Source organism: Cucurbita pepo, chromosome 9 (genome assembly GCF_057944985.1).
Source record: "Cucurbita pepo subsp. pepo isolate OVF chromosome 9, ASM5794498v1, whole genome shotgun sequence".
NCBI classification, from domain to species: Eukaryota; Viridiplantae; Streptophyta; class Magnoliopsida; order Cucurbitales; family Cucurbitaceae; genus Cucurbita; species Cucurbita pepo.
The window spans coordinates 5,299,042-5,443,220 of record NC_141806.1 but is presented as its reverse complement, the minus strand read 5'-3'; the positions used below and the strand labels follow the sequence as shown (position 1 = coordinate 5,443,220).

At 37.0% G+C, this 144,179-nt stretch overlaps 7 protein-coding genes, 13 non-coding genes and 1 pseudogene across 27 annotated transcripts; 16 read left to right on the top strand and 5 right to left on the bottom strand.

Moving 5' to 3' along the window:
- The first annotated feature begins 2,918 nt into the window (after positions 1 to 2,918).
- On the top strand, positions 2,919 to 3,851 carry LOC111804332 (F-box protein CPR1-like). Its single transcript, XM_023689092.2, has one exon. It carries the CDS (start codon positions 2,919 to 2,921, stop codon positions 3,849 to 3,851), a length of 933 nt encoding a protein of 310 aa, XP_023544860.2.
- Positions 3,852 to 4,753: 902 nt separating this feature from the next.
- Positions 4,754 to 14,420, bottom strand: LOC111803485 (F-box protein At3g54460). Of its 6 annotated transcripts, XR_015422454.1 has the most exons (10): positions 13,664 to 14,419; positions 9,949 to 12,543; positions 9,660 to 9,873; positions 9,326 to 9,574; positions 9,190 to 9,249; positions 8,972 to 9,102; positions 7,497 to 7,611; positions 5,443 to 5,983; positions 5,267 to 5,303; positions 4,754 to 5,079 (listed from the first exon to the last, which is right to left on the bottom strand). XR_015422454.1 is itself a non-coding variant. In XM_023687912.2 (8 exons), the coding sequence occupies exons 1-8, from the start codon at positions 14,239 to 14,241 to the stop codon at positions 5,816 to 5,818; spliced, it is 4,110 nt and encodes a 1,369-aa protein (XP_023543680.2). In that variant the 5' UTR covers positions 14,242 to 14,419; the 3' UTR covers positions 4,754 to 5,815. The 6 variants fall into 6 exon arrangements, 2 of the variants coding, with proteins under 2 accessions (XP_023543680.2, XP_023543681.2); XR_015422452.1 differs by having other exon boundaries at positions 5,267 to 5,983; XR_015422453.1 differs by having other exon boundaries at positions 4,754 to 5,303.
- A 2,128-nt stretch (positions 14,421 to 16,548) lies between these two features.
- LOC147791155 (uncharacterized) lies at positions 16,549 to 17,082 on the top strand. Its single transcript, XM_087126964.1, has one exon. The coding sequence runs from the start codon at positions 16,549 to 16,551 to the stop codon at positions 17,080 to 17,082; it is 534 nt and encodes a 177-aa protein (XP_086983090.1).
- A 5,226-nt stretch (positions 17,083 to 22,308) lies between these two features.
- LOC147791154 (F-box protein CPR1-like) lies at positions 22,309 to 23,421 on the bottom strand. Its single transcript, XM_087126963.1, has one exon. It carries the CDS (start codon positions 23,419 to 23,421, stop codon positions 22,309 to 22,311), a length of 1,113 nt encoding a protein of 370 aa, XP_086983089.1.
- A 1,803-nt stretch (positions 23,422 to 25,224) lies between these two features.
- Positions 25,225 to 27,291, bottom strand: LOC147791153 (ribonuclease MC pseudogene; annotated as a pseudogene).
- A 28,888-nt stretch (positions 27,292 to 56,179) lies between these two features.
- TRNAS-CGA (transfer RNA serine (anticodon CGA)) lies at positions 56,180 to 56,261 on the top strand. The gene has a single exon. It is a non-coding gene; the product is annotated as a tRNA-Ser (tRNA).
- A 465-nt stretch (positions 56,262 to 56,726) lies between these two features.
- Positions 56,727 to 56,808, top strand: TRNAS-CGA (transfer RNA serine (anticodon CGA)). Its single transcript has one exon. It is a non-coding gene; the product is annotated as a tRNA-Ser (tRNA).
- Positions 56,809 to 57,439: 631 nt separating this feature from the next.
- On the top strand, positions 57,440 to 57,521 carry TRNAS-CGA (transfer RNA serine (anticodon CGA)). The gene has a single exon. It is a non-coding gene; the product is annotated as a tRNA-Leu (tRNA).
- A 15,692-nt stretch (positions 57,522 to 73,213) lies between these two features.
- On the top strand, positions 73,214 to 73,295 carry TRNAS-CGA (transfer RNA serine (anticodon CGA)). Its single transcript has one exon. It is a non-coding gene; the product is annotated as a tRNA-Ser (tRNA).
- A 233-nt stretch (positions 73,296 to 73,528) lies between these two features.
- TRNAS-CGA (transfer RNA serine (anticodon CGA)) lies at positions 73,529 to 73,610 on the top strand. The gene has a single exon. It is a non-coding gene; the product is annotated as a tRNA-Ser (tRNA).
- A 277-nt stretch (positions 73,611 to 73,887) lies between these two features.
- On the top strand, positions 73,888 to 73,969 carry TRNAL-CAA (transfer RNA leucine (anticodon CAA)). The gene has a single exon. It is a non-coding gene; the product is annotated as a tRNA-Leu (tRNA).
- A 552-nt stretch (positions 73,970 to 74,521) lies between these two features.
- TRNAS-CGA (transfer RNA serine (anticodon CGA)) lies at positions 74,522 to 74,603 on the top strand. The gene has a single exon. It is a non-coding gene; the product is annotated as a tRNA-Ser (tRNA).
- Positions 74,604 to 82,227: 7,624 nt separating this feature from the next.
- On the top strand, positions 82,228 to 82,309 carry TRNAS-CGA (transfer RNA serine (anticodon CGA)). The gene has a single exon. It is a non-coding gene; the product is annotated as a tRNA-Ser (tRNA).
- Positions 82,310 to 83,206: 897 nt separating this feature from the next.
- On the top strand, positions 83,207 to 83,288 carry TRNAL-CAA (transfer RNA leucine (anticodon CAA)). The gene has a single exon. It is a non-coding gene; the product is annotated as a tRNA-Ser (tRNA).
- A 173-nt stretch (positions 83,289 to 83,461) lies between these two features.
- On the top strand, positions 83,462 to 83,543 carry TRNAS-CGA (transfer RNA serine (anticodon CGA)). Its single transcript has one exon. It is a non-coding gene; the product is annotated as a tRNA-Ser (tRNA).
- A 15,779-nt stretch (positions 83,544 to 99,322) lies between these two features.
- On the top strand, positions 99,323 to 99,404 carry TRNAS-CGA (transfer RNA serine (anticodon CGA)). Its single transcript has one exon. It is a non-coding gene; the product is annotated as a tRNA-Ser (tRNA).
- A 69-nt stretch (positions 99,405 to 99,473) lies between these two features.
- Positions 99,474 to 99,555, top strand: TRNAS-UGA (transfer RNA serine (anticodon UGA)). The gene has a single exon. It is a non-coding gene; the product is annotated as a tRNA-Ser (tRNA).
- Positions 99,556 to 99,790: 235 nt separating this feature from the next.
- TRNAS-CGA (transfer RNA serine (anticodon CGA)) lies at positions 99,791 to 99,872 on the top strand. Its single transcript has one exon. It is a non-coding gene; the product is annotated as a tRNA-Ser (tRNA).
- A 6,797-nt stretch (positions 99,873 to 106,669) lies between these two features.
- LOC147791148 (uncharacterized) lies at positions 106,670 to 111,611 on the bottom strand. Its single transcript, XM_087126960.1, has 2 exons — positions 109,607 to 111,611; positions 106,670 to 107,527 (listed from the first exon to the last, which is right to left on the bottom strand). The coding sequence occupies exons 1-2, from the start codon at positions 111,609 to 111,611 to the stop codon at positions 106,926 to 106,928; spliced, it is 2,607 nt and encodes an 868-aa protein (XP_086983086.1). The 3' UTR covers positions 106,670 to 106,925.
- Positions 111,612 to 118,482: 6,871 nt separating this feature from the next.
- On the bottom strand, positions 118,483 to 121,915 carry LOC111784561 (glucan endo-1,3-beta-glucosidase 5). The gene is made up of 2 exons (XM_023665225.2): positions 121,395 to 121,915; positions 118,483 to 119,782 (listed from the first exon to the last, which is right to left on the bottom strand). Exons 1-2 carry the CDS (start codon positions 121,736 to 121,738, stop codon positions 118,681 to 118,683), a joined length of 1,446 nt encoding a protein of 481 aa, XP_023520993.2. The 5' UTR covers positions 121,739 to 121,915; the 3' UTR covers positions 118,483 to 118,680.
- Positions 121,916 to 128,357: 6,442 nt separating this feature from the next.
- On the top strand, positions 128,358 to 134,459 carry LOC111784560 (C2 and GRAM domain-containing protein At1g03370). 3 transcript variants are annotated; one of them, XM_023665223.2, is made up of 10 exons: positions 128,358 to 128,576; positions 128,754 to 129,105; positions 129,246 to 130,484; positions 130,562 to 130,744; positions 130,851 to 131,140; positions 131,230 to 131,346; positions 131,448 to 131,710; positions 133,105 to 133,276; positions 133,374 to 133,646; positions 133,735 to 134,459. In XM_023665223.2, exons 2-10 carry the CDS (start codon positions 128,757 to 128,759, stop codon positions 133,924 to 133,926), a joined length of 3,078 nt encoding a protein of 1,025 aa, XP_023520991.1. In that variant the 5' UTR covers positions 128,358 to 128,576; positions 128,754 to 128,756; the 3' UTR covers positions 133,927 to 134,459. The 3 variants fall into 3 exon arrangements, with proteins under 3 accessions (XP_023520991.1, XP_086983340.1, XP_023520992.1); XM_087127214.1 differs by having other exon boundaries at positions 128,359 to 128,576; positions 128,763 to 129,105; XM_023665224.2 differs by lacking the exon at positions 128,358 to 128,576 and having other exon boundaries at positions 128,607 to 129,105.
- The last annotated feature ends 9,720 nt before the right edge of the window (positions 134,460 to 144,179 follow it).

The following is a 144,179-nucleotide window of genomic DNA, read 5'->3' as shown; positions in this document are numbered from 1 at the left end:
GGAGAAGCCAAGCTGAATAAGTTGAGGAGCCGCTGGAGCGTTGCCGAAATATTGCAACGAGCCTTTTGCGCCGAGCCGAGCCGAGGGAGTGACTGCGCCACTAGGTGCCACGTGGCGGCAGCACGACGCACACCACGTAGTGCAAGTGGCGTTGTGTCGAGGCCGGTTCGAGTTTGCTCACGGTTCGTTGGCTGTAGGCGTGGGCTGGTGGGCTTCGATTTGTTCTCGGATTTTGGGCCGAGGGGAATTGGGCCACTGTAGGTGAGATCGGCTGAAGATGGGTATTGGGTCGAGATTGAACAAGCTGGACCAAGACTAACGGGCTGAACCGACCCGGATCTGATGTTTCCTTTTTCCTTTCACGATTCCTCCATTTTTCAGCGACGTTTTTCGACGTCTTTTCTCCAATTTTTCTCTCCCTATCTTTCTGTCAACTTTCTCTCTCACCTACGAAGTTTCATGGCTGATGACGTCAGGGATGACAGATCTCGCTTCCTTCAAAATTCTTATTTTTGGATTCCTTTCTTATCTTAGTTTATTTAATCTTGTATTAACGTTAACGTAATTCATTTCTATTTATTGTTTGTATGTAAAATTAGGTAGAAGTTTAGGGGTTAAGGGAAGTTATTAGCCGTTATTAATGTGTGACTATTCTGTCTATATATATATATGTACTATGTGACAAGTTGAATAAGATGATTAAGTTGGTTCCTCTCTTAGTTGTATGAGTGGTTTCTGACATCCTTTTCCGACGGTGGCGACGGTGACTCGCTACGTATACTTGCTATGTGTGGGTGTGTATTAGTTCGGTGGTCACTTTCACAATGTTAGTTGATCAGTTTAGGGGTCGAAGTTGAGGTTTCATTCGTGGCTCTCTCGTCAGACTCTCGCCGGAAAACTCTAGGTTTTCTCTCTCTCGGTTTTTCTGCTCTTTTCTTCCTGTATGCTGTAGTCGGGAGGAGGGAGGGGCGCGTCGGGGGGCGATCCACCGAGGTCGTGGTTGTGAGATGCGTCGCCGGAATTTTTGCAACCTCGCAAATTTGTTTTTTTTTTTTATTTTTTTTTATTTTTTATATTTTGATTTGTTACACTTCCGATCCCTTTTTCCGACAACATGAACGGTGATGCGGCGTGAGTTGGTCGGGTTACTCTCGCCGGAGTCTTTTAGATCTCTTTCTCTCTCTACAGTTTTTCTCTCACTCTTTTCTATGTTGCAGGCATTCATTTGGGTGATTTTCTAAAGTCCTCTAGGTTTGGAGGGTCATGGGGAAGATCTGGCGCATGATGATGTTGGATGATGAAAGTCCTACGTCAGCTAATTTACGGAATGATGGGTTTATAAACAAACAATACTCTCTCCATTTGTATGAGGCCTCTTGGTAAGCTCTGTTGGATGATGGAAGTCCCACATCGACTAATTTAGGGAATGATCATGGGTTTATAAGTGAGGAATACTAACTCCATTGGTATGAGACCTTTTGAGGAAGCCCAAAGCAAAGCCATGAGAGCTTATGCTTAAAGTGGACAATATCATACCATTGTGGAGACATGTTTTGAAGACTATGCTATAAATGAAATGAAATGGAGAAAAAAAGGAGGGGTTGTCTTACTGTGAAAAATGTTGGGACCTCATGCATAAATGTATGTTACATGCATCGAGATATTTTCCTTTATGATGAGTACGAATGCGTACATTATGAAACGACATGTTTAACATGATACTACGACGGTCGCTAGTTCGACCAGTACGAGGCCTAGGCGGTGTGCGAATCACCTAGTGGGTGCATATTCGCATGTATGGGCAATGTGTAGGATAGTAAATACACATCCAATGACCCGAATTGGAAAGTCGCCTAAGAGAATACGATTTTAAATGATAGATCTCGTTCATGTTGCATGTGTTTGCATTACCTAACCCTAATAATAAGGTCACTTACTGAATATTTCTTAAAATACTCAAGCCACATGCTACTTTTATATTTCAGATAAAGGCAAGGTACTCCATTATGGTTGACGGCGACATCACATCAAAGCTCATGACAGGTAGTTGCATTTATTTTTCGTAGACTTTAGGTTAGTATAGATCATTAATCTTTAAATATTTTTCCTTTGTTTTATTTTAATTTACTTTAAATATTTCCTTTGTTTTATTTTAATTTACTTTAAATATTTCCTTTGTTTTACTTTACCACTCTATTTTAAGCATATAAGTCCCATATCGTCTTATGAAGAAGCTTTGAATGAGTATTGTCTTCCAAAAAGTTAGGTCACGCATACGGACTTTAAAATAGTAGAAAATTAGAGTCATTATATTCATAGTTAATTTTAAAGGTTGTTTTTGAGAATTTTGACCTAAAATAGATCTTGTTTGTCTACATTTCTAATGATGTTGTTAAATTACTTTTCGAAAAAACAAAATAATCATGAACTACAAACACATTATGCCTACATTTTGTTGTTGTCGGCGTCGTTGTCGTTGTCATTCTCATTCTCGTCGTTCTCGTTCTTGTCGTTGTCGTTTTTGTCATTCTTGTCGTTCTTGTCGTTCTTGTCGTTCTTGTTGTTGTGTGCATGAGATGGAAAAAAGAACAAACCAAAATTATCTAATTATGGTAAGTTGGTTCTTTTTTATTTAATTGTTATTTTATTTGTACAAAAGACTAAAAAATGAAAATGGCAATGAAGAGATGATCAAATAAAACTTCAAACCTGAGTTAAAATCTTTTTACAAAGCCCTAGCCCCTTTCATGGTGACTCTAAAAGATCTTCCCACGGTATTGTTGATCGAAATTTTATCAAGGCTTTCGACAGAGTCTTTACTCCAATTTAAGTCAGTTTGCAAATTCTGGTACGCTCTGATCAAAGATCCTACAATTTTTTCTCTTCAACATGAACGTATTTTTATCAAGCGTCGAGTGATGGTCGATTTTGAAAACTTTATGTATATACCCTCCATAATCAAGCTTTCGCTCGCCCCCAGTCGATCTATGTCCATTCTCGATGTCAACAATCCATTCAAAAATAATGAGTCTTTCAATATTTGTGGTCATTCTCATGACTTGGTTTGTCTTTCCTTCGATAGGGATATTTTTCTCTTTAATTTGACGACCGAAAAGTTTCGTAAGCTTCCATTATCGATTATTCACTATCCTGGGGATACCTATGATATTGATTTTTCGTTCACAAGCGCTGTTGGATTAGGATACAATTCAAATTCTAGGGATTTCAAAGTGATTAGGGTTGTAGAATTTTGGAACCGATATGGAGAAACTGATTTCTCAACTAGAGTGGAAATTTATGATTTGAGGAAAGAAAGATGGAGGGAAATTGATTCTCCTACTTATGGACGAGCATCAAAGTCACCTGTTGCCTCTCAGATGCATCATGAAGGAACATATTATTGGTGGGCATACAAAGGAGGAACTAATATTATACACACATTCGACATGAGCGAAGAAGTTTTTGGCAAAATTTCAGTACCAAACAATGTAGCAGAGGAGCAGGAGCGTGAGGAGTATATAAGTATGGGGATTTTGAATCGATCAATTGTTATATTTCACTATCGAGTAACAGGGAATGAAAAAACCTTCGACATTTGGGAGATGGAGAAAGATGTCATTTCATGGTCAAAACTAATGACAATTGGTCCTGTTCTTGAAGTTGAGAAACCATTATTGTTTGTGAATTCGGATGAACTTTTAATGGAAACTAACGAAGGACAAGTGATTTATTATAATATTAAAACTCACATGACCAAAGTTCTTCCATTAAAAGGGCGTCCATGTGTATTCACGACAAATTGCTTGGACTTCAATTTGCCAGAGGAAAGAGAATCACGAATGAATTTTTAAGTTTAGATAAGTTCAAATCTATCCAATCCAATTGTGTTGGTGTAGTGTTTATGTTTACACAGACTTCTACTTGTTCCTAATCTCTCTATGTTCTTCACTCTGACCAACATTTTTTCGTTGACCGCGTTCGTTGATGCCTATGTGAGTTTTTGTGAGCGAGTGTTTCTTCGACTTTTTAGTTTAATATATGATGTCTTAAAATTTGTTTTAGTTGGATTAATTTAATTATTATTATTTTAGTATTAAATATAATAACCCTAAATTTTAACTAACCTAAAGTTGCTACCATCTTTATAACATAACCGGTAAAATAATCATTTAAAAGTATTTTATAAAACAATGTCACGAACTTACATGAGTATCTTCATAAAATAATGTCAAGGACTTACATGTTTAAATAATAATCTTTAAATCAATTCGACAAAAATGTTAAAATAAATAAAAATAAAACATTAAAGCCTTATACTAACTTAAAGTCTACAAAATTAAATACGACTACCTTACGTATGTGTCATGGTCTTTAATTGTGATGTTGCCGTCGGCGGTACAAGGATGCTTTACCTTTACCTGAAATATAAATGTAGCACATAACTTGAAGATCCTCACTATTAGAGTTAGTAAATGCAAACACATGCAACTCATGATTTTAAACCTATCGTTAAAATCATCATAGAGGTGACCTTCAGTTCGAACAAAAATGGAAGTGTAGTACTTCCCTACACATAACCCACACATGCGAGCGTAAGTCCACCAGGTGGTTTGCACCCCCTTGTTCTCATCATAGTCGGGCTAGTTGTCTGTAGCCAAACGTCTGGAGGTCAGCAAACCTTCGAATATCATGCAAGGCACGAGGATGATGATGATCATCATCATAGTGTACGTGTCTGTATTCATCATCATAATTGATCAAAGTGTAAATTCCATTTCATCATCATCACATCACAGTGTACACGAGTTGCAGTGATTATGACAAAAAGGTCAAGAAAAAATAGTTAGAAATCTAACTTCTCTTCACTCCTTTGTTAAAAGAAAGGGAGTAGAAAAGCACTAGCCCTGAGGTTATCCATTTCTATCCTTTCCTGTACCTAAAGATAATTCATGGTTACTTCTCAAGAATATAACAAGGTATAGAGATATTAGCTTTCTTGTGATTTAACTGGAAACCCCTCAATCCACCTTTCTTGGATGCTTGCCCTAATTTCAATCTCTTGCACACTGAATAAAGTAACTGAGAAGAAAGAAGATATGTCAGATTTTGTCAGGAACACAGCTAATTGATCAATATAATAAAGTTAAACGTAGGGCCTATCATAATTTTTTTACCCCTAATTAAATCAAAACAAAACTTGTGCCTATCCATTTGAAATGAAGGTTTTTTAAAATGGTAAATTGTGTAGAGATACTCTACAACATACATGGCATCTTTCATTCTCACACCAGCAGTATTACAACCTGCATCAATATACTTCAATGGCTTAGCCAATTTAGAAGAGCAGAACAAATGGTAACAAGTGTACAATTGGGATATGTTTCCCTCAAAAAAATGTGTGGGAGCAGCTCAAACAAATAAAAGTCTAATCTTAATTCGAACCTGGCCCGCCCTCTGCTACTAGCTCCAGGAAGGGCATCAAGCGAGGGAATTGCTATAACCTGCAGCTCTGTTGTTATCTCTGTCCATCAGAAGCTACTGCACTGAATGAATTATACACATTTTGCATATCCAAGTTTTTCTGAACCTAAGTAATCACCAGTAACACTATGCTGATTGAAGTCTTCGGTCTTCAGCAATAACTTGAACTGACAACAAAATGAACGTACACCTACTTCTATTTCTTGACTTTATGAATAGCACTTGAGCCACTGCAGACCATTTGCTTCGGTTTTCCCTTCAAGTTGTAAAACTAATCTTAATATCATCTGTACACTAACAACAATAGGATATGTCAGAGAACTGCACTAAATAACTAAATGTTCTCGACATCCTTTTTTATCATAGGATTTGTCCTCACAAACTTGAGCTGAGAAAGATAATTGCTCCCAGCAAAATCATGCAATGAACGATGAGCTCGTGGCCCTTCATAATCAAGCTTGTCAAAGTCTTCCTTCATTAACCTTTTGCACTCATCAGTATCCTTCATTTGAAAGGGGAACAACAAATCAAGAAGAGAAAAGAGTAAATTGTGAGGCTTAAAGCATTAAAAGGAACCGCAAAAACTTGCAAGACGTGGAATGTTTCATAATAATCAATCATTTAAGGAGAAAAAACAACTATAGAATGCGCAAAAAAGAGTTAGAGAGGTATCAAGGATTAGAGAAGACAAGATAATGGACTTGATATGTAATATATACTGGAGTCAGGATTTTTTCCTTTTTTTTTTTTCATACCAAGGCAGATAAGGAAGTTAACTCTTACAAATGTAAGATTTTTTTTTATTGAACCCCACTGGCAAGGTAAATACCTTGAACATATTCAATAGAAAAATCCCCGATCAGCTGTTAGGATTCCCCTAACAAGAAAACACAAAACAGAACTATATTGCAATACCAAAGAGAAATTACAATATCAATAGCCTTTTGGGGGGCTATCCTATAAAACACCGACATTTGTAAAATGGCCAAATGTAAGTGTCGGGCACCGATACACTCTGACACGTTGTCGACACATGTTTGACACGTTTTGCATGTGCATGTTTTAATTATTTTCTTAATTTTCCGACGGGGACATGCTTAGGCACAGTTGGGACATGCAAAGACAACTAAAATACATCACGTAAAAACTCCCAAGATTTAAATTTTTTATGGCCGTGTAAAAGAAAGCCCAGTACCCAATTAAAGCCAAGTCCACTACACATATAAGCCTTAAAATATTACGGTTTCTTTCCATCGTCTTCCAAACCTTCAATTCAAGATGCATCCACGACACACACACACACACACAAAATAAAAATAAAATAAAAAGCTTCTTAGCCACTCATCAACAACGACAACTGACGACCATTGCCAGTTGTCATCAACCACTAGCGACCACCAGTGTCGAGGACAAAGAAGGGGGGAATACATAGTTTGTACAAGGTTTGTGTTTGATTCTACGTTGTATGGATATTGTTGATGTTGTTTGTATAAGACTTATTGGATATTGTTGATGTTGTTTTTTAATTGTTATCTTTTTAGTGAATTGTACGGATGTTCCTAGATGTTTAAAAGTAGAATTTTCCGTTAAATATATTAAATATTCATCACATGTCAAGATATACACATATATATAAATAATAGTAATAACAATAAATAATGTATCTTATGTGTCGTATCCTACTTTTTTGAAAATCGATGTGTTGTCATGCATGTGTTCGTGTATGTGTCGTGTCAGCATGTCTGTTCCTGTGCTTCTAAGGGCTATCTCAAAGTCTCACATTAGATGATCCCAAAGTAATTGTTGGTTGTAAATATGTTAATGAGTTGTAAAATCATTGAATGATTTTATTTTATTCTTGTCGTGATCCTTTCCTTTTACGTATTCCATCTTTCTCCTGTATAAGTAACTACATATCTTACAATTAATATTTTTGGAATATAAACATTTTATTCCATTCAAATCTATATCCAAAGGAGGATCACTACTACTGCTAGTATTTCAAAAACATATACCTGCCGAAACTGTACCATTTGCTGCTCAATTGTTTCACGCATTACCAAGGTTTCAACATGAATAGGACGAATAGCACCCATCCGATGAGCACGACTAATAACTTGTTCCTCCATGCTAAAAAAGCATAATTGAGCGAGTTACTATAATTGAAAAAAAATCATATATACTGAGTAGTTAAAAAGGAAAAATAGTAAAGCATGGATAAAATGGATTAGTTATTAATGCTTTATCTTCTGAGCAATCAGAGCAACGGCATATAAGTATTGATCTATTAGTCGGATTAAAAGTTCAAAATGCATGATGAACTAGAAAGATATGGGAAGGAAACCAAGATAGTATGAAAGGAAGGATGGAAAAAATATCATGAATTAGCCTGCCCCTCATATAGCATTCACATCTTCCAAATGAAAGCTAGAATAAATTACAATCTTTTAGACTAGGCGTAGGTTTTGTGTACATATTTTGACACAGCCACTCATGCCAAAGGGTTGACTAGCATTCAGCTTTTTTGCATATGACAGATTTTATGTTGGGATTTGCAGATTTAACTTCCCCACAAAAAATATTACATCCTGTTTTAGTCACCGACTTTATACATATATGATATATACTTTTTTTTTTTTTTTTTTTTTTTTTTTTTTTTTTCTTGTGGCAGGAACAACAATTTCATATCAATTCACTCTAGAGCTTTAGGAGCTTATGCTTAAGACATAATGGACTACACAAAGAGACAATATCATGCAACATCATACCTATCCAAGACACCATCCTAATCTACTATGTGCCCCTTGTTAAACTTATTTTCATTTTGCAAGGCAAACTCAGATTGCTAGGGGAGGCTTCCTTCGGGAAGGTCTGGATTCAGAGAAAAGGTCTTACTACTTACGCAGGTAACATTTTTTTTATGGAACAAGCGCTGTGGTCTATAATTTATTGGAAACAAAAAGGGTGGCTAATGAATCTAATTCTTCGTAGTACAAACTGATGTGTCAATAGATGGGTCGCTAAAAATCCTCAGTTGGTAGCATAAATAACAGCATGAGGAAACTCAACCAAGTAATTTAAGACCTATCTTTCAATGAAACCTCACTTCTAATGGTTGCTTCAAAGTTCAACACATGGACTCAACTAATCTTTCCTCCCATTGACCACATTTTCATTTAGCAAAACAGATTTGTCTACTCTTGAATTACAAAGAGGGACACACGCCCACTCAACTCTCTCTCAAACGGGTTGTCTTTTCTCTTAAGTTTGAAAAGTCTTGGTTTTCCTATATGAAGGGTTGTAGACTTGGAGTGACAGGACTCCCTACAGGAGGATGGATGGTAAGGCTTCTCTCTCATCAAAAATTCAGAGCCGCCAAGAGCATCTATGATGGTGTAGAATTAGTTATCCTTTATTGTACAGTCCTGTAGGAAGGTTTAAGGGACATATCATCCATCAAACGACTTGAATCTAAGATGTTTTGTATTACCTTCTGTCCCAGATTGGCTCCATTAGAAAGACGTGAGTTACAAAGCTCAAATCAAGACCCAATGCAGCACTTCCATCCATCAAAAGCGCCATGCAGCTTGAATCATGCTGGAACATGGTCAATGACTTCATCTGCAAAGGTGAAACAGCATCGATTTACACCAGCATAATACCTATATGTCAACACACGTGTGAAAATTATAGAACTGAAGGACATACCTTATTACTAGCATGCATTGGACTATACATCCCAGCAAATTTGATGCCGGCAATGGCTAACTGGCCAAAGAGAAATGGTGTGAAGTACAGATCGTTGTAGAAAATTCCTGGAATTAAAAAGATAAAAAAAAACTACCTGTTGTTCAATGACGTGTATATGCTCAAGAAATTGAGAGAAAATAAGAACTTTCTCCCTGACTACTTCATGATCTGAAGCGATGGTTCTTGAGTGGTCAATTTCCTGGAGTAATGTATCATCTTTGGGAAATGAAGAAGGAGGGATCAAAGCAATCTTATCATTTGCTTCGCCTAAAGCTTTCAATCTCTGAATGAGATATGCAACTTTACTACTGGACGTTGATTGCCAATCAGGATCCCAGTCATCCTGTAAATATCACACACCCTGATCAGATTTTGATCAAGTTAGAAAGCAAATATTTACAAGTAACTATTTCTCATAGTCAGCCTACTTGCTTATATGATGGTTGCAACTCAATCAGGTCTATGGCGACAGGCCACTTTGGGTTGGGATTTTCAGGCCGAGCTAAGGTTTCAAGAGTCTGCATCACATATAACTTACCACATCCAGGGAAAGTGCACCCCTCACTATCCAAAGCAACACAATCAAGGCACAAAAGATGCCTACAAGGTGCAATCACAGGTAACCGACACCATTCCCCACACCTATATATGTGAAAGCATTTTTTGATTAGTAAAATAAAACATTGTGAAAGAGTCACATGCAAAGTGAAATAATACCTAGCACAGTTCCCACCATAAACGAGATTATATTTTATAAACGAATACTCTTGTGACATAGGATCCAAACCATCATCAACAAGAATATCCATGGTTTCTTGAATATCTTCACCAGCTTCTGTAACTTTAATATGTCCTGCCACACAGCAAGATAGTCTGATGTTCTTGATTGTTGTACTTCGAAATTTCCATTGTTTTGGATTCAGTAAACTTTCAACATGGGAAGGATCATTCCAGTCTGCCATTAATATATTACGCCGCACCGTAACTACAAGCTCATTGTAAGTCCGAGCATGCTCTTCTGTAAAATTTAGGTATGTTACTTTCTTGATGCAAGGTGGGATTGATAGCAAATCTGCCTTTCTTGCACTGATCATACACCTACGAAGTAAGTTCAACAAAAGTAACCTTCCTTCCTCCATCTCTGCTTCAAAGGGTCTGAGAATACCAGCCTCCCATGACTTATGATTCTGACCATAGGCTTCTTCATGAAGAAACCTAAGTAATGGTTGAAGATGTGAAAGCTGACTATTAGGTGTGTTAGGAGTTGGAGTTCCTGTTAGTATCCAGCGATTTGAAGATACCAATGAAATAGCCATTTGCAACTTGTTTGTCAAGTTAAGACTAGAGCCAAGGGTGTGTCCTTCATCTAAAATGACCCTATGCCAATGCACTTGCATTAATATACTTCTCTTCCGTGGTCCCCATTCTGCACTTAACCGACTAAATGTGGTGATAACAACATCATAATCCCATGCTAAACAATGTGCAGATGGTTTTTTATGATCAGTCCATACATAAACCATTAACTGACCAGGTCTGACATGTTTTTGGATTTGAGTCTTCCAGTGATCAACTAGATTTGATGGAACAACGATAAGGGTTGCTCTTGATAAATATAACCTAACTGAATCTAGTGGAGCACTCAATGCAGATCTCAAAGCAGCAACATCAAATGCCAAGTTGTGAAGATTATGCGGATAGTACCATCTGATAGTGCCTTTTTCCATTTTCCTTACTAAACCAAATGCTTCAAATATTTGATGAAAACCTCGGGCATCACCACCAGGAACTACAGAAGATGTTAATATAGGACTTCTTAAACCAGTTCTTTCCATTTCTGAAACTTTTTCAGCGGTAAGACTAGAAAGCCAATTCAAGGCTCTCTTTGTTCCAGAATTTATCAGTGCACTGTTTTCCTTGAGCACACTGGTGAAGAACGAAATATTCTTCTCCTCTCCTCCAGAAGTTTCTTTGCTGTAGAATCCTGGAATATTAGTAATTGGACGGCATTGGTCATAAGACTCTTCTGGAACACTGCAACTTTGGTAAAAAGGATCAGTATTCATACTACAAAACCAAGCTGCACTAGCATCAGATGCAGAAGTTTCTGCAAGCTTCCGCCACTTGTGACAAGCATCACACTGAACCCATGTGTCCTTATATTCAAGTTTATCTGCTGCGGTCATCCCAGGAACCTCAAAGTTGCTTGTGAATCCATTCAACACATCATCTCTCTTTGTCCCAGCAGCAAACTTCCTTGTCCACGTCCTGGTTGACTTTTTACCAGTATTTGGTTCTTTGGAAAGGCTAGACACTCCTTCATATGTGAACAGAAGATTTCTCTTGACAGTACTCAAGCTTCTAGTGCATCGAACCATATGAACATCTTTTGCATAGTCTGCAGATGATGGAGACCTCAGATCATTGCCAGCACATAAATCATTAGTTGCTGTATGTCTGTCAACCAAGGCTGTCAGCCTTGCCCTTTTAGGTGTATGAAATGCTAAGTTCTCAAATCCTTTCAGAGAACTAAAATCCATAGCTTCCTTCACCAGGCAATGGTTGCTGCTAGAACTATTTTTACTGCTAACCTCATAGTAACCACATTTGCGATTGCCATTATGTGTGCACCAAATAATTTTTACTCCAGCTGGTGGTTCTGCTATTGTCCCCTGAGTCTTTAAGATAAGGGACAGAGCAGTTATTGTCTTTCCTAAGCCAGGTTCATCACAAAAAAGCCCCCCACGAAAGTCAGAGATAGCTGGGGCCCCCCCAGTCACTATTTCACCAGTAACAGTATTTATGTGGAAAGATAAACCATCTTCTGCTGAAAAAGGTACATATAAAGGATGGTAAAACACTTCAACATTCCTCTCACGGTGTAACATCCATTCAACAGCTGCCTGTTGATGAGGATACAATTTTAGTTTCATGCATGGCATGATTGATGAAGCTAAGGATTTCAGATGGCGGCAAGTTGAGGCAACCCGAATAAGATCCAAGGGGCAAAGAGCTTTCAGTATATTAATTAGAATGTCATCTGATATGTCCCAAATACCTGATTGAGTATGATCATCCTCTGGTTTCATTCTTGTATGGTCAGATTTGCTTGACTTAACAATACTAGGTAAGCTCCTAAATATTTCATGAAGTTCAAAAAGCCTTTTATTTGGAGAACCTTCAGAACTAGTGTGCAATTTGCAATTGTGGACATGACATTCTGCGAGATTCCACACGCTCTTCCTAACCGTGTCTGCATCTCGCAAATAGTCTTCTCCAACAATTATAGAGCTTCTCTCTTGCCATTCACAGCTGAAATTATATAACAATAAACTTAAAACATTTCGTATAAAACCAAATTACATTAAAAATAAAAATAAAAGAATAAGATTGCTAAAAGAAATATAGACCTCCTCTCTCTCCATTTACAGCTGCAAATACATACCACCATAAACTTTGTGTGAAACAAAGTCCATTAAAACCAAAGCTATTAAAAGAATTAGGAGTAGTAGATCCCACTTAACAGAGGAAAAAACAAACAAATAAGAACAAATGCACAGCTACAGATTACAACTTAAACCCAATCTTGTAAAACTAAAAACAAAGTCATATTTTTGAACTGTTTGGTCTCTAAAACAAATAAGGTGCCAAAACAATTATTCAAAAATAAATAAGGGACTAAACCATCAAGCACTTTCGAGCTCATATTTAAAGAGATCCTTTCAAGAACTCAAACACTAGGGCAATATCCATGGACCCTATCTCCTTTAAATTTAAGAACTTTTCATAATAATACCACTCATTTATAAGTACCTTTGGAATCGGTTCAAGCATGAAAGAAGGTCTGGTTTCTCCATCATATAAAGGCTACAAGAATATTAGAGAGTGGAACAAATTGTTTCTTTGGGTCTCAATAGAAAGGAGCCGTTGATAGAGAAGATTAATATGAAATAAAATTGGAAGAAGAATTTTTTTTTTTTTTTTTTCTTTTACCAAATAAGAACTGTGAAGCCGGAGTAGATGGAGATGAAAGCTCGAAATAACCAAAAACTTTACTTTTTTCACCTATATCAGCATGTGCTGTCTATACCTTTTATGAGGGGATTATATGGCTTTGTGGAAAAGTTACAACCCATATCAGCCTTCTAAGCACTTTCAAGTAGCTATATAATGCATAAAGATTTCTTGATTGGTAGATGAAAAAAATGTCATTTATGTTTGGTTTTAAGTTCACATATTCTAGTTCTTTGGTAGGACAAAGATTTTTGGAACGTTAATCTGATTATTCAAAAAAAGAAACAAAAGCAGTAGCCAGTCAAAGTCCTCGCTAACAGTTACAAATAAGTTGTGTCGATGAAAGTCACTGAAAAATGCTAATCCGAGTTCTAATCCAACCCTAAAAAAATTGAATAAAACTAAAGCAATCCATCACCTTAAATGCCGAAATAGCGCACCAGCAACCGTCTTAGATCTTGGAAACTGCCAACCAGACCACAATTCAATGGGAAGATGAACATCAACCAACAACACAACCCTGGCCTCCTCATAGACACCAATGTCAACGAAAATCACCTGCGCGTCAATCTTCAAACACTTCTGCACTGCCAGAGCGTGAATTTGATGCACAGCGCTCATACTGCCATTAACCATCCCCATCCTATTCGTCCTCTTCTTCCTCGAGCTCCTACTTCCCCTCCCAGAAACCTCCCGCTTCGGAGTAAAATCTCCCGTCTCCATCGAACCAGTTCCATCCCCGCCTACCATCCCCCCACATTGCTCGGAATCTTGACGCGAAACCCCGCCCTTCGATAGCGGTTTGGGGATTACCTCGATCGGAGAAAGAACGACACCGTTTTCTGAAGTGAAATAAACATCAGAACTCTCATCGGAAACATAACAACGCGTACCTGGACGTAGAGCATTCGCCAGTTCGGATTGCGGTGAAGGGACGGCCAAAACCACACACAAGAAGCCGCAGAGCTTGTAGTCAGAGAAGTCGTGGTCGTCCATTGGAGGAGCTTGGATTGAAGTAATTCCGGAGATTGAGTGAACGAAGATTGGAGATTGCTAGAGAGTAGAGCAGGGGCATACATTGCTCGGAGCGAAGACCGCCATAAGAGCGGTTTTCAAAGCTTCTGCAGCAGCCTTTTGTTTTCACTTTCCCTTTCCCTTTCCCTTCCCCTTCCCCTTCCCTGAATTTCACTGGGTATGGACGTGGGCCCGCTCTGGAAACTGGATAATAATAATATATTATTTTTTTTTTATGTTTAATAACTTTAATTACATATTTTTACCTTATTGTCTTGTAATAGATTATTATTATTATTATTATTATTATTATTATTATTATTATTTTGTTAAGGGTTGAATTAGATAATAAATCAGAACATTTAATTTATAACTCTGACTACATTTATGAAATGATGAATTAAACGAGAGGTGGTTAATGTTATTTCAATTACATTTAATTAAGATTTATAATTTAATTTCCTTTTTGAAAAATTATATTTTTTTAGACACACCTAATTGTTTGGATATTAAGAAATTCAATATGGCCCCTTTCTACTTCTTCTTTATTGGGCGTTCACAGTGATTAGTTGTCGACCTTTTTTCTGAACAGGTAAGTTTCTCGGTCACGGTTTGATTCGTTTCTTCCTATTCTTTGCTACTTTTTCTTCTGTTCTACTTCTTCTTCATCGGGCTTTGACAGCGATCGATCGTCGACCTTTTCTCTCACCATGTAAGTTTCTCTGTCACAGTTTAATTTGTTTCTTCGTGTTCTTTGCTGCTTTTGTTGAGGATTGTTGGGAGGGAGTACCACGTTGACTAATTTAGAGAATGATCATAGGTTTATAAGTAACGAATACATCTCCATTCGTATGAGGCCTTTTGGGAAGCCCATAGTAAAGTTAACAGCTTTTTCTTCTGTTTTGCTTCTTCTTCATTGGGCATTCACAGCGATCGATCATCGAATTTTTCTCTCATCAGGTAAGTTTCTCTGTCACGGTTTGATTCGTTTCTTCGTGTTCTTTGCTGCTTTTTCTTCTGGTCTGCTTCTTCTTCATCGGGCATGACCTTTTCTCTTGTGTTTGCTACTTTTTCTTATGCTCTAAACTTTTCTCGTGTTTTCTACCTTTTCTTCTACTCTACTTCTTCTTCATCGGGCGTGACCTTTTCTCTTGTGAGTTAATAAGCTTGACTTAGGAAAAGAAGCTATTAACCTAAAACAATTTTAGTATAATTGTTTAGTATTTATTGACTTGAATAAGTCTAGGGAAATTGTTATTCTTTTGTTGAGAAGAATGATTAGTAGTTGTTTAACTTGAGAATAAAGTTTAGCAAACTAGTTATGCTTTCTCCACTATAAATACTCATGAGATATGATATTTTCGCAATAAAAGAGAATTGAAAAGCATAAGTGCTCAAGGTTCCTTGTTCCAAAAGATCTCTCACCTCAAGTTGTTCTTCTTGCTTCAATTGTTTGTTTCGACATATTTTGATTGTGGGTCATTTCCAACATTTGGTATCAAAGCTAGGATGCCGAAACAAATACCGTCACCATACAAAGTTTCTGGAGGAGATGTGACAGCAATAAGGAGCAGAAGGAAAGGGAGTGTAACGCCCCAGTACCCGTTACTCACGAAGAGTAACTACGTAGCATGGTCAATAAAGATGCGTGTTAACTTACAGGCACAGGGCATGTGGGATGCCATCAAGCATGGTGATAAAGTTGAGGAGCGTAATGACAGGATGGCTCTTGCCGCCATCTACCAAACAGTCCTAGAGGACGTTCTTCTCATGTTGGCAGAGAAGGACTCTACAATGGCATCATGGAAGAAGCTGCAAAATGCATGTAGGTGAGGAACGTGTTAAGGAAGCAAAGGTGCAGACCTTGAAGGGCTGGTCCAGCAAGAATCCTACCAAGATCTTGAAAGATATGAAAGATCTCCCTCCAAGCCGTACATACGACTTTCAAAAATTTGGTTTTTTGAGTGAGTTCGAGGCTATCCACATGAAGGACGGTAAGTCAATAGATGACTTTACCATGAAGTTGACGAGATCGTCAGTGACATCCATTCATTAGGCAAAGTGATGGAGGGGATCTCTGTCGTTAGGAAGTTCCTTCGAGCTGTTCCCTCAAGATTCATGCAGATTGTTACCTCCATCGAGTAGTTCGATAACCTCAAGAACATGCGGTTAAGGAAGTCGTTGATCGTCTTAAGGTTCATGAGGAGAGACTTCATGGCTACGAAGACAAAGAGGAGGAGAAATACCTCACAAACTCATGAAAATGCCAACTCTTGAAAGGACAAGAGTATGGTCAAGTGTTACTCTTGTGGAAAATACGGGCATTATACGGCAGAGTGCCGCAACAAGGAGCGCGATGAGGAGGTAAACCTCATGTTCTCGGATGATGAAGAGTCCACAGTGATGTTGACCCTGGAAATGCCCAATTTGTTGATGCTAAATGAAGATAAGGTTATGGCGAACCCCTTCACAGACAGAGAAGACCAAGTGGAGACCAGCATGTGGTACCTAGACAACGAAGCGAGCAACCACATGACTGGAGATCGAGCAAAGTTTAAGAAACTTGATGAAAAGTTCATTGGAAACATAAAGCTTTGCGACGGATCAATTGTACCAAACTCTGGTAAAAGATCTATCTTGTTCCAGTGTAAGAATGGTGATCAACGTCTATTGACCAAGGTGTATTACATCCCAAGTTTGAAGAGCAATATTATTAGCCTTGGTCAAATGACAGAAGAAGGTCGCATAGTAGAGATAGTCAACCCGTTCCTCAAGATATACGAACAAAACAAAACTCTGTTGATGAAGGTAAAACGATTGTGAAACCACCGGGTCAGAAGAAAAAGGAATCGAAAAATAAATCCAAGAAGCAACTAGAGGTTGCTTCAATTAGCAAAGTGCAACCTACATGTCGATTAGACTTATCATCTCAACCAAGGAGACCTAGAAGAAGACCATCAGAGCATAAGAAAAATGAGACTTCAAACTTGTCAGGTCAACCAAAGAAACCTAGAGACAGGCTTAAAAAGAAGGTTGAACACAGAGGAGTACGTTACAAGAATTTTTTACATGTAAGCCTGATGATACATTCTCTGCACATAAGAGGAGTGGAAGAAATTGTATGTTGCAAAATTAAAATTTCTTCTGAAGAAGACAAAGTTGACTAGAGACCAAGCAAAGTTGAAACTAGAGAGCAACGTGCAGACATTCTTACCTAGAGCCTAGCAAGGGTTAAATTTGTAGACATGCGGGAGTTGCTCGAAGTGAAGAGTATGGAGCAAAGTCAAGCATACGAAGGAGAATGTGAGTTAATAAGCTTGACTTAGTGTAACGACCCAAAATTTTCTACTTAATTTAAAGTCGTTATTGTATACATATCATGAACATTGAATGCGGAAATACTTCATTTAAACTTTCATAAAACATAAGCTTCAGCTTAAAACACAGCCATGGACTACCCTATGCCTGTGCCATGGTCTCGAGTTGCGATGTCATTGTCAGCCGTGCATGAATGTCTTGCCTTAACCTAAAAAATGTAGTAGCACATTACTTGAGTATTTAAAGAAATACTCAGTAAGTAACCTCACTATTGGGGTTAAATACAAAAACATGGGAATGCAATGACGGGACCTATCCTTTCAATCCATTTTCCTATGATACTATCCTAACGGGTAACTTGGATATGTACCATATACTCTACACACAACCCATATGTGTGAGTATGGACTCACCAGTTAATTCGCACACTGTTGGGCCACTTTCCTTGTCGGGCTAGCATACTCTAGGAGCTCTTTAGGCTAGACACCCGTTAGAACTAGTAACCGTCACGGCAACATTAGGTTAAACATAATGATCGTTCTCCTACCTGACCATCGCAACATTATGATAAACATAATAATCGTTCTCTTGTTTGGTCGTCGCAGCATTATGATAACCATAATGATTGTTTTCCTACCTCGTAACGTGTGTCCGTACTATTGTAAAAGGTTAGAGGTATCCCCCAATGCATGAGCACACAATAATGCATAAGGTCCCAATTTTTTCATTTTCATTATCATTTAATACAACCTCGCTAGCGTTCCGTACATATCATATTGTTTTTCATATCATTTCACATATCGTTTATCATATCTTTCATGCATACGCCGGGGTTGTATTTCATGCTAATTCGTCGTTTTGCATGTCAATCATATCATATCATTCAAATTACATAAATATATCATATCTTAACATTCCATGCTTACAGACATAACAATTTTCATCATATAGATATCATACCATAACATATCGCATCACAATATTGCATATCATAAACATGTCAATTTATCACATATCTCGTACCATAAAATATCTCATATCATATCATAACATATATATATATATATATATATATATATATATATATATATATATATATATATATATCCGTCATTCATATGTCATATCATAATCATATCATATTGTAAACATTTCATGGTCATATCGCTCCCTAACTTATCATGACCTTAACATTCTTACACATATCAAAGTCATCTCGTTACATGAACATACTTTAGTCATATCGTTACAGGAACATATCCTAATGCTATCGTTCTATCAATCTATCATAATCCTATCTCTTTCTACCCATAACCTACCCATATTCTTTTATCAATCGATCGTGACCATATCGTTTTTATCAATCTCTCATATTCATAACACTTCGATACGTATCCTAACCTTAATGTTTCATGAACATATCTGACTCCTATCATTACATTACGTTTAGTGCATCCTTCTCATATCTTATCTCAAACATATCATTAAACACCTCATATCATAAGTGTTATCATACAATTCACATATTATAACATATACATATTATATCATAAGCAGGTGACAACACGTGACAGAGAGATTTCAGAAATTTTGGAGCTCCTAACACACAGAAAAGCTAGCTCGGAAAGACACGCATCATCTATTGTAATACCTGAAGAAAGAGAAATAGAAATAGAAATAGAAAAGGAAAAAAAAAAAAAAAAAGAAGGAAAAGTCGAGAGAGGGGCAAATAGGTAATTTTGCCCCTCCAACCATCTAAGGGGTCCAAATGAAACCCCATCCAGGGTCCTGCAAAAGAGAAATAGTGAGAGAAAGGGGTAGAGAGAACCTAGAGAGAGGAGAAAGGATGAACCGCCGGAAGACTCACCGAAAACTACCGTCGGAGTCTATTCCGATGAAGATTATGATGCAAGGAGGTGAAGATCATGATGCAGGGAGACTTTCTTGGAAGGAAAAAGAGAATGTGGGTGGCTGGAGTTCCATTTTTCATCAGGAAATCGGAAAACCCGCAAGGTAAGGATCTTGAACGTTTTCTCAGATCTACAGTTTTTCTTTGTGAATCAAGATCTGAAATCTTGATATATTCATCTAGGAACAACTCTATGCGTGATCTGTGAAGAAGTTTGGCCAAGACCTCAACCCGAAGGCGGAGATCCGAGAGTCATCCGAGAACGGTGAGCAAACTTTCGACGTTCTTAACTCGTTCGGTAGTCAAGCAAAAATTACAAAAAAAAAATACTAGGACGTAGCCCGTAACACGATCTAAAACTTTGCCGAAGGAATCATGTCAATCCAATCTACGGATCGAAAGATATGAAAATCGGAAAAGAGGACTGTGTTTCGGTTTTCAGAAGGGCAGAGAAGAAAGAAGAAAGAAAGAAAGAAACAAAAAAAAAAAAAAGAGTCGGCCGGCAAGCGGTTTTCAGAAGGACACGCGTCGACCATCCGCTGGAGCGCAGCTCCAGCGAGGCGTCGACACGTGTCGCCAGCAAGCCGGGCCAAACCGCAATGCGAGCCGAGGCGACCGGATCGGCCCGGACCGGCCAACCTGCGACTACACAGAAGCGGGCGCGCGTGGCAGGCGCGCGTGCAGCCAACGACTGGCGCCTTCCCGTGCTCGTGACCACGCACTCCCAGCGCGCGTGGGACGGCCAATTTGGCCCGGTTGCTTTTTGTTTGCCCGATTTTTGTCCCGGTTCCAGTTCTAATACTATTTTTACGTGAATAGGGACCTAATTTAAATAAATTAGTATTTTTGGACACCTCACGGGCAAAGAAACACTAGCAAAAAGAGCACGCGTCAACCAGGTAAGTCACCACCCGGTATTTAGGAAGAAATACTTGTAGGATTCGCTTGGATTGCATGCATTCTAGTAGTTCTACTTCAGATTAGCTCTCCAGGTAAATTATTTGTCAAAGTATCTGATATGATTGTATTGGGTGAATTACATGAGTGTTGCTGTATGCTTTATGCTTCCGCTGTATGTATGCATGCATTTAATTTATGTTGGAATTGTGTATTATGTGTTCCGGGTGCTTGATGGACGAATTCGCCCCATTGAGCCCGAGCTTCGTGCTCTGGGTGCTTGATGGAGGTCATCACCCCGTTGAGCCGGTATGCGTAGTTTGCATAAATTAATAGTACAATGTTAGAAAACGATTGCATGCACACTCTGTTATTTGTAGGGCCCATTTCTATGATAAGCTTAGGGAATTATTGTTAGGAGCGATATGTCGCTCCAGCCAGATTTAATTTTCCCCTAGGAACTTAGCGGTTTACCACGGCAAGAGGGTACCTTGGAGTGTTCATAGATTGCTAGCGTGAGAACGGTATCTATATCTTCGTGGGAGGACCAAGGGTCCCTGATCAGTCCTTACTGCTCTTGGCCATTTCGCATGGGAAATGTGTCCCCACGTCGTACAGCCCATTAGCTGCATGGGAACGGGTTGGGTCGCGCCCCCCATAGGGGGACTATATGGGCGTAGGGGTATTCAGCACACCCCTAGGCTAGATACCATGTAATCCCAGATAGCCATGTAGAGGTAGCACCTTATAGAGAGATACCGACCACATTAGCTAGGCGTAAGGAACCTCTAGGCGTTTAGTGAAAGGACGATGAGCCGCTGAAACCCAAGGGGCAAGCCCCAAGGGACTAAGATTAGAACCAGACGTCCTAAAACCGAGTAGAAAACCGTGAGAATTCTGTTAAATTAAGATGCGAAGAGAGCCTACAAGTAGGTGGCTTACTGAGTATAATTTTTATACTCATTCCTTTCTACTTTTTTTGTCAGGTGCCGGTCGAGGTGGAGAAGCGTTTTCGAGCTGTGCGGTCACAGAGGGGGTCGTTCCGGAGCGTCAGTCCCTTTTCGGTCTTTTGGAGTCTTTTGCGAATTTCTTTTATATTTGTATTTTATTTTCTTTTTGTAAACTTAAATCTTCTTTTTATTTTATTTTCTTTTTGTTTGTTTTCGATTTCATCTTTTTAGTCACGATTCAGTTTTTCGAAGCCTCGAAAATCGGGTCGTGACATCTATGTAAGTATCCACACGAACTTTAGGCAAGTAATACTTGTAGGAGTCGCTAAAACGTGTTAGCATGCAAACATTTCTTACCTTAGGTGGTTAAATAATGCATGCTAAGGACTTTGGAAAGAAGTTTTTGGATGAATATGTACTATATGTATGTTATGGTAAAATTACCGTTATGCCTCTAAATTGAATATTTCGAGAACCATATTAATTTATATATTAAACTAGGAATAAAATATGAACGAGTGCGGTATGCATGTTGGTCCGTGTATTGAGCAAGGCTACACATAAACCATGGTTTATTACTATATATATTTTAAAAGAGAAATATGTTTACACTCAATCAAATTACACATTTTTTTTTTCAAAACAATTTCAGTATAATTAATTTATGAAATTTTAATAATATAAATAAAGAATTTTATTTATTTAACTTATTTAAATAAAATAAAATAAAATAAAAAGCATAATTTTTTTCTTCATTTTATCTAACTAATCTTTAAAATAATTTAGAAAAATCTAATAATATGTTTTAAAATCTCATGCATACATATTCGCTATAGATTAATAATATGTTTTTAAACTAAATTAATAATAATAATAATAAATAACTTATACAAAATTAAAATCGAAGATAAATGTTTATAACAACTACATTTATAACGGAGAATTAAGAATAAACAAATTTAAACTTATTTAAATTTAAAATTCATATAACATATTATGTCCTCCTCTCACAGATAGTAAACTATTGTCGAAGAAAGTAGCACAAAAGTCCCCTGGAGGCCCTTTTATTGGAATAGGTTTGACTCGGTGAGTTTTGATATTGTAAAAAATCAATTTTCCTTCTTTGGTCTGCATTAAAAGTTCATCCGAACTCACGACCAACAATGACTTCTCAATTTCAAATGTAGGATAAATTGTCAACACCTTTGACCATGAAAGAACATCATGTTCATCCTTCTTCATCTCCCAAATGTATAAGTCTTTTCCATTCTCGGTTATTCGATGGTGAAATATAACAATGTTTCCATTCAAAATCCCAATAGTTATACACGTGTCATGCTCATTCGCTACACAGTCCGGTACTGAAATTTCATCAAAAACTTCTTCGCTCATGTCGAACGATTGTATAATATTACTTCCTCTTATTTTTCGTGACCACCAATAATATGTTCCTTCATGATACATATCAAAAGAAAATATAGACATTACACGCCCACAAACAGGGGATTCAATTTCTCTCCATCTATCTTTCCTTAGATCATAAATTTCCACTCTTGTTGGACCAGTTTCATCATATATGTGCACAAATTCTACAACCCTAACCACTTTGAAATCCCTAGATTTAGAATCGTATCCGAATCCAATAGCATTTGAGCCGGAATAATTAAATTCACAGACAGATTCAGTATAGTGAAGAATCGACGGAGGGAGTTTACGAAACTCTCTGGTCGTCAGATTAAAGAGGAAAACATCTTTATGGAGCGATAGACAAACCAAGCCATGAGAATGACCACAAATCTTGGAAAATGGAGTATCTTTACCAGATAGAAAGTCGAAATCGATAATAGATATAGATCGATCGAGGTCATGAGAAAACTTGAGAATAGAGTATATATGTTTACATGATCTAAAATCGCGAATGATGTGCTTGAGAAGAATAGACTTATGTTGAAGAGAACAATTTGTAGGATCGTTGATCAGAGCGTACCAGGATTTGCAAACTAACTTGAATGAGGATAAAGTTTTTAGCGGAAGCCTCGATAGAATCATGATTAACAATTCGGTAGGGAGATTTTTTAGAGTTGCCATTAGAGACTCTCGGAAAGAATTTCAAATAATGTGTATTTTTAGAAATAAACTAAGAGACGAACAAAATGGTGAAACCATGAGGTCTTGATGTATTATTTATATATATTTATTAACCATATTGGCACCAAAATAATATCCCTATCAAATCTATTTTTAACATATAGTTAATGTAACAACTGTAAGAACCAAAAAAAAAAAAAAAAAAAAAAAAAAAAAAAAAAAATCTTTCCTAAATAAATATGCCAACACTTATGAGTACTTCCTTTCATGTAAAAAAAATAGAAAATAATTATTTCTTTTTTATAAAAACAAACCGAAAAAGCTATATGATGATGTGATGATATTATATGATGACGTGATTATGTTAAATAATGATATGATGATGTGATGGTGCATGATAACAAGATAATGTAAGACGTATGATGATGAAATGACTTAATATGATGATGTTCCATATTAAGATGATGTGCATGTATTAAATGTCACAATGCGTTGTGACGATGAATTTTCAAAGACACAACCCTAGTTAATGTTAATGATGATGAATATATGAAGGTCAATGCGTGCATGTTACTTAGAATAATGTGTGAATGATGTACATGGTTGTGTCATGAGGATGATTTAAAGATGAAAACTAGAGGGATCTCATGCATTGTGTGTTCATATATATGGGGATACTTTCCCATTTATGATGATAAGTACGAACGCGCATACTATGATGATGATAATCATGCGTCGCATGACACTCGAGATCTGCTGATGTAACGATCCTAAATTTTCTAGTTAACCTAAGGTCGCTATAGTACATATAACATGAACATTTAACGCATAATTTCTCTATTAACTCTTTATAATAACATCAACATTAAACAAAACAATACATATGAAACATCCTATATTAACCTATATACGGTAACTATACTACTAAATGAAAATATAATTCAACTTATACCAACCTATACTACTAAAATTAAATGCGAATCTATCCTATGCATGTGTCATAGTCTCGGGATTGCAATGCCTCCGTCAGCTTTATAGGGGCGCCTTGCCTTCATCTAAAAAATGTAGCAACACGAGCCTTGAGTATTTAAAATACTCAGTATGCGACATAAAATGGAAAGATTTAGGGACCTCATGCATTATTGTGTGCTCATGCATCAGGGGATACCCCTATTCCTTCACGATAGTATGGACGCGTACACTACTAGGAGGAGAATGATCATTATGTTTGACATAATATTGCGGTGATGGCCGCTACTTCTAATGGGTGTTTGGCATCGAGAGCTACCAGAGAATGCTCGCCCGACAAGAAAGGGGCCCAGGAGGTGTACGAACCGACTGGTAAATCCATACTCGCACGTGTGAGTCGTGTGTAGGAAATTAATTACACATCCAAGTTGCCCGTTAGGATAACCACACTAGGAAAAAAAGACTGTGATGATGGGTCCCATGCACAAGTTTCTTCCATTTTAGTTGTTCTTTTTTTTCTAGTTGTAAAGGTTTTCTTTTTTCTTTGCTGCAACTATAAGGGTTGGTTGAGAAGAGATAAACAGTTCAAACTAATATTTTTTTAAATGAATTATTTAATCATTTTTAATTATTATTTGGCTATTACTTATTAAAAAATTATTTTTTCATGGATTAAAGAGTGTCAATCTGAATGTAGTTCAATAGATAAGACATCTATTTAATCGACATAATTTTAAAAAATTGACTCTTTTATATTTTGGAACTAAAAAAAAATAACCGTGAGCCAAAACAAAAATCTCCAAACGAAAAAAATTAATATATAATTTCATATATTCACATTATGGAATTATCTTAAAAACAACATTATAGGATAAAATGATTAGTGATCCTTCTTCTAAAATGGTCATATCTTGCACGCGTGTGCGCGTGTGCCTGCTTGCGAGTGTGTGTGCCTGTGTCTGTGCGCGTACCTGTGTGTGTTTGTGTGTGCGCGCGTACCTGTGTGTGTTTGTGTGTGCACGGGTCGCGTGTGGGGAAGAAAGAAAAATAATTGTGAAGGTTAAAGAAAACAGAAATGGTAAAAGATTGAGTATCATTTTTTAGTGTCATAAGAGTGCGTGTGTCTAATAAGGGATTAAGAAGAAAGAAAAAATGATTGTGAAGGTAAAGAAAAACCGAAATGGTAAAATATTGAGTACCATTTTTTAGTGTAATAAGAGTACGGGATGAAAGGAAGTTAAGGGACCGTCGTCATGCCTAATTAATTATTATGCATGTTTAGCTAAGCATTTTAACGCTATACCATCTTAAGGTGTTGTTAAATGGATGGAGTGCTATCATATACCTTTGTATCGGCTAAGTTCATGAGTTGGTGGAAATAAGCGAACTCAAACCGATGACATCCGCCACAGGATAAACCATCGCCTCTCAAGCCCCCGACTGATTCTACCATAGCGGTCGTGTAATGGCCCAAGTCCACTGCTAACAAATATCGTCCTCTTTGGCCTTCCCCTCAAGGCTTTAAAACGCGTCTTTTAGAGTTACATAGTGGAACTAGTACTCCTCTCTAGATAATGTCCTCTATGGGCTTTCCCTTCTGGACTTCTGCTTCTGGGCTTCCCCTTATGGGTTTTCCATTACGCGTCTGCTTGTAAAGGTTTCCACACCCTCTCTATCCATTTTAAGTCTTTTTGTTTAAATCTAATATTTATATTATTATTGCATTATAATCTGTAGTTAGTTGAAATTTATTATAAAAAAAAAAAAAAAAAAAAAAAAAATCTTTTGAGATTTGTGTATGAATATGCATGGATGAGAATGACACGTTTACAAGTATTAAGACAAGAGCCACTTAAACTGAGTTGGGCACTTCCGGGAAACGGACAATCTATGAGAGTAACTCCATTTTTATCAAAAGCATAATACGATTTCGTGCAATTGATTGTTTCTAATTCTCCTATTGATGTTGCAGCGGAGGTCTGGCTTCTTTCCTATTGCAGCTTGAATGGCACCTTCGATGACATGATATTGGTGGGATATGCTACCGGTCGGGCTGAGCCTGGCGGTTTTTAGAATGGCTAGAAGGTCGTAGTTGGGATTGGTACGAATGTTCAAAGTTGTTTGGAAATATTGAACCTGATTAAAAACGGACTCCGAACATGTTCCATGTTTATTCCATTCGTATCTCCAAAAGCCTCGGTTGTTTTTGCTTATCAGGTCCAGCCAATATTGGTTCAGAAGTGGTTCAAGTGCAAGAAATGCCTGAACAAAAAAACCACTTACAACATGATCTAAAGAATAGTGGTTATTTTGAAGGATATGGTATTACCCATTCTTAAAAATTAAAAAAAAAAAATTAAAAAAATTAATAATTTTTTTTTAAAGCATTATATTAAAACGAATGATATTCAATAATTTCTTTAAATTTAAAATGGATTTATAAAATTTTAAAATTATAACTCCATATTTAACTTCATATATACAAATTCATGATTTTATATGTCGAGACTATTTAAGAACATGGTTTTCGAATTATATGTTGGAGAAATGGGAAAAAGACTAAAAAAAATGTCGTAGGTCAACAAGAAAAAATGGACAATAAATGGCGAGAGTTATATGGTTTTAAGTGGAGAAAAAAAAAATGCTCATTTTCTATATCGTAGTATATGGTACCGTATTGGTTGAATTAAATGTTGATCCTTTGCAAACAAGTATGACATTAGAGAAGTTGCTCGGCCAAAGACCATGAATAGTGAACTTGTTTGAAGGTGGATTAAGGCACGGGGCACCTGTGCATTCAGCCAGTGGCCATTGTTGAACTATTTGAAAGTATTCAAACTGTCCATTCACAAACAAGATCAAACTCGAGAGGAAGAGCACGAAAAGATGAATATGAGCCATGATAGATGGAGCGAGAATAACAAGAAAGAAAGGTATATAGAATATTGAAATTGTGAAAGTGAAATGATAATATATATAGAAAAATGAAGAGAATAGTAGAATTAATTCGTATATATTGATTTTGTAATGGCTCAGACTCATCGCTCGCCGATATTGTCTTCTTTGAGTTTTTATTTTTGGGTTCTCTCAAAGCTTTAAAACGTTTATGCTATGAAAATGTTTCCACCATCTTATAAAGGGTGTTTCGTTCTCATTCCCAACCAATGTGTAATGACCCAAAATTTTTTATTTAATTTAAGTTCGCTAGTATATATATATCATATGATACGATTCAATTAGGGTCTTACCCCCACATGATATGCGTACACTATGTGGAGATACTTTCTGTATGTATCAAATTCTACTTACGCATAAATAATTTTATTTAAGATTGTATTGAATAGCTATGAATTGTGGATAAATAATTTTTTTAAAAACTCTACAGCCCAACTCCAAAATAAAGAGTTAAATTGGGTTGTGAAAATTTTCGGGTTGGATTCAGTTACCAATCTAACCAATAGGAACTTTTGAGTTGGTCGAAGAAATTTTTTTTTCAACTCAATCCCATTTGAATAGGAATGTTGCTTGAACGTTTGTTAGGGTAAGTTATATATTAGATTTTCCTTTTTTTTAAAAAAAATTTTAATTTAGTTCTCATTATTTAAATTTTTGTTAAAAATTAAATACGAAGAACAATTTACGTGATGAAGAATCACTACAACAAGGGGAGTAAGATTCGGATCATCTGGTTGATCGAATATCTTAAGCCAAGAATAATTGTTTGAGATTCGAATCACTCCATTCAAACATGCAGAATTGCAAAGAAAGTTAATCATTGTCAAAGGAGAGCACAAATGTTCATTTTAGTGCATTTTCAAGTCCTTTACAAAGACTCACGATTTATATAGCCTCAAAATGAAACTATCTATCTTCCCTCAGATACTTTCAAGAGTGTGTAAGTCATTACTTAAATGTAACCTAAAAATAAATAAAAAATCTTAAAACTTAAAATATATTAATGAAACGCCATCAATCTAAATTTTAATCATCTACCATAAATTTGTACCAATCTAAGAATAAATGAAACCACTTTTGAAGTATCTTGAAACTTTTGTTACCTAAATTAGACTTGATTTTTTTAAATGTGAAATTGATTACAACTTGAATTCAAATTTAATAGAACGGTAATCATTTGAAGTATCTTGAAACTCTTGTCAGATCAGAAGGGTTGTGGGTTTGACTCCCACTGTGGTCAACCAAAACTGTAGACGATTATTTGAGAACATTTTTCCTCACTTGTGTTCGTTCTTTTCTTTAATTAACACACTTAAGGCCTTCCGTTCTTAAAAAGTGTGTTCATGCATGATTGGATAACTTAAATATGACCCAAGAGTACGTGAGGAAGCTTGAACAAGGAAGCTACATGTACTTCATTGAGTGGAAACACATAACAAAAGGTGTATAGACTAGAGCTTAAAAATCGGTTATCACATTAGTGTAACATACTAAAGGTCTATATTAATTTTGTATTTATTTTTTGATTATTTATATTGAAGGGTAAATTTTAATTAAATATTTAAAAATAAATAAATAGATGTTCGCCAATTAATCAAGGATTGATTTTAGAAGGATAAATTCTACTAGAGGCTCCTAATTTTCAAGTAAAAGCTCTCAGGTTCGAAGTCAAATTTTCCACCCGATAGCCTCTTTCTTCAACAACTCGTTCTTGATCTTAATAGGATTTCTTCGTCAACTCATTCTTGATCTTAATAGGATAATACACTTTGAAGGTCAAAAAACTGTGTGGGATAGATTAGACACGATGAATTCGTTTATAACCTCGTACTGCAATTCCAAGCTTTTCCTTAAGCTTCTTTAATGGTGCGTGTATTGGGCATATAGTTTAGGAACAAGTTTGAAGGAAAATGTTCATAACCCTAGAATTTAGAAAAACTCAAGGAAGGAAGACCTAAAATCTAAACGACTATAAGTTTGTAGGCTATCTTGCTTAGAATTTGTAGGAACTATAAGTTTTGAGCTTAAACCGACTTTGAAACGTTTAGAACTGCCATAAGTTTGAAATCCAAATTTCTTGAATTTTTGTTGAAAATATCTTATTTGATGAGACCTTCTTTGTTGACAATATCTTCTTTGTTGTGTCTTTTGAAACCTATTTAAATTTCGAGATGATCGAATGAATGGATGTAAAGATATTTTAGATTTTGAAAGATGGTGGTGGTTCTTGTTTCAGTGCTGATCTGAGTTATGCAATTTTCTCTTGTATACTAACTTGTTTGGCTCCACCTTTTTCATTTGTTGTTTATGCATATCCAGTTAGGTGGCAGCCTTAAGGATTGTGACGTAATTCTTTGAGGCATAGGCAGCCACACACCCTTGGATATCTTCCCTTAAGCCCATAATGAAGTGGAAAGTTCTTGTCTTCTCCGTATCTACCATCTCGGAAAAATTTGGATATCTCAAGTGAATTCTACGTCATATTTCTCCACGGTCCTTTTTCTTCTTTTAAGGCTTGAGAATGCCTCCTGATTTTTTAACATTACTACTGTGCCAAGTCTAAGGATGAAGAAATGTGTCACTCCGGAGTGAACAGGATGGTGGAGTGCCTAGAGGGGGTGGTTTGACTTGGGTTAGGTTTATATGGCACAGACGCGACTTTGGGCATAACTCGATTGTGTAATAAAAGACAAGGGATTTTTGTGTGAAATAATATAAAGAGACTTTAAAACATAATATATAATAAATTTTTACAATATTTTAAAATAGAGTTCATGCATAATTAGTTAAAATTCGAAATAAGAAACAAACACAAAATATATTAAACAAAAGAGGTGAGGACGATGGGTGAGGCTTCTCTATGGCACCTGCTGCAAAGACTGCTCTTAACCTCGACTAGTTTCTTATTTACCTTAAAAACATGGAAAACATGGAGTGAGGTCAAGGACTAAGTAAGTAGTTTACTTGTAGACCCTTAATCATGTTCTTTATATGCTAGGGTGCCACACTTCTTGACTTGTCCTAGTTCTTGTGCAAGTAATTAGGTCTTTTGGCTGTGTTCTTGACTTGTGAGCTCTTATCATGATCTGAGGACCTCGGTCTTAACCTATGTTCAAGGTTTCATGCGTTTCAAGCAACGCAGTTTGAACCCACATCCAGGACTTCATGCGTTCTCTGCAATATGGTTTGAAAACCTATACCCAAGCCTTCATGCATTCCAAGCGGCATAGTTTGGATACCTATGTTCAAGGCTTCTTACGTTACAAGCAACGAAGTCTGGAAACTACATCTAAGGCTTCATACGTTCCAAGTGATGTAGTCTGACCCACATCTAGGGTTTCATGGGTTCCTTGCAATACGGCCTGAATATCTCTTCTCAAGTTGCGGCATATTCTAAATACCTATGTTAAAAGCTTCATATGTTCCAAACAGTGTAGTCTAAAATTCTAAATCAAAGGTTTCTTACGTTGCAAGCGATGTAGTTTGAGTCATGAACATGCTTTATCGAGGTCTAGGAGTTTTCTTGAGTTTCTAAGTCTGAGAACCTTGGTCCCTTGTCCTTGACTAGTACCAAACATTCTTCTTATCTTAATATATATAGAGCTTGTATGGTGTTGTTCTTGGTTTTCAAACATTCTATAAATTTCTAACGTTCTTACTTTCTTGAAGCATAAGTCGTAACATGCCTTCTTAAGCTCCACATAACTTACAGTAACATGTATGAGTTATTCATAGTATATTCTTTAGAAAATTCGAGAAGAGTCTTAGATCTTAAGTAAGAGTTAGGTTATGAGGTATTTCCTATGAGCATTTCTTAGACCCTAACTTGGTTTAGATTCTAAACTTAACCTAAGCCACTTAAAATCCTGAACATATCTTTATGTTCTTAGTAATAGACCTTGCAAAAAAACAGTAAATCATTTGGAGGATATTTAGGCCTTGAAGTATCTTAAAAGGTCCTAGGGACATTTTGGTCATTTTACCACCTAATTCTATAAACGTGTTCGAATAACTTCCAAACTTTCAAACTTTACCAAATCATCACTCATAATAAGATAAGGTCTATTACAAAGTTTCATAGTATTTGTAGATCATTTAGATCATGAACCGAAGATAAGTTACCTTAGGGGCATTATGTTCATTTTACCCTATTACTTGGTTTTGCTACTTAACCTTGTCTAATGACCACCAAATTTCATATTTGATGGTAACACGCCATAATATACTCAACATTAAAATTTCATGGGCTGCGGAGTTGATTTTGTTAGGATCGCACAACAACGCACACGCTCGATCTAGATGAACACAAAGAATGGGATAGAGAAAAGTGCAAGGAGAACTCTAGCTAAAAGAATTTTGCTTTATTGATGACTTTACGTATGTACAGTAAGAGAGAATTACAGAGAATAGAAAGTACATTTTCAAAGCTCGGACGGGATATATATATGGTTCAGTTTACTATATATAGCTTTACCAGATTTAACCATCTACTATATATAGCTATTTACCATATATAGCTTTAAGCTTTACCATATATAGCTTTACCAGCTTTACCAAATATAGCTTTACCAGATATAGCCGTTGACCAAGCTATAAATATAGGGATAGGGAGCAGACTCCATAACCTAACAGATTTAGTGGGTAATTTTAATGTTACTTAAATCCTGAGAAAATTAATCGGTTTACGGTCTTAACTCACGGTTCTTGGTGTTTTTGTTCTATATTTCCATAATTCATACTTAATTTAAGATTCGTACAGAAATCCGTGTGATTCTTAACAAATATTTCTTTAGAAAAGTTCAAGGTGGCTACTTACCTCGTCGTCGACGTTTGAGACCTCCGTTCTCGAGGTTCTGGTATCCGAATTACTTCAAATTTTCTTTGAAAGAATCCTTGGAGTGTCTAGTTTCTGTTACCATGAAGCTTTTAACGAGAACCAATATAAAAGATGGCTAAAATTAAGAAAAGTCGAGATTTGGCTATAGTTTGGTTTGAAATGGCTAGTTCAGTTGAACCGGCCACGTCATCGTCTTCTTCCTCTGGAAGGAAAAAAGGCGCGCATGGCCTTTGTGCCGCAGTCTTGAAAGTACCTCTCTCCAGCTTTCTTCCCAAGATTTCTTTATGAAACTTAACGATGGTGTTACAGAGACGAGCTAGGGATTGAGTTCATACCTTCTTGATGATCGTAGCCTAAGTTATTAACCTCTAAAGTTCGTCGGAAAATTGTTTTCTCACTAGAGTTCAACCGAAAAAATTTATATTAGGCGTCCGATTCTAGAGGTTTTCAGGGCCTGATTTCTAAATGGAACATCTTCCTTCTTATTTCCTCTAACTAAAGGAATTGTTTTGGTGGAACGTCTTTATACGTGTGGCCTTAATTTTGCGAAATTATCCTCAGTCTGTAGCTCACCCGAAAATGCAGAGCTTCGAGTTCTTGGATAGCTTGATCTAAGATGTGTTAGCTCTCGATTTCTTCATCAAAGTTTCTCATCCCAATCCTCTTAAACTAAAGGAAAACTCAATTTTAAGAAAAATGGACCACAGCTAGGAATTCGATTCCTACCCCTAATATGTACCTGAAACTTAAGTTCTCCAATTACACACGTTCTTGGTGTTAATTCTCTTTTGGTGAATTCGCCTATAGGCTTGGATTGGAATTTCAAGCCTTCGAGCTTCTTCTTTAATGGAGACCACGATTAGGGGAATAGGTTTGAGGCTCTTTCAATACTCGATTCTTTCATAAAACTTGTCGGTGATCTTATTTGGATGGTGTTGGAACAAGTGTGAAGGGAAATGGTTGTCAATTTATCTCGAATTTAGAAGAAATCCGAGAGTAGGAAACCTAAAAACTCAACAGGTATAACTTGCGATTGGAAGTTCGACTTGGCTTGATTCTTGTTCTAAATGAAAGTCCTCACTTCAAACTTTACGGACATTGAAACCTCCAGAATCGTCGTGATTTGGAGTTTGATTTATCTATAATTTTTTTATCGAAAATATCATATTCGATCAGCAAGCAACCGACCTCCATTTTGAATTCGACTGTTGGATGTGATGAGGTGCACCTCATCTAGAACATACTCAAATTTGGTGAAGATCTAATGGTTGAGAATGAAGATACGGGTGGTTTTCTGATCACTTCTCACTATCGAGAATTTGATTTAGCAAAAGACATCAGGGATGCTCTAATCTAGATAGTCCAATTGAATCCTGGATTTTGGATTCAGGTGAATATTTTCTTTTGTCTCCAAATCAGGAATAGTCCAATTGAATCCTGAATTTTGGATTCAGGTGCATATTTTCTTTTGTCTCCAAATCAGGAATAGTCCAATTGAATCCTCGATTTTGGATTCAGGTGCATATTTTCATTTGTCTCAAAATAAGGAATGCCGACAACTAAACTTTGGAGATTGAAGGAAATGGGAATGTCTGCATAAAAACTTATGCAGGAAATCAATGGATATTAAAGGATGTAAAGATATATTCTTGATCTCAAGAAGAACCTGATCTCTATTGGTCAGTTGGATAGCACAAGTTCTGCAATAGAGTTTGGAAAAAGTTCGGGGAAGATTGTGAAGGGTGCTATGGTGGTAAAACGTAGCACAAAATCTGGAACCTTATGCACAACTACATGATGTTTAAACATGACTTGTTGTTGAGAGTGTTTCAAATTCAAGTCTATGGCACAATAAACTTGGACATATAAGCGTAAAATGAATGAAAATGTTGGCTGAGAAAGGAGATTTAGAAGGTCTGAAATTTGTTGATACGAGTCCTTGTGAGGCTACATTATGACAAACAGAAATGAGTCGGCTTCACAAACGCTACCATAGAACCGAAGAAAGTGTAGTTTGAAATGATTCATGCAGACGTTTGGGGACCATCTTCAGTTTCATCACTTGGTTGATCTAAGTTCTACATCACCTTCATCGATGATTTCAATAGAAAGGTGTGTATTTATTTCCTAAAACAAAAGTCAGATGTGTTTGCCACCTTTAAGAAGTGGAAAGATGAAGCTAAAAGTCAGACTGACTTGAAGATCAAAATGGTGTTGGTGAGGGAATTAGATTAATGAGGATAGTTCTAGGTAAAGCAAGACAATTCGTTGAATAGAACATTGAATGAGCGGGCAAGGAGTCTGGGGATTCGTTGTAAATTTTCAAAGACATTCTGAGTTGATATTGTAAATACAATAGCCTACTTGATAAATAGAGGGTCGTCAGTACCCTTGCGGTTTAAGTTGCCAAAAGAGGTATGGATAGGAAAAGAACTCAAGTACTCTCACTTGGGAACTATTGGTTGCACTACGTATGTTTGTATTGATCCAAAGAAGAGTTACAAGCTTGATGCTAAGGCTATGAAGTGCTACTTCATAGGCTATGATTCTAATATTTTTGGGTACAAGTTTTGGGACGTCAAGAACAAAAAAAATATTGAGACACTGTAATGTGACTTTTGATGAAAATGTCATGTACAAGGACAAAGACAAGAAAGGTTCTGGGAGAACAAAGCAAACAAGTGAGAGTTGAGGTTAAGTTGCAGAATAATTCACATAGTGTTGTTGTAGTTAATTGAGAAACTGAGGTATGTGGATACTTGCTAGGATGATTTATGCCTTTTTTAGCTAACTTTTTTGTGTGTTAGGGGCTCCAAAATTCATAAAATTTCTCTAGTAGGTCATAATTCAAATAAAATTAGAGTTAGTATCAAAATTGAGATGAAAAACAGAAAAACGGAGGTCTAAAGGAGCAAAAGAGGACACTAACAGGAAAACATGCATACAGAAGGCGACACACACATGGCTCTCATGTGCAAGTACCACACGAAGGGAAGAAAAGTCATCCTAGCTGGGCAACACGTGGCACGCCTAATTCGACCATTCGACTCCTGTGGCATGTGGCATGTGTTTGATCCTTGACAGTGTAAGAATGTCTTGCAATTTTCCTAGTGGCGACATGTGGTGTGTTTTCATTGTCACACCGGGGCCAAGTAAGGACTTTGAATATGGGCAAGCGAACCGGGTGCGGTTTGGTTTCTATGATCGGGTCGCCTTATCATGCTTACCTACTTGCCTTGACATTCGTCCTACCTCAACCAGTCGTGCAACACCGTTCATCACACAACACATGGTGCACCAATCTCCTAATGCACCAGTCTCCTCCAGCCATTCTACAATTTGTTTTCTAGATTTTCTCTATTTTCAAGTTTCTTTCTATTTTTTTATTTTCATAACTTTTTCACTAAATCTAGTTGGTTTCTTCATCAAAATTCTGCTCATCACACAACACATAGAACACCATTTTTCTATTCGAATCAATTCCAAATTCCTTCACAAAACTTGTACAAAACCCCTCCAATAACAACATACTAAAACTTCAAAACTTAATTTCAAGAAAAGCTTTCGAATATGAAGGAAAATCAAAATTAAGAACTCAAAAGGCTTACCTTTGGTTCCTCCTTAATTCTTGACAGATTTGAATAAATTAAAAGCCAGAATGGTTCTCTCAAAGCCACTAAGCAGTTCTTGTGGAGGAACTCAGATAAAATTCTAAGTAATTTTCTCTTCTACCCCATCTTGAAATTCAGCCTATTACACAATCCAAGGCCTACTACAGGGTGTTCCAAATCTTCCAACTGGACCTATTACACGATCCAAGGCCAAGAAGATTCATCAAACGTTCTTTCTTCATCTACAAAATTAGATAGGCTCGGTTCAACCATCATTTAATGTGTAACAAGTTGATTGGACTGAGAAAAAACCATTTGGAGCTCCAGAAGTGAATATTTGCACGGTTGAAGTAGTGGATGAAGTTGCAAGCATCATTTCATGAGTTGTTAGAAAACTTTATTTATTATTTTTAATTTCATAAAGTTTGTAATGGTCAAATTGACTTCGTCTTCTATGTCGAGATTTAAGGGGATTGAGATTAAATCACGACCACTAACTTCTTTTGTAGAAGACAATAAATACCCACAAATTATTACGTAAAAATTAGATTTATGATGAATGAAATTGATCTCTCAAGTTGAGACGTTCTCCCTTAGAAATATGAGCATCATCTTTGTCATTTCTAAGTTTCAAGCAATTCTTGTGGTAGATTGCACCCAAGCCATTCAATCAAGTTCGATTGTAGAGTGACTCAATTTAGGACAAGGTTCCAAATCTTGCTTCTAGATCTTTGATCGTAAGAGCTAATCTAATTCTAGCCTTATCTCTTGGTTGATCCGAATTTTGTACAAGGAGGTGTTAATTTCTTTGATTCAAGGATTCTTGCTTGAAGAAAAACTTGGATCGTTGGACTGAGGAATAGGGTTGCCTTATCACCTTTCCAGCAAAACTCGGTTGGAAGAACACATCGAAGGCTTAGACAAGGCCCAACGAGCAATAGATCAAGTCTTAGAATGTCTAAGGATTTGAGAGCAGCCCTAAGAGTGGTCAGGGCCGAAGTGGTGGTCTGAGCACTAGATTAAACCTCACCATGAGAGTTGTGGGGAACCAAACCTCACCTGGAATTATAATACAATTAAACAAGATAAAGATTTGGGAGCCTAAGCCCTTTTATGAGGTTTGAAATGGAAAGGCTCTAGGGAACTTTATCTTTGACTTTGAACATTACTTTCGAGCCACAAACACCGTGGCAGAAGAAGTGAAGTTTTGGAAACAATGCATCTAATCGACGATGCAAAGTTGTGGTGAAGATCCAAGTACATGGACATTTAAGATGGTTGTAGTATTGTGGACACGTGGGAAAGCTTAAAATAAGAACTCTGCTTTCAGTTCTTCCCTGGGAATGTCGAGATACTCTCGAGAAATTTAAGGAAGTTGAGATATACTAGGACTATTTGAGACTAGGTTAAGCGATTTTTTGGGCTTATGTTGGATATTCGTGACATGTCTGAAAAATACAAGGTCTTAAGTTTTATTGAGGGGATGAAGTGTGGGCGAAGGCCACACTTTATGACCAAAGGGACCAAGACCTTTTCAATGGCTTATGCTAGTTATCTTAGCAACTATCCATTCCAAGACGAAAGGCAGAACCAAGCTTCCACAAGTGGAAATAATAGCAAGTGTCGACCCCTCCCCAAGGGTGGGGGAGGTGATAGCCTTGAAGGAAGAGGGGAAACCCAGTCCTCCCAACAGAGAGGTAGAACTCAATGGCAGAAACTTCATAGTCAGAGTAGTCATGATTAAGGCCCCTTGTCTAGGTGATAGACGAGTAGTCATGATTAAGGCCCCTTGTCTAGGTGATAGACTTGAAGGAAGAAAAGGGGAAACTTAGTCCTCCCAACAGAGAGGTAGAATTCAATGGCAGAAACTTCAGGATCAGAGTAGTCATGTTTAGTCATGTTTAAGGCCCCTTATCTTGCTACATAGGCAAGAGGCCCATCAAAAATCTGAATGCCCGTGAAAGGCGAACTATACACCTTTCAAGCAAAACTCTGAGTAAATTCAAAAGTTGAGTATGAGACGGAAGAAAAAAAAATACTGCTAGTTGAGAATGTTGAATGCGGTCAATGACACATTGTTGACTTTGGAGTCACCCAAAACTACATTAGGGAGATCGAAGCAAAATACTTCATCCTTTGGCATCGAGTGTAACGATGAAATTAAAAGAGAGAGAGAGAAATTGGCCCAAGTCAACAAAGGGACAAATGGGTCATTTTGCTATTCCATCTATTATAGGTGTCCAAGTGGAACCCTAATATTGACCATAAAAAAGAAAAGGAGGATTGGAAGAAGGTTTGGGAAAATCTAGGAGCCACGGCCAAACTTAGTCCAAAACCGAGATGAGTTTTAGAATGTTTTCCAGATATGAGACTAACTTTTATGAATCGAGACCTAATATTTAGGTGTGTTTATCTAGGAAGGTCTTTCACTGATTTCGTGGAAAAACTTCCTAAAAATGGTAAGGATGTTAATGGACTTACTTTTAATGTTCGTAAATCATCCTGTGATGAGGAAAAAAATCAAGAAAAAATGCTAAAGTGTGGATGGTATTATGATATACAACTTTGCAAAAGAAATTGTGTCGATTCGAGTTTTAGGTCGAAAGATAAAAAAAAAAAAAAAAAAAAAAAAAAAAAAAAAAAAAAAAAAAAAAAAGAGAAGATTCAAGAAAACTTACCCATTTTCTTTTTTTTTCATCCCATAGGAAGGGGAGAAGACTTTTCCTGGCAGCCACATGTCGATCGGTGACCGGTGAGGCACGGCTTGATGAGGAGTTGACACACGTCAGACATCGATTGGAGCTACGTGTCGGATGACAGCTAGAGCGAAGCAGCCCCAGCGAAATGGCGACACGCGTCGTCTGCGTGCCTTACCCTATTCCAGAACTGCGAGTAGATCCGACCTGACCCGCAACCCGTCGGCTAAACCAACCCATGGTCCACCCGAGAAATCTAAATCATCGACCCAAACTAGAGCGCTGACCCGCGACTGCACAAAAGCAAACTGAGAGTGGTACACGCGTGTTCGCTTTCGACTAGCTTCCTTCCCTGCGCGCGTGTAAGGACCTTTTTGACCCGTTCGACTTCTAGTTGCTCGATTTTCGTCTCAATTCCAGTTTTAACAATGTTTTTATGTGAATAGAGACCTAAATAAGGAAAATCAATAGTTTTGGATACCTTACTTGCTTAGTAGCCCTAGCGAAAGGGGACTTGTCAACCATGTAAGTCACCACACAGAACTTAGGAATGAATACTTGTAGGAATCGCTTTGTTATGCATGCATGCTAGATTAATTTCCTTAGTTGATTAGACTTTTCCATGCTGTGAGCTTAGGTGTCAATGTGTATGTTCTATGAAAAGTTCACCATGTTTTATGCTTCCGCTTAGTATGTATTTGTTTATGCATGCTGAAGGGAGGATGGGAAAATTGTGAACTCTTCGTTTCGGGTGCTGATGGATGTTATCGCCCCGTTGAGCATGATTGCCTATTTTTGCATAAACTGTGTATGATGTGTCTAGCTCTTGATGCTTGCACCATCTTGATAATGTTTAAGAAGCACTATATGATAAGCATAGGGATCCATGATTAGAGTGACAAGTACTGAGCTTAGATAGATCCCTTCCTTAGGAGCGCAGCAGATCACCACAACAAACGTACTACCTTAGGGGTATTCTTAGACTGCTAGTTGTCTGAACGATATCTATAGCTTTGTGGGAGGACCAGGGTTCCTGATCAGTTCTTATTACTCCTAGCCATTTTGCATGGGAAATGTGTCCCCACGTCGTACAGCCCATTAGCTGCATGGGAACGGGTTGGGTTGCGCCCCCCATAGGGGGACTATTATGAGCTCAGGAGGTACTCAGCACACCCCTAGGCAAGACACCATGTAATCTCAGTTAGCCATGCAGAGGTAGCGCTTCATAGAGAGACACCGGTCATTTCAGCTTAGTATAAGGAACTCTTAAGTACTAAATGAGAGGACGAAGAACCATAGAAGTCCCAAGGGGCAAGCCCTAAGGGCCTAAGATTAGAACCAAACGTCCTAGAACCAATGAGAAACTTGTGTTTATCTGTTAAGTTTAGGATGCGATGAGAGCCTACAAGTAGGTGGCTTATTAGGTATAATTTTATATTCATCCGTACTATATCCTTTTCTAGGTAGGTGAGGCGTTTAGTCGAGGTAGGGTGTGATCAGAGAGGTGGATTGTCACAGAGAAATGCATGTCCCGAGGCGTCAGTCTAGTGTTTTCTTTTGCATTCAGATTTTCATATTTTTGTTCCTAAAACTTTTGTTTGTTTGAACTTGGTATTGCAATTTTCTTTGCTTGGAATAAATCATTTCGCCCTTATAAATTTTCAACTATTTTCTTTGCATTCACCTTGTCGTTTTGACTCACGGCTCATAGTAAAATATTGGGTCGTGACATCGAGAGATAGGAAAGAGGAAGGTCGTCAATTCGACAAATTTACCTATCTTAGAGTTGTAAAGAGAACTCCTGATATGAACCAAGACATCAATCATGCAATATACACTTCAAGGAAGATTTTATGAAGATGTTGTTCAAATTATTACAAGTTGTTGCAATTTATGCCACATTCAATAAGAATCAAGCTTCATTTATTCTCAGATCGTTACAAAATTTGGGTAAGTACTTCATCAAACTCATTTCACTTCCAAATTGTTCTTGTTATTTTTAAGAACATATCTAATTCAAAAAAATAAAAAAAATAAAAAAAATAAAACTAATAGCTTTTAGAATTAAAAAACAAATGTACTCATAATCAAGCCTAGATCAACTTGAAATTCTCACCACTAAATTGCAACTAGTATAATATTTAACCAATCATTTATCAAAATCTAGTCTTTAGGGACTCACCTATCAGCTCATCATTTTTTTTTTTACCAATGTTGATTTAATCTGGCGGACTAATGATTAAGAATAAACAAGCAAACTTCTTATCATCTCCACATCATATTGTTCATAATGTGAGAGCTCATCTTGATGGTTTAAAGTCAAGCATAAAAACTAGCAAACCCTTTATCGTTTTCTACATAGTAACTAGATATGATCGTATCATCTCATAACTCATTGTCATTTTTTGAAGGGTTGGGTGGGTTGTGAACTCTACTCGAAGTGGAAAAAGGACCAAAGTACATCATTACAAATGTCATACTTAAGGTCTATTGTTTGTATTTTTTGCTTTTGAGTTATATTAATATGGTTGATTTGTAGCTAAAAGTTAAGGAGATAAATGTTTTGTGTCAGATCCTAGATTAACATTTATGTGAATCACCCAAGGCTCTCCATGATTAAAATTTGATAATTAGAAAACAAATGTGGTTTTCACCACAAAACTCGGCCACATTGATATTCACTCAAGGCTCGGTCCACGATTAAAGAATAAAGAAAAAATAAAAAAGAAAAATAAACGTGGCTACTAGGATTCAAGCCCAAGTCTCAACGGCCACAACTTGGAATTCTCACCACTAAACTACAATCACTTTGATTTTTAGCCCATCATTCATCGTAAACTAGCCCCAAATGGCTCATAAATCAACTAGTCATTTAATACCAACGTTGATCTTATCTTGACAGTTCATGATACGAGCAAACTTGTAATTGTCTCCACCTTAAATTGTTCATACTGTGGGAGCTAATCTTGACAGTTTAAAGTTAAGCTTTACTACAATCTTATCTTGACCGTTCATGATGCCAGCAAACTTCTAATTGTCTCCAACTTAAATTGTTTATACTGTGGGAGCCAATCTTGACAGTTTAAAATTAAGCTTAAACTAGTAAATTGTTTATACTGTGGGAGCCAATCTTGACAGTTTAAAATTAAGCTTAAACTAGTAAAATCTTTATCATTTCATATGATCATATATCTGGTAACTATTTTAAGAAATCATTGCAAAAAAGAAAATAATAATAATAATAAATAAATTACTTCAATATGCTCAATTTCACTTTCAATGGTTGGGATTCAAACCTAGGTCTGCACGACCACAACTTGGATCCTCACCACTAAACTATTACATCTACTTTGATATTTAGTCCATCATTTAATACCAACGTTGATCTCGTCTTTAGGGTCTACGATTAAAGATAAGCTAGCAAGTCCCTAATTATCTCCACAATATATTGTTCGTTATAATAATGAAAAACAAATAGGGTATTGGGATTTGAGCCCAAGTTTTACCATTATTCATTATAATCTAGGCCCGTGAGGCTCATTTGTCATCTCATTATTTAATACCAATGTTGATCTTATCCTCGCACTTCACAATTAAAGATAAGCTAGCAATCTCCTAATTGTCTTAACATTATATTGTTAATTTCATATAGGAATAGAATACTATGAGAGCCTAGGGCTCATTGTTTCTCTAGCTCTTTTTGACCATCATTCATCATAATCTAGCTCCTAGGAGGAAGCATCATGGAGGTACTGGATCAAGGGGGCAACATAGAGGTGATTTAGAGAGGCAACATTGTAATGACTAAGACACTTAGAGGGGTTATATATCGATTACTTGGAGTACGATTGAAGAAAGACATGGTTCTAACTTAAAAAGGCTTATGTGGCGACTTGGAGGACAAGACATGGAGGCAAGTAGGAGAAAGAGATATGATGGTGACTTGTAGGAGAATTGGAGGATCCAACATGACTATGACCTAAGAGGTTGATGTGGTGATGTGACTGTAACTTGTAAGAGATTGATGCGTGACTTGGAAAAATGAGATAATACAAAGGCGACTAAGAGGATGTGACATGTCGATTACACAGGGGATGCTCAGGGGAGGGATATGACTATAAATTAGAGGAGGTGTATGCAGTAACTTTGAGTAGAAGGCTTGGAGGTGACTTCATGGAGGCGACGTGACAATACTTGATAGCGACAATATGACTACGATATGGAAGAGGCTTGAATGTGAATTGAAAAAGGAGATATGATGATGACTTATCGGAGGAGGCCCAATTGATATGACTTGAAAGAGGTAAGGTAGTATGTTCGTGACTTGGGAGAGGTGGCATGATAGTGATAGTGACTTGCATACGTGTCACGCTAATTAAAAGATTATGAGAAAAATCATCCTACACATGACCTAGAATTAACAGCTGTGGTGCTCGCAATAAAAGTTTGGCGACACTCCCTGTATGGCGAAAAGACCCAAATTTACAGTACCACCTTCAAAAAGCAAATGTAGTCACAGAAGAAATTGAACATGAACATGAAACAACGAAGGTGGCTAGAACTGGTAAAAGACTATGATATAGATATTCAGTACCATCGTCGAAAAGCAAATGTAGTCACAGACGCACCAAGTCAAAAAACGGTACACTCATCGACCCTCATCACAAGAGAGCAACGAGTGCAAATGAATTCCAAACATGCTAACATAGCGGTAGTAACCGAGGAGGTTATAGCTCAAATAGCACGACTTACAGTGTGACCCACACTCAGAAAGAGGACCATAGACTCAAAACGAGAGGACCTAACCTAAATAAAATTCTAGACCAATTAATAGGAGGTCCAGTGAACGGTTTTTCTGAATCAACAGACGACATATTGTGATGTCAAGGACATTTATGTGTCCCAGCTGTGACTGAAATAAAGAACAAAACCTTAACTGAGGCACATAACTCACCCTTCTCGATACAACTAGGTGGTACGAAGATGTACTAAGACCTGAAACAACACTTCTGGTGGCGGAGTATGAAAAAGGATATCGCAGAGGACGTGAGTAAATGTCTGGTGTGCCGACAAGTAACAACCTCTAGGCAGAAAACAGCCGGACTACTACAACTTCTAAGTATACCGAAGTGGAAGTCGGAGAATATTGCTACGGATTTCATAGTAGGCTTACCTAAAACACAAAAGGGTTACACGGTAATTTGGGTAATTGTTGATAGGCTGACAAAATTGGCACACTTCTATCGGGTAAGGCAACATATATAATAGACAATTGGGCTCAACTATATGTGAAAGAAATCGTGAAGTTGCATGGAGTCTCAGTATCAATAGTGTCAGATCGGGACTCGCATTTTACGTCGGCCTTTTGGCGCCGACTCCAAAAAGTGTAGGGTATCCGCCTCGACTTTAGCTCTGCCTTCTATTCACAGACTAATGGCCAAACGGAAAGATTGAACCAAATCTTAGAAGACATGCTTTGGGCATGTGTTATGGATTTCATGAGAAGTTGGGACATCAAATAACACTTGCTCGTACCAACAGTTTCCAAGCAACAATTGGGATGACACTGTTTAAAGCGTTATATGAAAAACGATGTAGATCCCCATTGTTTTGGGACAAAGTAGGAGAAAGAAAATTAATAGGGCCCAAGTCGGTCCGCAGTACAAACAAGGCGGTATAGAAAATTAGAGCAAGAATGCGCACTGCACAAAGTAGGCAAAAGAGCTACGCCGACGTTAGGCGTACGAATTTAGAGTTCGAAGAGGGGGACTTGGGGTTCCTAAAAGTAGCTCCCATGAAAAGCGTCCTATGATTCGGACGCAAGGGAAAGCTAAACCCCCGCTTTATTGGACCTTTCGAAATCTTAAAACGAATAGGCTCAGTAGCATACAAGCTAACCTTATCACCTTCACTCTCAAGCGTACACGACGTATTCCATGTGTCCATGTTGAGGAAATACATTACAGATCCTATGCACATGATAGACTACAGACCCCTCGAGATCGAGAAAGATTTATGTTACTAATAGAAATCGATTAAAATCCTAGCTTGGGAGGTGAAAACCTTACGTAATAGGGATGTAGGTTCTCTTAAAGTATTATGGCAGAATCATCAAATTGAAGAAGCTACGTGGGTGTATAAAGAGTAAATACCCCAAATTGTTCCATGAATTTGAGACTTTCGAGGACGAAAGTTCTTTTTAGGGCTAAAGAATGTAACACATCAGACGAAAAAAAAATCAGAGGCGTTTATGGTCACCGGTGAGACCCAAAAACTCCGACGAACGCTGACCCCCGCTCAACTGCTGGATCACCACAACATCAAACTCCAGACTTCAGCCATCTCAGAACCACCTGCAAGAAAAGAAAACGGTGAGAAAACGAGAGAGGCAGTGAAACCGACGACGCTCCGACGAAGTGAACCTATACGAAATCGACATTGAAATCATCAATTTACGCCACGAAAATAACCCGAGAGACCTGTACACACACCAAGGATAGATTTGGACGCTTCATATACGTTGTACACCGCTGGAGGAGGAGGACATAACCTCGTGTTTTCGGATCTCCTTAGATCTGGAAGCTTTCGACCTATACATGCCAAACAAACGCCATAAACGGGAAGAAGAGGAAGAGGAGACTCGAAAACGAAAGAAAGAGGAGGAAAACGACCGTTACAAACGACGTTACCGAAGAAACAGAAAAGTCGCTGGAACTTTTTCTATTAATCAGGTGAAGAAGATGAGTCCCGATCCGAGATCCGAACCTGGACCCGCACCAGAAACCAACCCAATCGAGTCGAATACCCACGGCCTAGATGTCTCAGCCCAACTCAGAAAACCCAATCTACACCTCGGCCTAACCCATCAATCGCGACCCGAAATTGCAACCAAGAACCGACAAAGGAACCTGCGACCCAGAATCTGAAAACTCGCCCTGATGGTCCAACCCATCCGCAGCCCAAACCCACTCAGCCCAACTAAATAACCCTCAGCCCAAACAGAATCCCCGCAGCCCAACAATAGAACCCAGCCCAGAACCCGTGATCGAAGCCAGACCCGCCTGATGACCCGCACATTGACCCGACTTCTACCTGCACACACGGCCGCTTTTGGTTGCACCACAAGTCAGTGTCTGGCGCAAAGTCCCCCTCAACTCCAGCGGCAGCTCCTCAGCTTCATGCAGCTATTCTTCTCGGGAAACCTATTTTCGACCTGTTCAGCATCGTTCCAACCCTCCAAAACTTGATTTCAACCTCGTTTAAGGTAAAATAGGTCATTTCAAGGTCGTATTTCACAAAGTTCAAGTTGAAATTTAATTATGTTTGTGAAATACTAACAAAAGTGTCGAACGATCCAATAGAAACAAACCACCGACGAAAGTGTAAGATGCATACAAGAAACTAGGAGCTTACGTATATATTTTAGGGAGTACGTCATATAAGGCCTACCAAATAAGTGGCTCTACCGTCGTAGGTTACACAATTGTATGTTGTATGTTGGTACGTGCCCGTGGATTCGCACGTGTCATAAATTGTATGTTAGACTATTACTATTTAATACGTAAAAGTATGCAATGTGAATGTATGCTGTTTTTTAAATGACTTGATGTGCGATATAATGTGACGTGATGTGTTGTGCTTAGAATGGTTATGTGATCGTTGAGATGTTTTGTGTATGAATCACATGTCATAATAAGTTATGATGAAAGTATGAAATGTGAGTTTATGTTTCATAAATTGTATGTAAATGACTGATATATGGTATGAAATCACATTCAATAGCATGAAATATAATCCCGTTAGAAGTATGCATGATAGAAGGACTGAAAAATGAGAAGTAATATGATATGAATGAAAATGATAGCGGGATTATATTTAATAATGTCGAAAACAAAAAAATATTGGAACCATATTCATTATGTGCGTTCATGCATTGGGGGATACCCCGATTCCATCACTAGAGTACGGACGCGCGCTGAAGTAACTCATGCCATACTCCCAGGAAAAGCTCGAACGACCTTCAATAAAAGGGTACCTATACCCAAAACCAACCCAGGTGGGTAGGTAGAGAATACCTAGGGGCGCGAGACAACTCTCTCTAAGGAACTCAGCAAAATAGCCCCGTAACTTCGGGAGAATGGGTGCCTCCTCACAAAGGGGGTCGCAATGACTAGGCCCGAGCGACTGTTTACCAAAAACACAGTTCTCCGCAAAGTCGTAAGACCATGTATGGGGGTTGACGTCTGCCTAGTGCCGGAAGGTGCGTACACCACTAGGCAGGTGAAGTATCATTATGTTTTACATAATGCTGTCGTGACGGTTACTAGTTCTAATGCGTGTCCGGCATAAAGAGCTACCAGAACAGGCTCGCTCGACAAGAAAATGGTCCCAGCAATGCGCGAATTAACTGGTGAGCCCATACTTGCACGTATGGGTTGTGTGTAGAGTATATGGTATACATCTAAGCTACCCGTTAGGATAGTTCCATAGGAAAATAGACTGATATGATAGGTACCGTCATTACATTTGCATGTTCTTGTTGCATAACCCCGATAGGGGGTCGCTTACTGAGTATTTTTTAAATACTCAAGCCTCGTGCTTCTACATTTTCAGAGAAAGGCAAAGCACCCATGTGAGACCGATGGAAGCATCGCAAATCCCATGACCGTGGCACATGCATAGGATGAATTTGCTTTCTAATTTAATAGATTATGTTAGTATAAGTTGAGTTGTATTTGCATTCATGGTATAGTTAGTAGAGGTTGAATTGCATTTGCATTATTAGTATAGGATAATAGAGGTTGAATTGTAATTATATTTATAAACTATAGGTTAGTATAGGGTATTTAATTTAGCATTGTTTTTTTTTCCTTTCTGTTCATGGTATTCGTTATTCACGGGGTAATAAAGGAGGTAAGAATCCATGTTTCATTTATAATAAGAGTCCATCTAAAAAATTCTCCATTAAATATAAGGTTAGAAGTATAATAATGTTGTTAGATTAAATAAGAAAATTTAGGGATGTTTCAAAAAATTACCGTTATACCCCTAGGATAAGATTCTTAGATGCGTGCTGCTTTCATGACTATAATACTAATGGTGTTAATATATCACATGCGGAGCAGTTTGGATCTTAGGCACTCTTAGAACATCAATTCTAGTAAATAACTAGCATGTTCATAAGTATTAAAGCTCGGTGTTTGAGCACTAACCTTTTGTAGTTCAAATTCTTTTTTCCTCACGAACCGGTTTTGAACCACCACTAGTGTCTCTCCACTATTCTCCGGTCTTAGAACGGGATTTGTAGAATCCGGTGAGTGACTAAACTTGGAAGGGATTTAGTATATATGAACGAGAGAGTTTGAGAGTTTTTCTCAAGGTTTTTCCAAAGAAGAAGTTCCATGTACCCCGATCACTCTATTTGTAGAGTCATATTTGCATGTTCATCCAAATTTGAGATGACCAAATTTTAACACTCAAAATTCCACTCAAATGTTTGTGATTATGTGGCAAGCATGCAAGTTTGAGTAACCAAATTTTGACACTCAAATTTGTGGGGTTTATTTGGCAAGCATGCAAGTTTGGTTAAACCAAAATTTGACACCTCAAAATTCCACTCACACATAGATTTTTCCATTGAGTGAAGTAAACATTTTGACTTTCTTAATTTTAATTCAACAATTAATTTCAAATTAAAGTAATATTTAATTGATTAATTAAACTATTTAAATAATATTTAACATTAATTCGGATGCACATATTTGATTAAAATATTTAAATATTATTTAAATATCTCTTTTCTTTTTGTTTAATTCATAAATAAAACAAAAATGCAGTTTGGTATATCGTATATATGTAGCGCATATTCCCTAATTTGATTTCGAACACTTCGAACTCACTTGTCACACTATTCTATGGTTTAGTCCAATATGAGCTAGCAGAGGGACCTAATGGACCTATAGATCATGGGCTCGAACGATCCAAGATTAACCGGCTAAACTCATTAACCTTGTTAACCAACATTCGTTAACTACTAGGACACTCCACTATAGCCTAGTAGTTGTACTCCCCTCACTATAGATATATTCATGTCCATTTGATATAACCATGATTAGTAAGTCGATCCTTCATAGGTTGTTCGTAACTAGAGCTGTGTCAATTTACCGTTTTACCCCTAAAGTTACTTCTTGTTCCTTATGTCCCACTGATCCTCTAATGAACAATTGGTTTGTGGTCCAATCAGTAAACCGAATCCCTCTCAGGCCAATGAGAGGATGGGGCCCCTTGTTCAAGACCTGGAGTCGGTACTTAAGGGAACTACCTCTATTCTATCCCTAAAATTGGGTAGGAGTGAATTCCATCTTGCACCCCACGTCCCCAGCATGGTAATGAATAAGAGACTTGGAGGAGTTATATGTCGATTACTTGGAGGAGGATTGAAGAAGAGAATGTTAAAGACATCTCAGAAATTTGTAAAATAAATCTCACACACTAACCATAGAAACAAAGAACATTCTATTTTGAAAAAGCTCTCTTTCATTGCTTCTCTGTTTTTTTCTAGAACCCACTATTTCCGGTAAACTCTTTGTCTTTCATCTTCAACCCTCTTGGTCTTCTTCTTTGCCACTGACTCTTGAATTTAAAACCCACTGAAATTAATTAAAAATAACATTTAACATTTATTCAATCATCTTCTTGCATTTGTTAAAAAGTACTTTCGGTAGCGGTTTTATAAAGATATCTACAATTTGATCCTGACTTGCCACATGCAGCAATGCCACACTTCCTTTCTTCACATGATCTCGAATAAAGTGAAAACGAACGTCAATGTGTTTGCTTCTTTCATGGTTCACTGGGTTCTTTGCCACCTCAATTGCTGATTTGTTGTCAACTTGAATCACGGTTGCACCTAGTTGCTTTAGCTCTATCTTGCTCAACAAATTTCTAAGCCATATCGCAGGACACACACACTAAGATGCTGCCACACGTCGATAGTGTCACGATCGGTTATTTTTTGAAAGCCAAGTAAATGCTATGTTGCCCATAAAGAATACATAACCCGATGTACTTTTCGGATTGTCTATGTCTCCAAACCAATCACTGTCAGAATAACCAATCAACGTGTAATCTTCTGTTTTCAAGTGGAATAACCCAAGTGACACTGTTCCTTGGATGTACCGTAGGACTCGCTTCAATGCCTTCCAATGTGAATAAATCGGCTCCTCCATGAACTGGCTTATAATGCTGACACTTGATAAAAGATCTGGCGTTGTGCCTACTTCATTTATCTTTTATTTTATTTTACTTTATCTTATATTTTCTTTTGGTCTTTGCCTTTTTATCATGGTTGAGTTTCGAAACTTAAAAAAATTGGGTTGTGACATTTCTCCACATAGATTAATCTTTTGGTCTTTGTCTTTTTATCACGGTTCGAGTTTCAAGAATTTGGATGTTAATTAACTTATTGTCAAGAGTGTGTTTAATCTACAACTTCCTTAGAAAAGTCTTTAAAAATTGCCTCTTTGCCGTAGAGATTGTAACTCATCTACACTTGAGAAGTTGGGGTTCTTGGGGCTTAATTACTCTCCTATTAGTTTATCACTTGCAAAAGAATAACAAACGATAGCTAAGCCAAAAGAGTAAAGAACATCTAGTTGTTGCTTTGATAATCACCATTTATAAGCTATCTTTTCTTTCATTTCTTCTCTTGATTCTTCCATGAAATTACTATTGTGTTATTGAATCCTATGAAATCCCACTTTTGAGCTTTATTGTGAAATCCTACATCGGTTGGACAAGAAACGAATCATTCCTTATATAAGAATGCGAGTGGTTAAGGAGGAATTCTGCTATTGACGGCTTTTTAGTTTTATTGTGAGTTCTCACATCGGTGGGATAGAGAATGAATCTTTCCTTATATAAGTGTGTCAATATTTTTGAGTGGTTAAGGAGACCGACTTGAAATTTGTTGGGTTTTGCTTGCACAAGTTCAAATCTTGTTGTGATGACTTTTTAGCTTTATTGTGAAATCCCACATCTCGAACGAATCATTCTTATACAAGGGGTATCAATATGTCTGAGTGGTTGACGAGACTTTTTAGCTTTATTGTGAAACCCCACATCGGTTGGACAAGAAACGAATCATTCTTATACAAGGGGTGTCAATATGTCCGAGTGGTTAAGGAGGAATTCTGCTATTAGCAATCTTTTAGCTTTATTGTGAGATCCCACATTGGTTGAATAGGAAACGAATCATTCCTTGGTGTCAATATGTCTGAGTGGTCAAGAAGACAGACTAGAAATCTATTCGGCTTTGCCCACACAGGTTTGGTTGAATACGGAATGAATCATTCCTTATATAAGGGTGTCAACATGTTTTAGGGTTTATGATGAGATTCCACCTAGATTGAATAGGATTTTTTAGCTTTATTATTAAATCCCACGTGAACAAATCATTCCTTATATAAGGGGTGTCAATATGTCCGAGTGGTTAATGTAACACCCAAAAATGAAAGGAATTAGAAAAAAGGGTTGGAAAGTAAAAGTAAGTGATAAGGGCAAAAAAGTCATTTTTCCAATTATTAAGGATCTTCCCAGATTTTTAGTTCCTTATCTAGAAGAAATTTCAAGATATCAAGAAGGAAAAAATGGTCGAAGGACTTTTAGAAAAATTATGGATTTTTCAGGAAAAATAATATTAAAATATTCGAAAAGTGAAAAATTACCATAATACCCCTGGAAGAATGGATAATTACGAAAATGCCCCTCTGATCAAAATCAGAGCATCTACCGTGAGCATCTAAGAAATTCTCCACCATTCCTCCTCAAACTTATTCCTATAGTTTCTAAAGAAGATTACCCACAAGTTCTATGAAGGAATCGAGAGTTAAAACGTCGTAGAACAGGATACCCAAGAGATCGAAAATCCGACGTTTCGGGTGAGTTGCATACCGAGAATGATTTCTCGAAATTAAGGACCCACACTCAAAGACGTTCCTCCAAACACATTCCTATAGCATGAGGAAAGGATATGGAAGAGGTTCCATGAAGAAATTGGGCCTTGAAAACCTCTAGAATCGGCTACCCGATAAAAAATCTCATTTTTTAGCTCCGACGAGGAAAATGATTTTGAACGAACCTTGGAGGAGAATATCTTAGGCTATGATCCACGAAAATGTATGAAATCAATCCCAAGCTCTTCCTTCTAATACCATCGTTAAGTTTCATGAAGAAATCGAAGGGTGAAACAAAGATATTGGGGCTGTGGAAGGCCACTTTCAGACGGCGGCGCAAAGGACGCGCGCGTCTTGTTCCTGTCTAGAGGAAGAAGACGATGACGTGGCCGGTTCAGTTGAGCCGGCCAAGTCAGCCAAAATTTTGACCTTCCCTCAGTGTTTCTCAATTTTAACCCCCTTACAAACCGGTTCTTATAACAAACCTTATGGTTGCAGAAACTAGACACAATAAGGAGTCTATGGAAGGAAATGTGAAGTAATTCGAATATCGGAAGCTCAAGAACGGAGGTCCCGAATGTTGACGATGAGATAAGTAGCCACCTTGGACTTTTCTTAAGAAATACTTGTAGGAATCGCTTGAATTTTCATATGAACCCTAAAACAAGTATGACACAAGAATATATGAAAGAAAAACTCAATGAACGGTAAGTTAAGGCCCTGATCTGACCAAATTGCTCGGGATTTAAGGAACGTTAAGATAAACCACTAAATGAGCTTTTTTGCCTATGAAATTTTAATGCTGAGCATAACATATCATATTAAGGTTATGTATGAAATTTGGTGGTCATTGGATAAGGATAAGTAGGTAAACCAAGAAACGGGACAAAATGACCATAATGCCCCGAAGGATATCTACCTACGGTTCATGACCAAGATGACCTCCAAATGCTATGAAACTCTACTATAGATCTTATTTTATGATTCTTGATGCGGTGGTAAAATTTGAAAGCCATTGGAACTCGTTAAGTAGCAAAACCAAGAATTATGGGAAAATTACCATAATGCCCCTAAGGAAGACTACCTACGGGTTAAGCCCTAAATGACCTCCCAACATTATGAAATGTTGTATGAATCCTTACCTCAGGATGTTGTATAAGGTAATGAAGTTTGGGAGTCATTGGAAAATGTTAGATAGTGAAACCAAGATATGGGGAAAATGTACATCACGATCCACATGATTTTACCTCCTAGAATGACTAACGAGGTACCCATGAAATAAGAGATTCCCCATAGGTACCCTTGGTTGCTAAAAAGATTTTAAGTACACAAGGTTACATTGGGCTATTCCTAAGAAGAACCTTTAAGTTCCAAGCTTGACCCAAGACGTTATGCATAAACCTAGGATCCACAAGAATACAAGGAAACACCTAAGTTAATGCAGATGGTATGCTGAACAAGTTGCTAGGATCCATGCCCGGAGTGACCATTATCTCCCATCACGAAGTGTACCACGAGACCCCTATTCCTCTTTAGGTGAGATGCCCTGCTATATGTACCGATGCCATGATGAACTTATTATTTCCCTCACCTAAATGAGATGCCCTGCATCATGAATTTCCAGTAGGATGTCACGATTATGATAATGTCACCTATGCACTCATGGGGAGAAAACTAAGGGTTACTTGAGAAAACTAAGGGTTACTTTGAAAGAGTTTTCAGGACCAAAACACGATGTATGACATGACAACCTCTAAGGGTTAGTTCCTGAAAATGAAACAAGAAGTCATATCCTAGCTCAAGGTCTAAATATGCTCCAAATCACCAACCATGTCCTATAAGGTCTATTTTATATGACACAAGGATAAGTTCAAGATTTCAAGTTGGTTGGAGCAAGTTTGGAACATAAGCCAAGATGGAACTTAAGGAAACGCCTAAAGAAAACATGTCAATATTCAAGACTCTTCTAGAACCTTCTAAAAAACTCCCTAGGAATCTATGACCTTCTAAAATAACACACGCTAAGATGGGTTCATATGGTTACAAATACAAGTTGCAACTTATGCCTCAAGGAATTAAGGACCTTAGAAACTTACAAGATTAAGAATCAAGAACAAGCTATACAACTACCAAGATAAGAAGAATGCTAGGTACCACTCAAAGATAAGGAACCAAAGTCCCTAGACATGAAAATTCAAGAATGCTAGGCAATACTCTAACCATGTCCAATTGTGGCCCATAACTCCCACCACACGGTGCTTTCTAAGGAGGCCTTTTTCCTCTTTTAGGTGGGATGCCCTGCACTGTGTTTCCTTTGCAGGATGTCATGTTTGGTCTCATTCCCCTCACCTAGATGAGACGCCCTGCGCCATGTTATGTTTTGCAGGATGCCATGTTCATGTATGCACCGATCATGCGACCTATATGGTCTATGGTAGATTAAGCGACCTTTATGGTCTATGCCATGTTCATGCATGCATCGATCACATGACCTTTATGGTCTATGCCAGGTTCATGCATGCATCAATCACGTGACCTTTATGGTCTATCATGGGGAGTAATCCTATGGCCATGATGGAGCATGAAGAGAGTAAGTTACCCTAGCCATGAATCAAGAACCTCTTAAGACCTCCCACGGTACATCATGCTTATAACTTAGACTACGCTGCTTGGAACATATGAAGCCTTGAGCGTAGGTATTAAGACTGTGTCGCTTGGAACGCATGAAGCCTCGGACACAGGATGACAACTTTATGTCTAGTACCGTAAGTCCTAAGGGGAGTGTCTTAGAGAACGAATTAAGAAACATAACAAGAATTTACAACAAGAACAAGAACAAAAACAAGAACAAAAACAAGAACATGAAAAGAAAAAGTGGGGTACCCTAGCATATGAAGGACACGATTAAGAGCCTACAAGTAGGCTGCTTACTGAGTAGTCTTGTACTAATTCCTTATTCACCATTTTTTTTAGGAAATAAGGGGCTGGTCGAGGTTGGGAGCGGACTCTGGAGCAAGTGCCATAGACAAACCTCATTCGTCGTCCTTCAACCCTTTTGTGTCGTCCCTTAATTTGTGTTTTAATTGTTGTGTTATGTTTTAAAATACTTTGTATCATCTTTATTTTGAAAAAATGTTTGATATGTTTTAAGTTTTGGTTGTTTTATTTTGTTAAAAATTTTACCCGTCTTTTAGAGTCATCGAGTCAGCCCGGTCCTTACAGTTAAGGGGAATGAATTATTCCTTACATAAGGGGTGTCAATATGTTCGAGTCGTTAACGAGACAGATTCAAAATTTGTTGGGCCATGCCTGCACGGTTCGAATTCTACTGTTGACGAATTTTTAACTTTTTGTGAAATCCCACATTGGTTGAATAAGAAAGGAATCATTCTATATAAAAGGGTGTCAATATTTCTAAGTGGCTAAGGAGATAGAGTCGTAATCTGTTGGGCTATGCTTGCCTGTGTAAGGGTGTCAATATGTCCCAATGGTAAATCAGTTGGGCTATGCATGCACAAGTTTGAATCCTGTTGATGAATTTTAGCTTTATTGTGAAATCACACACATTAGTTGAACAAGGAACGAATCATTCTTTATATAAAGGTGTCAATATGTCCAGGTTAAGGGGAATGAATCATTCCTTATATGAGGGGTGTCAATATGTCAATATGTCTTGAGTGGTTAAAGAGACAAACTCAAAATATGTTGGGCTATGCCTGTGCAGGTTCGATCTTGCTGTTGACGAATTTTTAGTTTATTTCATCGAAATCGAATTTTTAGTTTTTTTGTGAAATCACACATCGGAATCATTTGTTACATAAGGGGTGTCAATATGTCCAAGTGGTTAAGGAGACAGACTTGAAATTTGTTGGGCTATGCTTGCATAGGTTTGAATCCTGCTATTGACGTATTTTTTATCTTTATTGTGTAAACACACATCGGTTGAACAAGGAACGAATCATTCTTTATATAAGGATGTCAATATGTCCGAGTGGTTAAGGAGATAGACTCAAAATTTGTTGGGCTATGTCTGCGTAGGTTTGAATCCTGCTATTGACATATTTTTAGCTTTATTGTCATCGGTTGAACAAGGAACCAAAGAACAAATCATTCTTTATATAAGGGTGTCAATGTCCAAATGGGTAAGAAGACAAACTCGAAATTTGGGCAATTTTTTTAGCTTTATTACAAAATCCCACTTCCTACATAATACTTATATAAGTGGAAGTGGGATACTGTTGTTGCCACAATCAGTAGTACCTGAGAATTTGAGAAACTGAAGTTTGGGGTGTCAATAAGTCCGAATGGTTAAGGATAAGTATGAGCGGTTAAGGAGATAGACTCGAAATTTGTTGGGCTATGCCTGCGTAGGTTGAAATCCAGCTATTGACGTATTTTTAGCTTTATTGTGAAAACACACATTGGTTGAACAAGGAACACATCATTCTTTATATAAAGGTGTCAATATGTCCGAATGGTTTAGGAGACAAACTCGAAATTTGGCTGCAATTTTTAGCTTTATTATGAAATCCCACATCCTACATAATGTGAATCATTGTTTATATAAGGGTGTCAATATGTCCGAATTGTTTAGGAAACAAACTCGAAATTTGGCTGCAATTTTAAGCTTTATTATGAAATCCCACATCCTACATAATACTTATATAAGTGGAAATGGGATACTGTTGTTTCAACAATCAGTAGTACCTAAGAATCAGAGAAACTAAAGTTTGGGGTGTCAATATGTCCGAGTGGTTAAGGAGACAGACTCGAAATCTGTTGGGCTATGCCTGTGTAGGTTCGAATCCTGCTATTGACGCATTTTTAGCTTTATTATGAAATCCCACATCCTACATAATACTTATATAAGTGGAAGTGGGATACTATTGTTGCCACAATCAGTAGTATTCAAGAATTTGAGAAATTGAAGTTTGGGTGTCAATATGTTCGAGTGGTTAAGGAGACAGACTCAAAATTTGTTGGGCTATGCTTGCGTAGGTTCGAATCCTGTTATTGACGTATATTTTTAGCTTTATTGTGAAAACACACATCGGTTGAACAAGGAACGATCCAAGTGTTTAAGGAGACAGACTCGAAATCTGTTGGGCTATGACTGTGTAGGTTTGTGTGTTTGAACATGGAACGAACCATTCTTTATACAAGGGTGTCAATATGTCCGAATGATTTAAGAGACAAACTCGAAATTTGGCTACTGTTGTTGTTTGGCTACTGTTGTTGCCACAATCAATAGTACTAGAGAAAATGAGAAACTAAAGTTTGGGGTGTCAATATGTCCGAGTGGTTAAGGAGACAGACTCGAAATCTGTTGGGCTATGCCTGAGTAGGTTCAAATCCTGCTATTGATATATGTTCTTTATTGTGAAAACACACATCGGTTGACAAACTCGAAATTTCGCAATTTTAGGCTTTATTATGAAATCCCACATCCTACATAATACTTATATAAGTGGAAGTGGGATACTGATGTTGCCACAATCAGTAGTACCTAAGAATCGGAGAAATAGAAGTTTGGGGGTGTCAATATGTTCGAGTGGTTAAGGATTCGAAATCTGTTGGGCTACCTGCGTAGGTTCGAATCTTGCTATTGACGTATTTTTAGCTTTATTATGAAAACACACATCGGTATGTATTTTTAGCTTTATTATGAAAACACACATCGGTTGAACCAGGAACGAAACATAGTTTATATAAGGGTGTCAGGAACGAAACATAGTTTATATAAGGGTGTCAGGAACGAAACAGAGTTTATCAATCAGTATACTAGAGAATCTGAGAAACTGTATTTTTGAATCATTGTTTAAATAAGGGTGTCAATATGTCCGAATTGTTAAGGAGACAAACTCGAAATTTGGCTAGCAATTTTTAGCTTTATTATAAAATCCCACATCCTACGTAATACTTATATAAGTGGAATTGGGATACTGTTGTTGCCACAATCAGTAGTACCTGAGAATCGGAGAAACCAAAATTTGGGGTGTCAATATGTCTGAGTGGTTAAGGAGACAGACTCAAAATCTATTGGGTTAAGCCTGTGTAGGTTCGAATCCTGCTATTGACTTATTTTTTAGCTATTATTGTGAAAACACAAATCGGTTGAACAAGGAACGAATTTGGCTATGCAATTTTTAGCTTTTTTATGAAATCCCACATCTACCTAATACTTATATAAGTGGAAGTGGGATACTTTTGTTGCCACAATCAGTAGTACTCGGTGTTAATGTGTGTGAGTGGTTAAGGAGATAGACTCAAAATCTGATGGGCTATGCCTGTGTAGGTTCGAATTCTACTATATTGAAGTATTTTTAGCTTTATTATGAAATCTCACATCCTACATAATACTTATGTATGTGGAAGTCGGATACTGTTGTTGCCACAATCAGTAATACCTGAGAATCGGAGAAACTGAAGTTTGGGGTGTCTGGAACGAATCATTATTTATATAAAGGTGTCAATATGTCCGAAAACAAAATTGAAATTTGGCATTTTTTTTTGTTGTGACAGCTTTTTTTTGTTGCCACTACAATGCAATTTTTTTTTTGTGGCAGCTTTTTTTTTTTGTTGCCACTATCAGTGCTTTTTGTTGTTGCCACTATCAGTGCAATTTTTTTGTTGTTGCCACGATCAATGCAATTTTTTAGCTTTATTATGAAATCTCACATCCTACATAATACATATATAAGTGGAAGTGGGATATTGTTGTTGCCACAATCAGTAGTACTCGAGAATCTGAGAAATTAAAGTTTGGGGTTTCAATATGTTCGAGTGGTTAAGGAGACAGACTCGAAATCTTTTGGGCTATCCTTACGTAAGTTCGAATCCTGCTATTGACGTATTTTTAGCTTTATTGTGAAAACACACATTGGTTGAACAAGGAACGAATCATTGTTTATACAAGGGTGGCAATATGTCCGAATGGTTATGGAGACAAACTCGAAATTTGGCTATGCAATTTTTAGTTTTATTATGAAATCCCACATCCTACATAATACTTATATAAGTGGAAGTGGGGTACTGTTGTTGCCACAATCAGTAATACCCAGGAATCTGAGAAACTGAAGTTTGATGAAGAAATCTGAGAAACTGAAGTTTGATATAGATTAAGGGTATGTTCGAGTGATTAAGGGTAAGGGATGTTAATATGTTCGAGTGATTAAGGGTAAGGGATGTTAATATGTTCGAGTGGTTAAGGGGGAACGATGCATAGGTTCGAATCCTGTCAATCTGTTCGAGTGGTTAAGGGTAAGGGGTGTTAGTATGTCCACAAATGGTTAAGGGGAAACGAATCATTCCTTATATAAGAGGTGTTAATATGTCCGAGTGGTTAAGGGGGAACGATGCGCAGGTTCGAATCCTGTCAATATGTTCGAGTGGTTAAGGGTAAGGGGTGTTAATATGTCCGCGAATGGTTAAGGGGGAACGAATCATTCCTTATATAAGGGGTGTTAATATGTCCGAGTGGTTAAGGAGAAGGTTCAAATCCTGTCAATATGTTCGAGTGGTTAAGGGTAAGGGATGTTAATATGTCCGCGAATGGTTAAGGGGGAACGAATCATTCCTTATATAAGGAGTGTTAATATGTCCGAGTGGTTAAGGAGACCAACTTGAAATCTGTTGGGCTATGCTTGCACTGGTCCTGTCAATATGTCCGAGTGGTTAAGAGGGAACAAATCATTCCTTATATAAGGGGTGTGAACAAATCACCCCTTATATAAGGGGTGTTTAGATGTGTTTAGATGTGTTTGCCACCTTTAAGAAGTGGAAAGAAGATGTGTATTTATATTTGGGTAAGGGGTGTCAATATGTTCGATTGGTTAAGGGGGAACGAATCATTCCTTATATAAGGGGTGTCAATTTTTCCGAGTGGTTAAGGGGTGTTTAGATGCGTTTAGATGTGTTTTCCACTAAGAAGTGGAAAGAAGATGTGTATTTATATTTATTTCCCGAAACAAAAGTCAGATGTGTTTTCCAGCTTTAAGAACTGGAAAGCTGAAGTTGAAAATCAGACTGGCTTGAAGATCAAATGCCTGAAGAATGACAATGAAGAAGAATACGAAAAGTCAAAATTCAAAGCATTTTGTGTAGCTGAGGGATCAAATGCCTGAAGAATGACAATGAAGAAGAATACGAAAAGTCAAAATCCAAAGCATTTTGTGTAGCTGAGGGATCAAATGCCTGAAGAATGACAATGAAGAAGAATACGAAAAGTCAAAATCCAAAGCATTTTGTGTAGCTGAGGGATAAAATGCCTGAAGAATGACAATAAAGAAGAATAGGAAAAGTCAAAATCCAAAGCATTTTGTGTAGCTGAGGGAGAATTAGATTAGTGAGGATAGTTCCCAGGTACAACAAGACAATATAGTGTTGGTGAAAGGATGAACAGAACATTGAATGAGCAGGCAAGGAGTATGAGGATTCGTTCTAGATTGTCAAAGACATTCTGAGTTAATGTTGTAAATACAATAGCCTACTTGATAAATAGAGGGTCGTCAGTACCCTTGCGGTTCAAGTTGCCAAAAGTAGTATGGATAGGAAAAGAGAGTTACAAGCTTGATGCTAAAAGAGTTACCAACTTGATGCTAAGGCTATGAAGTGCTACTTCATAAGCTATGATTCCAATATGTTTGGGTATAAGTTTTTGGACGTCAAGAACAAAAAAAAAAATTTGAGCCACTATAACGTGACTTTTGACGAAAATGTGATGTACAAGGACAAATACAAGAAAGGTTCTAGGACAACAAATCAAGTGGGAGTTGAAGTTGAGCTACAGAACAATTCACATAGTGATGTTGTAGTAGATACTCGAGAAACTTCTAAGACTGTTGCTGAGGTTCCAGAGGTGGAGCAAGTGACACCTAAGCAGGTGTTTTGAGAGGATCAACCAGAACTATCAGAGTATTAGATAGGTATGTACATTCATTACACTATATGTTGTTGATTGATGAAGAGGAACTAGAGCCCTTCAGTGATGCCCTACAGTTGGAGGATACAACCAAGTGGGAGCAAGCCATGGATGATGAGATGAGCTGGATGTTTAAGTTTCAGAATTGTGTTGCTCATTCATCTACTGAGGCTTTGTACGTGGCAATAGCTAAAACTAGAAAGAAAATGATATTGATGACAGACTATGTAAAGAATTAGGCAAGAAGCAGCACGAGAAGATTCTTCATGTAGATAGTTAGAGTGTCATACAGTTGGTGAAAAACCAAGTCTATCAAAGACAAAACACATCAGAAGACAATACCATTTCACTTGCAAATTAGTGGAAGATGGTGATGTATTTGGAGAGGATAAAGGGTGCAAAGAATCCAGCAAACACGTTGACAAAATGTGTTGATGTTGAAAAAATGAGATTGTGCGAAGTCTCAATTGGTATAGTGCAGTGAAGATATTGATGGTCGTTTGAGAATGAAATTCTTTGTTGACTGGATCAACGTACTGGTAGAATTGTTAGGTTATGGAACCTGCTGCCTATTTATAACTTATCCAATTATTATACATATTAAAATTATATATGGAAAATATATAGTAAACGATTATTTATAATAAAAAAACTTGCAAAGATATATATGGTAGATAGTTATATATATAGTATATGGTTATGTTTGATAAAATCACATACAGTAAACTGAACCATATATATATATGTATATATATATATATATATCCCTTCGGTAGTGCTTTTAGAATATACTTTCTGTATTATCTCTTACGGTACATAACTGAAGTCATCAATAAACTTTTAGCTAGTATTTCTCATGCATTTTCTCTCTTCGATCCTTTGTGTTCATCTAGATCCCGTGTATGCAATGTTGTGCAACCCTAACAATTACAATAGAAAAACTTAGTTGCTTGCGGTGGACTTATCACTTTTTTTTTTTTTTTAAAGTCAACTTAAATTTTTCTTATCTTCCATTTTTTTTATTTCACTTTTCATTTTTCTTATGGTGGTAGAAGGTTCTCCAATATTCTCTTACTATTAAAATATGATTTCGAAGATATATTTTAATAACATATCCCTAATCAGTTTATATATTTTTTTCTTTATTTGTGGGAGTTGTTAGTAGTATATTTTATCTTAGGATTTGATTAGCAGTATATTTTATGTTATTTACCTGTTAATTATATATTTCCCCTCATTTTTAAGGTATTAGTTATAGTTTGGATCCTATTTAAACCTGGTAAACATTAATGAAGATCATACTTTCGGTCCTACTTCTATTTCTCATTCTTAACACTTACGTTTAAAACACTAATAAAAAGGAATGAACATTTTACTCATGTAGTGGAAGCATTGGAATCCGCTTTAATTTTATTTAGAATTAAACAAAATTAAAGGTTAAACAAATATACCTTGAAGAATTATAGAGAAAGTTTTAGGCTTTAATCTACTTGCTCCACTCCTCTAATGGATGAATCTCCTCCATAAAGTCTTCCTCGATATGACTAAAACACAAGGTAAGGCTTGTGGGAGCTTATTGAAATACATTTTCGAAAGTTTCGAAGCCTAAAATGGGTTGTGACATTTCTCCACATCGATTAATCTTTCCTCCAACCAGAGCGGCTCGTAGTCAATCACATGTGTATTGTTTGTTATATACTTGTGCAACATGGAACACATCATGAACTCATGAGGGGACTGAGGGTAACGCTAATCGATATGCTACCAGTTTAATCTACTCTAGTTTCTCTAATAGGCTAATAAGTAAAGGCTTAACATGACATGATTAATGAACTATGCAATGCAACATGAATGTATGAGAATAGAATAGAAAACTACCATAAAATTTTGCGCGATTTTAAACATTCAATAACATAGCGAAAATTAATGTAAAAACATATACATGTACATGTGTTCAATTTGTTCGTAAAAGAAGGAACAGGATCGAGATACAAAAGATGTATATGATATAACAGACAAAAAAAATAAAATAAAATGGAGAAGACATACGCCTTGAGTCAACACCCTTCTGTGGCTACCTAGCTCTCAAGTACTTCTCGCCCCATCCAACAACATCATACACCTCAAAGAAAAAATTATCGAAAGGACTCTCATCACATACCTGGCCTGACCACTTTTAATTTCAAAATCCTTCATGAAACTTGTTAGAAAACTCACGTAGAAGATGTACAAATTGGTTTGATAGAAAATAGTGTATCATAGCCCTCGAATTTAGAAGAAATTCGAGAAGAAAATTAAAAAAATAATAAGAGCCTTAATCTATCTGAGTCCTAGGAACTCTCATCACTCCATTCTTGTCCCAAAATATTGCCCACAACTTCTTATTTATAATGAAGCTTGTACTGTCTATGATCATTCTAGAGTCGTACCAAATTTTAATTCCAAGTTTCTGAACTTCAGAAATATCTACTCATATGACGGTGCTACCTACCTTTATTTTAAATATTAGTTGTTGGATCTAAGGAACCTCGAGCCTTCTTGAACATATTCAAATTTCAGCTCAATCCATCTTATGATATGAGCAATTTTGTGCAGCTTGTCAATTCTAAAATCGAATATGCTATAGCATATTCATAATTATCTTGAAATTCATAGCATTTTAGTTTTAGTTTTTTTTTTTTTTTTTTTTTTTTTTTTTTTTTTACATTTTATTCTAAAACTCCAAACTTTTTCTTAAATTTTTTTTTACCCTTTTTAGTAATTTTTCCTTCTTCAACGTTTTAAAGTTCATCCTCCATTAAAAAAAATTAAAAATTCAATTCCTTCTCCATGAAATATTAAAAATCCAAAATCCAAGAAGTTTCTTAAACAATTAGAAAAATGATTTTTTTTTTTTTATTTTTTATTCTTTATGCTTATTATTATTTTTTTCCAATATCTTTGGATTCTTATGAAAACTTAGTAAAGGGTTAAAAACATCTTGTTTCTGTCTTAACTTACCTTGTGTTCCTCCATCCCTTCTATTCTAACTTATTGGAATCTCATCAATTTAACATCATGTCAGGTTCCTCACATAGTGTTTGGTAGCCACAAACCTAGTCATAACTTAAAGTAATTGACACAATGTAAGGCTACGCAAACAAAAGAATGAAAGTTCACATTTAATACCAATGTTGATTCATTTATTACCAATGAAAGTTCCATCCCTTGGGGCTCATCTATCATCTCATCATTTAATACCATTGTTGATTTAATCCTAGCGGTTCACAATTAAGGATGGGCTAGTAAGCTCCTAATTGTCTCAACATTATATTCTTCCTTTCATATAGGAAATAATACTATGAGAGCCTAGGGCTTATTGTTTCTCTATCTCTTTCTAGCCCTCATTCATCATAATCTAGCTCCTAGGAAGAAGCATCGTGGAGGTACTTGGTCAAGGGGGCGACATAGAGGTGACTTGGAGAGGCAACATTGTAATGAATCAGAGACTTGGAGGAGTTATATGTCGATTATTTCGAGGAGGATTGAAGAAGAGAATGTTAAAGAAATCTCACAAATTTGTGAAATAAATCTCACACACTATAGAAAGAAACAAAGAACACTCTATTTATGTGAAAAAATCCTTCTATTACTCATCTATATTTTCTTTGCTCTTCACAATAGGAAGAACAATTTATATATAAGCTCTTCTAAAACTAAATATAGTCATGAGAATGTCACTATTTCCTAACCCATAAAATGCCACTATTTCCTGTAAACAGTCTTTGGCCTTTCATCTTCAACACTCTGGTTATTCTCGTTTACAATTGACTTTTGAATTTAAAACCCACTAAATTAACTAAAAATAACATTTAATGTTTATTGGATGAAACTCCCCCATAAACTTAAATGCTCCTACCATCTGTCGTGCCAGTCATCTTCTTGTATTTGTCGAAAAGTACTTTCGGTAGCGGTTTTGTAAATATATCCGCAACTTGATCCTGACTTGCCACATGCAGCAATTCTACACTTCCTTCCTTCACATGATCTCAGATAAAGTGAAAACGAACGTCAAGGTGTTTGCTTCTTTCATTGTTCATTGGGTTCTTTGCCAACTCAATTGCAGATTTGTTGTCAACTTGAATCACGGTTGCACCTAGTTGTTTTAGCTCCATCTTGCTCAACAAATTTCTAAACCATATCGCAGGACACACACACCAAGATGCTGCCGCATATTCAGCTTCACACGTCGAGAGTGCCACGATCGATTGTTTCTTTGAAAGCCAAGTAAATGTTATGTTGCCCATAAAGAATACATAACTCGATGTACTTTTCCGATCGTCTATGTCTTCACACCAATCACTGTCAGAATAACCAACCACTTGTAATCTTCTGTTTCCAAGTAGAATAACCCAAGTGACACTGTTCCTCAGATGTACCGTAGGACTCGCTTCAATGCTTTCCAATGTGAATAAATCGGCTCCTCCATGAACTGACTTATAATGCCGACACTTAATGAAAGATCTGGCCTTGTGCATGTAAGATAGCGAAGACTTCCTACCAAACTCCGGTACCTATTTGCATCTACTCGTTCTCCTTCACGTACTTTGAGAGTTTTGCACCTGGTTTCATTGGTATTGATACCGGGTTGCAATTTTTCATCTTGTACTTTTTCAAAATCTCCTTTGCATATGTCTCCTATGATATAAACATACCTGTCTCTCCTTGTTTAACCTCCAAACCAAGGAAAAACTTCAACAAGCCCAAATCTTTCATCTCAAATTCTCGTGTCATTGTGCTTTGAAACTCTTCTATCATCCCATCATTATTACTTGAAAAAATGAGGTCATCGACATAAAGAGCAACAAGTATCACATTACCTCCACTCTTCTTTGTGTAAAGTGCATGCTCGTGGGGACATTGCTTGTACTCATTCTCCTTGAAATATGTATCGATACGAGTATTTCATGCTCGCGGTGTTTGTTTCAACCCGTAAAGCGTCTTCTTCATTTTTAGTACCTTCTTCTCTTCTCCAATTTTCATGTACCCGGGTGATTGTTTGAGGTAGACTTCTTCTTCAAGCACACCATTTAAGAATGCCGACTTGACATCCATTTGAAAAATCGGCCATTTAAATTGAGCCACTTGGGAAATGAGCAATCACATTGTCTCCATTCTTGCAACGGGAGCAAACACTTCGTCATAGTCGATTCTCGCCTTTTACTTGTATGCCTTCGCAACAAGTCGCGCCTTGTACCGCTCTATCTTGCCTTGAGAATTCATCTTTTTCTTACACCCACATCACACCAATGGGCTGACTTTCTTTCGATAATTCTGTTAACTCTTATGTATTGTTGCGATGAATCGCTTTAATCTCCTCATCCATGGCAGTTTGCCACTTCTTGTCTCGCATCGCCTCTCCAAAGCTAATATTTTCAGCATCTGCCAGAAGACATACAAGGTGTACCTCATTTGTTGAATCATACAAGTCTAGCAAACTTCGCATTTTGGACTGTCGTGGTTCATCTTTATAATTGGAAATTTCTGAGTTTGTTGGTATACTTGTTGGTGCAACGATTGATGGTTCTCTAACTTCGATATTAACTTCCGTCGAATTGTTTCAGTCTCATTCGCTTGCTTCATTTACTCGCACATCACGACTCACCATCACCATCTTGCTTATCGGGTCAAGTAGCTTGTATCCTTTTGTCTTCTTATCATACCAAATAAAAATATATCTTTTGCTTTTGTCTTCGAACTTCGTTCTTCGTTGATCCGGTACGTGAGCATAAGCCACACTACCAAACACTTTGAGATGAGAAATTGTAGGCTTTTGTCCGCTCCAAGCCTCTTGTGGTGTTCGATCATCTAACTTCACATGTGAACATGGATTTTACACATAGGTGGCGCATTGCACAGCTTCTACCCAAATTCCTTTGGCATCCTTTTGCTCTTAAGCATTGACCGACCCATGTCGAGAATGGTCCAGTTTTTTCTTTCGGCCACACCATTTTGTCGAGGGGTGTAGAGTGCGCTTAGAAATTGCCTTATGCCTTGCTCCTCGCAAGGCTCCATGAAAGTCGTCCAAGTGTAATCGCCACCTCTATCGGATCTACAACTTTGATGTGTCTACCAGTTGCCTTCTCCACCATCACTTTAAACTTTTTGAACACCTCGCCTCGAATTTTTCTTTCAAAAAGTAAACCCAAGTTTTTTGTGAGTGATTATCGATAAAGGAAATGAAATACCCTTTACCGCTTAAAGACTCGGGGGTAATTGGTCAACTCAAGAGGTTGTTTAGTCAAAAATTCAGCCTTCTTTTGAATTGAGGTTCTCGCATGCTTGCTGAGCACGCATTCTTCACAAAAATTTCCTTTGTAGCCCATGTTGGGTAGCCCATGCACCATAGTCATGTCCCTCCTCCAAGAATCCTCTAAATAATCGACATGTCATATTCTCTTAGTCACCTTCGTATGATCTCATTTTCCAAGTCACACATCAATCTCCTGCCGGTCAGTCATATCACTACATCAACCTTTAAGTCATAGTCATGTTGGATCCTCCAACCATCCTCCAAGTCACCATCCTATCTCTTTCTCCTAGTTGCCTCCATGCCTTGTCCTCCAAGTCGCAACATCAGTCTTTTTAAGTTAGAACCATGTCTCTATTGGATAAACATTAAATGTTAGTTTTAGTTAATTTTTGTGGGTTTTAAATTCAAAAGTCAGTCGGAGAGGAAAAGGCCTTGAAGATGAAAGGCCAAGAGTGTTTATAGGTAGTGTTTTATGGGTTAGGAAATAGTGGTCTGATGACTATATTTAGTTTTAGAAGAGTTTATAAATACATTGTTATTTCTCTTGAGCAAGAGAAAAAAAGGAAAAAAAAAAAAAAAATAGAAATAGAGAAGTAATAGAAGTGGGTTTTTTAACATAAATAGAGTGTTTTTGTTTCTTTCTATCATTATTAGTGTGTGTGAGATTTATTTCACAAATTTGTGAGTTTTCTTTAACAAATTGGTATCAGAGCCAATGACGAATGTGACGGGTCAAATGCCGCTACCACGACTAATGAAGACAAACTACGAGAATTGAAGCATTTAGATGAAAGCTCTTCTCGGTTCTCAAGATGCATGGGAGGTGGTCGAAGAAGGTTTTGAAGAACCAAAAGATACCACGGGTTATATAGCAGCACAAAACAAGGCGTTAAAAGATATGCGATCAAAGGATAAGGCGGCACTATACATGTTGTTCCGAGCCGTTAACGAGTCGGGTTTTGAGAAGATTGTCAATGCAACTACTTCAAAAGATGCGTGGGACACTTTAGAAAAAGTGTTTAAAGGAACCGACCGAGTCAAGCAAGTGTGTCTCCAAACTCTTCGTGGCGAGTTGGAGAGCATGAAGATGAAGGAGTCAGAAAGTGTTTCTGACTGCATCACGCGTGTACGAACTTTAGTAAACCAACTTAACCGAAACGGAGAAATGTTAGCCGAGACGCGGGTTGTGGAGAAGATTTTGAGGTTATTAACCATTAAGTTTGAGAATGTTGTATGTGCGACAGAACAGTCAAAGGACCTCAATCGATGAGCTCGCCTGTTCTCTCGAGGCACACGAGCAATGTAAGAAGAAGGAGGAGGAAACACTCGATCAAGCACTTCAGGCCAAGACGTCAATCAAAGATGAAAAGGTACTCCATTCTTAAAACTTTCAATGTAGAGGTCGTGGTTGTGGAAGTCGTGGAAATGGTCGCGGTGGTCAAGGCAACAGTCGTGAAGGATACTATAAGAAGAAGAGACAGTCGAGCCAAGCCAATTAGCATGGAAGAGTACGCAGTCGAGGAAGAGGCGGCCGATCAATTTATTCCAACATTTAGTGCTAAAAATGTCATAAATATGGTCACTATACGAATGATTGTAACTTCGACAAATGTTATAATTGTGGTAGATTGGGACATTTTGTAAAAGATTGTCGAGCTCATAAAAAGGTGGAAGGAACAACCAACCTAGCTTTGGAAGACCTAACAAATGAAGGTCTTCTCTTGATGGCTTAAAATGAAGACAATATCAACGACACTCTGTGGTACCTCGACTCAGGGGCAAGCAACCATGTGTGGTCACGAGTACCTATTCAAAGAGATGCAAAAGATTGAAGATGGTCATGTGTCATTTGGAGATGCGTCAAAGGTGGAGGTCAAAGGCCGAGGTACGATACATTTCTTGCAAAATGATGGTTTAATAGGGTCAATCTAAGATGTTTATTACGTACCAGACCTCAAGACCAACATATTGAGTATGGGGCAACTCACAGAGAAAGGTTACTCGATGTTCTTAAAAGACCGACTACTACACCTGAAGGACAAGCAAGGGCGTTTGGCAATGCCAAACAAGCAATTGTTAAAATGGTCTCAGAAATGTTTTAGAATTTACGATTACCTCTTGGAATGGTCAGGGCTAAGGTGTCAGATTTGATTGCCTAACTAAACCTCACTATGAGAGTTGTGGGGAACCAAACCCTAGCTTGGGGTGCAATCCAATATAACAAGGCAAAGGTCTTCGAGCCCAAGCTCTTCTGTGGGCTTTGAGATACCAAGGCTCTAGAGAACTTTATCTTGTCGATGATATGATGCAAAGTTATGGTTGAGGTCCAAGTACATGTACGGACATTCAAGATGAACGATGTACTATGGACACTTGTGAAAGCTTAAAACAAAAACTCCGTTCACTGTTCTTCTCAGAGAATGTCAAGATAATAGAAAGGAGGAAGTTAAGGGAGCTGAGACATATTTGGAATATTCGAGACTACGTTATGCATTTTTTGGGCTTATTTTTGATATTCATGACATGTCCAACAAAGACAAGGTCTTCAGTTCTGTTGAGGGGTTGAAGTTGTGGGCAATGACCAAGCTCTCCGAACAAAGAGTTCAAAACCTTTTTACGGCTTATTCTATAGTCTAACGACTGTTTGACCTTAGTAACGATCAATTCCAAGATGTAAGGTAGAACCAAACCAGACTTTTGAAAATAGGGTAATAGAAAATATCGACCCACCTCCCCCAAAAATGGGAGAGGCGAAGGAGGGGAATGTGAGCCCTCCTAATAGAGGTAACACTTCATAGAGGAAACTCATAGCCAGAAATTTTGGATCATCTCTCTTCTAATTTCTTACTTCTTCCATTCTTCCATCTAACCCAGAGGGAAGAGAAGGGAAGAGAAAAAGAGTAGAGAAAAAATATAAAAAATATAGTTTTTAAAATAAAAATAGGTGTCACGTCAATTTTCTCTTCTGGTAATTAACAAAAACAATTGATGCTACCAAATATAAAATTATAATAAAATAAAATATAATTTATACTAAATTAAGGACAAAAAATGTAAATTTCTTTTAAAAAAATTATAAGAGGGAGTTCAAAGGTAAAAGTATAAAAGAAATATATTTATATTAAATATATGCATAAACTTTAATAAATGACCGTATAACACAGTGAATTAGCACGTCTCACTTCGGATCAGAAGAATGAAAGCAAGTAATTTTGGAGCTAGATAGAGCTTTGGCTAAGCTCAACCAAGTAAGTGATCTTACTATCGGCTTGGTCGGAAGACTTGCCTTATGTATGACGACACGTGCCCACTGACCCTTGCACGTGTCATTTATGCTTTGTGTTATATGATGATATAATGATGTTGTATGATGATGTGATGATATTATATGATGATGTGATGATGTTTTATGATGATGTGGTGATGTATATGATGATATGAGATGATGACATGATATGATGATGCATGATAACATGATGATGTATGATGCATGATGATGAGATGACTTAATATGATGCATTATGACGATGAGTTTTCTAAGACACAACCTTAATTGATGTGAATCATGATGAACGTATGAAGGCCAACGCATGCATGTTATCTAGTGTAATGTGTGAATAATGTACAGAGTTGTGTCATAAGAATGATTTAAAGATGAAAATCATAGGGACCTCATGCATTTTGTGTGTTCCTATACATCGGGTTAATTCCCCATTTATGATGATCAGTACGGACGCCTACACTATGGATTAATTCCCCATAGGGACCTCGCATGACACTTGGGGGTTTGCTAACCTCTGAATTTCGCTACAGACAGCTAGCTTGACTATGATGAGTCTAGTGGGTGCGAACCGCCTGGGGATCTACGCTCGCATGTGTGAGTTGTGTGTAGAGAAGTAATAGACATCTAATTTTGTCTGGACTAGAGGTCACCCCTATGATGGTTTTAACGATAGGTCCCTAATCATGAGTCGCATGTGTTTGCATTCTCTAACCCCAATAGTGGGGTCGCTTACTCAACATTTCTTAAAATACTCAAGCCATGTGTTACTTCTATTTCATGTAAAGACAAGACACCCTGGTAGGGTTGACGACGACATCGCAAGTAAAGACCATGAAAAATGCATAAGATAGTGGCATTTCATCTCTTAAACTTTAGGTTAATATAGGGTGTTTTACTTTTAATGTTTTATTTAGTATTTTGTTATGTTGTTTTAAAGATGTTTCGAACATGTAAGTCCATGACAGTGTTGTATGATGAAGTTGTAAATGTTTATTTCTGCATGTAAGTCCATGACAGCGTTGTATGATGAAGTTGTAAATGTTTATTTCTAGATAAGAGAGTATGTAATGATGATGGTAGACTTTCGGTTAGTAGAAATCTAGGGCCGTTACAAATATATTTATATTGAAGTATATACTTAAATTTTTGAAAATGATCGCATAATTTGATTTTGAATTAGAAGGTCTTGAACCACCCATTTGTGGTCAACCAAAATTATAGACTATCATTTGAGAAAATTTTTCCTCACTTGTGTTCGTTCTTTGGTTAACACACTTGAGGCCTTCAATTCAAATCTAGACGATGCGGTACACTTTTCTTGAATATCACCAAGTTTTTTCAATACTCTCCTCTTTCAATTGCTACAAATTTTTTTTAATACTCTCCTCATCCACTTGCTACAAATTCTACATGGTGGACAAAGAAGCTAGATGTCCTTCATTTAGTGGAAACACATAATAAAAAGCATATAGATCAGAGCTTGAAAATGACTGCATAGCGCAGTGGATTAGCGCGTCTGACTTAGCATCAGAAGGTTGTAGGTTTGACTCTCATTGTGGTCAACCAAAATTGTAGACTATCATTTGAGAAAATTTTTCCTCACTTGTGTTCATACTTTGGTTAACACACTTGAGGCCTTCAGTTCAAATCTAGACGATGCTACAAATTCTACGTGGTGGACAAAGAAGCTACATGTCCTTCATTTAGTGGAAACACATAATAAAAAGCGTGTAGACCAAAGCTTGAAAATGACCTAAAAAGCGTATAGACCAAAACTTGAAAATGACCGCATAGCGCAGCGGATTAGCGCATCTGACTTCGGATCAGAAGTTCATGGGTTCGACAGTTCAAATCAGACGATGTCATACACTTTTCTTGAATATCACCAAGTTTTTTCAATACTCTCCTCATCCACTTGCTACCACCAAGTTTTTTCAATACTCTCCTCATCCACTTGCTACAAATTCTACGTGGTGGACAAAGAAGCTACATGTCCTTTTGATAATCACCATTTATAACCTGCTACCACCAAGTTTTTTCAATACTCTCCTCATCCACTTGCTACAAATTCTACGTGGTGGACAAAGAAGCTACATGTCCTTTTGATAATCACCATTTATAACCTGTCTTTTCTTTCCTTTCTTCTCTTGATTCTTCCATGAAAATACTATTGTGTTATTGAATCCTATGAAATCCCACTTTTGAGCTTTATTGTGAAATCCGACATCGGTTGGACAGGAAATGAATCATTCCTTATATAAGTATGCGAGTGGTTAAGGAGGAATTCTGCTCACATTGGTTGGATAGGGAATAAATAATTCCTTATATAAGTATGTCCAAGAGGTTAAAGAGGAATTATGCTATTGACCACTTTTCAGCTTTATTGTGAGATCCCACCTCCTTATATAAGTGTGTCAATATATTTGAGTGGTTAAGGAGACGAACTTGAAATCTGTTGGGTTTTGCTTGCACAGGTTCAAATCTTGTGAAATCTCACATCGGTTGGACAGGGAACGAATCATTCTTATACAAGGGGTATCAATATATCTGAGTGGTTGACGAGACGTTTTAGCTTTATTGTGAAATTCCACATCGGTTGGACAGGGGTATCAATATGTTCGAGTGGTTAAGGATGAATTATGCTATTGACGAATTTTTAGCTTTATTGTTAGATTCCTTATCGGTTGAATCCTGTTGTTGACGACATTTTTGGCTTTATTGTTAAATCCCACATTTATTGGATAGAAAACCAATCATTCCTTCTATAGAGGGTGTCAATATGTCCAAACATGAAATTTGTTGGGTTTTGCCTTCTTTTCTTGGGCTTTGCGTGAACAAGAAATTCCACATTTGTTGGATCCCACATCGGTTGAATAAGAAATGAATCATTTTTTATATAAGGGTGTCAATATGTTTGAGTGGCCTAAGAGATAGACTCGAAATCTGTTGAGTTATGCCTATGCAGGTTTGAAACTTGTTGTTGAAGAATTTTTAGCTTTACTGTGAAATTCCACATCAGTTGAACAAGGAAAGAGGAACGATTTTTTAGCTTTATTGTGAAATTCCACATCGGTTGAACAAGGAACGAATCATTCTTTATATAAGGGTGTCAATATGTCCGAATGGTTAAGGAGACAAACTCGAAATTTGGCTATGCAATTTTTAGCTTTATTATGAAATCCCACATCCTACATAATACTTATATAGGTTGAAGTGGGATACTGTTGTTGCCACAATCAGTAGTACTCGAGAATCTGAGAAATAGAAGTTTGGGGCGTCAATATGTCCGAGTGGTTAAGGAGACAGACTCGAAATCTGTTGGGCTATGCCTGCGTAGGTTCGAATCCTGCTATTGACGTATTTTTAGCCTTATTGTCAAAACACACATCGGTGAACATGGAACGAATCATTCTTTATATAAGGGTGTCAATATGTTCGAATTGTTAAGGAGACAAACTCGGAATTTGGCAATTCAATTTTTAGCTTTATTATGAAATCCCACATCCTACATAATACTTATAGGTGGAAGTGGGATCCTGTTGTTGCCACAATCAGTAGTACTCGAAAATCTGAGAAATAGAAGTTTGGGGTGTCAATATGTCCGAGTGGTTAAGGAGAAAGACTCGAAATCTATTGGGCTATGCCTTCGTAGGTTCGAATCCTGCTATTGACGTATTTTTAGCTTTATTGTCAAAACAAACATCGGTGAACATGGAACGAATCATTCTTTATATAAGGGTGTCAATATGTCTGAATTGTTAAGGAGACAAACTCGAAATTTCGCTATGCAATTTTTAGCATTATTATGAAATCTCACAAATTTGGCTATGCAATTTTTAGCATTATTATGAAATCTCACATCCTATATAATACTTACATAGGTGGAAGTGGGATACTGTTGTTGCCACAATCAGTAGTACTCGAGAATCTGATATATAGAAGTTTGGGGTGTCAATATGTCCGAGTGGTTAAGGAGACAGACTCAAAATCTGTTGGGCTATGCCTTCGTAGGTTTGAATCCTGCTATTGACGTATTCTTAGCTTTATTGTCAAAACACACATTGGTGAACATGGCTATTGACGTCTTCTTAGCTTTATTGTCAAAACACACATTGGTGAACATGGAACGAATCATTCTTTATATAAGGGTGTCAATATGTCCGAATTGTTAAGGAGAAGAACTCAAATTTGGCTATGCAATTTTTAGCATTATAATGAAATCTCACATCCTACATAATACTTATATAGGTTGAAGTGGGATATTGTTGTTGCCACAATAAGTAGTACCTGAGAATCTGAGAAATAGAAGTTTGGGGTGTCAATATGTCCGAGTGGTTGACAGACTCGAAATTTGTTGGGCTATGCCTTCCTAGGTTCGAATCCTGCTATTGAAGTATTCTTAGCTTTATTGTCAAAACACACATTGGTGAATATGGGAGGAGAAGAACTCGAAATTTGGCTATGCAATTTTTAGCTTTATTATGAAATCTCACATCCTACATAATACTTATATAGGTGGAAGTGGGATATTGTTGTTGCCACAATAAGTAGTACCCGAAAATCTGAGAAATAGAAGTTTTGGGTGTCAATATGTCCGAGTGGTTAAGGAGACAGACTCGAAATCTGTTGGGCTATGCTTGCGTAGGTTCGAATCTTGCTATTGACGTATTTTTAGCCTTATTGTCAAAACACACATTGGTGAACATGGAACGAATCATTCTATATATAAGGGTGTCAATATGTCCGAATTGTTAAGGAGACAAACTCGAAATTTGGCTATTCAATTTTTAGCTTTATTATAAAATCCCACATCCTACATAATACTTATATGAGTGGAAGTGGTCTACTCTTGTTGCCACAATCAGTAGTACTCGAGAATCTGAAAAATTGAAGTATGGGGTGTCAATATGTCCGAGTTGTTAAGGAGAAAGACTCGAAATCTGTTGGGCTATACCTGCGTAGGTTTAAATCCTACTGTTGACTTATTTTTAGCTTTATTGTGAAAACACACATCGGTTGAACAAGGAACGAATCATTCTTTATATAAGGGTGTCAATATGTCCGAATGGGTAAGGAGACAAACTCGAAATTTTGCTATGCAATTTTTAGCTTTATTATGAAATCTCATATCCTACATAATACTTATATATGTGGAAGTGGGATACTGTTGTTGCCACAATCAGTAGTACTCGAGAATCTGAGAAACTGAAGTTTGGAGTGTCAATATGTCCGAGTGTTTAAGGAGATAGACTCGAAATCTTTTGGCTATGCAATTTTTTGCTTTATTATGAAATCCCACATCCTACATAATACTTATATAAGTGGAAGTGGGATACTGTTGCTGCCACAATCAGTAGTACTCGAGGCTTAATCTACAACTTCCTTAGAAAAGTCTTTAAAAATTGTCTCTTTGCCTTAGAGATTGTAACCCATCTATAGTTGAGAAGTTGGGGTTCTTGGGGCTTAATTACTCTCCTATTAGTTTATCACTTGCAAAAGAATAACAAACGATAGCTAAGCCAAAAGAGTAAAGAACATCTAGTTGTTGCTTTGATAATCACCATTTATAAGCTATCTTTTCTTTCCTTTCTTCTCTTGATTCTTCCATGAAATTACTATTGTGTTATTGAATCCTATGAAATCCCACTGTTGAGCTTTATTGTAAAATCCCACATCGGTTGGATTGGAAACGAATCATTCCTTATATAAGTATGCGAGTGGTTAAGGAGGAATTCTGCTATTGATGACTTTTTAGCTTTATTGTGAGATCCCACATGGGGGATAGAGAATGAATCTTTCCTGATATAAGTGTGTCAATATTTTTTAGAATGAATCTTTCCTGCTATAAGTGTGTCAATATTTTTGATTGGTTAAGGAGATAGACTTGAAATTTGTTGGGTTTTGCTTGCACGGGTTCAAATCTTGTTGTGATGACTTTTTAGATTTATTGTGAAATCCCACATCTCGAACGAATCATTATTATACAAGGGGTATCAATATGTCTGAGTGGTTGACGAGACTTTTTAGCTTTATTGTGAAATCCCACATCGGTTGGACAAGAAACGAATCATTCTTATACAAGGGGTGTCAATATGTTTGAGTGGTTAAGGAGGAATTCTGCTATTAGCAACCTTTTAGTTTTATTGTGAGATACCACATTGGTTGAATAGGGAACGAATCATTTCTTATATAGGGTGTCAATATGTTTGAGTGGTTAAGAAGACATACTAGAATCTATTGGGCTTTGCCCACACAGGTTTGAATCGTGTTGTTGACAAATTTTTAGCTTTATTGTCAAATCCTACATCGGTTGGACTTGAAATCTATTGGGTTTTGCCTTCGCCTATTGGGCTTTGTCTACATAGGAAATCCCACATCGGTTGAATACGGAATGAATCATTCCTTATATAAGGGTGTCAACATGTTCGAGGGGTAGAAGAGTCTTGCTATTGACGACTTTTAGCTTTATTATGAGATTCCACATCGATCGAATAGGAAACAAATCATTCCTTATATAAGGGGTGTCAATATGTCCGAGTGGTTAATGTAACACCCCAAAAATGAAAGGAATTAGATCCAACAAGAATAAGCCGCCCATGTAAGACCCAAATGATCAAAAAGGGGAGGAATTAAAGGATTAAGCAAGGATGATGACCTCAAGAAAGTCATTTTTATACCGTAACAAGTAATGTTAAGGAGTTTAAGACCTATGGAAAAATGATTGGAAAGTAAAAGTAAGTGAAAAGGGCAAAAAGGTCATATAGAAAGCTGCAGCTAATGAATTAACTAACTCTTTCACTTCCAACTCTGTCCGAGCATATTCTCTCCCTCCTGTCCTTTACTGAACTTCTATCTACTCTACTGCTAAACTCCTAATTCATATAATCTTGAACTCGTTAAGTAGTATTAGTCAGTAGTAGTTATTCTTTCCCCTGCCCCTCTCCCTTCGGTCTCGCTCTTTTCACCCCTCGGTCTAGGAGCGAAAGTGAAAAGGGCAAAAAGGTCATTTTTCTAATTATTAAGGATCTTCCCAGATTTTTAGTTCCTTATCTAGAAGGAATTTCAAGATGATGGAAAGTGATCAGCACGAGATGAAGGATTTTTAGAAAAATTATGAATTTTTCACAAAAAATAATATAAAATGTTCGGAAAGTGAAAAATTACCAATATACCCCTGGAAGAATGGATAATTACGAAAATGCCCCTCTGATCAGAATCAGAGCATCTACAATGACCATTTGAGAAATATCTCTCGAAACTCAAATCTCAGCCGTTGGATCTTCCCCAAATTTGGATAAGATCTAGACAACGGACAGATCATCACATCCAACGGCTGGTATTAAAAATAAAGTTGGTAAGGCCCTAATCGGAGCGAATTTTTCGATGAATTATCCAGAATGTTCAATCTCCGAATCATGACGAATCTGGAGCTTTCAATATCGGTTTAAGCTCCTCCTATAAAGTCTGAAGTAGGGGCAACAATATGGAACAAGACTCGAGCAAGGTCGAGGATCCATTCGAGAGTTATGAGCGTTTAGTTTGTGGTCTCCTACTCTCGGGTTTTCTTCCAAATTCGAGAGATATTCTCCACCATTCCTCCTCACACTTATTCCTATAGTTTCTAAAGAAGATTACCCACAAGTTCTATGAAGGAATCGAGAGCTGAAACGTCGTAGAACATGATACCCAAGAGATCAAAAATCCAATGTTTCGGGTAAGTTGCATACCGAGAATGATTTCTCGAAATTAAGGACCCACACTCAAAGACGTTCCTCCAAACCAATTCCTATAGCATGAGAAAGGATATGGAAGAGATTCCATGAAGAAATCGGGCCTTGAAAACCCCTAGAATTGGCTACCCGATAAGAAATCCCCTTTTTTAGCTCCGACGAGGAAAATGATTTTGGACGAACTTTGGAGGAGAATATCTTAGGCTATGATCCACGAAAAGGTGTGAAATCAATCCTAAGCTCTTCCTTGTAATACCATCAATAAGTTTCATGAAAAAATCGAAGGTAGAAACAAAGATATCAGGGCTGTGGAAGGCCACTTTCAGACGGCGGCGCAAAGGACGAGCGCGTCTTCGTCCTGTCAAGAGGAAGAAGACGATGACGTGGCCGGTTTAGTTGAACCGGCCAAGTTAGCCCAAATTCTGACCTTCCCTCGGTGTTTTTTTAACCCCCTTACAGACCGGTTCTTATGACAAACCTTATGGTTCCAGAAACTAGACACAATAAGGAGTCTATGGAAGGAAATGTGAAGTAATTCGAATACCAGAAGCTCAAGAACGGAGGTCCTGAATGTTGACGATGAGGTAAGTAGCCACCTTGGACTTTTCTTAAGAAATACTGGTAGGAATTGCTTGAATTTTCATGTGAACCCTAAAACAAGTATGACACAATGATATATGAAAGAAAAATCAATGAACCGTAAGTTAAGGCCCTGTCCGACCAAATTGCTCGGGATTTAAGGAACGTTAAGATAAACCACTAAATGAGCTTTTATGCCTATGAAATTTTAATGCTGAGCATAACATATCATATTAAGGTTATGTATGGAATTTGGTGGTCATTGGATAAGGATAAGTAGGTAAACCAAGAAACGGGGCAAAATGACCATAATGCCCCGAAGGATATCTACCTACAGTTCATGACCAAGATGACCTCCAAATGCTATGAAACTCTACTATACATCTTATTTTATGATTCTTGATGAGGTGGTAAAATTTGAAAGCCATTGGAACTCGTTAGGTAGCAAAACCAAGAATTAGGGGAAAATTACCATAATGCCCCTAAGGAATACTACCTACGGGTTAAGCCCTAAATGACCTCCCAACATTATGAAATATTGTATGAATCCTTACCTTAGGATGTTGTATATAGTAATGAAGTTTGGGAGTCATTGGGAAACGTTAGATAGCGAAACCAAGATACGGGGAAAATGTACATCATGGTCCACATGACTTTACCTCCTAGAATGACTAATGAGGTACCCATGAAATAAGAGGTTCCCCATAGGTACCCTTGGTTGCTAAAAAGATTCTAAGTACACAAGGTTACGTTGGGCTATTCCTAAGAAGAACCTTTAAGTTCCAAGCTTGACCCAAGACGTTATGCATAAACCTAGGATCCCCAAGAATACAAGGAAACACTTAGGTTATGGTATGTTTAACAAGTTGCTAGGATCCATGCCCAGAGTAACCATTATCTCCCATCACGAAGTGTACTACGAGACCCCTATTCCTCTTTAGGTGAGATGCCCTGCTATATGTACCGATGCCATGATGAACTTATTATTGCCCTCACCTAAATGATATGCCCTGCATCATTAATTTCCAGTAGGATGCCACGATTATGATAATGTCACCTATGCACTCATGGGGAGAAAACTAAGGGTTATTTTGAAAGAGTTTTCAGGACCAAAACACGATGTATGACATGACAACTCTAAGGGTTAGTTCCTGAAAACGAAACAAGAAGTCATATCCTAGCTCAAGGTCTAAATATGCTCCAAATCACCAACCATGTCCTATAAGGTCTATTTTATATGACACGAGGATAGCTCAAGATTTCAAGTTGGTTGGAGCAAGTTTGGAACATGAGCCAAGATGGAACTTAAGGAAACACCTAAAGAAAACATGTCAATATTCAAGACTCTTCTCGAACCTTCTAAAGAACTCCCTAGGAATTTATGACCTTCTAAAATAACACACGCTAAGATGGGTTCATATGGTTACAAATACAAGTTACAACATATGCCACAAGGAATTAAGAACCTTAAAAACTTACAAGATTAAGAATCAAGAACAAGCTATACAACTACCAAGATAAGAAGAATGCTAGGTACCACTCAAAGATAAGGGACCAAAGTCCCTAGACATGAAAATTCAAGAATGCTAGGCAACACTCTAAGCATGTCCGATTGTGGCCCATAACTCCCACCATACGGCGCTTTCTAAGGAGGCCTTTTTCCTCTTCTAGGTGGGATGCCCTGCACCGTATTTCCTTTGCAGGATGTCATGTTTGGCCTCATTCCCCTCACCTAGATGAGATGCCTTGTGCCATGTTATGTTTTGCAGGATGCCATGTTCATGTATGCACCGATCACGCGACCTATATGGTCTATGGTAGATTAAGTGACCTTTATGGTCTATGCCATGTTCATGCATGCATCAATCACATGACCTTTATGGTCTATGCCAGGTTCATGCCTGCATCGATCACGTGACCTTCATGGTCTATCATGGGGAGTAATCCTATGGCCATGATGGAGCAAGAAGAGAGTAAGTTACCCTAGCCATGAATCAAGAACCTCTTAAGACCTCCCACGGTACATCATGCTTATGACTTAGACTACACTACTTGGAACATATGAAGCCTTGAGCGTAGGTATTAAGACTGTGTCGCTTGGAACGCATGAAGCCTCGGACACAGGATGACAAGTTTATGTCTAGTACCGTAAGTCCTAAGGGGAGTGTCTTAGAGAACGAAGTAAGAAACATAACAATAATTTACAACAAGAACAAGAACAAAACAAGAACATGAAAAGAAAAAGTGTGGTACCTTAGCATATCAAGGATACGATTAAGAGCCTACAAGTAGGCTACTTACTGAGTCTTGTACTCATTCCATATTCTCCATTTTTTTTTCAAGAAATAAGGGGCTGATAGCGGACTCTGGAGCAGGTGCCATAGACAAACCTCATCCGTCGTCCTTCAACCCTTTTGTGTCGTCCCTTAACTTGTGTTTTAATTGTTGTGTTGTGTTTTAAAATACTTTGTATCATCTTTATTTTGATATAATGTTTGATATGTTTTAAGTTTTGGTTGTTTTATTTTGTTAAAAATTTTACCCGTCTTTTAGAGTCATTGAGTCAGCCCGGTCCTTACAGTTAAGGGGAACCAATCATTTCTTACATATGGGGTGTCAATATGTCCGAGTCGTTAATGAGACAGATTCAAAATTTGTTGGGCCATGCCTGCATGGTTCAAATCCTACTGTTGACGAATTTTTAACTTTATGTGAAATCCCACATTGGTTGAATAAGAAACGAATCATTCTATATAAAAGAGTGTCAATATGTTTGAGTAGCTAAGAAGATAGAGTCGAAATCTGTTGGGCTATGCCTGCCTTTGTAGGTTCGAATCCTGTTGTTAAAGAATTTTTTAGCTTTATTCTTTATATAAGGGTATCAATATGTCCCAATGGTAAATCTGTTCGGCTATGCATGTACAAGTTTGAATCCGGTTGCGATGCTGAATCCTGTTGATGAATTTTTAGCTTTATTATGAAATCACACACATTAGTTGAACAAGGAATCAATCATTCTTTATATAAGGGTGTCAATATGTCCGAATGGTTAAGGGGAATGAATCATTCCTTATATAAGGAAGATCGAGTGATTAAGGTGATAGACTTGAAATCCATTTATTTATGCCTCCACAAGATGAATTTTTTTAGCTTTATTGTAAAATCACACATACGAATCATTCTTTATATAAACGTGTCAATATGTCCAGGTTAAGGGGAACGAATCATTCCTTGTATGAGGGGTGGCAATATGTCCAAGTGGTTAAAGAGACAAACTCAAACTCTATTGACCTATGCCTGCGCAGGTTCGATCTTGTTGTTGACAAATTTTTAGCTTTATTGTGAAATCACACATCGGAATCATTCCTTACATAAGGGGTGTCTAATATGTATGGGTGTCAAGTTAAGGAGATAGATTTGAAATCTATTAGACAAGGAACAACGAACGAATCATTCTTTATATAAGGGTGTGACAATATGTCCGAATGGTTAAGGAGACAAACTCGAAATTTGGCCATGCAATTTTTAGTTTTATTATGAAATCCCACATCCTACATAATACTTATATAAGTGGAAGTGGGATACTATTGTTGCCACAATCAATAGTACTCGAGAATCTGAGAAACTGAAGTTTGGAGTGTCAATATGTCCGAGTGGTTAAGGAGATAGACTCGGAATCTTTTGGCTATGCAATTTTTAGCTTTATTATGAAATCCCACATCCTACATAATACTTATATAAGTGGAAGTGGGATACTGTTGTTGCCACAATCAGTAGTACTCGAGAATCTGAGAAACTGAAGTTTGGAGTGTCAATATGTCCTAGTGTTCAAGGAGATAGACTCGAAATCTTTTGGCTATGCAATTTTTAGCTTTATTATGAAATCCCACATACTACATAATACTTATATAAGTGGAAGTGGGATACTGTTGCTGCCACAATCAGTAGTACTCGAGAATCTGAGAAACTGAAGTTTGGAGTGTCAATATGTCCGAGTGGTTAAGGAGATAGACTCGAAATCTGTTGGGCTATGCCTGCGTAGGTTTGAAGCCTGCTATTGACATATTTTTAGCTTTATTGTGAAAACACACGTCGGTTGAACAAGGAACCAAGGAACGAATCATTCTTTATAATAAAGGTGTCAATGTCCGAATGGGTAAGGAGACAAACTCGAAATTTGGGCAATTTTTAGCTTTATTATGAAATCCCACCTCCTACATAATACGAATCATTCTTTATATAAGGGTGTCAATATGTCCGAATGGTTTAGGAGACAAACTCTAAATTTGGTTGCAATTTTAAGCTTTATTATGAAATCCCACATCCTACGTAATACTTATATAGCTGGAAAACACACATCGGTTGAACAAGGAACGAATCATTCTTTATATAAGAGTGTCAATATGTAGGAATGGTTAAGGAGACAAACTTGAAATTTGGCTATACAATTTTTAGCTTTATTATGAAATCCCACCGCCTACATAATACTTATATAAGTGAGATACTGTTGTTGCCACAATCAATAGTACTCGAGAATCTGAGAAACTAAAGTTTGGGGTGTTAATATGTCTGAGTGGTTAAGGAGAAAGACTCAAAATCTGTTGGGCTATGCCTGTGTAGATTCGAACCCTACTATTGATGTATTTTTAGATTTATTGTGAAAACACACATCGTTTGAACAAGGAACGAATCATTCTTTATAGAAGGGTGTCAATATATTGACGTATTTTTAGCTTTATTGTGAAAACACACATCGGTTGAACAAAGAACAAATCATTCTTTATATAAGGGTGTCAATATGTCGGAATGGTTAAGGAGACAAACTCGAAATTTGGCTATGCAATTTTTAGCTTTATTATGAAATCCCACATCCTACATAATACTTATATAAGTGGAAGTGGGATACTGTTGTTGCCACAATCAGTAGTATTCGAGAATCGGAGAAACTGAAGTTTGGGGAGTCAATATGTCTGCGTGGTTAAGGAGACAGACTCGAAATCTGTTGGGCTATGCCTGCGTAGGTTCGAATCCTTCTATTGACGTATTTTTAGCTTTATTGTGAAAACACACATCGGTTGAACAGGCTATGCAATTTTTAGCTTTATTATGAAATCCCACATTCTTGATAATCCCACATCCTACGTAATACTTATAAAAGTGGAAGTGAGATACTGTTGAGTAGTACTCGAGAAACGGAGATATTGAAGTTTGGGGTGTCAATATGTCTGAGTGGTTAAGCAGACAGACTCGAAATCTGTTGGGCTATGCCTGCGTAGGTTTGAATCCTGCTATTGACGTATTTTTAGCTTTATTGTGAAAACACACATCGGTTGAACAAGGAATGAATCATTCTTTATATAAGGGTGTCAATATTTCAAAATGGTTAAGGACATAAACTCGAAATTTGGCAATGCAATTTTTAGCTTTATTATGAAATCTCACATCCTACATAATACTTATATATGTGGAAGTGGGATACTATTGTTGCCACAATCGGTAGTACCTGAGAATCGAAGAAACAGAAGTTCGGGGTGTCAATATGTCCGAATGGTTATGGAGACAAACTCGAAATAAGTGGAAGTGGGGTACTATTGTTGCCACAATCAGTAGTACCCGAGAATCTTGTTTGATGAAGAAATTTGAGAAACTGAAGTTTGATGTAGAAATTTGAGAAATTGAAGTTTGATTCAGAAATCTGAGAAACTAATGTAACTGAAGTTTGATTCAGAAACCTGAAAACTAATGTTGAAACCTGAGAAAACTTTGAAGAAACCTGAGAAAACTGAGAAGAAACTAATGTTGAAAACTGAGAAAACGGAGAAGAAACCTGAGAAAACTGAGAAACTAATGTTGAAACGTGAGAAAATTGAGAAACTAATGTTTAATGAAATCTGAGAAGAAACTGAAGTTTGATTCAGAAACCTGAGAAACTGATGTTTAATGAAATACTTGAAGAAACTGTAGTTTGATGAATTCCGAGAAGTAGTTTCAGCGATAGTAAACGCAAACGAGAAATGGAAGTGAGATACTGTTGTTGCCACAATCAGTAGTACCCGAGAATCTGAGAAACTGAAGTTTGATGAAGAAATTCGAGAAGTAGTTCTCAGCGAAAGTATACGCAAACGAGAAATTGAAGATCTGAGTAACTGATGTTTAATGAAATCCAAGAAGAAACTGAAGTTTGACGAATTTTTAGCTTTATTGTGAAATCACACATCGGCTGAATAGGGAAAGAATCATTCTTTACATAAGGGGTGTCAATATGTTCGAGTGGTTAAGTTGACAGACTCGAAATGCTATGCCTGCGTAGGTTCAAATCCCTACTGTTGACGAATTTTTAGCTTTTTTGTGAAATCTGTTGGGCTGTGCCTGTGTAGGTTCGAATCTGATCAATATTTTCGAGTGATTAAGGGTAAGGGATGTTAAGGGCGAACGGATCATTCCTTCGGTCAATATGTTCGAGTGATTAAGGGTAAAGGATGTTAATGTGTCCGAGTGGGTTAAGGGGGAACGGATCATTCCTTCGGTCAATATGTTCGAGTGATTAAGGGTAAGGGATGTTAATGTGTCCGAGTGGTTAAGGGGGAACGAATCATTCCTTATATAAGGGATGTGTATATGTCCGAGTGGTTAAGGGGGAACGATGCGTAGGTTCGAATGCCTGAAGAATGACAATGAAGAAGAATACAAAAAGTCAAAATCCAAAGCATTTTGTGTAGCTGAGTGAATTAGATTAGCGAGAATAGCTCCCAGGTACAGCAAGACAATATCATGTTGGTGAAAGGATGAATAGAACATTGAATGAGCAGGCAAGGAGTATGAGGATTCGTTCTAGATTGTCAAAGACATTCTGAGTTGATGTTGTAAATACAATAGCCTACTTGATAAATAGAGGGTCGTCAGTACCCTTGCGGTTCAAGTTGCCAAAAGAGGTATGGATAGGAAAAGAGAGTTACAAGCTTGATGCTAACAGAGTTACAAGCTTGATGCTAAAGAGAGTTACAAGCTTGATGCTTAGGCTATGAAGTGCTACTTCATAGGCTATGATTCTAATATGTTTGGGTATAAGTTTTTGGACGTCAAGAACAAAAAAAAAAAAAAATTTGAGCCACTATAACGTGGCTTTTGAAGAAAATGTCATGTACAAGGACAAAGACAAGAAAGGTTCTAGGACAACAAATCAACTGGGAGTTGAAGTTGAGCTACAGAACAATTAACATAGTGATTTTGTAGTAGATACTTGAGAAATTTCTAAGACTGTTGCTGAGGTTCCAGAGGTGGAGGAAGTGACACCTAAGCAGGTGTTGAGAGGATCAACCAGAACTATCAGAGTATTAGATAGGTATGTACCTTCATTATACTATATGTTGTTGATTGATGAAGAGGAACCAGAGCCCTTTAGTGACGCCCTACAGTTGGAGGATACAACCAAGTGAGAGCAAGTCATGGATGATGAGATGAGTTGGATGTCTAGGCTTCAGAATTGTGTTGCTCATTTATCTACTGAGGCTTTGTACGTGGCAATAGCTAAAACTAGAACGAAAATGATATTGATGACAGACTATGTAAAGAATTAGGCAAGAAGTAGCTCGAGAAGATTCTTCATGTAGATAGTCAGAGTGTCATACAGTTGGTGAAGAACCCAGTCTATCAAAGACAAAACACATTAGAAGACGATACCATTTCATTCGCAGGTTAGTGGAAGATGGTGATGTGTTTGGAGAAGATAAAGGGTGCAAAGAATCCAGCAAACACATTGACAAAATGTGTTGATGTTGAATAAATGAAGTTGTGCGAAATCTCAATTGGTATAGTGCAGTTAAGATATTGATGGTAGTTTAAGAATGAAATTCTTTGTTGACTGGATCAACCTACAGGTGGAGAATTGTTAGGTTATAAACCTGCTACCTATTTATAACGTATCCAATTGTTATACATAGTAAAGTTATATATGGAAAATATATAGTAAACTATTATTTATAATAAAAAACTTGTAAAGATATATATGGTAGATAGTTATATATATAGTATATGGTTATGTTTGATAAAATCATATATAGTAAACTGAACCATATATATATATATATCCCTTAGACAGTGCTTTTAAAATGTACTTTCTGTATTATCTCTTACGGTACATAACTGAAGTCATCAATAAACTTTTAGTTAGTATTTCTCATGCATTTTCTCTCTTCTATCCTTTGTGTTCATCTAGATTCCACGTGTGAATTGTTGTAGAATTCTAACAATTACAATAGAAAAACTTAGTTGCCTGTGGAGGACTTATCACTAAGTGTTAATGATAAAATTGTTCATAATTTTCATTTTTTTTTTCTTTTTAAGTCAACTCAAAATTTTCTTTTCTTCCATTTTTTTTTATTTTACTTTTCATTTTTCTTATCGGGTTAGAAGGTTCTCCAATATTCTCTTAATATTAAGATATGATTTGGAGGATATATTTTAATAATTAGTTGTGGAGTATACCTTACCTATCCTAGTTAATATTTTTTTTTCTTTTGTGGGAGTTGTTAGTAATATATTTTATCTTAGGATATGATTAGCAGTATATTTTATGTTATTTACCAAATTAGTTATATATTTTTCGGAGCCACTACGAAGAAGTTTCGGGAGTTATGAAGGAAACCTTGAGCTCATATTGGTCATGGGTTGAGAACGGGAATTGAATTTTCTGAAACCTAATTTATTGTTGTTCTTCAGTAGCTCAGTGGTAGAGCGGTCGGCTGTTAATCGATTGGTCGTAGGTTTGAATCTTACTTGGGTAGATTTGATTCATTCCGAATTCATGAAAGGGTTCGCTTTGACCGTTAAGAGTAGGTAACCCGATATGACTTGCTTTAATCTACTTGCTCCACTCCTCTAATGGATGAATCTCCTCCATAAAGTCTTCCACGATATGACTAAAACACAAGGTAAGGCTTGTGGGAGCTTATTGAAATAAAATTCCGAAAGTTTCGAAGCCTAAAAAGGGTTGTGACATTTCTCCACATCGATTAATCTTTCCTCCAGCTGGCGAATAGCTAATCGATATGCTACTAGTTCAATCTACTCTAGTTTCTCTGAAAGGCTAATAAGAAAAGGCTTAACATGACATATGCAATCTAGATATACATGTGGAAAATTAATAACTTAGTTCGCGATTTTAAACATTCAATAACATAAGGAAAATTTGTACATGTGTTCAATTTGTTCCTAAAAGAAGGAATGGGACCAAGATACAAAAATGTATATGATATAACAGACCAAAAAAAAAAATGGAGAAGACCTACGCCTTAGGTCAACACCCTTCTGTGGCTACCTAGCTCTCAAGTACTTCTCGCCCCATCCAACAACATCATACACCTCAAAGAAAAAATTGTCGAAATGACAAGTATATAAATATAACCAGTAAGCAAATTGGTTTGAGAGAAAATAAGTAAGCAAATTGGTTTGAGAGAAAATAGTGTATCATAGCCCTCGAATTTAGAAGAGATTCGAGAAGAAAATTAAAAAAAGAATAATAAGAGCAATCTCTCGAGTTCTAGGAACTCTCATCACTTGATTCTTGTCTCAAAATATTGCTCACAACTTCTTATTTATAGATGAAGCTTGCATTGTTTTGATCGTTCTAAAGTCGTACTAAATTTTAATTCCAAGTTTTTGAACTGTCTGTCAGAAATATCTACTCATATGACGGTGCTACCTACCTTTATTTTAAATATTAGTTGTTGGATCTAAGGAACCTCAAGTCTTCTTGAACATATTCAAATTTCAGCTCTATCCATCTTATGATATGAGCGATTTTATGCAGCTTGTCAATTCTAAAATCTGTCAATTCTAAAATCGAATATGCTAAGAGCATTTTCATAATTATCTTGAACTACATAGCATTTTAGTTTTTTTTTTTTTTTTTTTTTTTTTTTTTTTTTTTTTTTATTCTAAAACTCCAAACTTTTTCTTAAATTTTTTTACCCTTTTTAGTAATTTTTTCCTTCATCAACATTTTAAAGTTCATCCTCCACTGAAACAAAATTAAAAATTTAATTCCTTCTCCATCAAATATTAAAAATTCAAGAAGTTTCTTAAACAATTAGAATTTTTTTTTTTTTTTTTTTTATTCTTTATGCTTTTTTTTTTTTTTTTTTTTTTTTCTTTTCAATATCTTTGGATCCTTATGAAAACTTAGTAAAGGATTGAAAACATCTTCTTTATGCCTTCTATTCTAACTTACTTATTGGAATCTCATCAATTTAACATCATATCATGTTCTTCACATGTTGTTTGGTAGCCACAAACCTAGTCATAACTTAAAGTAAATGATATAACCTAAGACTACGCAACACAAGAATGAAAGTTCACATTTAATACCAGTGTTGATTCATTTAATACCACAATGTTGATTCATTTAATTCCAATGAAAGTTCCATTCCTTGGAGCTCATCTATCATCTCATCATTTAATATCAATGTTGATTTAATCCCGGCAGTTCACAATTAAGAATGAGCTAGCAAACTCCTAATTGTCTCAACATTATATTCTTCATTTCATATAGGAATAGAATACTATGAGAGCCTAGGGCTTATTGTTTCTCTATCTCTTTCTAACCATCATTCATCATAATCTAGCTCCTAGGAAGAAGCATCGTGGAGGTACTTGGTCAAGGGGGCAACATAGAGGTGACTTGGAGAGGCAACATGGTAATGAATAAGAGACTTGGAGGAGTTATGTCGATTACTTGGAAGAAGATTGAAAAAGAGAATGTTAAAGAAATCTCACAAAATTGTGAAATAAATCTCACACACACTAACAAAAACAAAGAACACTCTATTTATGTGAAAAAACCCTTTCTAGCATTTCTCTATTTTTTCTTTGCTGTTGGCTACGAACAACAATTTATATATAAGATCTCCTAAAACTAAATATAGCCATCCACTATTTCCTATAAACCCTCTTGGCCTTTCATCTCCACTTACTTTTAATTTAAAACCCATTAACTACAACTCACTTTTGAATTTAAAATCCACTAAAATTAACTAGAAATAACATTGAGCTTAAGTTAACTACAACTGACTTTTGAATTTAAAACCCACTAAAATTAACTAGAAATAACATTTACGGTTTATTCAAAAAACTCCCTTATAAACTTAAATGTTCCTATCGGTCATGTCAATCATCTTCTTGTATTTGTCAAAAAGTACTTTCGGTAGTGGTTTTGTAAAAATATCAGCAACTTGATCCTGACTTGCCACATGCAGCAATTTCACACTTCCTTCCTTCACATGATCTCAGATAAAGTGAAAACGAACGTCAATGTGTTTGCTTCTTTCATAGTTCACTGGGTTATTTGCTAACTCAATTGCTGATTTGTTGTTGAATCACGGTTGCACCTAGTTGTTTTAGCTTCATCTTGCTCAACAAATTTCTAAGCCATATCGCAGGACACACACACCAAGATGCTGCCACATATTCAGCTTCACACATCAAGAGTGTCACGATCTATTGTTTCTTTGAAAGCCAAGTAAATGCTATGTTGCCCATAAAGAATACATAACTCGATGTACTTTTCCGATCGTCTGTCTCCGCACCAATCACTGTTAGAATAACCAACCACTTGTAATCTTCTGTTTTCAAGTAGAATAACCCAAGTGACACTGTTCCTTGGATGTACCGTAGGACTCGCTCCAATGCCTTCCAATGTGAAATAATCGGCTCCTCCATGAACTGGCTTATAATGCCGACACTTAATAAAAGATCAGGCCTTGTGCATGTAAGATAGCGAAGGCTTCCTACCAAACTCCGGTACCTATTTGCATCTACTTGTTCTCCTTCACGTACTTTGAGAGTTTTGCACCTGGTTTCATTGGTATTGATATCGGGTTGCAATTTTTCATCTTGTGCTTCTTAAAAATCTCCTTTGCATATGTCTCTTGTGATATAAAAATACCCGTTTCTCCTTGTTTAACCTCCAAACCAAGGAAAAACTTCAACAAGCCCAAATCTTTCATCTCAAATTCTCGTGTCATTGTGCTTTTAAACTCTTCTATCATCCCATCATTGTTACTTGAAAAAATGAGGTCATCGACATAAAGCGCAACAAGTATCACATTACCTTCCACTCTTCTTTGTGTAAAGTGCATGCTCGTGGGGACATTACTTGTACCCATTCTCCTTGAAATATGTATCGATACGAGTATTCCATGCTCGCGGTGTTTGCTTCAATTCGTAAAGCGTCTTCTTCAATTTTAGTACCTTCTTCTCTTCTTCAATTTCCATGTACCTGTTCGAGGTAGACTTCTTCTTCAAGCACACCATTCAAGAATGCCGACTTGACATCCATTTAAAAAATCGGTCATTTGAATTGAGCCACTTGGGAAATGAGCAATCACATTGTCTCCATTCTTGCAACGGGAGCAAACACTTCGTCATAGTCGATTCTCGCCTTTTGCTTGTATCCCTTCGCAACAAGTCGCGCCTTGTACCGCTCTATCTTGCCTTGAGAATTCATCTTTTCCTTACACCCACATCACACCAATGGGTTGGCTTCCTTTTGGAAATTCTGTTAACTCTCATATATTGTTGCGATGAATTGCTTTAATCTCCTCATCCATGGCAGTTTGCCACTTCTTGTCTCGCATCGCCTCTTCAAGGCTAATATTTTCAGCATCTTCCAGAAGACATACAAGGTGTACCTCATTTGTTGAATGATATAAGTCTCGCAAACTTTGCATTTTGGACTGTCGTGGTTCATCTTCATCATCGGATATTTCTGAGTTTGTTGGTATACTTGTTGGTGCAACGACTGATGGTTCTCCAACTTCGATATTAACTTCTGTCGAATTGTTCCAGTCTCATTTGCTTGCTTCATTTACTCGCACATCACGACTCACCATCACCATCTTGCTTATCAGGTCAAGTAGCTTGTATCCTTTTGTCTTCTTATCATACCTAATAAAAATATATCTTTTTCTTTTGTCTTCGAACTTCGTTCTTCGTTGATTCAGTACGTGAGCATAAGCCACACTACCAAACACTTTGAGATGAGAAATTGTAGGCTTTTGTCCGCTCCAAGCCTCTTGTGGTGTTTGATCATCTAACTTCACATGTGGACATGGATTTTACACATAGGTGGCGCATTGCACAGCTTCTGCCCAATATTCCTTTGGCATCCTTTTGCTCTTAAGCATTGACCGAACCATATCGAAAATGGTTCAGTTTTTTCTTTCGGCCACACCATTTTGTTGAGGGTGTATGGTGTGCTTAGAAATTGCCTTATGCCTTGCTCCTTGCAAGACTCCATGAAAGTCGTCGAAGTGTACTCGCCACCTCTATTGGATCGTATAACTTTGATGTGTCTACCAGTTGCCTTCTCCACCATCACTTTAAACTTTTGAACACCTCGAATGCCTCGAATTTTTCTTTCAGAAAGTAAACCCAAGTTTTTCATGAGTGATTATCGATAAAGTAAACCCAAGTTTTTCATAAGTGATTATCGTCAAAGAAGGTTTCAAAGAACCAAAAGATACCACGGGTTATACAGTGGCACAAAACAAGGCGTTAAAAGAGATGCGATCAAAGGATAAGGCGGCACTATACATGTTGTTCCGAGCCGTTGACGAGTCGGGCTTTGAGAAGATTGCCAATGCAACTACTTCAAAAGATGCGTGGGACACTTTAGGAAAAGTGTTCAAAGGAACCGACCGAGTCAAGCAAGTTCGTCTCCAAACTCTTCGTGGCGAGTTGGAGAGCATGAAGATGAAGGAGTCAGAAAGTGTTTCTGACTGCATCACACGTGTACAGACTTTGGTAAACCAACTCAACCGAAACGGAGAAATGTTAGCCGAGATGCAGGTTGTGGAGAAGATTTTGAGGTTATTAACCACTAAGTTTGAGAATGTTGTTTGTGTGACAGAACAGTCAAAGGACCTAACAACATTTACGATCGACGAGCTCGCCGGTTCTCTCGAGGCACACGAGCAATGTAAGAAGAAGGAAGAGGAAACACTCGATCAATCACTTCAGGCCAAGACGTTAATCAAAGATGAAAAGGTACTCCATTCTTAAAACTTTCAATGTAGAGGTCGTGATTATGGAAGTTGTGGAAATGGTTGTGGTGGTCAAGGCAGCAGTCATGAAGAATACTATAAGGAGAAGAGACAGTCGAGCCAAGCAAATTAGTGTGGAAGAGGACGCAGTCGAGGAAGAGGCGGCCGATCAATTTATTCCAACATTTAGTGCTAAAAATGTCATAAATATGGTCACTATACGAATGATTGTAACTTCGACAAATGTTAGAATTGTGGTATAGTGGGGCATTTCGCAAAATATTGTTGAGCTGATAAAAAGGTGGAAGGAACAACCAACCTAGCTTTGGAAGACCTAACAAATGAAGGTTTCTCTTGATGGCTTAAAATGAAGACAATATCAACAACGACACTCTGTGGTACCTCAACTCAGGGGCAAGCAACCATATGTGTGGTCATGAGTACATATTCAAAGAGATGCAAAAGATTGAAGATGGTCATGTGTCATTTGGAGATGCGTCAAAGGTGGAGGTCAAAGGCCGAGGTACGATACATTTCTTGCAAAAAGATGGTTTAATAGGGTCAATCTAAGATGTTTATTACGTACCAAACCTCAAGACCAACATATTGAGTATGGGGCAACTCACAGAGAAAGGTTACTCGATATTCTTAAAAGACCAACTGCTACACCTAAAGGACAAGCAAGAGTGTTTCACAATGCCAAACAAGCAATTGTTAAAATGGTTTCAGAAATGTTTTAGAATTTAAGATTACCTCTTGGAATGGTCAGGGCTAAAGTGCGAGATCTGATTGCCTAACTAAACCTCACTATGAGAGTTGTGGGAACCAAACCCTAGCTTGGGGTGCAATCCAATATAACAAGGCAAAGGTCTTGGAGCCCAAGCTCTTCTGTGGGCTTTGAGATACCAAGGCTCTAGAGAACTTTATCTTGTCGATGATGTAAAGTTATGGTCGAGGTCCAAGTACAGGTACGGACATTCAAGATGGACGATGTACTATGGACACTTGTGAAAGCTTAAAACAAAAACTCCGTTCACAGTTCTTCTCAAAGAATGTCAAGATAATAGAAAGGAGAAAGTTAAGGGAGCTGAGACATATTTGGAATATTCGAGACTATGTTATGCAGTTTTTGGGCTTATGTTTGATATTCATGACATGTCCAAAAAAGACAAGGTCTTCAATTCTGTTGAGGGGTTGAAGTTGTGGGCAATGACCAAGCTCTCCGAACAAAGAGTTTAAAACCTTTTTACGGCTTATTCTATAGTCTAACGACTGTTTGACCTTAGTAACGATCAATCCCAAGACGTAAGGCAGAACCAGATTTTTGCAAATAGGGTAATAGAAAATATCGACCCAGCTCCCCCAAAGGTGGGAGAGGCGACAAACTTGAAGGCGAAGGAGGGGAATGTGAGTCCTCCTAATAGAGGTAAAACTTCATAGAGGAAACCTCATAGCCAGAACAATAGTAGTCAAGGCACTTCATCTTGGTTCATATTGCAAGGGGCCCTCCCAGAAATTGAATGCCCACCAAAGACATCACCATATCCTTTCCAAGGAAAACTTAAAAAAAAAAAAAAAAAAAAAAAAAAAAAAAAAAGTAGAAGTTAAGTAGGAGACAATTAAAGTTGAAACACTACAAGTAGAAAGTTGAGTATTAATTTAATTGAATTATAATTTTTTTTTTGTGTATATTTTAAAAAACAAATTAAGATAGTGATATGTAATTAATACAAAAATTATTTATTGTAAATGAAGAACTTGTATTAAAAAAAAAAAAAATCACTTATTAAATGACGTGAAGGAGAAAATCTTCATACAAAATTAAAATTGATAGAATATAGTGTAAGAATAGTCCCTTGACAAAAATTTTGGATAATCTCTTTTCTATCTTTGTCTCCCCTCTAATTTCTTCCTTCTTCTATTCTTCCATCTAACATCTAACCCAGAGGGAAGAGAAAAAGAGTAGAGAAAAAATATAAAAAATTATAGTTTTTAAAATAAAAATAGGTGTCACATCAACTTTCTCTCCTAGTAATTAACAAAAACAATTGATGACACCATAAGAATGCTACCAAATGTAAAATTATAACAAAATAAAATATAATTTAAACTAAATTAAAGATAAAAAATGTAAATTTCTTTTAAAAAATTTATAAGTGAGAGTTCCAAAGGTAAAAGTATAAAAGAAATATATTTATATTAAATATATGCATAAACTTTAATAAATGACCGCATAACATAGTGAATTAGCACGTCTGACTTCGGATCAGAAGAATAAAATCGGATCAGAAGAATGAAAGCAAGTAATTTTGGAGTTAGATAGAGCTTTGGCTAAGCTCAACCAAGTAAGTGGTCTTACTATCGGCTTGGTCGGAAGACTTGCCTTATGTATGACGACACGTGCCCACTAACCCTTGCACGTGTCATTTATGTTTTGTGTTATATGATGATGTAATGATGTTGTATGATGATGTGATGATGTTATATGATGATGTGATGATGTTTTATGATGATGTGATGATGTATATGATGATATGAGATGATGACATGATATGATGATGCATGATAACATGATGATGTATGATGCATGATGATGAGATGACTTAATATGATGCATTATGACGATGAGTTTTCTAAGACGCAACCTTAATTGATGTGAATCATGATGAACCTATAAAGGCCAACGCATGCATGTTATCTAGTGCAATGTGTGAATAATGTACAGAGTTGTGTCATAAGAATGATTTAAAGATGAAAATCATAGGGACCTCATGCATTTTGTGTGTTCATATACATTGGGTTAATTCCCCATTTATGATGATGAGTACGGACGCCTACACTATGAGATGATCACAATCATGTCTCGCATGACACTCGGGGGTCTGCTGACCTCCGAATTTCGCTACAGACAGCTAGCTTGACTATGATGAGTCTAGTGGGTGCGAACCGCCTGGGGATCTACGCTCGCATGTGTAGGTTGTGTGTAGAGAAGTAATAGACATCCAATTTTGTCTGGACTAGAGGCCACCCCTATGATGGTTTTACCGATAGGTCCCTAATCATGAGTCGCATGTGTTTGCATTCTCTAACCCCAATAGTGGGGTCGCTTACTCAACATTTCTTAAAATACTCAAGTCATGTGCTACTTCTATTTCATGTAAAGACAAGACCCCTGGTAGGGTTGACGATGACATCGCAAAAAAAGACCATGAAAAATGCATAAGATAGTGGCATTTCATCTTTTAGACTTTAGGTTAATATAGGGTGTTTTACTTTTAATGTTTTATTTAGTATTTTGTTATGTTATTTTAAAGATGTTTCGAACATGTAAGTCCATGACAGTGTTGTATGATGAAGTTGTAAATGTTTATTTCTGCATGTATGTCCATGACAGCGTTGTATGATGAAGTTGTAAATGTTTATTTCTAGATAAGAGAGTATGTAATGATGATGGTAGACTTTCGGTTAGTAGAAATCTAGGGCCGTTACAAATATATTTATATTGAAGTATATACTTAAATTTTTGAAAATGATGGCATAGCGTAGTGGATTAGCTCATTTGAGTTGAACCCCCATTTGACCCACCCATTTGTGGTCAACCAAAATTATAGACTATCATTTGAGAAAATTTTTCCTCACTTGTGTTCGTTCTTTGGTTAACACACTTGAGGCCTTCAATTCAAATCTAGACGATGCCATACACTTTTCTTGAATATCACCAAGTTTTTTCAATACTCTCCTCTTCCAATTGCTACAAATTTTTTTTAATACTCTCCTCATCCACTTGCTACAAATTCTACATGGTGGACAACGAAGCTAGATGTCCTTCATTTAGTGGAAACACTTAATAAAAAGCATATAGATCAGAGCTTGAAAATGACTTCATAGCAGAGTGGATTAGCGCGTCTGACTTCGCATCAGAAGGTTATAGGTTTTACTCCCATTGTGGTCAACCAAAATTGTAGACTATCATTTGAGAAAAATTTTCCTCACTTGTGTTCATTCTTTGGTTAACACACTTGAGGCCTTCAATTCAAATCTAGACGATGCTACAAATTCTACGTGGTGGACAAAGAAGCTACATGTCCTTCATTTAGTGGAAACACATAATAAAAAGCGTGTAGACCAAAGCTTGAAAATGACCTAAAAAGCGTATAGACCAAAGCTTGAAAATGACCGCATAGTGCAATGGATTAGCGCGTCTGACTTCGGATCAGAAGTTCATGGATTCGACAGTTCAAATCAGACGATGCCATACACTTTTCTTGAATATCACCAAGTTTTTTCAATACTCTCCTCATCCACTTGCTACCACCAAGTTTTTTCAATACTCTCCTCATCCACTTGCTACAAATTCTACGTGGTGGACAAAGAAGCTACATGTCCTTCATTTAGTGGAAACACATAATAAAAAGCGTGTAGACCAAAGCTTGAAAATGACCTAAAAAGCGTATAGACCAAAGCTTGAAAATGACCGCATAGCGCAGTGGATTAGCGCATCTGACTTCGGATCAGAAGTTCATGGGTTCGACAGTTCAAATCAGACGATGCCATACACTTTTCTTGAATATCACCAAGTTTTTTCAATACTCTCCTCATCCACTTGCTACCACCAAGTTTTTTCAATACTCTCCTCATCCACTTGCTACAAATTCTACGTGGTGGACAAAGAAGCTACATGTCCTTTTGATAATCACCATTTATAACCTGTCTTTTCTTTCCTTTCTTCTCTTGATTCTTCCATGAAAATACTATTGTGTTATTGAATCCTATGAAATCCCACTTTTGAGCTTTATTGTGAAATCCGACATCGGTTGGACAGGAAATGAATCATTCCTTATATAAGTATGCGAGTGATTAAGGAAGAATTCTGCTCACATTGGTTGGATAGGGAATAAATAATTCCTTATATAAGTATGTCCAAGAGGTTAAAGAGGAATTATGTTATTGACCATTTTTTAGCTTTATTGTGAGATCCCACATCCTTATATAAGTGTGTCAATATATTTGAGTGGTTAAGGAGACGAACTTGAAATCTGTTGGGTTTTGCTTGCACAGGTTCAAATCTTGTGAAATCTCACATCGGTTGGACAGGGAACGAATCATTCTTATATAAGGGGTATCAATATGTCTGAGTGGTTGACGAGACGTTTTAGCTTTATTGTGAAATACCACATCAGTTGGACAGGGAACGAATCATTCTTATACAAGAGGTGTCAATATGTTCGAGTGGTTAAGGAGACTTTTTAGCTTTATTGTGAAATTCCACATCCGTTGGACAGGGAACAAATCATTCTTATACAACGGGTGTCAATATGTTTGAGTGGTTAAGGAGGAATTATGTTATTGGCGAATTTTTAGCTTTATTGTTAGATTCCTTATCGGTTGAATCCTGTTGTTGACGACTTTTTTAGCTTTATTGTTAAATCCCACATCGATTGGATAGAAAACCAACCATTTCACCAATCATTCCTTCTATAGAGGGTGTCAATATGTCCAAACATGAAATTTGTTGGGTTTTGCCTTCTTTTCTTGGGCTTTGCGTGCACAAGAAATTCCACATTTGTTGGATCCCACATCGGTTGAACAAGAAACGAATCATTTTTTATCTAAGGGTGTCAATATGTTTGAGTGGCCTAGGAGATAGACTCGAAATCTGTTGAGTTATGCCTATGCAGGTTTGAAACTTGTTGTTGAAGAATTTTTAGCTTTACTGTGAAATTCAACATCGGTTGAACAAGGAACGAATCATTCTTTATATAAGGGTGTCAATATGTCCGAATGGATAAGAGGAACGAATTTTTAGCTTTATTGTGAAATTCCACATCGGTTGAACAAGGAACAAATCATTCTTTATATAAGGGTGTCAATATGTCCGAAAGGATAAGAGGAACAAATCATTCCTTATATAAGGGGTGTCAATATGTCCGAGTAGCCAAGGAGATTTGAACAAGAAACGAATAATTCTTTATATAAGGGTGTCAATATGTCGGAATGGTTAAGGAGACAAACTCGAAATTTGGCTATTCAATTTTTAGCTATTCAATTTTTAGCTTTATTATGAAACCCCACATCCTACATAATACTTATATAGGTGGAAGTGGGATACTGTTGTTGCCACAATCAGTAGTAATCGAGAATCTGAGAAATAGAAGAATGGGCTGCCAATATGTCATAGTGGTTAACGAGACAGACTCGAAATCTGTTGGGCTATGCCTACCTAGGTTCGAATCCTGTTATTGATGTATTTTTAGCGTTATTGTGAAAACACACATCGGTTGAACATGGAACGTATCATTCTTTATATTATAAGGGTGTCAATATGTCCGAATAGTTAATGAGACAAACTCGAAATTTGGCTATGCAATTTTTAGCTTTATTATGAAATCCCACATCATACATAATACTTATATGAGTGGAAGTGGTCTACTGTTGTTGCCACAATCCGTAGTACTCGAGAATCTGAAAAACTGAAGTATGGGGTGTTAATATGTCTGAGTTGTTAAGGAGAAAGACTCGAAATCTGTTAGGTTATATAATATGTCTGAGTTGTTAAGGAGAAAGACTCGAAATCTGTTAGGTTATACCTGCATAGGTTTAAATCCTACTGTTGACGTATTTTTAGCTTTATTGTGAAAACACACATCGGTTGAACAAGGAAGAAATCATTCTTTATATAAGGGTGTCAATATATCCGAATGGTTAAGGAGACAAACTCGAAATTTGGCAATTCAATTTTTAGCTTTATTATGACATCCCACATCCTACATAATACTTATATAGGTGGAAGTGGGATACTGTTGTTGCCACAATCAGTAGTATTCGAGAATCTGAGAAATAGAAGTTTGCGGTGTCAATATGTCCGAGTGGTTAAGGAGACAGACTCGAAGTCTGTTGGGCTATGCAATTTTTAGCATTATTATAAAATCTCACATCCTACATAATACTTATATAGGTGGAATATATAGGTGGAAGTGGGATATTGTTGTTGCCACAATCAGTAGTACCCAAGAATTTGAGAAATGATAGTTTGGGGTGTCAATATGTCCGAGTGGTTAAGGAGACAGACTCGAAATCTGTTGGGCTATGCCTTCGTAGGTTCGAATCCTGCTATTGACGTATTCTCTTAGCTTTATTGTCAAAACACACATCGGTGAACATGGATCGAATAATTGTTTATATAAGGGTGTCAATATGTCTGAGTGGTTAAGGAGACAGACTTGAAATCTGTTGGGCTATGCCTTCGTAGGTTCGAATCCTGCTATTGACGTATTCTTTGCTTTATTATCAAAACTCACATTGGTGAACATGGAACCAATCATTCTTTATAGAAGGGTGTCAATATGTCCGAATTGTTAAGGAGAAGAACTCGAAATTTGGCTATGCAATTTTTAGCATTATTATGAAATCTCACATCCTACATAATACTTATATAGGTGGAAGTGGGATACTGTTGTTGCCACAATCAGTAGTACTCGAGAATCTGAGAAATAGAAGTTTGGGTTGTCAATATGTCCGAGTGGTTAAGGAGACAGACTCGAAATCTATTGGGCTATGCCTGCGTAGGTTCGAATCCTGCTATTGACGTAGTTTTAGCCTTATTGTCAAAACACACATCGGTGAACATGGATCGAATCATTCTTTATATAAGGGTGTCAATATGTCCGAATGGTTAAGGAGACATTTCGAAATCTGGCTAGGCAATTTTTAGCTTTATTATGAAATCCCACATCCTACATAATACTTATATAAGTGGAAGTGGGATAGTGTTGTTTCCACAATCAATAGTACTCGAGAATCTGAGAAATAGAAGTTTGGGGTGTTTATATGTCTGAGTGGTTAAGGAGATAGACTCGAAATCTGTTGAGCTATGCCTGCGTAGGTTCGAACCCTGCTATTGATGTATTTTTAGCGTTATTGTGAAAACACACATCGGTTGAACATGGAACGAATCATTTTTTATATAAGGGTGTCAATATGTCCGAATGGTTAAGGAGACAAACTCGAAATTTGGCTATGCAATTTTTAGCTTTATTATGAAATCCCACATCCTACATAATACTTATATGAGTGGAAGTGTGATACCTTTGTTGCCACAATCAGTAGTACTTGAGAATCGGAGAAACTGAAGTATGGGGTGTTAATATGTCCGAGTTGTTAAGGAGACAGACTCGAAATCTATTGGGCTATGCCTTCGTAGGTTCGAATCCTATTATTGACGTATTTTTAGCTTTATTGTGAAAACACACATCGGTTGAACAAGGAACGAATCATTCTTTATATAAGGGTGTCAATATGTCCGAATGGGTAAGGAGACAAACTCAAAATTTGGCTATGCAATTTTTAGCTTTATTATGAAATCCCACATCCTACATAATACTTATATAAGTGGATGTGGGATACTGTTGTTGCCACAATTAGTAGTACTCGAGAATTTGAGAAACTGAAGTTTGATGAAGAAATTCGAGAAGTAGTTCTCAGCGAAAGTATACGTAAACAAGAAATTGAAGATTCAACAGTTCCCGAGAATCTGAGAAACTGATGTTTAATGAAATCCGAGAAGAAACTGTAGTTTGACGAATTTTTAGGTTTATTGTAAAATCACACATCGGCTGAACAAGGAAAGAATTATTCTTTACATAAGGGGTGTCAATATGTCCGAGTTGTTAAGGAGACAGACTCGAAATGCTATGCCTACGTAGGTTTGAGTGGTTAAGGGAGAACGAATCATTCCTTGGGGTGTCAAAGGGTGTTAATATGTCCAAGTGGTTAAGGGGAAACGAGAATCATTCCTTTTATAAGGGGTGTCAAGGGGTGTTAATATGTCCTGGTTAAGGGGGAGCGAGAATCATTCCTTTTATAAGGGGTTTCAAGGGGTGTTAATAAGGGGTTTCAAGGGGTGTTAATATGTCCAAGTGGTTATGGGGGAACGAGAATCATTCCTTATATAAGGGGTGTCAAGGGGTGTTAATATGTCCAAGTGGTTAAGGGGAGTGGTTAAGGGGGAACGAGAATCATTCCTTATATAAGGGGTGTCAAGGGGTGTTAATATGTCCAAGTGGTTAAGGGGAGTGGTTAAGGGGGAACGAGAATCATTCCTTATATAAGGGGTGTCAAGGGGTGTTAATATGTTCAAGTGGTTAAGGGGGAACGAATCATTCCTTATATAAGGGGTGTCAGTTCGAATCCTGTCAAAATGTTCGAGTGGTCAAGGGGGAATGAATCATTCCTTATAGACAGACTTGAAATCTGTTGGGCTATGCCTGCACAGAACTGAAGTTGAAAATCATTGAAAATTAGACTGGCTTGAAGATCAAATGCCTGAAGAATAGGAAAAGTCAAAATCCAAAGCATTTTGTGTAATTGAGGGAATTAGATTAACGAGGTGGCTTGAAGATCAAATGCCTGAAGAATGACAATGAAGAAGAATATGAAAAGTCAAAATCCAAAGCATTTTGTGTAGCTGAGGGAATTAGATTAACGAGGTGGCTTGAAGATCAAATGCCTGAAGAATGACAATGAAGAAGAATACAAAAAGTCGAAATCCAAAGCATTTTGTGTAGCTGAGGGAATTAGATTAACGAGGATAGTTCCCACGTACAACAAGACAACATGGTGCTGGTGAACTGAGGGTATTAGATTAACGAGGATAGTTCCCAGGTACAGCAAGACAATAAGGTGTTGGTGAAAGGATAAACAGAACATTGAATGAGTAGGCAAGAAGTACGAGGATTCGTTCTAGATTGTCAAAGATATTCTGAGTTGATGTTGTAAATACAATAGCCTACTTGATAAATAGAGGGTCGTCAGTACCCTTGCGGTTCAAGTTGCCAAAAGAGGTATGGATAGGAAAAGAGAGTTACAAGCTTGATGCTAACGCTATGAAGTGCTACTTCATAGGCTATGATTCTAATATGTTTGGGTATAAGTTTTTGGACGTCAAGAACAAAAAAAAAAAATTGAGCCTATAACGTGACTTTTGACAAAAATGTCATGTACAAAGACAAAGACAAGAAAAGTTCTAGGACAACAAAGCAAGTGGGAGTTGAAGTTGAGCTGCAGAACAATTCACATAGTGATGTTGTAGTAGATACTCGAGAAACTTCTAAGACTGTTGCTGAGGTTCCAGAGGTGGAGTAAGTGACACCTAAGCAAGTGTTGAGAGGACCAACCATAACTATCAGAGTATTAGATAGGTATGTATCTTCATTACACTATATGTTGTTGATTGATGAAGAGGAACCAGAGCCCTTTAGTGATGCCCTACAGTTGGAGGATACAACCAAGTGGGAGCAAGCCATGGATGATGAGATGAGTTGGATGTCTAGGCCTCAGAATTGTGTTGCTCCTTCATCTACTGAGGCTTTGTACGTGGCTATAGCTAAAACTAGAAAGAAAATGATATTGATGACAGACTATGTAAAGAATTAGGCAAGAAGTAGCACGAGAAGATTCTTCATGTAAATAGTCAGAGTGTCATACAGTTGATGAAGAACCCAGTCTATCAAAGACAAAACACATTAGAAGACGATACCATTTCACTCGCAGGTTAGTGGAAGATGGTGATGTGTTTGGAGAAGATAAAGGGTGGAAAGAATCTAGCAAACACATTAACAAAATGTGCTGATGTTGAAAAAATGAGGGTTTGGAGAATTGCTAGGTTAGGGAGCAGGATCAGCCTCCAAATGGGAGAATTGTTAGGTTAGGAAGCCTGTTACATAGTAAAGTTATACATGGAAAATATATGGTAGATATTGTAAAACGATTATGGAAAACATATTTATAACTTATCCAATTCTTATACATAGTAAAGTTATATATGGAAAATATATTGTAAACGATTATTTATAATAAAAAGCTTGTAAAGATATATATGGTAGATAGTTATATATATATAGTATATGGTTATGTTTGATAAAATCATATATATAGTAAATTGAACCATATATATATCCCTTGTGCTTTTAAAATGTACTTTCCGCATTCTCTATCTCTTATTGTACATAAGTGAAGTCATCAATAAACTTTTAGCTAGTATTTCTCATGCATTTTCTCTCTTCTATCCTTTGTGTTCATCTAGATCTCGTGTGTGCATTGTTGTGCAATCGTAACAATTACAATAGAAAAATTTAGTTGCTTGCGGTGGACTTATCACTTAAGTGTTAGTGATAAAATTGTTCATAATTTTCACTTTTTTTTTTTTTTTAAGTCAACTCGTGAGATTCTAAATTTTTCTTATCTTCCATTTTTTTATTTCACTTTTCATTTTTCTTATTGTGCTATAAGATTCTCCAATATTCTCTTACTATTAAGATATGATTTGGAGGATATATTTTAATAATTAGTTATGGAGTATATGTTACATATCCCTAATCCATTAATATTTTTTTCTTTATTTTTGGAAGTTGTTAGTAGTATATTTTATCCTAGGATTTGATTAACAGTATATTTTATGTTATTTACCAGTTAGTTATATATTTTTTCTCATTAGGTAGTAGTAGATTGTTTGTATCCTATTTAAACGTTGTAAACATGATGAATGAAGATCATACTTTTGATCCCACTTCTATTTCTCATTCGTTTAAAACACCAATCAAAAGGAATTGACATTTTACTCATGAAGTGGAAGCATTGGAATCAACTTTGATTTTATTTAGAATTAAACAAAATTAAAGGTTAAACAAACCTATCGACATGCTACCCGTTTAATCTACTCTAGTTTCTCTAATAAGCTAATAAGTAAAGGCTTAACATGACATGATTAACGAACTATGCAATGCAACATGAATGTATGAGAATAAGATAGAAACTACCATAAAATTTTGTGTGATTTTAAAACATTCAATAACATAACGAAAATTAATGTAAAAACATATACATGTACATGTGTTCAATTTGTTCCTAAAAGAAGGAACGGGACCGAGATACAAAAGATGTATATGATATAACAGACAAAAATAAATAAATGGAGAAGACATACGCCTTGGGTCAACACCCTTCTGTGGCTACCTAGCTCTCAAGTACTTCTCATCCCATCCAACAACATCATACACCTCGAGGAAAAAAATTGTCGAAAGGACAAGTATATAAATATAACCAGTAAGCAATCTATTTGTAGACTCTCATTACATACGTGGTTTGACCACTTTTAATTCCAAAATCCTTCATGAAACTTGTTAGAAAACTCATTTCGAAGATGTACAAATTGGTTTGATAGAAAATAGTGAATCATATCCCTCGAAATTAGAAGAAATTCGAGAAGAAAATTAAAAAAAAAATACTAAGAGCCTTAATCTCGAGTTCTAGGAACTCTCATCACTCGATTCTTGTCCCAAAATATTGCCCACAACTTATTATTTATAGATGAAGCTTGCATTGTCTTTGATCATTCTAGAGTCGTACTAAATTTTAATTCCAAATTTCTGAACTGTCTGTCAGAAATATCTACTCATATGACGGTGCTACCTACCTTTATTTTAAATATTAGTTGTTGGATCTAAGGAACCTCAAGTCTTCTCGAACATCTTCAAATTTCAGCTCAATCCAATGGTTAGATCTTATGGTACGAGCGATTTTGTGCAACTTGTCAATTCTAAATCGAATATGCAAGAGCATTTTCATAATTATCTTGAACTTCATAGCATTTTAGTTTTTTTTTTTTTTTAACATTTTATTCTAAAACTCCAAACTTTTTCTTAAATTTTTACCCTTTTTAGTAATTTTTTCCTTCAGCATTTTAAAGTTCATCCTCCATTTAAAAAAAATATTAAAAATTCAATTCCTTCTCGAAAGTTTCTTAAACAAACCATTAGACAAATGATTTTTTTTTTTATTCTTTATGTTTTTTTTTTTTATCAATGTCTTTGGATCCTTATGAAACCTTAGTGAAGGGTTGAAAATATCTCTTTGGGACCTTTGAACCATCCTTGGATCTCTTAATTCTTCTTTTGGATCTCTCACTTTTTCTCGAGTGTCTTAACTTACTTGGATGTTACAACTACCTTGTCTTTCTCCATCCCTTCTATTCTAACTTACTTATTGGAATCTCATCAATTTAACATCATGTCATGTTCTTCACATAGTGCTTGGTAGCCACAAACCTATTCATAACTTAAAGTAAATGACACAACGTAAGGTTACACAAACACAATAATGAAAGACCTTTCATATAACACCAATGGTTTTCCTTTTTCTTATGACTTCATCGTGTACAATATAGGGAGAACTTACTAAGGGCCTTTCATCAAAGAGACATAATTTAACTCATCAATATAGCGACATTAAACACTTCAAGAATTTGGATGTTAATTAACTTATTGTCAAGAGTGTTTAATCAACAACTTCCTTAGAAAAGTCTCTATAGAGCTTCTTTGCCTTAGAGATTGTAACTCATCTACGTTTGAGAAGTTGGAGTTTTTGGGACTTACTTACTCTCCTATTAGTATATCACTTGCAAAAGAATAACCAACGGTAGCTAAGCCAAAAGAGTAAAGAACATCTAGTTGTTGCTTTCGATAATCACCATTTATAAGCTGTCTTTTCTTTTCTTTTCTTTCTTCTCTTGATTCTTTCATCAAATTACTATTGTGTTATTGAATCCGGATGTTTTACTTTTAATGTTTTATTTAGTATTTTTTTTTTATGTTGTTGTAAAGATGTTTCGAATATGTAAGTCCATGATAGTGTTGTATGATGAAGTTGTAAATGTTTATTTCTGCATAAGAGAGTATGTAATGATGACGGTAGAGACTTTAGGTTAGTAGAAATCTAATGCCGTTACAAATATATTTACATTGAAGTATATACTTAAACTTCCAAAAATGACCGTATAGCACAATAGATTAGCGTGTTTGACTTCAGATTAAAAGGTCGTAGGTTCAACTTCCACTATGGTCAACCAAAATCGTAGATGATCAATTGAGAACATTTTTCCTCACTTGTGTAAGTTCCTTTCTTGTGCTCATTATGAGTAACTTAATGCTAAATCTATGATACACTTTTCTTGAATATTCTACTTCCGTGGACAAAGAAGCTACATGTCCTTTATTTAGTAGAAACACATAATAAAAAGCGTATAGTTCCGCCGGTTGGCGCGATGCCATTATTTTATATATTTATGGAGTGAAGAGAAACATATTTCTTTCAATTGGGCACGCTCCTAAGTGACACAATCGCACTTTCGAAGGCAGCGGACTAGCGATTGTGCGGCACTCACTTTCCAGCGACAAGTGAGTTAAGCCAATTTGTTCTTGCGTCGCCTACGGCCAAGCGACGTACGGTCGAGCCTCTAGCCTCGGTTTTAAAAGAAGGTTTTAGAAAACGAGGAGAGAGAGAGATTTTTGAAAGAGAGATTTTAGAAAGAGACGTTATATAAGCAAGCAAGAGAAAGATAACAACGGCTTAGCATATATAACCTTGGGTAGGGAGAAGTTGACGACTAGTCATATCCCCCTATAGTACATTCTGGGCCATTTTAGTTCTGGCAGGCCTAGACATGATTTTCTTGAGGTGTCATACGCTCTAGAATTACAAAGGGAAAAACACTAGAATGAAAAGACATGACAAGGGTTTGGCTTGTCATGGGCATGCGGCCATGGGCAACAGGCCCTGGACAGGCATGACCGTGACATCCTCCCCCACCTAATTGGTTGACGTCCCCGTCAACTGACTACTTTCATACCTTGCGATGTGGGTGGCGGCGGAGTTCAGATCTTCGGCGCGTTCCCAGCTTGTTTCCTCTGTAGGGAGATTCTTCCATTTGACAAGGAATTCACGAATCGTCCGTACAGGTCTTCCTATCTTCCTAACCCTGTCGGCTAGGATCTCTTCCACTTCCTTTGTTTCTTTTTGTTTCAGATCGATGCTCGGTCTTGTGGTTGTATTTCGATGGTCGTCGTCTGGATCAGGGTGATAGGGCTTCAAGTTGCTCACATGAATGACGGGGTGAATTTTCATCCATGCGGGGAGTGCAACTCGGTAGGAGGTAGCCCCAATCTTTTTAAGGACTTCAACCGGGCCTTCGTATTTACGAACTAATCTCTGGTCCTTTCGGCTACGAAATCTGATCTGTTCTGGTCTCAGCTTGATAAGGACTTGATCTCCTGCACGGAAATGAAGGGGGCGACGCTTCTTGTCCGCCCATTTCTTCATATGCTTGGAAGCCTTCTCTAAATATGCTCGGGCTATATCTGTCGTCTGCTTCCATTCTCTTGTAAAGTTGTGAGCTTGAGGGTTTTTTCCTGCATAAGGATGATCAATAATATGGGGTAAGGCCGGTTGTCGTCCACTTACAATTTCAAAGGGACTCTTCCCTGTAGACGAGCTTGTTTGACAATTGAAGCAAAATTGGGCGACATCTAACAATTGTATCCAGTTCTATTAGCGAGCGTCGACGAAGTGACGTAAGTATTCTTCGAGCAAGCAGTTGAACCGTTCTGTCTGTCCATCGGTTTGAGGGTGATAACTCGAGGAGATGTTCAAGGTTGTTCCCAAGAAAGCGAATAACTCAGTCCAGAATGTCCCAATGAATCTGCCATCCCTGTCACTGATGATGCTCGACGGAATGCCCCATAACTTTACAACGTGTTTGAAAAACAGTTGGGCTGTGAGTTCCGCCGAACATAATTTGGGAGTGGGGATGAACGTCGCATATTTTGAGAACCGGTCCACAATAACCAAGATGGCGTCATATTCCCCGACTTTTGGGAGGTGTGTTATGAAGTCCAGAGATACACTTTCCTAGGGTCTTGTTGGCACAGGTAGAGGTTCCAAGAGTCCAGAGACTTTGGCTTTCTCGACCTTATCCTGTTGGCAGATGAGGCACGTCTTGGTGTATTGCATGATGTCGTCTCGCATGTTTGGCCAGAAGTACCCCTTCTTTATTAGGGCGTATGTTCTTTGCCATCCCGGGTGTCCGGCCCATAAGGTGTCGTGACATTCTTGAATGAGCTTCTTCCTCAGTTCTCCCGTTCTTGGGACGTACAATCTGTTTCCTTTGGTTATCAGGAGGTCCCCCTCAACCCAAAACTGCCGTGTCTTTCCAGCCTTAGCTAGTTCGACAACGGCTTTGGCCGATGGGTCTTTGTGTAAATGTTCCTTGATGATGTCGCGCATCGATCCGGCGATCTTACTTGAATGAATATGGGCTAACATGCACAGGGCCGCATGTTCGCCCTTCTGACTCAGCGCGTCGGCTGCTTGATTACTCTTTCCCGCTTTGTGTTCAAACTTGAAGTCGAATTCAGCCAACGACTCCTGCCACCGGGCTTGTTTTGCTGTTAATTTTGGTTGATCAAAGAAGTGGCAAGTGGCGCTGTTATCCGTCTTCACTACGAACTGCGATCCTAAGAGGTACTGTCTCCAGACTCGAAGGCAATGGACTACAGCCAGCATTTCTTTCTCGGAGACAGTGTATCTTCGTTTGGCATCGTTGAGCTTTCGACTTTCGTAAGCGATGGGGTGGCCTTCTTGAATAAGGACCCCACCGAGAGCAAAGTCGGAAGCATCGGTTTCCACTTCAAATGGCTTTGTGACGTCAACCAACCCGAGGACAGGACCCCTCGTCATGGTTGTTTTCAGATTTTCAAAGGCCATTTGACAATCCTTCGACCACGACCAAGGGTGGTCTTTCTTCAACAGCTCTGTCAATGGGGCGGCTCGTCGTGAAAACCCTTCGACGAACCGCCTATAGTAGTTGGCTAGTCCTAAGAAGGACCTCAACTCAGATACGGAAGTAGGAACCTTCCATTCTTGGATAGCTTTTATCTTGTCGCTATCCATACTGATTTGTCCACATCTGACGACATGTCCAAGGAAGTGGATGCATGTTTGTGCGAATGCACATTTCTCCTTCTTCACATACAGTTGGTTCTGCCGGAGCTTGTCAAACACTAACTTCAAGTGCACTTTGTGTTCCACGAGGGTTGTGCTGTAAACAACAATGTCGTCGAGGTATACTATGACGAACTGATCCAGGTATTCGTAGAAAACCTGGTTCATCAACGTGCAGAACGTAGCTGGGGCGTTTGTCAAGCCAAAGGGCATTACTAGGAATTCGAAGGCCCCATATCTTGTTACGCACGTCGTCTTGGGTTCGTCCCCTTCGGCAATACGTACTTGATAATATCCCGATCGTAAGTCCAATTTCGTGAAGTACTTGGCCCCGTGAAGTTGGTCGAACAAGTCAGATATTATCGGCAGAGGATATTTGTTGCGTACTGTCACCTTGTTTAAGGCTCTATAGTCTATGCACAGACGCAACGTCCCATCCTTCTTCTTCTGGAATAGTACGGGGGCTCCATAAGGGGCCTTTGCCGGGCGAATGAATCCCGCCTTCAGCAACTCGTCTAGTTGTTTCCTCAATTCGGCTAGCTCGGGTGGAGCCATCCGGTATGCATTCTTTGCGGGCGGCTTAACCCCGGGGAGGAGTTCGATTTCGTGGTCAATGCCTCGACGAGGTGGTAGTGTTTGTGGTAGACTCTCTGGCATTATGTCGGTATAGCTGTCTAATACATCCTTGATTTCCTCTGGGACAGTCTCTTCGGTGGTTGCCTCTTCTATCAGTGGTATGGCCATGAAGGTAGGTTCCTCTCGTGCGAGTCCCCTTTTCAGCTGTATGGCCGAGATCATCCGAAGATTACCTGGTTGCTTGATGCTTGCAGGTATTATTGTGGGGTTACGGTCGGTGATCACCAAGCATTTTGCCAATGGCATTGGGATGACTTTGTGTTCTAGGAGGAACTCCATCCCAAGTACCACATCGAAGTCGTCCATGCGAACCACGACAAGGTCTAGCTCTCCAGTCCAATCCCCTATTTTGAAGGGGACTCCTTTGGAAACTCCCACAATAGGCAAGGCCTCGGAGTTGACAGCTTTCATTTTCCCCGGGTCTTTTCCTATGGTGAGTCCCAATCTTCTGGCTTCTTGATCAGCAATGAAGTTGTGGGTTGCTCCAGAGTCTATCAGAGTGCTCTTGCTCAGTCGAGAGTTTATGGTGGCATCTACGAACATAAGCCCTTTCTCTATTATCTCCTTCGGTTCGACTTTCCGTTGGAGGGCTGACAAGAATTTGAGTGCGCCCATTCGGGGGTTGTCGTGATCTTCTTTCTTGTCTAGCAAAGTCTCGACCCTTGCCTCATTGCTCTCTTGAATGGACACTTGGAGTGCAGTGAGAGAGGCCCGATGAGGACAGTAGGATACCTTGTGGGGGCCTTTACATAGCATGCATTGCAAAGGCGTCGTCGGGTGGTTCTTTTGGTGGTAAGGCCCTCGAGATGTCCCCGCTTGATTGTTCTGAGGAGGTCTATCCGTCCATCCATTCGATCTGTTGGGGCTTCCATTTCGATGGCCTGGTCGTCGGTATGGTTTGCCCCCATTGTTTGGGGCTGGTGTCGCTCTTCTTTGGGATCCTGCTTCGTTCCCACAGTCCACGAGTCTCTCGGCGCAGGCCATTGCGGCAGCTAGGGTTTGGACCCTGTTCTCATGTATCTTTGTTTTGGCCCACGGTTGTAGACCATTTATAAAGAAGAACACCTTGTCCTTCTCTGCTGTACCCCTGATATCCAGCATCAGGGTTGAGAATTGTCTGACGTAGTCCCGTATGTTTCCAGTGTGTTTCAGGGCTACTATTTTCTCCATTGCTATGTGTCCTGCGTTTTCGGGGAGGAATTGTTCCCTCAACTCTCTCTTGAGGTCCTCCCATGAGTCAATGGTGCACAATCCATCCTCGATCTCTTGCACCTTCGTACGCCACCACAGTTTGGCGTCGTCTACGAGATACATCGTAGCTACAGTCACCTTCTTGTCGTCGGTACAAGCCGTTGTGGCTTTGAAGTACTGTTCGACGTCAAAGATGAAGTTCTCCAACTCTTTGGCGTCCCGATTCCCTTTGAAGGCTCTAGGGTCTGGGAACCTTAGTTTGTTGGATCCTGCATTAGTTTGTCCAGCCGTGACACCTTCCACGGCTTTCATGGTAACTTCAATTCGAGTGCTCATGGCGGACATCCTTTCTTGGAGGTCGTCGACTGTTGATCTGAATTCATCAGCCAATCCATTGAACAAACTCATCATTGTGTTTTGTAGTACGTCGAACTCTTCGCCACGTCCCTCTTTGTGTGCGACAGAGCTATCCGGACTATCAGACGGTTTTGGGCTGCTCGTAGGAGCAACTCTTTCTTCGAGCGAGGTCACTCGAAACAACAGTTCTGCGATTGGCAACCCGTCTAGGCGGTTGCCCATTGCGTCGACTTGGACGACTTTCTCACTCAGTTCGATCACCCGTGTTTCCAGGAAACGGAGGGTGTCAGGGACTTCTTTGAGGAACAGCATTTCCTCCTCTATTAGCGTAAGCCGATCGGCTTATGCTTTGGGTGTCGACGACATGATTTCGGTCTGTATGACGTTACGGAGCTAACAAAGCTCTGATACCACTTGACACAATCGCACTTTCGAAGGCAGCGGACTAGCGATTGTGCGGCACTCACTTTCCAGCGACAAGTGAGTTAAGCCAATTTGTTCTTGCGTCGCCTACGGCCAAGCGACGTACGGTCGAGCCTCTAGCCTCGGTTTTAAAAGAAGGTTTTAGAAAACGAGGAGAGAGAGAGATTTTTGAAAGAGAGATTTTAGAAAGAAACGTTATATAAGCAAGCAAGAGAAAGATAACAACGGCTTAGCATATATAACCTTGGGTAGGGAGAAGTTGACGACTAGTCATATCCCCCTATAGTACATTCTGGGCCATTTTAGTTCTGGCAGGCCTAGACATGATTTTCTTGAGGTGTCATACGCTCTAGAATTACAAAGGGAAAAACACTAGAATGAAAAGACATGACAAGGGTTTGGCTTGTCATGGGCATGCGGCCATGGGCAACAGGCCCTGGACAGGCATGACCGTGACACTAAGCTCGCTGACCTTCGAGCTCTTTTAGGATAATACCCTTTGAAGGTGAAGAAACGGAGTGGGATAGATTAGACACGATGAATTCGTTTATAACCTCGTATTGCAAAGAAACGTATTTCTTTCAATTGGGCACGCTCCTAAGCTCGTTGGCCTTCGAGCTCTTTAAGGATAATACCCTTTGAAGGTGAAGAAACTGAATCGGATAGATTAGACACGATGAATTCGTTTATAACCTCGTATTGCAAAGAAACATATTTCTTTCAATTGGGCACGCTCCTAAGCTCGTTGGCCTTCGAGCTCTTTTAGGATAATACCCTTTGAAGGTGAAGAAACTGAGTGGGATAGATTAGACACGATGAATTCGTTAATAACCTCGTATTGCAATTCCAAGTTTTTCCTTAAGCTTTTTTAATGGTGATTGTATTGTGCATATAATTTAGATGCATTTTCAACGCTTCACCAAAGTTGTAGGTTTTCTTATCTTAGAATTTTTAGTAACAAATTGGAAGGAAAATATTTATAACCCTCGAATTTAGAAAAATTCAAGCGTGACCTAAAATCCAAATGAATTAAGTCTTAGGTTGGAGGCTCATCCTTGTTGGGTTCTTTTTCCAAATGCTAGTCCATGCTTCTTAATTTATAGTTTGAGCTAAAACCTATTTGAAACGTCTATAATAGCCATGAATTTGAAATCCAAATTTCTGAAATTTTTGTTGAAAATATCTTCTTCGATCAAGCTTTCGCGATCTTCCATTTTGAATTTCAGCCGTTGGATTATTTAAATTTGAGGATGATCCAATAAATGATGTAAAGATATTTAAGATTTTCAAAGGTTGTGGTGGTCTAACTTATCGAACTTAAGGGTTGTGGCGTAATTGTTTGAAGCATAGGCAGCCGCTAACTTTTGGATATCTTCCCTTAAGCCCATAATGAAGTGGAAAGTTCTTGTCTTCTCCGTATCTACCATCTCATGGCCAAATCTAAATATTTCAGTAAATTCTACGTTATATTTCTCCACGGTCCTTTTTCCTTATTTAAGGCTAAAGAATGCCTCCTGATTTTTTAACGTTGCTACGTAGGGTAGTACTTCTCGAAAAATGCCTCTTTAATCCAAGTCCAAGGATGATTCAATCTTCAGTGCTTACGATCTTAGAGGTTGGTTTCCACAAAAATAAAAGGTGTCACTCCTAAGTGAACATGATGGTGGAGTGTCTAGGGGGTGTGGTTTGACTTGGGTTAGGTCTGTAAGGCACAGACACGACTTTGGGCTTAACTCGATTATGTAATAAAAGACTTTTGCGAAATAAAATAAATAGAATTTAAAATATAATATATAATAAATTTACATTATTTCAAAATAGAGTTGAAACATAATTAATTAAAACACAAAATAACTAACGGACAAAATATTTTAAAACAAAAGAGTTAAGAGGAGGAGTGAGGTTTCTTTATGGAACTTGCTTTAAAGTTCACTCCTCACCTCAACTAGCTCCTTATTTACCTTAAAAATTTGGAAAACATGGAGCAAGTTCAAAGACTCACTAAGTAGCCAACTTATAGACTTTAATTGTGTCCTTGATATGCTAGGGTACTACACTTTTTCTTGACTTGTTCTCGTTTTTGTTGCAAGTAATTAGGTCTTTTGGTTGTGTTCTTGACTTGGGAGCTCTTATCATTATCTATCCAAAAGACTTTGGTCGGATTTTAAGGTCTCAGCATTGCTGATCTAAGGGTCTTGATACTGTGGTTCTGGATTCTTCTCTTCAAAACTTCGAATTTGGATCCATGTTATAGTTCTTGATTGTCCTTATTCTTAGTTATTTTCTATGTTCTTATTCAGTTGTTGTTTTTTCTCCAAGACGCTCTCCCTAGGATATACGGTACTAGTCATGAATCTAACCACCAGTGTCTAAGACTTCATACATTCCAAGCGACACAGTTTTAACCTATGTCCAAGGATTTATGCATTCTAAGCAACGTAGTCTGAACCCGCATCAAGGGCTTCATGCTCATGCATTCTCTGCGATGTAGTCTTAAAAACTATACCCAAGGCTTCATGCATTTCAAGCGGCATAGTTTGAAAACCTACGTTCAAGGCTTCTAACTTTACAAGCAGCGTAGTCTGAAAACCTACATTTAAGGATTTTTACGTTCCAAACGATGTAGTCTGACCCGCATCCAGGATTTCATGCATTCTCTAGGATATGGCCTAAAAAACTATTCCAAAGGCTTCATACGTTTCATGAGGCATAGTCTAAATATCTACGCTCAAGGTTTCATACGTCCCAAGCAGCATAGTCTTAAAACCTAAATCCAAGATTTCTTACATTACAAGCGATGTAGTCTGAGTCATGAAAACATTGTACCGTGGGAGGTTTAAGAATTTTCTTGAGTTTCTAAGTTTAAAGACCTTGGTCCCTTGTCCTTGATTGGTACCTAACATTCTTCTTATCTTAATATATATAGAGGTTGTGTGGTGGTGTTCTTGGTTCTCAAACATTCTATAAATTTCTAAGGTTCTTACTTTCTTGAAGTATAAGTCGTAACATGCCTTCTTAAGCTCCACATAACTTATAGAAACATGTATTAGTCATTCATAGTGTATTATTTAGAAAAGTTCTAGAAGAGTCTTGAATCTTGGTAAGAGTTAAGTAGGTATTTCCTTTAAGCATTTCTTAGACCATAAACCAAATTTGCTCTAATCAACTTAAAATCTTTATGTTCTTAGCAGTATATCTTACAAAAAAAAAAAAAAAAATAGCAAGTCATTTGGAAGATATTTAGGCCTTGAAGTATCTTAAAAGGTCCTAGGGACATTTTGGTCATTTTACCCCCTAATTCTTGGTTTAACCTCTTAACGTGTTCCAATAACTTTCAAACTTTACTAAATCATCATTCATAATAAGATAAAGTCTAAGCTTCATAGTATTTGGAGGTCATTTAGATCATGAACCAATGATAAGTTACCTTAGGGGCATTATGGTCATTTTACACCGTTACTTGGTTTTGCTACTTAACCTTGTCTAATGACCACCAAATTTCATATTTAATCTTAACATGCCGTAATATGCTCAACATTAAAATTTCATGGGCAACGAGTTGATTTAGTGGGTCATTTTAACGTTACTTAAATTCCAAACAAATTAATTAATTCAAGGCCTTAACTCATGGTTATCCGTGTTTTTCTTTCATATTTTCTTAATTCACACTTAATAAAGAAATCCAACTGATTTCTACCGGTATTTTTTAACAAAAGCTAAAGATGGCTACTTACCTCGTCGTCGACGTTCGAGATCTTCGCTATCGAGGTCCTTGTATCCGAATTACTTCAAATTTTCTTTGAAAGAATTCTTAGAGTGTCTAGTTTTTGGAACCATAAATTTTTTAATGAGAGTCGATCTAAAAGAGGGCTAAAATTAAGAAAAGCTTAGATTTGGAACAGGTTTGGTTTGACATGGTTGGTTAAGTTGAACCGGCCACATCATCGTCTTCTTCCTCTTGAAGGGAAGAAGACGTGCACGGCTTTTGTGCCGCCGCCTGAAAATGCCTCTCTCCAGCTTCATTTACAGTGCTTCTTCTCTTGATTTCTTTATGAAACCTAACGATGGTGTTACAGGGAAGAGCTAGGGATTGAGTTCATATCTTCTCGTGGATTATAGACTAAGTTATTAACCTCCAAAATTCGTCGGAAAACTGTTTCCTCACCGAAGTTCAACCCATGAAATTTATATTGGGCAGCTGATTCTAGAGGTTTTCAATGTAATTGTCCAAGTTCAACCCTAGCAGATATTGTCATCTTTGGGTTTTCCCTTTCGGACTTCAACTCAAGGTTTTTAAAACTCTATTAAAGAAAAGTTTTCACACCCTTGTAAAGAATGTTCTCTTCTCCAACCAATGTGGGATCTCACAATCCACCCCACCTTCGAGACCCAGCGACCTCGCTGGCACTCGTTCTCTTCCCCAATCGATGTGGGACCCCCAATCCACCACCCTTCAGTGCCCAGCGTCCTTGCTGGCACAACGCCTCGTGTCTCCCTCCTTCAGGGCCAGCCTCCTCATTGGCAAATTGCCCAATGTCTGGCTCTAATACCATTTTTAACGATCCATGCCCACCGCTAGTAAATATTGTCCCCTTTGTGTTTTTCCTTTCGATTTTTTTTCTACTACAAAAACCAAGATCACATTTGAATGAGAGCGATCTTGATCACTAAAAAAGACTAAATGAAAATGAAAATTACTACCTATACCAACAAGGTAAGTAAGGAATACATCTTCATTGGCATGAGACTTTTTAGGGAAACTCAAAGCAAAGCCATGAGAGCTTATGCTCAAAGTGGATAATATCATACCATTGTGGAGAGTCGTGGTTCCTAACATGGTATCAGAGTCATGCCCTTAACTTAGTCATGTCAATAGAATCCTCAAATGTCGAACAAAAAAGTTGTGAGCCTCAAAGGTGTAGTCGGAAGTGATTAAAGTGGTCGAACAAAAGGTGTACTTTGTTTGAGGACTCCAGAGAAGTTGTCGAGTTTCGATTATGGAGAGGCTTTTCGAGGGCTCCATAGGCCTCAGGGGAGGCTCTATAGTGTACTTTGTTTGAGGGAAGGATTGTTGAGGATTGTTGGACACCTGACAGACCATAGAGCCATATTACTGCTTGTCAAAATCACGTCTGCTCTAAAAAGATAAAAAATGCCTCAAAATGAACTAAAAAAATGTCTCAAAATGTAGTGGAGAGGGAGGCATGATGTCAGCTCTCCACTACCCCTGCGCTCTGTGGTTTAAGTGAGCTACCCTGTGGCACATATGTACGTCACGGTGTGAGCGAGCACTGCAAGACGAGCATCTCGGGTGATCTTCTTTGAAATTGGTCCTTCAAGGATAGTGTTGTGTGCCGACATTGTGCTCCAACCCATGTGTCAGAAGTTGGTATATGCACCCGCTATCCGGTACAGAATCCACAAAAGACATGACATAGACATGGAGAGTTCATGTCCAGATAGAACCTGTATGGATGGATGTTTGAGATGTCTCACTGATATGATCAACATATGAGTCAATTTTCGATAGACATGTTCGAGCATACCAAGATAGTCAAGATGTCCCGAGACATGGGATGGCATCACGATACATGGGATGACATCACGATACATGGGTCATGTTTTTGGGAACCAAGCGACATTGCTTATGAGAGACCTCGACCTAGAGTAGAGACAAGGTCGAGTCAGATGACTTGACCTAGAGCAAAGGCAAGTTGGCTAGAGTCGCAGACGATTGAAATGCATGCACAAGCGATGTGTGTAGCCAAACAAGTTTAAATTTCAAACGAGTTATGTTCGGTTGGTAAAGACAAACCTCGCTCAAGATTCGATAAAACCACACAAACGAGAAAAAAATGTGAATGGAGCTTGAGTTTCCCATAAGGTTTGTCATGAGTGTGTCAAAATCACGATACCACACGGTTGAAAATGTAAGACAATGATACCTTGCATCATGTACTCATGGTCCCTCAAAGTGCTGATTGGAATCCAAAAGGCAGTAGAATTTTCCCAAATATCAATGGGTGTCCCACTATGCATGCATCAGCACCTTCGAAGGCATGGGTTCATCCGTGGTGAGTGTGTTTTGCAACGTTTTCCATCCAATTTATGTTATGATTACATGTGGCTTGATCCTATACGTTGATTGACTACAAATATCGTGTCGACAATCGTTCGCATTCCTCCGCCCAATGGTTGACACATGTCACCTGCATTTGAAGGTTCATGAAACCCTTCCAAATGAATGCCTCCATTGAAGCTCATCCCAGCCAATCAATTCAAGCAGTTCCCAAGTGCTTCTTGGATAAAATATAAAAGCGCCAGAGGTCAGCCTACTCTATTCTTCTGCTCCCCCTGCTTTTGGGCTTCCGCGTTCTTAGTAAGCTTCAATAAATATCACAAGTATGATGGTCCCAATCATTTAAGTTCGGTAGTTTTAACAAATATTCTCATTTCTCATGCCATGAAATAGAGAAATATAGAGAACCCATTTCTCTTATTCTCTAGCTTCAATGAAATAGAGAACTCATTTCTCTTATTCTCTAGCTTCAATGGCTAAAACTCCTTTGAGAGGATCTTCACGAGTTTTGTCGATGTCGTAGTGAGTACTCAAGGTATTTTATACATAATTTCTAAAAGGGAAAGAAAAAAGTCTGCTTTTCCTGATCCAAATAGGTTCCACTTAACCATATATATTCCATAATCAATGGCTAAGATTTGCTCCAAGGGATTTACTAGACCAAGCTGATATGGATCATCATTAGAGAGGAATAAAGATACAACACAATCAAATTGAATAAATAATAAATATATGCAATATGCTCGTGGGTCAACTTTGTGTAATGAAATGAATATATAACCCAGTACAACCTTTCACAAATTGCTCTAATATGCTTACATTCTAACACTAATGCCTATAACTTAATAGATTCAATGAAGAAATGTGAAAGACTCGTTTTCATAATATCAGAGTCCAGAAAACCCATAATATTGATACCCAGATGAGTGCTGATTCACCTGATAAACGAGAACTGAGCGAACGATTGTCGGTGACACCGACAAGAAACCTACATTCCCCAATGGAGGGATCTCGGAATGTGATCATACCGAGGCCATCAAACTCGCAGCTCTTCTCATTCTGCATTTGTAGCTGATAGTAGCTGTTAAATGCATATGAGATGTTACCCTTTGCACCAATACCATTGCATGATCCTCCATAGTTGAGCGTCGAGCAATCTGCAACGCTACAGGCTAGCTTAATGTGATTTGTCACGTCGGTTAAGTCCCGGAATGGATTTGCAACGCACCATCTAGAAGGAAGATACTCCACGTTCTTTGCATTTTTCAATACCTTGTTGCCTAAACCAAGGTTTAAAGGATATTTAGCCTGGCCATCAAAAGAAAAAATACCCCAATGCCTCTCAAAATTCCCTGGAAGAACACTCTTTGCGCCTTCATCAAGTAGGCTGAAGAGATAGACGTCCACAGGAGGCACACCTGGCCTTAAAGGTGTTCCTTTGTTGCTTAGGACATGATTAATCAGGCCTTGGTTGAAGACTCTCGCAGCTGTAAGATTTGCACCCATGGCTCCATCCGTGGGCCATCCGACCTCCCCTATAACAATTGGCATCTGTCCAAAGCCAATTTTGGTGAGAGCGGAAACTAAGGTGTCATAGTTTCCATCGAACGCATTATAGTAAACGTTACTTCCATCGGTGACAGCATGGGTAGTCCCTTCAAAAAATGCATAGTCTTGTGGGAAGTCGGAGTTCCCGTAGAGGCTCAAAAACGGATATATGTTCACGATGAATGGAGAGCCATTGGAGTTGAGAAATGAAACAATTTGAGTCATAAGTTGAGTTAATTCAGGCCTGAATGCTCCCTGGGAAGGAAGGGAAGACTCATATGCATCAGCATTGCAAGGGACAACTAACTTCACATAGCTTGCAAGATTTGCTTTTGCTAAGGATTGTTGAATATTGAGCAAAGCAGGCATGATGTATGACTGATACTCTCCGTTGTAACTGGTAAGAAATGGCTCATTTCCTACGGCAACGTACCTGTCACGATACAGTGCCGTAAAAGTAAGGCAATATTCGATTTGCAGATGAATGGATATTCTAACAGTTTCAGGAATACTACTCCAAATCATTCATTCACAAAAGAAATTTGAGCTAGCATTTTATACAGTAGAAAATATCACGATCCTCGAGCTCCAGTATAGACTCGTTTCTTACCAAGAAAATCACTAGAATTCCCTAGAAGACGAGAAAATAATCCGGTTGAAAACTTCCAAGAATTTCCAGAACCTTGCACCATCCCAAATTCTAACTAATCTCGTTTTCCCTTCTAACGCTCACGTAACTTATCACTAACCTAATCAAGAATTTGACCATGTATCGATGTATCAAACTTCCCTTGATATTTATCTACTCCTCTGCTGCCACTCCAAGACTTCCTTTCCCTTCCCATACTTCTCTCCCCGTTATCTAATCATTTGTGTCGGTGTATTGGGCCCTACGAAATGCTAAAAGAAAGCACATGGTTGTTAACACAGATCATTACTTGCAGCATCCAAGTCCATTTTCTATTGAATAACTAGCTACACATGTTAGGCATGGCAAAAATAACAATTAAGTAATCCATTTTTCTAAACAATGCTGCTTTGAACAGCATTCAAATAAATATATCATCGGTGCATCATATTTCTTATAAGAATGTATAATGGAGAAGTATATATGATAAACAAATATATGCAAGCACCATATCTGAACCATCAATTTTGGTATCAGTTTTAAGCATTACCAGAAATACAATGGTCTGAATTTCAAATTAATAAAGACATTACCATTGAAGTTTTCACAAACATGATTTGGGACGCCATAATACCAAAAGGAAAAACAAAGCTTCATTTGGTTTGTGGTCATAAATCTATTGATGGGTTCAAAGAATTATCCTCATTTATTTCATTGTTACAACTCCAAATATGAATGTGAGGCAGGCAGGACACTGACATTCATTTATAGATAAATTGGATGGGATTTTGCAATTTTTTCTTCTGCAGAACCTTGACGTGACATGATCGTGAAAGGGGTTCAAGAACCAGTTTTCTTTTTATAAGGGCTAAAATCGTTTCTTTTGGCTTTTTGACCACATATTGTTGGGTGGATCTCGAAAGATAGGAAAGATCTCCCTCCAAGCCGTACATACGACTTTTATCAAATACGGCTTTCCACATAATTCTATATGTGTCTATGAGATCGAGTATGGAATTCTGTTAAATTCAAATACAACTTCTTAATTTCTTGTACCAGGCATCTGTCTCTACCCCTGATTGAATGGAACTTCCTAGTTCAAAGATCTAGAGGCCTGGTTTTCAAGGATCATATGAAAATGTGGGTATGTTCTTGTTTGAAAGGGAGAAAGGACAACAATGACGACAACAAATCACAAACACAAACATTCATTAGCACTCAGCAGATTCAGAGATAAATCACCCACAAAAGGCACCACTCTGTTCATCTTAATAAGAAAAGCTAATGCCCATCACGAAGAACAAGAACAGAAACCATGCAACAAATTTACAGAAAAGAAATATAGTGATCCAAACAGGAACTAGAGCATCGCTAGAAATAGACAAAATGAAAGAGATGTTATCATCTAACAACGCACCTGATATCAACGCCCCCTTTAACAACATACGAAGACACATTTTGACGGACCCATAGATCAGAGGCAAGCGAAGACGAGCTCAAAGAAGCGAGCATTTCATTAGGGATTCCAACCATAACTTGGATCCCACTTCCCATTAAAGCCTTGAGCACTCTGGAGTCCGCATCAAACAGTTTCACTTTCTCTACTCTGTTGCTCTTCAATAGATCAACGACGGTGGACGGCTTCATCTTATGGAACGAAATCGTACCCCAATTAACACCAATGGCAGATTCCACCACCAAAAATGAACCCAAAAGCAAAAACAAACAGTGCAGGGCTGCTTCCAATCTCCGCCTCAACATTTCTGAGAGAGTTTATGTGACTTCAGGAACCAAAATTAGTCAAATAGTCGGAGAAGTTGAGAAGGGCGGCGGAAACGCCGACGATGGCGGTGGTGGAAAAAAAGAAGCGGTGAAAGGCGGCGGAGGAGGAGTGACACCTGTAAGTTGTAACCGCTTGAAGAGTGAAGATGAAGCGAAGTGATGGATGGTAAAGAAAATACATAAGCATATTTACATAAATACCCCTCATCAGAATGTGACGAAAATTGTTGTTTTAGACAGGAACCACATAATTAATTACGCTTTAAGGATTTACTTTCGTATTTAATATTAAATAATTATAAAATTTCATTTTAATAATAATTTATTTCATTATAAAAAGTATTTGAAGGGCCCAAATTGGTTTGAAAATTTGGCCCAACATCAATCTTTTATTGAATATAATATTAAAAAGGTGGTATAATCTTTAGCTATGTAAAGGGTAAAAGTTACCAATTCGAGACAAATGGATAACATTTTTTTTTTTTTTTTTAATTATTCGGATTTTAAAATTTTCGTTCGGTTTGTTCGGGTCGTTTATTCAATTTTTTATTTTTAATAAAAGTAAAATATTACGTATTTACTTATTCTAAATATTTAATCAAAAAAAATTACGTTTCAAATATTAAAAAATATATATTTTTAAGTGGTTAGATAATAAATAATCAAAAAATTAATTAGAAAATAAAAAAATTATATTTTAAAATTCAATAAATTCGTTGGATTTATTTTAATTCAATAAGATGGTAAGAAAACTGTATAACTCAATTTATAAAATTTTCATTTAATTAAATTCAACCTAAAGAAGTTTATAATCCAACTCAAATTGTATGACTTGGATTAGGTTGTTCGTTTTTTCTTTTTTTTTTTTTTTTTTTTTTTGATTATTTAAACACCTCTAATAATAATATTATTATTAATAACGGAAATAATAATTAAAAGAAATAAAAACAGAAAAGGAAAAAAAGAAAAAGAAAATCAGAAAAGGAAAATTAAAGAGGAGGGCATTTCTGTAATTTCACAATTACAGAAAAGGGGAAATCAGAATAAATTAGGAGCGTTTCTAATATAAAATGAGAATCCCAACGCGGGTAAATAGCTATTGGCTTAACCCGTTCAATCACAATTCATAAAATACAAAAACAATATTGTTTTTCGTTATTATGTGAACCATGTTGATATTAAGCTTTGATATCTTGGTTGCATTAGTTATAAGTACTAGATATAATAATGTATTAGTTTCTAAGTTTACCAACTACAAGATACATGATAAATTACCAAAACATGTCATGTCGTAAATCATGCGATTTAAGGATTGTTACGTTATATTATGTTTTATGTATGTCATATATTTGTACGTCATGATAGCTTAAGGATGGTTGTTTGACAATCTTCTACAGTGTACCTCATTATCGTATACACAGATTCAGTAGAGCGTGGGCATGCTTAACAGTGCCTTATGGACACTATGTGGTGCAATTAAGAAGTTCTCAAGTACTTCTTAGTCGTTAACTTGTCAAAGTAGGGCAAGGGACTACATAGGGTCGGTAGACATGAGGGTCGCTTCCTCTTTTATCACCTTTGCATTGAGAGACTATTAGGGGCAGGTCGACTACCCTATTAGTTATATTAGTAGTAAACATAATCCATCATGCATGATAGTAGATCAAAATTAGGATTCAGATGACATACATCAATGTTAAACGCAACCTTACCAGTTACATCTAAGCAAGCAATATTCTAGCCTTAACTTTGAGCTCAGTAGATATGTTTTAATAGGCTATATATTGCATAGTTATAGGTTACTGATTGGAAACCTACCGTAAATTAAGATAACTTAAAGAATCGAAGTGCTAATTTAAGCCAGCCTTAAGCATATCCAATAGTCTTGGATTTAAAAAATGTTAGAGCCGTAGTTAAATAGACATTAAACCACAAGTTTAGTTTAAGAACCTACAAGCATGCCCGATAAGAAATTACTACTAGGAAAAGTAAGATTCAGATTACTTGTTGATCAAAAATCTTAAAGAAAAACGTTTGTTTGAGATTTGAATCGCTCCACAAGCAAAAGTGATCATGTTAAGCTTGAATGATTCTAAACATGAAACCTAAACTTAGTCATTGGCTAAAAAAAAAAAAAAAGAAGCACAAATGCTTTCTATGTCTCCTTTAGAAATATAACATACATGGCTTCTCAAAATGAAAACCCTAGACTTTCGACTACGTATTTCAAGAATTGTAACCTTCATATTTTATGACTATAATTGCCTATTACGTTAATGTAACCTTAAAATAAATTAAAGAAACATCATAACTCTAGATTATCATCCACTTAAAATTTGTAACCATCCAAGAATAAATGAAGTTTCATCCACCTAAAATTTGGTCGGAAGTTTGATTCTTTTTATTGTGACATGAATTGCAACATCTTGTGATAATTTGAACAATATTTTTTTTACATCTTCTTTAATGTTTATCTGACATGATTGATGTCTTGTTTCATATCAATATTACTTACTAAGTATTTTTTTTTATATTCATTCTTGTACTTATTTATAGTGCCCGAGTACCACTTGAATTCTTTTCTTTTTATTTAAACGTAGTCGTTTAATATTCTTATGTAAAATAATTTATTATTTTCAAATGGATATTGCACTTTTTGTAACACCAATAACAAATATGATATAATATATACATATATATATATATATATTTGCTGCCAAAAAGGCAACCAATAGAACTTTTTGTCGGGGTGTTTCCTTTTTCCATGCATGCATGCTCTAATCCAACGTAGCATTCTCCTTAAGAATCGATGAAGATATTCATGATCAATTTTAGAATGTCATACTATAAAGTTATAGGACCTGAGGTCGTGCAAAACCATAGATCGATGAGGTCGAATTGGGTTGGAGAAGTTTCAAGAATGAACTCATTTCTTACCTCAAATTTTCGATTGGTTTCTTCTTCCTCGTGGTTCTTTGTTCAACCCAATCCAACCATGCTCAAATGTAGACTTTCACTGATATTTCTTCCACAACTAATCTCTGTGAATACGCTCGATTTTGCACCGGCGAGTATGGGTAAATTTTAAACTTTCATGGCCAAATCTACTTCAATCCCAACTTGTCTTCTCCAATACTTTCTTTCACTCGATTTATTTATGGTGCCTATTCCTAAAACATGTAAAAAGAAACGAAGAACTAGCTTCCATTGTCGTGATTGCATGCTTCGAGTCATGTCATCGGCTCTATACAATGGACAGTCAACAACTATACCTCTATGTTTTTTTTATTATTATTATTTTAGAAAATGGGTATTAAAAATCTGACAGCGGCGACGACAATATGAGGCTACGATCAGTTGAATTGGAGTGGTGTGTTTGAGTGAGGGTCACGACTGATGTGTGAGGAGATCTCCTCCTTCGGCCAATGGTACACGGTTGTAGCGACACACTACTGGAGCGACAATCAACGGTCGGAGTAGCGCAATAGTTGGAATGAGGGGCAACGTTTTAGGTATATTTAACCTTCCATTATGGTTTGTCATAGGTACCATATTTGACCTTTTATTACACACGTAAATATTTAGACATTTTCCTTCCTTTAACCTAGTATCATATTTGCCTAGGCACATATTTTATCCATTTATTTATTACTCTTTTTATTAATTTATTTGAACCTAGTATCAACATATTTTATCCATTTATTTATTACTCTTTTTATTAATTTATTTGATGATAATAAATAGATAATTTTTTGGTTTTAGAAAATATTCTCATGATATTGTAATTTATTTGATGATAATAAATAGATAACTTTCACCGTGGGGTGGTTTTAGCAAATATTCTTATGGTATCAGAACTCGTTCGGTTTAGCAATCCCGATCTTTTCTTCTCTATGGCTTCTGAATCCTCTTCTCATCTTCTTTTCCGGCACCATTGCTGGCTTTGACGCCACAAGGGTAGTCGTCATTGTTGCCTCTTAGACTCCACCTTTTTGGCCTCCAAATCAACTTCGCAGGCCCACCCTTCGCCATACTCTATACATACAACCTCACCTTCTCCAACACAATTGGTTTCTCCATAGCCACCAATAGTCTCCTTCATTTTCTTTCCAATCGGCCCTTCATACTTCATAGAAACCCTAGCCTCAGGATCCTCATCAACATTCTCATCGGAAATATATGGAATCTCGTTAAGTCCATCGACCTTCTCTAGAGATTTACCTACGGAATCTAGGTGCCGACTTTAATTACCGGCTCTTTGAGCTAGGCTCTGGGCGCTGCATTGGCCTCTTTGCCAACCAAGTCGTTGTCGGCCTCCTCACCAAAATCGTCTCCTGCCCACTGTGACAACTGTTTCGGCTTCAACATCGTCTTCGTCCCTTGCTCCGGGGGGCGTGGCTCCCTCTCCGCCCATTGGAACTTCACCACCTGCTATAACACTGACTACTTCTCCACTGGCTCTGCCTACTGCTCCTTCGGAGTCGAGAGCGCAGACTCTAGTTACAAATCCCTTAATCTCAACTCCTCCTACTCTGGCTCCATCGTCGCCCTCCACTCCTAGCAATGGTGGTGTTGTGAACAAAATCGTTGTCTCTGGATCTATCATAATGACTCTTCACCCACTCATGATGGTCTCTTTATTAGTCAGTTAAAATATGCTCGAGATATTCTTAATCATACTCATTTGCTCGATAGCAAACCGGTCTACAAGGCGTAGACCGCACTCCGTCTCCACCCCTCTCTTTCTCTCTCATATAAAATATACTTGGAAGTCCGCAATCTCAGTTTCTGCTATCTTCTCCCTCTCTTGTTCTGACTGCCACCACGTCCACCCTCTCTTCTTCACAACCACCATCTCTCTCTCTCTTACCCTTTTCTCAGAATAGAGTCATTGTCCTAATTCTGAAGCCTATATGTGTCTCTACAGTCCACACCCAACCATGGTTGTTTCTCAACACCTAACTACTGGTGGTTCTCCTTTCTCTAATTCTACTTTATGTCGATCTCTTGTTAGCGCCCTTCAGTACTTGACTATTACGCGCCCAGATATTGTCAATGCTGTCAATTCTGTTCGTCAATTTTTGCATGTCTCTAATGCAGATCACTTTCTTGTTGTCGAATGTATTATTTATTAGGTTAAGATTATCATTTCTTCCAAGAATTTGTTATCGCTCCCAACCTCACATACAACATGTACCTTACCATCTCCAAGTTGTTGACTGACATCTTCCCAAAATGTGTTTCTCGACTTCTCTTTAAATTTTTTAGATCCAAGTTTTACGTTCATTCAAATCTGACACTCAACTTGCATGGGGTGTTAACCATATTTAGCCTTCCATTATGGTTTACATAGATATCATATTTAACTTTTTATTACAGTCAAATATCTAGATATTTTCCTTTAATCACGGTTTACCATAGATATCATATTTACAACTCTTCTAGAAACAAATATTCCTTTCCATTTATTGTTTTTTCATTTTATTTGTAATTAATTTGATGATTATAAATAAAAAATTTGCACGATCATTTTAGCAAATATTCTTACAAATGGTCAACAACGCACAGGGAGGGTTAAAATTAAGTATTAAATTAATTAATTTAATAATTATTTTATAAAAATAAATTAATTGAAAATTAACCGGACAGTTAAAAGTGAGTATTACTACAATTTCGAAGGTTAAAATTATAAAACATATAAACCAATTAAAAATTAAAACTCAAAATTTAATAATTGAAATGTAATCTTTTAAAATCTAGTAACTAAATAAAAATTTAGAAATATACGTGTAATAATTAAAATTTTATAGATTAAAATAGAAATATTTGTGTAATAATTTAAACTTTATAGACTAAAATGGAAATTTTAATTGAATGACCAAAAAAAATATATTTTTTTTCTATTAAAGATAAAAGATATAAGATTACAAGGACGTAAGGTGTCAATCTAGGTTTCAAAACGTTCGATGATTTTTCGGTCAACTTAACTCAATCCATACAATTTGAATTAAGTTATGAACTTATTTTAGTTGGGTTAAGTAATTAAAAATTTTATAGGTTAGATTTGTTCCGTGTTCTTCTAAAATTAGAGAGCCCATATAAATTTATTATTAATTTTTTTAAAGATATTTTCATTATCCAACACCTCCTCTTAATTGAGGCTCGACTCCTTTTCTTTTAGAGTCCTTTGTTCGACATTTGACTAAGTTTAGGGCATGACTCTGATACTATGTTAAATGAACACGACTCTCTTTCCTAAAAGGCCTCATAGTAACAGAGTCTTGATTATAAACTCACGATCATTCCTAGATTAACCGATATGAGACTTTCATCCAACAAACACTCTTTCAAAAATAAAGAACATATAAAAAACGTGGAGGTTTTGACCGATGAATTGGATATAATTATCCTCGATCAAATGTCCAAGAGACGTGCTACTTGGCTATTCCTACATAAGCCTACTCACTTTAATTGAGGACCTACATTTTTTTTTAATGAGGACCTAATTCTTACCTAAGTTAGTTGAGTTTTTAATGCGTTTTCGTTTCAAAAAAGAAAAAATAAATAAAAACAATAGAATTTTTGTCGCTCATTAGATTAAAAAAAAAAAACGAAAGTTTAAGAATAAAAGAAGAGAATGAATTTGGTTGGATGAAGAATTTGCAGAAGAAAAGTTGGTTTGGTTGAATTGTTCGTGGATCGTCAATTTAAATAGGCGTGGAAATTGAATCCCATGACCGAAGTCAATGTTGGAGGGTCCATTTCTGATCTCCTCTCTCCAATCTGCATGTTTCGTTAAAGCAACAAACACAAAAAGGTATTTTCTCGATTTCCTATCTTCTTTGAATTCATATTGTCATTGTTCTATCAATATTCTGTTTCGTTTTCATTTTTCCATTTCGAGTTCTTCGTTTCGAGTATTAATCCATTTCGTCTAGTTGCCAGAAAAATTTGTTTCTAAATGTAAAATTTTCTGTGTTCTTCTGGATATAAGAATATGAAGATCACTGTTCGTGTAATCGAGGCTCGGAATTTACCTGCAACCGATCTAAATGGATCGAGTGATCCGTACGTTAGGTTGCAGCTTGGTCGGCAGAGGTTTAGAACCAAGGTGGTTAAGAAGACGTTAAATCCATCTTGGGGCGAAGAGTTTAGCTTCCGAGTGGATGATCTTGACGATGAACTCACTATCTCTATCTTGGACGAAGATAAGTATTTCAACGATGATTTTGTTGGACGGGTTAAGATTCCCATGTCGCGGGCATTTGATTTTGATAATGGATCGCTTGGCGCTACTTGGCATTCTGTTCATCCCAAAACCAAAAAATCCAAGCAGAAGGATTGTGGTATGTTGCATTCTCCATAGTTTTTCATTTCGGTTTGGGTTTGCTATTGAAAAACTGGATTTCTTACGAATTTGTTTATGAGTTTAAGTTATTTTCATGTCTGTGATCCAATGTTGTGTTGTTTGTTCTAATTTTGGTAGGGGAAATCCTTCTTGCTATATGTTTTTCTCAGACCAATGCATTTGTAGATTTCAATATCAATGGTCATGTATCTTATCCAAAGACATCTAGTGATGAAATAATGGGTTCACCGTTGAGCTCTCATAGTGGCAAATCTAGCTCGCCGTCTCCAGTTAGGCAAACTGAGAATTCGGTGAAGGAACATAGATCTTCTCAACAGAAGACCTTTGCTGGTCGTATTGCTCAAATGTTTCATAAGAATGTAGATTCTGGTTCTTCCGTTTCGTCTCGAGCTACCGAACTGTCCGAGATATCTGCAATCGTTCCGTCTGAAGTTTCAGAATCTAGTTTAGAAGATCAATCCTCAAGTACTACATTTGATGAAGGAATAAGAGTAATGGAGTCGAAAGATCAAGAAACTGAAACGCCATCGAATTTGCCAGGAATAATGGTGGATCAATTGTATGCTATTTCACCCTCCGACCTCAATTCTCTACTTTTTTCATCAGATTCGAGTTTTCTACAATCTTTGGCTGACCTTCAGGGAACTACAGAACTGCAACTTCAAAACTGGAAACTTGAGAATGGTGGTGAAATGTTAAAGAGATCAGTGTCATATCTCAAGGCTCCAACGAAACTAATCAAAGCTGTCAAAGCATTTGAGGAACAAACGTACTTAAAAGCGGATGGGAAGGTTTATGCAGTTCTAGCTATTGTAAGCACTCCAGATGTAATGTATGGGAGCACTTTCAAAGTAGAGATACTTTACTGCATAACGCCTGGTCCAGAGCTTCCATCGGAAGAGAAATCTTCACGACTGGTAATTTCGTGGCGAATGAACTTTCTGCAGAGCACTATGATGAAAGGAATGATTGAGAATGGAGCCAGGCAAGGTATAAAGGACAATTTTGACCAATATTCTAGTTTGTTATCTCAGACTGTTCGTCCAGTTGATCAAAAGAATATTGGGTCAAATAAGGAACAGGTTTTGGCATCTTTGCAGGCACAGCCGCAGTCGACCTTTAAACTTGCTGTACAATATTTTGCTAATTGCTCTGTTGTGGTCACCACTTTAATGGCTTTGTACGTGCTTGTACACATTTTTCTAGCTGCACCTAGCACAATTCAGGGTCTCGAATTTGTAGGCCTCGACCTACCTGATTCAATAGGTGAATTCATTGTGTGTGGCGTCCTAGTTCTACAGGGAGAACGTGTTTTGGGGCAGATTTCACGCTTCATGCAGGCCAGACTGCAAAAAGGTACTTTCAGTATATTGCATGATGCCATCAGTTTGTTCTTCTTGCTCTAGCTGATTACATAGCTTTCTTTATAATAGGGAGTGATCATGGAGTCAAAGCACAGGGAGATGGATGGTTACTCACGGTTGCTTTGATTGAAGGGTGTAGTTTAGCCGCAGTCAATTCAAGTGGGTTATCCGACCCTTATGTCGTGTTTACATGTAATGGGAAAACTAAAAGCAGCTCAATCAAGTTCCAGAAATCTGATCCTCAATGGAATGGTATTTTTAAGATGTTTGATATCTATGAGTTATATTTGATACAACCTTTTCTATACAGATAACTGATATGATTGAAGTTCTTATAGAGACGTTTTTTTTTTCCCAGAAATTTTTGAATTTGATGCAATGAACGAACCTCCTTCCGTGTTGGGTGTTGAAGTTTATGATTTTGATGGGCCTTTCGATGAGGCTGCGTCTTTGGGATATGCTGAGATCAATTTTCTCAGGACCAGCATATCAGATTTAGCTGACATATGGGTACCTCTTCAGGGGAAGTTGGCTCAAACATGCCAATCCAAACTTCACTTGAGAATTTTCTTGGATAATACAAGAGGCAGCAATGTAAATGTTGTTAAAGAGTATTTAAGTAAAATGGAAAAAGAGGTTGGGAAAAAGGTACGCATCCTACTTCAGAATTTACATTCTTGACTCAATATCTCTCACTCCATTCATATACTAACAACTTTAGTTTAAACGAACTGCAGATCAGTTTGCGTTCTCCTCAATCAAACTCGACCTTTCAGAAACTATTTGGTCTTCCAGCTGAAGAATTTCTTATTAATGATTTTACCTGTCATTTGAAACGTAAAATGCCCATTCAGGTGGTACTTTAGAGGTTTTCTGGTTAATTGAATTTCATGTTTTTGTTTACTTTATTTTGATCCAGCAAGAGTTTCATCTAATAATTAGTTCCTGTGTCCAGGGTCGTATCTTTCTGTCAGCTAGAGTCATAGGCTTCCATGCAAATATATTTGGGCACAAAACCAAATTTTTCTTCCTTTGGGAGGACATTGAAGATATTCAAGTTGTTGCTCCTACTCTTTCATCAATGGGGAGTCCAATTATAGTTATAACGCTCCGAGCAGGTAGAGGTTTGGATGCAAGGAGCGGCGCAAAGACGTTAGATGAGGAAGGCAGGCTGAAGTTCCATTTCCATTCCTTTGTATCGTTTGGTGTAGCACATAGGTAATTTCCTACTCTCTTGCTAGTTCAGTGAATTTGTCTATTTTTTATTTATTTTGCTACTTGTTCTTACATAGCCGTTTCTTATTTTCTGGCTTCAAATGGGACTAAAAGGCCCTATTCTTCTTGAAACGGCACACTTGTATTCTTTTCCAGACAAATTTTGTTCCCCTGTATTATCGAGATTGTAGTTGTTTAGAGCCTTGGAAGATGCTTGTGGGGGCTTTATGTGATGCACATTTAGCTTGAGTTTGATGGATAGTATAGAATTTTATATTGAAGCCAGGGTAAAGTATTGTCGATTTATTCCTTCAAAGTTCAATTTTCAAGTAGAGAGGAAGTGTTTCATTCTCAAATATTTTTCCAATCGAGATTGGAGGCTTTGGACTGTGTGGGATGATGCAGTATGTGGGATCCCATGTTGGTTGGAGAGGAGAACGAAGCATTTTTTTTAAAGGTGTAGAAACCTCTCCCTAACAAACGTGTTTTAAAAACCTTGAGGGGAAGGCCGAAAGGAAAAAGCTAAACAGGACAATATTTGCTAGCAGTGGGTTTGGGATGTTACATAGTAGCATAATGATAATAGCATAATGATGATTTGGTAACTTCGGCCTTGAATTTATTGATATCAGTAGTTGTTTGTCTGCTATGTTAGATTTTACTTAATTAGTCTTGGCAGTCGTTTTATTTGTTTGTTTAGTAGCTTTAGGATTGGTTGTTTTGCCTAATTAGGTAGCAAATTTGTAAGAAGGGACATTTATAAGTTTATTCTCCTCTATTTTGAACACTATGATAATGGATAAATATTCTTTTGGAGGAATCTTGAGATTTAGATGCTTAGTTGTTAGGCTGTACCAATTTTGTTTCCAAGAATGTTCTCATCTCTGTCTAGAATGAGTGCAAGAGAGGTACCCTAGAAATTAGAATTCTAAAATCGGCTCCTATAGCATGCTCAAGATATGTGGGATAGATTGTTTTAAAGAAATAGTTAGGAATCACGGACCTCCACAATGGTATGATATTATCCACTTTGAGCATAAGCTCTCATGGCTTTGCTTTTGGTTTCCCCAAAAAGCCTCATACCATTGGAGATGTATTCCTTACTTATGAACTCATAATCATTCTCTAATTAACCAATATGAGACTCCCTCCCAACAATCCTCTCCTCGAACAAAGTGCACCATATAGCCTCCCCTGAGGCCTATGTAGCCCTCGAACAGCCTCCCCTTAATCAAGGCTCGACTCCTTTCTCTAGAGCCCTCGAACAAAGTGCACCATGTATTCGACACTTGAGTGGAAATTGCTATTGTTTCCTACCTTTAAGTTTTAGGAAAGCAATCTTCGAGTATTTGTATATAGGAACAAAGTTCCAAGAATAACTCTGAATTCATTTATAGGACAATCCTGGCTCTGTGGAGGGCTAAATCTTTGAGTCCGGAGCAGAAAGTGCAAATAGTCGAAGAAGAATCTGAAGCTAAAGGCTGCTCAGAAACTGAAGAAAATGGATCATGTTTGGGTCCTGGTGAAATCAGCATGTCTGAGGTTCTCTCATCCATTCTCTCTGTTCCTGTAAGCTCTAACCCTCTTTCTGTTCATTTTATGCATATAAACTTGGGAAGTGCGGCGTTTATTTTATGTTACATTATTTCTGTGGTGCATCTTCCAGACCAACTTTGCTATGGAGCTATTCAACGGGGCTGAGTTGGAACGCAAAGTTATGGAGAAAGCTGGTTGTCTTAATTATTCATTCACTCCATGGGAATCAGAGAAGGAGAATGTTTATGAGAGGCAAATATATTACATATTTGACAAACGTATCTCCCATTACCGAGTGGAAGTCACAAGTGCTCAGCAAAGACACTCGCTTTCCAATAGAAATGGCTGGCTCGTTGAAGAGGTCTTGACACTTCATGGAGTTCCTCTTGGTGACTACTTCAATGTATGAACATTGTGTAATGCCGTTTTTTTTCACTTCCCTGAAACTGTTTGCGCTCATTGATTAGTTTAATGCATCTTCCCTTGCACAGGTCCACCTTAGATATCAAATTGAGGATTTACCTTCCAAGTTGAAGGGGTGTAGCATTCTAGTATCCTTTGGAATGGCTTGGCAGAAAAGAACTAAGCATCAGAAAAGGATTACTAAAAACATCCTAAAAAATCTACAAGACCGTCTAAAAGTCACTTTTGGACTCGTTGAGAATGAATCTGCTACAAGATAGCGTTGGGATTCCATGTATTGCTATCGAGATTTACTCGTTTTACTCGTGCATCGGGGAGCTGGTGCTTTGATGATAGGTGACATTCCGCTATTTTCTGCTGTTCTACGTTACCAGTGTTTCTTAGATAGATGAGAATGGCATAGGTAGTTCGTTCTGATTGAGTATTAGCCCTGACATGGCCACTGTCACATTCTTTGTTCATTAGTTTATATACCCCTTAGGTTGCTCATTAGTTTATAACTATAGGTCTTTGGAATCGCACATTCCTTGGCTCGACCTAGTAGAAGGTGTTATTAGTAACGCCGAATCATCATGCTGAAATCTCATGTTGGTTTTATGGTGTATGAGATACAAATGCTGATTTGATGTACAAAAACGTGCATGACTTAACAATATAATATTAGTTCAATTTTTTTATTCACAAACTTCGAGTCATTTCCATGGATTAGGTTCTATGAGTTGATAGTACATCGACTCTTAGGTGGGGTAACTATGTTGTGACAACTACAATGAATAATGTGTTCTTATCCTCTCGTGTTATTTGCATCTTTTATTTTGCAAGATTTGATTCATCTTCAATGTGGATGCAAACTACTACTAGTGAATGAGAATCTATCCTCATAAAAAAAAAAAAAAAAGATATGAATCAAGGAATTCGTTTAAGTACATTTTCTTGTATTGACGACGGACTAATGGTGATTGCCTAATTTGACCTTATCTCAAAAGAAAGAGGGTCTAACAAGCATGAGGTAGCACGTTGCTCTCGTCCATTCTTTGTTCATTATTGACCATTGACTTATTTCTTACCATGATCCACCATGATTTTAATGGATAAGACATAGCATATCAAGGCTTATTATCATTGGTATATTAGGTGAAATATGTCTAACACTTTTTTTCAAACTATTAGACTCTTGAATTTTAATTTTTTTTTTTAAGATTATTGCTTTTACAAGTCATACAAGAATTTGAATTCCAAACAAATAGAAAAGCACTTGAAAACAGTCCACTCCTAACTATAAACATACAAAAAGTCCAAACATTTATGAAAAATCCACAAGAGCTTGCTAATAAGGGACGTTTTACTCACCTTTAGTCATTATGAGCTAATTCTGTGTTTACCATAAAGAGATATTCGTCATTTAAATTTTTTTACTCTAGTATAAATAGGAATGCAATGCCAAGTTCGAGTTCAATACGTGCATTCTTCCTATTAGATGAATTTGAATAAGTCTTTAGAATAGAATAAATCTCACAGTTTTATGACAAGTGAAGCATTCAATAGTAGATTTGTCAACCCCATTCTCTATATCTGTCACGACCTCTTCCTCCACTTTCAAATCATGTTTCTCTTCTCAGCGGATCATATTTTGCTTATGCACTAATAAACTGCTTTGTAATTCATCTAAGGACATATTGCTAGTGTCTTCGGCCTCCTCAATTGACCGATGAGACTACATAATTGAATTTTGGAGTCTAAAGTGCATATTTTCCACTACTTTGATATCACTTTTCTTTTCACCATTAGCATTCATCTTGGTCGCAATTGTAAATGATAGTCGTTCACAATCTCTCTTGCATTTATGTGGAGTGTTTCAAATTCCTTCCTCAGAGCCTATAATTGAGCCCATTTAACCCAAATTGACCCTTGATGTTTTTTCTTTATAGAGTTTCATATATCCTTGAACATATCTTTCTTCAGAATCATTTCAATTATGGAACAATCCAATGCCGGAAGAAGATAATTCTCTGCTTTCATGTCCTTGAGCTTTTACTTGTTGATGTTGTTGCGCCTCATGTCATTTGAGAAGGTGCAACTAGAATTCCTATTTCCACTAAACTCCAATATTTTTTTTAATGTTTAAAATTCTCTATCAACATTGCCCAATGATCGTGTGACCATCAACCATAGGAATTGAAGGTTGCACAAACGTATTTTATGTGGTCATCCCTCTTTATCACTCTTTTGAATTTTAGCTAACTACAATGAAGCTTTATGAGGGTCTGATACAACCATGTTGTGCACTTAAGTTATAATAGATCCTATAAATTGGAAACAAATTAAATTACAATAATTTAAATCCAAGAACAAACATCAATGGGTTGAGAAGAGTTTTTGGACTAACTTAAAATTTTGGGTAAGTTGGGTTGGTGAACCGAGAATCCCAAATAGAGTTTTCAACCCAACTCAACCAGTTGGGTTGGTTTGTTGCATTGTTTTTTTAGTTATGTTTATATAACATATATGTAACAATAATGACTAAAATATCATAAAACTCAAATATCAAATATTCACAAGTCACAATACATCACTAGGATCTGTTATAACATGAAATATTATTAATGTTCATAATAATCTTAAAATTAAGATAGAGTTAGGTTGGGTTGTAACCCTAATTTTAGGTTCCGACAAAAAAAAATGTCAACTAGCAAACTGACCCGAATTTTTTTATTTTCCAATAATTCAACCCAACCCAACCTAACCAACCTTTGTCGGAGTCATATGAACATCCCTAGTTTTAATCTTCAAGTTCTTTTCGTTGGTTTTACAACATTATATTGTTACATAAAACAAAAGTTGTGCAATCACTTGGTGTCGCGGCGTCAGTCTAACACACTCAAGACCACACACTCGAGACCTTCCATTCAAATTCAACCAATGCCAATAATTTAATTTTTACTCTCTTTATATTAAGACATATATATATATATATATATATATATATATATATATATATATATATATTAAGAAAACTACAACACAATAATAAAAAAGTAACAAAAAAAAAAATATATATATATAACATATAAATAAGTTAATTTTTAATGAATATAAAAAATAATTGTATGGCAAAATTATATTATATCTTTGATATTTATGTATTTGTTGTACATGTTTGTCATCGATATATGTTTATGTTTGTGTGTACATGAATGGATTCTTGGATAACTTAATGTCTCTTGGATAACTTAATGTCAAATTTATTATCACGTAGCATAGTGATACACTTTTCTTGAAAATGATCAAATTTTTCTAATACTCTCCTCATCCACACCTCTTGACAAGCACGAGAGGAAGCTGCCACAAACTCTACTTCAATAGTGGACAAAGAAACGGTATGTCTTTCATTGAGTGGAAACACATAACCAAAGTGTATATGACAATGCTTGTAAATCATTTGGTGTCGTGGTGTAGTTGGTTATCACGTTAGTCTAACATACTGAAGGTCTTTGATCTCTCCAAAGAAAAGATCATCTCAATCACATCAATAAAGAAAAGACAACACCATCAATAATCATCTATAACAATCGATAACTAAATAATAAATTTTCTTAAAAGTTCAAAGAAAGGCTTTCAATCAATAACAAGTTTTATCCAAAGAAAAGACTATTAATAACAAGTTCTCTTAATAACTCCAAAGAAAAAGACTATAAGTAATACAGGTCTATATGTTATATGTTACCGATTGGATTGGGTTGGGTTGAAGGATTTTTTTGTTCGACCAATCCAAAAATTCAAATTGGTTGGATTGGTAACCCAACCTCTGTTCCAAAAACAACTAAAAAAATTTAATTTGTATCACATAAAATGCTAAAACATTTTCCACCTATATAACCTTCTAGTTTAAGAGCATCAAATCATCTATTACGTTCATATTATCATCCGTAAATAATGTAAACAATATACAATGAATTAATTCCAAAGTTAATACATCTAATTAATTTATCTAAGTATTCAACCCTCTGTTACATTCTTAATTCTTGATGCAAGCTCTTGGGAGTTGGTTACCGTTTTCCTAGAAAAAGTATCCAATCAATTTCAAAGACATGTCATGTTGTAAAATTAGTTCTTGAAAAGGAAAATAGCATCTTGAAAATTAGTTACATATAATTTTAGAGATGGTTGGGAGAAAAACATCTTGTAACTTCAAATATTTTGCTTACATTTAAACATAATTATTATTGCATGAAATTGGTGGAAATGGAAGGCCTTAAATCATCTAAAAATAAAATATAAATTATGATATTGAGTACCGACAATAAATAGATTTGGAACAAATCTCCAAAACTTCTACTGTCCAATTTTAGAACAAATCTCTAAAGTTGTTAAAGATCTAATGATAATGATTTTCTACCAATAACATCTTGAGGAATTTTTTTTTATAAAATTCTATATTTAAACTCATTTGTTTTCCATCAAATTATCATCAAGTGATTTAGTAGGTCAGATAAATATAAATCCACATTATTCTTTAAACTCGAGTGGATTTTAACTCTTGTTTTCTTCGTTTGTATTTTAATAATATTAATATTGATCCACTTAAATTCACTCCATCAATTTGTGTCCATATTCATGGAATTAGAAGTGAATCTTGATTCAGATTAATGATGATCTTGAACATTATTATAAAACTTGTAGTAATCATACAAATGAATTAAATAATTCTTTATGCTATCCACCATCACTTTAACCATAGCATCGTCATAAATATTCAAAAAACAAAATGATATGTAACACAATTTGTAACGAGAATCGAGTATCATTACTATGAATATCAACTTATTAATTCTTTCAACTGATCCACAATATTTGTCGTATTTAACTTTCATATTTGAACTCAATTTTCAAGGCATGATCAAGTATCAAATGAGTGGAATTCGATCGGTTGCCACATCCAAACAAGTATTTTACATTCAATTTTTTCTTTGTTCAACACAATCTTTAAATTTTTTTCAATCTCTTGTGGGATGATCTAACATACCTCACCACATTGCGAACACTGTAAATGGAGTCCTGCATTTGTTTAAGCTATTCATTCACAATCAAGTTAATTATGTGGCACAACACCTCATGTGTAATATTTCTCCATCTAAGACAAATGAACTAGTTATATCATTATAACTTGCATGATCAACTGTGATAGAGAAAATCTTATCGATTCCCCATTCTAATAAACAACTCTCAATAATCTTGCCAATAGTTTTGAGAATTCAATAATCTTGTAAATAGTCTTTATGCAAATTTCATTTTGAATCAATAAAACGTATAGTGATTACCATGTAATTAATTTTTTGGAATGAAGTCCATGTATTAGTGGTAAGGCAAACCCTCTTAGAATGATTGACTAAAAAATCATTTAACTTCTTTTTTTTTTTTTCTTCCAAATAAAGTTGAAATATATCTCTAGCAATCATTACTCTGGAGGGAGGTTCGACACACAAATTCCATAAAATCTCCAATCCTCATTTGTTCAAAGTCTCCATGGCTTGTTGCTCTCTCCAAGCTTCCAATTTTATTTTTATTCATCTAATTTTTGGGAGAGATTTTTTTTATTGTAGGGTGAGAAAATAGTTGTGAGTATTTGAAAGAGTTGTGGTGTGTTACTACCAAATTCAAATACTTGTATCGGTTTGATCATGCGCCATGGAAAGGATTGAGTTTGCTCTTGAACTCGTAAAAAGAGCGGTGTAGTAGTATGGCTCTGATCAATGAAAAGAGTCGAGAAAGTTTTTTATTCAAATTTCCAAGAGGTGCTTGGGGAGTGGGGTAGGTCGTGTTTGACCGAATCACTATAAAACTATGGTGTCACTAACTCTTTCGTATTTAATTTCAAAATTATTATTGTGATTTATTGCATGTTTTAGTTGATCATTGTTTTGACTTAAATTATTTTGTTTTAGTAATTATCATCTTCTACTTATTTGTAAAAAGTTGCATAATTAGAAAAACTAATCACGTTTAAATACTTTTATCGTTAAAACCCTATTCACCCCTCTAGAGTTGCCATACCAATCCAACAAATGTCATCTAACCATAAATAATGGAGATGCAAACATGCAGATACAGCCAACCCAACCCAACCCAATCGACAGAGTGCATAGACATGTAGATGTGCAGATACAGCCAACAAGCCAAGCCACAGAGATGCAGAGACATGTAGATATGCATATACAACCAAGCCAAGCCACAGAGTGTAGAGATGCAAAAATGCTTACCACTTCAGTTACCCACTCAAAGTTGAATCCGAGATATCGAGAGACCGACTGTGGAGTGCCAAAGGCGACGAGAGATTGAGATCGAGATTAAAGTCTGAGAATGAGAGACTGTGACTGTAAGAGGCTGAGAGCGAAAGACAGAGAGACTATGAAAATGAAAGATTGGGAAAGAGGCAAAGAGTAAGAGGTTAGGGAAGCTGAGTTCGAGAGACAAAGTGTCGGACTCACTGTCAAACGGCAGACGCTAGATGCTGTTAGAGAGAGATAGTATGGTGGCGGATGGTACGGCATCGCAAGACGCAGCAATAGATAGCGACGTGGGCTTCGACCCATTTAATTGTTTGGATGGGGCCATTTGACTATTTTTTTAAAAATGTTTTCGGGTTCGGTCGGGTTGACCCAATCAATTTCTTTTGGAACCTGAACCCATGTTACGTCCAAAGAAGACTATCAATAAATAACAATTTCTGTCCAAAGAAAAGATCATCAATAACAATCGATTATCAATAACAAGTTTTGTCAAAAGAAAATATTCATCGAAAGAATAATGATAATAAATAAATAATAAGTTCGGTCCAAAGAAAAAACTATCAATAACAAGTTCTCTTAATCGATAAATAATAAATTAAACAACAATCAATAAATAAAAGTTATGTTTAAAGGAAATACTTCACTGATAAGTTCTTTCCATCAATTAATAAGAAGTAATGTTTAGAGAAAATATCATCAATAAATAATAAGTTAGGTCCATCCCTAACAAGTTTTCTTAGTAAATAAATAACAAGTTGGGTAGGAAGAAAAAACTATTAATAAGTTCTCTTAATCAACAAATTTTGTCCAAAAAAAACCATCAATAACAAATTCGGTAAAAAAAAAAATATAAATAACAAGTTCTCTCAACGGATCAAAGAAAAGACCAAAAAGAAATAAGAAGTTATGTCCAAAGACCATCAATATCAAGTTGGTTGTGTCCATAGAATAAATAATAAATTTCATCCAATGAAAAGACCATCAATAACAAGTTCTCTCAATCAATAAATAACAAGTTCATAACAAGTTTTGTCCAAATAAAATACCATCAATAATAAGTTCTATCACTAGTCCATCTATTGAAGGTTGAAAATTTAGGGTGATTTATCCTTTGTCTTCCACTTTATAGGGGTAATTTCTACCCGAATTTTTTAAGTGCTTCCATAACGGTTCCACAAGAATTAGGATGACAGGTATACTCCTTTGATTTACTAGGTTTTTTCTTCCTAAATTCAGATTGTGCAGACAATGGTGGCTTCGATCCAATATAATTACTAGAGCTAGTTGCACATCTACTCCCATTATTGCTTTCCATCTATAAAAAAAGTAAAATAAAAGTATTATGATTTGAACATTCAACCGAACCATTACCATAAAATGCATCAAAGTCCACAAAGTTAAAATAAACAATATCATGATTCAATGCAAAGAATATCAATGTGGAATAAAGGTAAAATAAAATAAAATTTGAGACAACTAACCCACAAAATATTTCAATTTGATGGCTAAATCTACCAAACTATTAAGCATTTGTCTAATAGATTTTGATTATACAAAATATGGAAAGAACTCTCACTTCTCAACATCTACCCACAACACAAACTATCAACAATTCTAACAACACAAACTTACTTTGGATCCATTATGTGTTTATAAGCATAAAATTGAATTTGATCTTTCTTTTTCTTTGCTTGTATGTGACTCGTTATCATTTATCAAAACTTATACATGGTAGATGACCATTTAACAACACCCACATAAATGTTTTTAATGTACAAACTCTCCGTCTTTACAAAGGGATAAATCAAATCAAGACTTAAGACAAAAGCTTACCAGTTGTTTGTGTTTTTGTGTGTCATGAAGTTAGTAATTGTTTGCAGTACTCTAATGGGTACGAAATTGGGGAGAGTACTCTAATGGGTACGATTTGGGGAGATACTAGTCTACGAGGAGACCAAGAGAGAAAGACGGCGCGCGAGAAAGGAACAAGACAAAGAACGTGAGAGCGAGAGAAGGCTATTGAGATCAGATCCCTTGGTTGAGAGCCTGAGAGTGAGAGACTGAGAGCACAAGAAAGAATGATAGAGACTGAGAGCGCAAGAAATAATGATAAACAAACACAAAGAGACCGAGAGAGAGATAGTGTCATGGTAATGGTTGTACAATGTTACAGGACAAGAGCACAGCAAACAACGAACTTTTGATAATATGAAACACAGATATATAGAAAGAGAGAAATTTTGAGAACTTTCTCCAAGATGAGAGGCAGAGAGGAAATTTTATTACTCCAAATCCATTATTTTGGTCTTTGGTAATCAATGTCATCTTTAATCAATTTAAGTTAGTTACTTGGGCTTTGGGCAAAAAGTCGTGTTAGGACACGGATAAGACAGAACAGGGGTTAGATTTCAGAAAAGAATGGGCTACTTGACTACTGTGTTTTGACTTTGGGGCCTTGGGTTTCGATTTTTTTTTTTTCAATGTTTTCGAGTTGGGTTGGGTTGACCCAAACATTTTCTTTTAGAACCCAAACCCAACCCAAACTGGATTGGGTTAAAAAAATGAAACCAACCCAAACTCGAAATCCAATCCAACCCAACCCTTATATTTCGGATTGGGTTCTCGAGTTAGGTGTGCACCCCTATTCAATAACAAGTCATCTCAACAAGTCCAAACAAGTTCTCTTAACAAATCCAAAGAAAAAGGAAAAGACCATCAATAACAAGTTCCGTCCAAAGAAAAGACCATCAATAACAAGTTTTTTAAACAAATAAAAAGAAAAATAAGATTATCAATAACAAGTTCTCTCAACAAGTCCAAAGAATACACCGTCAATAAGAAAACTTTTCAAGAAGTCCATAGAAAAGTTCTCAACACACTACCAGAATGAAGGCTTTTCATAGCTTTTAAAGATGAAGGCTTTTCATAGCTTTTAAAGATAGCATTTTCTATTTAATGCAATTAAAAATATAAAAGAAAAAAAGAACACAGAAAACTGAGAAAACGTGTGGACAACTAAGAAAACTTAAATAAAATACGAAAAAAGAAAAAGGAGGGAAAGATCTTGTAGTGATCTGGCTTTTAGGTATGGCTTAGTTCAAAATCTTGCGCTCATCTTCATTGTCATCCCCTCTCTCTCTTTACCTTGCTTCTGTTTTAGAATTTGTTTCGTATTATGAGGTTTGGATTGGGGATTGAGATGTTATAATAATTTTCCTCTCAATCGAGTGATGTATGAGTGAATTTTTTGCTGCTGCAATGACCCTACTCCAGGTATATAAACACATACTCCATTTTGAAATTTTTTGGTGCTTCAAATTTTTTGCTACTGCAATCACTTTTCACTCCTACATCACTAGAGTAAGCAATATTTTAAGGAAAAAAACACACACAAATAGTAATATAGTTGCAGCAGACAAAACACATACTTTATCAATGATCAACATTTCAATGACCATACTGAATAAACACATACTCCATCGATGACCAATATATATATTATTCTACTGCAAACATATATATATTTTCTTTACCATATATATATATGTGTGTTCCGATAAAGAAAATATTTGTAGTTTTGATATTCACTATATTTGCTCCGGTAAAGAAAATATTTGTAGTTTTGATATTTGAATGAAATTTCTACAAGAGTAAGCAATATTTTAAGAGTATGTGTGATTATTTTTTAGGAGAATTATACATTATAAAACTTGTATTAAAATTTGGATAAAATAATTATGAGAATATATTGAATCTTGCACGATAATTATCGAAATTAGAAAAATAATTCAATTTGAACATCTTAATTTGTTTTCATTCTTTTAATTTTGCCTTGCTTATGGATTTTTTTTTAAATTTTTTTATTTTTTATTATTTGCTTGATTACTCAATTCTTAGGCATTAGACAAAGTGCCAACAAAGGGTGGTTTAAGTTTTAGTCAATTTCTTGAAATTAAAGGTGTTGAACAGATAACGGTACTTTACCTTATTCTCGACTTATTTTTAGAAAGATTTGAATGTACTTGTTACACTACGTTTTTTACCTTTGGTGGCTTTTTATTATCATATATATATATATATATATATATATATATATATATATGTATATATACATACGTACATACATACTTACACTAGTTTTTTTTTTTTTTTTTTTTTTTTTTTTCTTTTGTCAAATGATAGTTTCCAAATAGTAAATGAGAATTGATATGTTCTTTTCTTAAATA

Coding starts and splice junctions, on each gene's coding strand:
- LOC111804332 (XM_023689092.2), top strand. CDS start 2,919: ATGGTCGATTTTGAAAACTTTATGTATATACCCTCCATAATCAAGCTT.
- LOC111803485 (XM_023687912.2), bottom strand. CDS start 14,241: ATGGACGACCACGACTTCTCTGACTACAAGCTCTGCGGCTTCTTGTGT. Junction 12,544..13,663: donor GCGCTATTTCGGCATTTAAG/GTGATGGATTGC, acceptor ATATAATTTCAG/CTGTGAATGGCAAGAGAGAA. Junction 7,612..8,971: donor GAGCCAATCTGGGACAGAAG/GTAATACAAAAC, acceptor ATGCTTTTTTAG/CATGGAGGAACAAGTTATTA.
- LOC147791155 (XM_087126964.1), top strand. CDS start 16,549: ATGGTCAAGTGTTACTCTTGTGGAAAATACGGGCATTATACGGCAGAG.
- LOC147791154 (XM_087126963.1), bottom strand. CDS start 23,421: ATGGCAACTCTAAAAAATCTCCCTACCGAATTGTTAATCATGATTCTA.
- LOC147791148 (XM_087126960.1), bottom strand. CDS start 111,611: ATGCTGTTCCTCAAAGAAGTCCCTGACACCCTCCGTTTCCTGGAAACA. Junction 107,528..109,606: donor GTTGCTGAAGGCGGGATTCA/TTCGCCCGGCAA, acceptor ATCATCCTTATG/CAGGAAAAAACCCTCAAGCT.
- LOC111784561 (XM_023665225.2), bottom strand. CDS start 121,738: ATGTTGAGGCGGAGATTGGAAGCAGCCCTGCACTGTTTGTTTTTGCTT. Junction 119,783..121,394: donor AAAGGGGGCGTTGATATCAG/GTGCGTTGTTAG, acceptor GTATCGTGACAG/GTACGTTGCCGTAGGAAATG.
- LOC111784560 (XM_023665223.2), top strand. CDS start 128,757: ATGAAGATCACTGTTCGTGTAATCGAGGCTCGGAATTTACCTGCAACC. Junction 130,485..130,561: donor GCAGGCCAGACTGCAAAAAG/GTACTTTCAGTA, acceptor TCTTTATAATAG/GGAGTGATCATGGAGTCAAA. Junction 130,745..130,850: donor ATCTGATCCTCAATGGAATG/GTATTTTTAAGA, acceptor TTTTTTTCCCAG/AAATTTTTGAATTTGATGCA.